Consider the following 144,179-nt stretch of genomic DNA (forward strand, 5'->3'; position numbering starts at 1 on the left):
TTGGCCATTAATTCAAATGAATATCACTGAGTGCTGCTGAAACGTGCCCCTAGTTTAGCTTTTTTTTAAACGTTATCGACAGCAGATTTTGTCCCGGTGCAGATTGTTGTTGTACTTTACAAATTACCTTGCTGTTATATTCATGAAGTACAAGAGAAAAATGTCACTGAAGTAATGGGCCGTGATCAAACGCTCAGCCAGATTAGAACTGAAAGCATTTGATGATTGTGGTATTGTCCAATATAAAAAATTGCTCAGTGAGAAATGGCGTTGATGCAGGGTGTAACGGGAACTTTCTTGGCACAGAACTTTGCCTTGTGTAGCTCAGCCCTTTTTAATTTCATTTGCGACTTGCAGCTGTCAAAAAGAACTGTGGCTGACTTTTGTTTTTCTCTTCTGTTACTGCAATGTGACCGCCAAGTCAACCTGATGATTTACAATGACTACATTCACATGCAAAAACATTCAGATTTTTGCCCTTGTTCCAAAAAAAAGTATTTTTTTACCAAACTGTTAACATGGGTAATTAAAATGCATATGCCACTAATATTCATGTTTACATGCAGCTGTGCATAGTTTGTGATAAACATGTCATTCACTGTATCAGGTCAAAATATGGCAAAGTAGGGCGACTTTTCGACTGGTGGTGGACTAGATTTACTGTGGAATCACATCCTCCCTTTCATCCCTTCAACTACCTTCTTGTAAAGGTCATCGTTATGAAAAAAAAACCAACAACCAAACAAACCTGTTGATATCCAAGTCTTTCATAACGTTTTAAAGTAGGTGCATTGCTTCTTCTGACTGAAAATATGGGCTGTTCTTTTGGTCATGCATCATTACCCCAGCCTTGCAAACTTTTAATTGGTTTATTTGTATACAGCGTCTCCATAACAACACACAGGGCTAACCATAAGAGGCCGTGTGTTGCAAACTGTGGTAAAAAACACAATTGAGACAAAGATTCTGAATGCGCTGTATACATGTCCAAGGAATGATATTAAAAAATGCTACATTTGGAGTATGACCTTTTCGGAATATACAAATGGAACATACTGTTTACATGAGTAGTGTCCAATTCAGAATATTGTCATTTTTGGAATAATAGTGGAACATTAGTGTGCTTTGAAAGATGCTTTTTGTGGTGCATTACAGCTGCAACTGTCTGCAGATACAGTATGGTGAAGCCATGTTTATGTGTGCATTTAAAACTGAAGTTTCTCTCGTAATGTATGTTTAGACTGGCAATACATCTGTATGTGAATATTATGCAGCCAAATTCATCGAAGTGTTTGACATATATAGACAGAATCTCATTTCTTTTTGCCAGTGATGAAAGTTTTGTGGCCTCTTTACCTTTCACTTGATAAGCACCTCAAACTTTGCTGCCATAGTTCATTGTTTGAAAATTAGGGATCCTACCCCTCTCAAGATTTTGTGCAAATTCTTGCCTCAGGTGAAGGATTTTAAGTAACTTAAGGTCTTGCTTGCAGGTACAAGAGACCATGAGAATGGAGTAACAACTTAAGTTAGAGATATTTTACTGGATTATTAAGTTAAAGTAAGAGCTGAAGCTGAACCTCTCCTAGTCAATCAACATTCCAAACTTCTCCTGTGTTCATGAGCTTCTGCTAGTGACCACAAATTTTATGTGCAGCTTGGGGCAAACTGTCTTGGCTGTGTTTCAGCTGCATTTGAAGGATAGATATGCTTCAGTTTATAAGTGCTGTGTTTCTGGACTAGCCTCGTTAAAATTAGTGAGGGAACTGTATTTTTCACAGAAGGCTAAAGTTGGTCGGAACATGGCCTTAGGGACATTATATTAGAGATGAGCTGAGGTGCTCAGATACCAGCAAGATCTTGCTGCTAGCTGAAGAAGTTCAGGTATCTGAAGGTGGCTCCATAGTACATCTCTCTCTCTGTAAGTATTCTGGAAATGTCCACCCAGGTGTTAAAGTGCAGGTGCAAGCAGAACTCACTGGAGGAATCCATACGTCCCATCTGACCTGGAAACATTTCAGGACATCTCAGGAGGACCTACTTAGACCCGTGCAAGCTGCTGAAAATGTATGAATAGCTCATTTTGATGGAGTGCAGGTAAATGTCATCGGCTAAGAGAGTTCATTAGCCAATTAAAGTTGTAAATACATAAGAAGTTGATAGACTTTATCTCTTTTGCCCTTCTGGGAAATTAAATAGGGGAATAAATTACTACTGTGGTCTCTGCCTTGTGGTCTCTCCCTACAGGGATGCTGCTAGCAAGTCTGTGCCCAATGGAAACTGCTCTCTTGGGGCCCTGAAATGGTGCATATCTATAATCCTTGCTAACCCCATTCATATGTAGGGCCCCTGGAAATGGGTAAAACATGTCCCCTGGAGAACATTTGCATGTTGGGTAGATATAAAGATGTCACAAATTGTTACTTGAAAGAAAATCCAAAATGGCACAGCAGTTTGGAAGGAGCTTAACATTGCCCTAAAAGAAAAGCGTCCTTCTCTTTGTCTGCTGAGTCTATCAATTCACATTTTCCCTTTTTGCCCTCCACAATTGAAATGATCCCTCACGGCGTTGTGTCTTCAAGGCTGGCTGCTCAGGTATAGTGGAGATATGCTGCCTGTCTTGTGACGCAGGTTTCATTTGTGCTCCGTGCAGGATGGATAAGCACTCCAGAGAGAAAGTGAGAGAAGGAGGAGGGAGAGGGAAGCAGTGACAGAAACGCCCACCAAGCATGGACTGTTTTCTGGCAAATGAGAATCTGTTGTGTCTCCCGCTTCATCCAGATGCCAAGGCTGTGGGATTCCAAATTACGGCTGTAAATTTTGCACAACTGCTTCATGCTTGATTATCCCTGATCTGAGTTTTCGCTCTCCCTTTTTCATTGCTGCTCCTTGTGCCTCCTTTCATTTTGTCTGTTTTTCTTTCTTTCTCTTGCTGCTCTCGCTCATTCTTTCTCTGTGCATTCATGTCCTTGCCTCAGTCTCTCTCATTTTCTATCTACTTTTGTGTAGTCTTAATGTTTTTCTCTTTAAAAAGTGTAATTATTCAAATAGGACTGTCAGTAGAATTACATTGATTACTCACGCTCAGGATGTAATTATTCTTTAAATGCATGTCCACTCTCAATTTTTAAAATAACAGAGTATGTCTTTTTTTTCTTCTCTTGCCTACATCTCTGCTTGTGTAGTTTCTTGCCTCCATCTTTTTTTGCAAACTCTGAATGGACTGTCCAATTCATTCATCGCCTTTGACGGGGGGCGAAAGTCAGACATTTTCTCGCTAAGTCACCAACTCGAAATTCTCATCTGTGTCTAGACGGTGGCGAGATCTTGTGGCTTGCTTCCTCATTTGGTCGTAATGCTTTAATATTTCATGCAGTTCAAGGCCTTCTTTGTAATGTGCAGGCACAGCACTTTTCTGGACAGTATTTGAATTATGTGCCTGCTGGCCATTCTCTGATTCAAGCAGGAAGCAGTCGTTTCCATGAAAAGAAATAGGGGTCACTTGTCATAATGGTGGAACACTTCTTTGCTAAATGGATGCTAAGATTAGCTCTTCTGTAAGAGGGTGAGTCATTATAATCACCATGCAAAGTAAAGGAAGCAGCCATTCGACATTTAAGTGGACAGCGCTGTGATTCCAGCAACAATAGAGCAGGAGCTCCAGAGGGAGGTGAAATGGACATGAATGGCAAATGTCAGGATGGCAAAATTTTCCACAGCAAAGTCCAATTAATTTTTTTTCTTTCTTTTTTTTTTTTTTTTTCTGCTAGATGCATTGCCTGCTCCTCCATAAAATGTTAATGTGCGCTGCTGAGAGCGAGACAACATGAGGGGAAGCTGCAGAGACAAGACTGCTGTTCCAGGACCGTGGAGTTACTTTGCCTCCAACTGCTTGACAAGCAAACACAAACTTCCTCCTGTGGCTGTGTGCCTGGCTGGCTGCCACACTACAGTTTAACTCTATGGCTGAAAATAAACAAAAATAATTACAGTAGGCTAGAAGTACACTTTTGGAGAAAGGTGTTTGTTTTAGTGTCATAACCCTCACATATCTACTCGTGTAAATCTCCCACTTTTAAAAGTACATGTTTTCCCAAACCATAACAACATAGAGTGCTGCAGGGAAGACATTTATTTGTAGGCCAGCCTGGAAGTTAGCATCACCCTGGTTCCCTCTCCACAAAGACTTTTCCAGTGGATTTTGAATTATTGCAGAAAATAAGATCTGTGGCAACCAAAAGTTTTTGATACTGGTGGGCTTTGTTAAGCAGGATAATCTTCACCAGTGAACACCACTTTTATGATTTCTGAAGCGTAAATCTAATCACCACAAGTGAAAAGCTAACCTTGGGCTATAAACAAACTACACTGTGGTTGCATGACTTCAGCGTCACCACCATAACAAGGCTGTAAAGTCGTGTTCAGTGTGGTGACGTTCTGTAGTCTCATTTAGCCCCTTGTTGGCTACAGCCTTTTTTAAAGACATGTAAAAACCTCAAAATTCACGAGTGGGATGTTTACTGACATATTTCATGTTGTGGAATAAAACGTGAAAATCATTAACCTTGTGTTAACCGACCTTAACAGACCTTATTTCAGGCATCTGACCAAAAACCCATTCAAAAAACTTACTGACTCTAAGACGAGGGAACCAGGAGTGTTAAAATGCAAACTCATTTCTGGGTTTTAGGGTTCATTACTGTACAACTCCATTGCCATCCCTAGAGCCACACTGCCAGCGAGGCTAAATATTCAGCAACATTTCATCTTTTCTATGGAGCACTGTAGGTGTCAGGAGACTTTTTTTTAATTAAAATAATTTATGTGTACAAATTAGCAATTTGTGCTGTTGAATTGCTGGTGGAATACACTAACAGCAGTCACTCCAGTGGGAGACTCACAAGGGACTAAGCTAGCATTACTATTAACAAGCTAATCAGCTGCCATGCTGTTAGTCTAGCTAGTTTACGTCTGGCTAATATTACAATTTTATTTTACAGACCACACTGGCTAGGGATTTTGCAGTGTTGTAATATGAGTTTAAAAAAAAGGTTACCATGGATATGTTTCAGTAGGAAATTGATAACTTAAAAATACATATCGTTACTTGACACTGAGCTGTGCCCCTTTCACTGCTGAACAGTGAAAATCCTTTTTTTCTGGGCAACAAAGCCACACATTATAAAAATTGAGGGAAATTCTGTGATAGTAGAAATACAAAAACTGAAAAGTGACCTAAATTATAAGAGCTCTTAAATGTCGTTACAGGGGCAATGGTAACAACTTTTGGTCTTGATGTCATTACCCTACTCAAAAACTTCTTGAACTATCTGGAAACAATTTCTAAGTTGGTAACTTGTATCTTGTAACTTGTGTTCTTTCGTATGAATACCAAGGACAACAATAAAATCCAAATATAAAAACATCAGTTTGTATGTTGGCAGGCAGAGAGGCATCACCACATATGCATATTAAGTTTATGGTTCTGTCTTGTTTCTGATTGGTGCGATTTGAGATGTTACAAATACCCCTTGCTTAAAATTTGTAAAAATTAAATGTATCCAATCAAGTTTCAATATCACTGCATTTCAGGTCTAGGCTATGATCATAAACCAAACATAATGGTTGAAAAATATGTTGATTTTCAGCCATGACAGTGGTAAGATATTATTATAATATCAGTAGTAAGACAACTTATGATTCAAAGACAGTGAAGACTTTGAAAGAATGAGAAATTAGTTATTAGGTGGAATTGAGCACTGGTCACCAAAGAGTCAAAAGACTTAACCACCACACAATGCCACAAACATAGGTACACACACTACACAACGAATACAACGACAGTATTATTTCACAAAGCTATCAAATGGAACACAACTGAATGATCAACAAAACTAGACAGATTTATATTCAGAGACAATAAAAATTAAGACAGTATCAGGAAAATGCTATAGATGAAAAAAACCCTTTCAAACCTCAAAATAAGTCTTGGCAGAAAAACTTTGACAGGTGTGAGGCATCAGTCACCATATTCCATGCGCAGAATGGATTTCATGGTTCTGTCTTGTTTCTTTCTTGGTTTAGTTTAAAATGCTACAGGTGTATCTTTTTATAATTGTACCCAGTCTCTCCCAGTTTTCAAAAACTAAAATTCTAGGAGTTGTTTTTATGTATAGGCCTTTTTCAAAAAGTTATAATGTCATATTTTGGAGGATGGTTGGTTATACACGTCCTTAGTTTGTTAATATTGACAGTTTTCATCCGAACTACTGGAGCTACTTCTCATTCCTATGTAAACTGCTCACAGCAAGGTCTGTGGATTATCCACAGTAACCAACACACTGCCTCTAGAGAGATATGCTGCTGTTGAATTTTTAAAATGCAATTTAACTTCGTTTTTCAATGCTGTGAGCAAAATTAATAAGATTCCATTCATTTCTATTGTACTGGCATGGTGGGAGAAACCTCAGGTATAGATATTTTAAAACCTGGAAGAATGAAACCAGCTAGATATCATTAAAGATTAGGGAGAAAATAGGATTTTAAGAAGTGGGGTGAACCCACTCTTTAAAGGATAACTTCAGTATTTTTCAACCTGGGCCCTATTTCCCCATGTGTATGTGTGCGTATGATTCATAGGTACAACTCGTTCTAAAACTGGTTCAGTATTGAGGGAGGCGGATGCAGCTGGCAGCCGCGAAATGAGCTAAAACAGTAACGGGGGCAAATGCGTCCCGTATAAGTTTGGGGTCCATGTCACTGGTCCGACAGCCCATTGGTTCGACATCCCATTAGTCCAACTGTCCGCGGTGCTTAACGGCTCGCAGCAGGCGTATGGTGCGCCGCGACCAGCTCTGGGTCAGCTGGGAAAGGCTTGAGGCGGAGCAGGCTCACGGCTTATGTGTTTGTCACTTTCTTTTTCATTTTAACCCACACCATGATCTTTTCCTGACCCTAACCAAGTGGTTTTTGTGCCTAAACCTAACCAGACCTTAACCACAGGGCATCATGATGATTTCGGAATGGACTTCGGAACAATGGGTTTAATATGGTCAGACCAATGGGCTGTTCCCTAAGTTAGTGCATTAAAAGTGCTTTTTTTCACCTCTGACCAGTTCAGATCGCCAGTGCTATCTCTGTAAATAGCATACTAAGCGTTTCGAACATTGCTTCAAAGATTGCTTTGCTTCAACTTTGGTTGTTTTTTCTCCCCTCCTTCTAAAGAAGAGGTTGATCATTTACTGGCATTTACTGTTGCTTGTATACTTTCAAAAATCTAAAAATTGTTTTTAAATAATTGGCATGGTTGCCCCTATTTATACAGTTTCAACTCTTTCATTGCGAGGGATTATAGTGATTTATATTTATATAAAAAATGTATATACAAAAACATTTTTTTTCATATCATGTAAAACTCTGATGTACCTGTTAATTGAATGTTATCGCCCTCTGACAGGTGAGACTCATCAAAAAGGTTGAGCCCCCTAGTCCTCGGATTGGTCAGCTGCACCCACCGGAGATGTACATATATGTAGGGCAGAGATGTTTTCTGATATGTCTGATGAAGGTCACATCGACCGAAACGTTACGCCAATAAATGTTTGACTGAGAGCGATACAGTGTGCGGGAACCTTTCTTTGATTTTGTGAACATTGTTTATATAACATTACCTCCACTGTGTCTGTAGCTCTCTCTACTCGTGGGACAGCCGTTTTCTTGAGGAAGAGGTGTTTCGGGATTTGATGTCTTCTCTTTTTCGGCTGGCAGTAGTCATCTTGGGAGAAGTGAGCACTGCAGACCTGATGGTCTGCAAGGCGCAGTGTCTGGAGAGGAGTGTTAGCATCCATTTGTAGCACAACTAGCCACAACTTCAGCATCTTGCTGTCCGACAAAGGCAGCCTATGAAAGCTGTATGGGGTGTTGCGTGACATCCTGTTCTTGCAATTCGAATAAGCACAAACACAAACCATTGTTTTCAATCGATGCAGTAAAACTCTCAATTGTACTCCGGGACAACCAGCACCACTCTGAGCGGCGCTCAGCATGGCTCCTCTGTTTTCTTCCAGCAACAAGCAAAGCTCTCGCAAGATGACGTCACAGCCCAGAGGAAGTGAAGGGTAAGGGAAACGCTTAGTATGCTATTTACAGAGATAGCACTGGCGATCTGAACCGGTCAGTGGCAAAAAAAAAGCACTTTTAATGCACAAACTTATACGGGACGCATTTGCCCCAGTTACTGTTTTAGCTCATTTCGCGGCTGCCAGCTGCATCCGCCTCCCTCAATACTGAACCAATTTTAGAACGAGTTGTACCTATGAATCATACGCACACATACACATGGGGAAATAGGGCCCAGGTTGAAAAATACCGAAGTTATCCTTTAATGTTACAATAACATGTTCAGCTGCAAATGTACTTGGAAGTTTTTCTTTCTGTTTTGAGTACAGGGTTTAGCTTTGCAGATCAGAGGTACTGAGTGCATTGCTGCAGGGTGTTGAGCAGCACAGTGCAGATTCCCTCCTTCCTTATTTTATGATATTAATATTTGACTACAACAAACTAGAGTTGTGGGTTTGGCAGCTTTTATTCAACTCTTGTCAACCCAAAAAGATGATCCAAGAGGCTTCTCACTCTGTGCTTCTCCCTCTCCCCCTCTCTGTCTCTCTCAAAGTGCAGTTTCAGGAGCTCAGATTAAATTACTGCCTATCATTTCAACAGCTCTTACATAGACAGATAGCTTTTAAATTGCTGTAGAAAATCAGAAAGATCATCAAAAGTGTTCCCTGTAATTCACACTTTTACTGGAGAAATGATTCAGTGTAGCCAATAAATTTTGCTTGTTACAAGAACTCTGAAGGAGTGAGAGCTTACCTGCTGGCTACTCCCACTGTGGAGGAAATATGGTCTTGTCTTTGGCTGAAGGATATTAAAATTGAATGTCTGTGCGACAGAGGCGACTTTAGCATACTGAGTGACTTGTGGAAAAGTGATGGCACGAGCATTGTTATTTCCGCTCAATACAGCCATCTTAAAGGATAATTCTGTCTTATTACACCTTGGCTCTTGAAAGCAGAAGTTCATTCTTGACCTTGGAAATGGTAGACAAAAAGGATGACAAAATAATTTTAACTCGAAGTCTACATACTCAGTGGTGTAGTGGTAGCTGATGAGGTGGATGTACTACGAGGTACATGGGTAGGTTATCAAGGAGATAGTGGGTATACTTTCCTAGATATTCCAATGGATTTTTGGCTGATGGGTGGGTACACTGTAAACCATCATAAAAAGCAACACATTGGTCATGGACTTTCCACATATGATGTGCAAGGTACCCTGAATGCATTGGTTGTCTACGTTCAAGTTCTACCTGTTAGATGCATTGTCTTTTTTCAAAATACACTTCCGTTTTTACAGGTCTCTTTCAAAATACACATACTACATTGGTACAACATGCGAATAGACTTTTTTTTTTCCTTCAGCAACAAACAAATGTGGTTACGTTTTGACAACACACATGTGATTGGGTTTAGGAAAAAAGAACAGGGTTTGGCTTTACAATCTTATGGTAAGCGAATGCTGCGCTCCTGTCAGTGGTTGTTGGACCCATCCACCACCTCTCCTGCCATTATCATATCATATCATTAATATCCCACTGCATTTTCTCCCAGATGCCGATGGGTGCTGTTAAACTATAGCAGCGACCAGCTGTGTATTATGCCAACGTGAAAGGACAGCTTTTTTCTTCGGTGTCTGACGCTGGAAGTCACTGCCCAAGAGCCAGATTTTGATGACTTCAGAGTGAGACTGAGTTGGAAAAAGAGGTGCGTATGACCCGTATACCTGCATATGCCCTCCACTACACCATTGTAAGTACTGCCTTTTCACCATGTCTCACCATATTCGTCTGAGACATGTTCGTGACAGCTAAACAATCTTCTTTTGCTCATGAAGACCATGGTAACAGCTTAAATGCAGGTAAAATGATTGTTCATTCTTACTGTATGAACCTCTCATTTCATAGTCTAGTTTTCAGGGCAATGTTTCTTTATAAAACAGTCTGTATAATTTCTTACAAAAATGTGCATACAATGGTTTGTATGATATCTAATTAATTAGCACCCACCAGTTAGGTTAGGTTAAGAAAAGAATTATGGCTGGGCACTGTCATTTTATGTAGGTCTATTTAATGTTAAGTTACATACTTAATGTAAAGTTACATAGGTTAGGTTTATGAGTAGAAAAATGTTTCATACTGAATGTAATGTTACAGCGTACCTTACAATAACTTAAAGTTCACTTGGTTTTACACCAGACAAAAACACTGGTCTCCTGGGGGAAAGTCCTGTGTCTGTTTGACCCATCGACCTCATGATTATGTGGGTTATATATGAATTCTGGTGCACAGTCTGATTAGTGACATATGTTCCCAGATCTCAGCAATTACTTTGGTGATTACAATGTGTGTACAATAACTGATAGGAATGATGGCCAAAGCTATTAAAAAAAAGACCCAGGCTGTAATAAACCGGATTTATCCTTTACCATTCTGAGACTTAACAATAAGTCCACAGTCATGCAAATACCATTCGTTTAAAGACGTCACAACTTCTAAATCCTCTGCGGAGAAAGTTCACTGATAGCTTTTGCAGCCGCAACTTCACCATGCAAGCCTCTTTTCTCGCCTGCCCTACATTCTGCAGCCATATTGTTTGCATTCAAAGGCAGTGCCCACACAGCTGGAGGATAAGCCAAGTCTCTCAGCAGATAAAGTACGGCGCCATTGGCTGCTGCACCCTCTTTTCATTTCCCTCTGTCTACTGGGGTGTCAGAGGCTCCTGGCCACAGCTGGAAGATGAATAGTGCTGCACCACTCCACTTTGTCATGGTGTCCAAGAAGGCTCTAAATGGCATTGAGAGACTCTCAGGCTCTCACAAATGGGATCTCTGCAGCTCTGTGTAACCTTGTATGTACGGAACAGCCTGAATCTTTAAAGTTGTCTGATACAAACATTCCCAAGAGACTTCAAATCTCTTGTGGGTACTGTTGCATGCTTAGAGTACAGGTATTTTCAGGCCACGTTTGTATGTAACATACTGGGCTTAATTCACTTTCATTTCATTTGACTTTTAAGATTGCTTAGTAAAGGATATAGTAATTGAGGGCAAATAATCTGCAACACCACTATCCAGAACTCTTGCATTAAGTTTTGTGTATGTGTGTGATGATATACTAGGTGTGTGCTGTATTTGTGTTTGTACATGTGCACGGCCACATGTTTGCACAAATAAAGCCTTGCCTTGAATTGCCTTGCAGTACACGGGCTGGAGAGACACAGATAACAAAAATCTACCAGCACTGCTTCCTCTCTGTTTAGTTTGGTTGTTCCTACACCAGGGGCAACAACACCTACCTGCTCTGTCTCACTGTTCTCATGGAAACGCATCAAAGGAGCTGAAAGATAGACAGAAACTGAGGGGGGGGGGGGGGGGGGGAGGGACAAGCCTGAGATACTTTGTTACTGTACTGTTGCACTCTTTATTGTCCCTGTTGCTTTTTTCGGTGGTGACAGTGAGCCCTGTCACACATCTCCTTCCCCTTCTGTAAGAGGTGAAGACCAAAGCGGAGCATAGTGTGTAGGTGCTGTTGCGCTTGTGTTGAAATTCAAGGCACCCAAGTCACCCACTCAACCAGCACAAACTGCGCACTTTTGTCGGTTTCACTGTACGTCTATACATATTTCAGTGGTTTGAAGGTATTCCTCCATGTTGAGTTTTCCTCCATGTTGAGTGATGAAAGCAGGGCTGACACATAAGAGAGCCCAGGGCCTGGAGAGTCTGGGACCAAGATTAAACCAGAGACGCCCGTAGGCCTACAGGCGGTGATTACAACAGCTCCCATTAAAGGCAGCCTTGATGGAAATCCAAAGCGGCATGTCTCTATGGGGAGGAGGCGGACATAAGTCATAAGTAAATGTTCTAGCGTTGAGCGTCAGTGATAGTGGGGCATATACAGTAGCAACTACTGCTGTCTGTCACAACAGCTCCTCCACACCAAACAGCATACAAGAACAAGACTGCAGCTGGTAGAACAAAGCCTTAAGTATAAATTATGATCACCTTTTAGGTTGAGGTTGTACAGTACAAACAAAGCCTAATGTTTCCAATGTTTGCAAGAGTAATGTTGATGTCAAGGGATGGGAATAAAGATTTTTATTGATACCAATGCCATTATCAAATCTAATTACTGGTCTAATTCTTCATTGAATACCTTATTGATTCCTGATCAATTTTCTGTGTGCAAAGGAAATAGGTCTACACAGGTTTTACACAGGATGTGTGATTTGGTTATAGGTCTGCATTCTGAAATAGATCTGGCCACTAAAGCTTGCTCTAGGGATCACGTGGATGAGAGAGCGAGCATATGATGTTTGTTTGATCATGAAGCCCTGTGTTACTCTACAATTCTCTGGTTTATCAATGAAGTGTAAGATTTGCTTTCAAAAGCTGATTTATAGCTATGTGTAGGCTCTATGCAGAGCCCATGCCATAGACTATGTAAGCAGGCTATGCTGTTGTCAGCATTTATACTTGTGCAGAGATGTGTCTGTGTCATTCTGCAATTAAACCTACAAAATGCTAGCTGGCATTTGGGTTTCTATGCCACTGTGTTGAGTTTCTGTGAAGTTCACTTAAGTCTGATTGATTCAACTAACACACATAAAACATGGCTTAATAGCGGCAGCAGACCTATGGACAAAATGTGGCTCCATTATAACTCATAAGATTCACAGACAAAACAAAACTTATTTTTGCAAGACACATTTTCCCCACAAATACAACACGTTAACATTATTAGGATAACCCTATTCAATTTTATATTACATAAATTTGCCTGGCAGCTAGTGGACTTTTTCAGCAACATTTAACAAAGACAATGTTATAAAATTTGTCACCATTATAACTAACAAGGTTCACCGACAAAACAACTGTCTTAAGGCTAGTTCACATTACACGATTTTCACCCTGATTTTGCATCGCAGAGACTATTGTAATCTTTTGAGTGTTCATACCTGGCGACGTGTGTTTCTGTCATCAGGAGTCTCGCCAACTGTGTTACACCACAAGATTTCTCCAACGAGCTCTCACTGACAGAGACCCAGATAATGCAGTGACGTCATCAAATCACGTTTTTTAACGTTTTTGGAGACGACACATCGTAGGCATGGATATTCTTCCCAGTGTTGAATCAGATCTGCCTCCAGGGCCCGGGTCCAAATGCAACATGCTCCCCGTGATCCTGCGGACGCCGCCATTGTTGTTGTGGCTTGCTGGCTTGTCAGTGTTGCCAGATTTTGGGAGATAAACAAGCAACCAGGGCTATGGAAACAAGCCCAAAAGAAGCAACAGATATATAGAGAAAGGCGACGTTTAGAGAGCAAGCCCAAATAAGCAACTCCACCTTAGGAACAAGCCCGAAAAAACGCAACCCGCGACTGCCAATATTTGTAAGCGACTTTACAAAAATACAAGCCCAAAGTTGCGGCTAATAAGCGGACCTGGCAACCCTGTGGCTTGTCCTCCTCACATTTCTTCCATCCTCCTGCATGCTGACATGGGACATATCCCGCCTCTCATTGGCTGATGCTCTTTGTCAGTCGTGTCACACTTCTCCAGTTTTTTAGCATGCCAGATATCCAGTCCCAGTCCCAGACGAGGTGGCGAATTGCTTGTGGGCTTGTTCACACATGAGGACTCGTCGTGGCAGACTATCTGCCGACTCGCCTCCGATCCAAGGGGCCTCTCAAGATCCTCTGTGACGTCAAAATCGCGGTGAAAATCGTGTAATGTGAACTAGGCTTTATAATAACGTTTCACCACCTATACAACATGCAAACGTTGTTTGCAGAACCCTGTAGTTCAGTTCAGTTCAATTCAGTTCAATTCATTATTATTGTCCTTTCCTATATAAAGCAGCATATAGTGAATGAAATGTCACTACTCACAAGTCCACGTGCAGTAAAGAGAATCTAGCAAATAAGACACTCAACAGAGATAGGACAACGTTCAAGTGCAGTAAAGTCCATTGAATACATTAGCCTCGCGTCTAGAGCACTTTGCACTACTTATAAGAAGCAAGGTTATAACACACAAAACTTAAAATGCTACTTAGGCCCTGTGTCCACATAGCGCCTTTTTCTGGGCGTCAGAAGAAGGCCAGCGTCTTTTTTCAATTGTTCCCAATGAGGAGAGAGCGTCCTAGGGTAAAGGCGCTGCACCCAGCGTCTTTTTTCCAGCAGCTCCTCCTTTTTTGTGCGGCCGCTCCGAGCGTTTTGAGTTGAAAATCTCTGAACTTTTCAGAGAGGCGCTGGTGTCGTCACCGGTGCTTTTTCCAGGCAACCAATCATATCGCGGAACTCGTCACCCTGGTAACCAGAAATAATGGAGGAGGAGCTGGTGCTGGCCGTGTCCGTCTATCCGGAGTTGTATGACATGACATGTCACACAGACATTACCATAACAGAGACAATAGATATATATATATATATATATGTATATATATATATAAGCCACATATGATAGCCTATATATATATATATATATGTATACATACATATAATAGTAGCTTAAGTCTTCACCGGTCTTAGTCTAAAGGTGTGTTCACACCGGACTTTTTATTTTTTTCGCTGTCGCTCGGTTCACCTCTTTGATATCGCTTCATTGCATAGTTGCAATCGCTCGTCAATGTGGCAGAAATCAACAGACTTGCTTTTTCGCTTTGATGACATCATTGAAGTGATCAGGGAATTTCGAGGCGGGGGGCGTTCTTGACTGTCATGACATGTCAGCTTCATTAAAAGTATAGCTGCAAATTAAAAGCAACAAAAACACACAGAGACAATACATCTGTGATCAGTAATTTAATTTTAACAATTTTTTCAATCTTCTCCAATTTCTTGTTTTATTTTATGGAAGTGATCAATGTAAGTGCACTTGTCCTAGAGCCGCCAAGACGGTTTTTATAATGCAAATAACTCTGTTTAGATAAAACCTACAAGCTTCTCTTCCTATGACTTTTCCTAAAAATGTGTCTTATATGTTTTCTGAAGCCTTAAAGTTACAAAAATGAAACACACTACACTTCTGAGCATTTATACCTCTGACCGCTACTAAAAATTATACATTTTGATACATACAGGTATAGGCTATATACATATTGCAAAACTCTGTAAAAGTACACCAAAGCATACATTTTCGTTTCCAAATATTTATTTGAAAACAAAACCATCCATATTGTCAGTAAAAAACCATTTTGTTAATAATAAAAACGAATGTAATCTCAACAGTGACCGCGCCAGCCAGCGGGACTGCGGCGCTTGGAGGGGTGCTGTAATCCTGGCGGTCCTAGTGTAAAGCACCATGGACAGCGCCAATGCATCTATAGCTTAGAGGCTCTGATGCCTGAGTCAGAGCATGTGAGCGGAGTTGGAGCTGCCTCAACCATAGGTTATTCGTAGGAAGAAAAATGGCTGCTGAAAAAACTGTCACTGTCAACTGCCTCCAAGCGCCACAACGATCTGCCAGACCATCATATATAACTTCATTGTTTATGCTGCCCGTGTGCTCAGAAGCACACAAAGAATGCATTTTTGAGTAATTCAAGGCAGGTCCAAGTGAAGTCACGAGGCAGGCAGGTGCCTTTACAACATTTGAAATGGACGCATCTATTGTATTGTATTGAGTAGGTTTGATGCAGGTTGAATGCAGCAGGTCCATATCATGTATATCTGGTGTATGAAATGACATCCAGTCAATGACTTTCTTCCTCTTCCTCTTCCCCATCTTGCTGTTCTTATACTGATAGAGCTAGAGTTACATTTGATAACTACTGTTTTCTTTTGTGACTTTTTTTTTTTTTGCTGTGGCTGCAAAGAATCTATTCCGGCCCGCAACAACAGAACATTACTAGTGGAAACACCATGCTGGTGTGCTGGTGTTTTCATCTTTGAAACTAGCATTTTACAGACATTACAAGCATTGCTGTCATCTTTCTTTGATTCCCATCCCTATTGATGTCTGGATACTTTGCCTCCAGTGATATGATACCAAACCAAGAGTTGTCTGTCATAAGCAGCTGTAGCTGTATATGGCCTATTGAGTTTAAAGTGAGGCTATGCAACTTCTAAAAGATGAAATAACACAATCTTCCTGGTACAAATGAAAACCTGAACTTGTATGCAATAGAAAAACACACTTGTTTGATTGAACAGACTGTAGCTTTACTTGGTCTGCTATGGTAGGTAGCTCATGGTGGCTTGTTTGCTTTATGGGAGAGAATAAAAAATAAACTCACTTGTTTCCAGTTATATGAGTGCCAGTTCGTGAACCTCTGAACCATATAAAGTATTTTTCTGAACAGTTCTTTACTATACTGATTAGCAGTTATTACTTTATCTTACTATACCATGCATACAGTATTGCTATGAGTTATGGGTAATGATCTGAGCAAAGTCTGGTGAAGTCTCCACCAAAGGGGACTCTTTACAACTCAGCAGGCAGCTCATTTCTGGCATGTCGACTTGGTCCGAGTCATCCCTTCCTGATTTGATGATCAGTGGATTTGAACAGCCCTCTGTGCTTGAGGATTTCTTGGGAATACACCCATCAAATTTGCAAATCCAGACATGCAGCCCTAATTCCAGTGTCACTGGTTATAAACTACAGCCCGGTATCCCTAGGAATTACATCCAAATAGGATGATTCTGCACCTCTCCTAACCCTTACCATGCCCCAACTGCACTATAGTTGCTATGAGCAACAAAACAAGAATTTGAAGAGGTTGGCAGTGGGAAAAAATGCCATTGAACATAACCTTTATTCTTTCAGAATCACTGAATATTGATGTTCTTCTCTGATGTCAGGGTTATTTCCATGAGTTTGTTTTTTTCACTTACTTTAATATGAGTAGTTGTTTTCTTACCTCCACCAAGGGTTATGTTTTTAGTTTACTTTGTTTTTGTTGGTTTGTCAGCATGCAGGATTCCAGAATACCTACAGGTCCAATTTTCCTGAAACTTGGTAAAAGTGTCTAACATGGGCCGAGTAGGAAGCCGTTAAATTTTGGAGCAGATACACAAATCATTTTTAGCTTTTGTTAACGGTGTGAGACAAGGAATTTGGCCTTGGCCCGTCCTCTCTCCAAGTATCCAGTTGAGTTTAGGAAAGGTGTGGACTTATGGAGCTACATTAGGGTCAAAAGTTTTGTACTTGAAAAAATTTAATTGAAACTGAAAATTCATGTGTTGATCTTGAATTTTGAAAAATACAACAATGTATTCAAAATAAAAATAAGTATATGAAACGTTTTTTCAGGTTAAATATAATTTTGATTCACTGTGGTAATTCTTTTGAATGAATAATTTATTTTCACTTTTCACTTCCATATATATTTTAACATTTGAGGTCTTATTTTTTTCAGTTGCATGTTTTATCTTTTCAGATTCAGATCTTATTTTTTACAGTTTCAAATCTTATTTTTTTCACTTTCAAATCTTTTTTTCACTTTCAGATCTTTTTTTTTCAGTTTCAAATCTGTTTTTTGAGTTTCAGAGTTTTGACCCTGATGTGGCGTGGGGGGCGTGGCATCAACTGAGAGGTGGCATCAGAGATATTGGATGAAGCGAGATCCCAACTCAGCTCACTTCCTGATTCAGTGACGTCAGCGCCACGCCCCCGTAGGAGACTTGCGGCAGCTCTGAATGTATTGTCGTCAATGAGGAAAATGAACGTGATCACAATTTATGGTCAATTCTTTCGCCCTGTAGTCACTAAAGTAAATATTGGGTTCATTTTCCACAAGCCACACATCTTCCCAATATTCTGACACTAAAGCTGCATTTTTCATCCGCACAGATCAAGAGAAAGTTAACTTTGTTTGAGCCCTGTCCGTCTCAGAAAACAAGTTCTCGCGAGATCTCGTGATCTTGATAAACAAGCGGTAAAATCCATAGATATACCGCACCCTGGCTTGTGGGATGCGTCAATACCGCCGCCATCTTGCCTAGGTGCTCTGACCGGTTCAGACCCATGTCAGACTAGGCAAAAATGCCACATTTTTGCTCTGCATTTGGGTGTACGAACGAAAGAAGTGTTAAAACCAAGCAGAAGGGAATAACATTCCACAGGTAAGAAGCTGTTTTACAATATTTTACTGTTACGAACATGTTTAATGAGATATATATCTCAAAAAGTGATCATTCTTTTAAGCTAATCAAGTAAAGTAACCGTCCTGATCTGGTCCTAATGCCAAATTAAGCTAACGCTATGTCACACAACTTAAAGAAAAAAGGTTAACATTTATATAATATTACTTATAAAATTATGATGCTTTGTCAAACAGCTATGTCGGTGTATGTGTTATTCCAAATTGTCAACTATCTGTTTCATGGCACCAACGTGACATAACGCAGTACAACGTTAGTAGTTAACTTGTGGCCTGAATTGTAACTACAAATTATGTGGAACTGCGTTTTTCTGACACACTTATTTTGTGTGTAATTTCCCAATAAACACAGATAGGAGACGGGCATGGGTAGCAGCAGTGAGGAGAAAGGACTTTGTCCTGAGTGAGTCATCTGCAGCTGTCACTTCAGACCTGAAGTGTCGCGACAGGACTGGGCAGACTCCTAAAAATAATACTAGCTACTGTACACTGTATTTTTTGTAAATATGACCTAATAATGTAAACAGTTCTGTGTCCAGGCTCCCATGAGCACTGTGGTGTTATACATATGAGATTAAAGCAAAAATTTTGTGTAAACATGCAGCTCTAAGTCATTTATTTTCACTTGTACAAAACCAACATTTGTTAATCAGAATCTACACTGCAGCTCGGCACAACCCTGCTGATATACTATTTTTTGCACATTGTGTGAAATGTGAATAAACATTTATAGTCAAAATTAATAATTAAATGACATCATGGTGGGCATTGTACATCTAGTAAGAAAAAAAGAATATCTATTACATGGGGAAAGTTTAGTTTAAATGTGTTGTATAACTATCAGTTACTTTATCTACATAAGATCAAATATTTTGGTATGAAAAGCTGCATTTTTTATTTAACCAAGTATCCTGTATCATAACTGTCTGACGATTGTAACAAACCAAACCGCATGAAAATCGGTTGAGAATTCAGCGAGCAATGATGATTTTAATCATAAATAATCTCCTGCCTCAATAGACATACATGCATTAAGCAGCGCGGCTCCACCTAGGCAAGATGGCGGCCGCGTTGACGTATCGCTCCAATGAGGAGCACCATTGAATGCGGCATCTACGTATATATATCTATGGGTAAAATCACAGTTACCTTACAAACAATTATTTACCACTACTAATAAATAAAAAACGCCCAAGCTTTGTGCAACAACAGGCTGCAATAATAGGAAGAATGTATTTTAATTCCAACTGCTTCTCGATCCGCATACACAGACATCCACAGAGCCTCTGTTCAACATGGTAGTGGGGAGGGGGGGGGTCGAGGGAGAACAGGCTCTGATTGGAGGGAGAGCTAACCACGCCCATTTAGGAGACAGGAAGAGTAACCGTTTTCTTAACATTGGATAAGCCTACAGTTGGGTATCTCCCTTCATCCAATATCTCTGGTGGCATCAACTGAGAAGGCACTGTCATGAGTGACAGTGCCTTCAGGGAACGTAGGAACTAAAAAAATTCTGACTCAACACTTATGTACACCATATTCATGTGATTGGCAGTGTAAAAATTGATGCCAGTGACAAACTTCCATTTAGAAATCTGTTTTAGACAGTACTGAGCACCACTTTGCGGTATAAGAGCGATAAATTATGCCAGATTTTGCAGACCAACAGCCACATTTTAAGTGCTGATATGTCCGATTTCCACATAGCACTGTGAACGCAGCGCACTGTCCGTTTTGCTTGCGATGATGGGGTCCGGTCGGTCGGGTCAATCTGCTGGAGCCCATACATCCAGCACACAGGTGAGAAATGTTAACTAACATAACAAGTATTAAGGGGTCGTTTTTGTTTTTGTAAGCACTTGGACTTGAGCCTTCTTGACTTGCCTACTTGACACCTTCCCCCAAGCCCAAAGATCAAAAAGTATGTTATTTAAAAAGTGTGCCATGACTCACTTCATCTCCCCTTATTTCGTGAATCAACTAACAGTAATGCTATTCATTCCCAGCAAGTCAAAACATTCCCAAGACTTACTTTGTTTTAACCAATCTGACAGCATCCAAACAAGTTACAGAAGAGAACCATGAACATTACAGAGCACCAATTGGAAAAATGGTACCAAAGATAATTTTTTTCGCACACAAAACCTTCATGATGGCAAAAGGTGTGTGTGTGAAATTTTGAATTATTGAATAGAATTGCATGCATTTTGGTGAAGAATGCATTGTGACTTGTTTCGGACTCAAAACTCAAAGTTTAGAACTTGGGTCTTGACTTGGAACTTGACTAGGGACTTGAGTGCAAAGACTTGAGACTAACTTTATATCTTATTCTATTCTAATTTATTGGATTTAGTTTTACCTTTATTTGTAAGTAGTTTTGTAGAGTTTATGTCTTTAATTTACCTATTAGTATTATCTTTTGCATTAATTATTGTCCATTTTTACCTTATAAGAAGTTCTTTGTAACTTGGTTTTTAAAAAGTGGTCTACCAATAAATTGAACTTATTATGAACACTGTTAAGACTGCACTGTTAAAACACATTATGGACATAAAAATATTTTATGTTGAATTAATCCAACAAAATGCACGAAACATTCGGCATCCTTCAGATGCCATACCTCTCCACATCAATGGACAGAGGAGCTACGACTTTGGCAAACGAAGGAGACTTAATGAACGAGCAGATAAAAAAGAGGAAGCGGTCCAAGGGGGAGGAGACCCTGGGAAAAAATTCCTTTTATTGCCTGCCATAGTTGATGTTACTGGTGTATCATAGCAGCGAGGCAAATTTAGGTTGGGAGCCACAAGGTGCAAAAGCAAAATCCCTGTTCATCACTGACATTTCCAGCAGAATTAACTCTGACAGAAAAACTTTTCGCATGCACCCGTGTGAATCCTCTCCTCCCAGTGCTGGTGGGAGAGGCCCAGTACAAGAACAATAGATCCTTGGCAGCGTGCCTAGTTTAGCCTTTGAAAGTCTTTGACTGAACAGTTCCTCTCAGCACTGACGATATGCTGTATGAGGATGCGAAGGCTTGATCCAGACTATAGAGGAAAGTGCTCCATCAAGAGGAGGTCCTTCAGTTTGTTTGGCAGCTAGTTCATTAATTCCACTTAGTATGAAGAGAAAGAGGAAGGAGCTGCACATCCATGACTGAAAAAGAGAGAAAATATTTTTCTGGAATTCATTACACCATGCTGTGTTCAACAAAAAGAAACACAAGCAGAAAAAGGTTTGGACATGACATCGATATCCATCAGAGACTGTTTTGCTCCACAGGGCTACAATTTGAGCCATGTTCCTCAGCAGAGCTTTTTGGCGGCAGTGAGAATATATATATATATGTGAGGTAGTTTAGATGTGTACGCCTGAATGATATACAGAAAACCAGGACCATAACATGACTTTTCAGCTCAATCATCTGCAGCAGCACAAAGAACCATTTAGACAGCGAGGCTACAGAGAAATCCAGACATGTTTTTTCACCATCAGTTATTTTTAGGCATACTATCACCACAAGTGGTACTTAGCAAAATGCTGGCAAAGTTTCTAGTGGGATTGAAAGTCCCACCTAGGAGGATTTAATTAGCGCTTTGAATGAATAACATTTCACCCATTTCTCTCTCTGTCCTTGGTAATCAGTTCTGGGCCATTAATGAGAGGATGACTATCGACTGGCGGAGCAGGCTGCTGATAATTGAATGTGTAGAGGCCATTAAACATTCCTAATCAAAAACAAACACTCCAAAGCCACAGTTCCTGCAGAACAATAAGATGCAACAACAATGAAAGCATGTTTGTTGGAAACTAAAAAAAAAGAAATGAAAACAAGCTCTGTATCTATCCTCGTCTACAGGGTTGGTCTTTGTTTTTTTATTGGGCTATCAGCGCCAACAGTTCAGAATTTGACAGGCCAGAAAATAGGCTGAATTTCTTGGGGCATGGCACCATATTGAATTTCCCAAGTTTGTGTTTTGATCCAAACAGCTGAGAGGGGACAGACAAGAAAAACACTTTGTAATTGAAATGTTCTCAGAGGCTCCATTCCACATGCAAACAGGTCAGTAAATCACTAGTAGTGGCTATAGTGTAGTGTTGGAAACCACTGCCCTCCTATTGACTTGGCACTATTGATCTGACTCCAGCATCACTGCAACTCATATGAAGTTGGTAGTTCAATATTACTGGTTAACAGACCCAACCCTGTATGGCCTCTGCTTGAGCCTTGTACAGTGATGTATGTGTAATAATGTAGTTTATGTTGAGTTGAAATGGAACCTGTGAAATTAATTGTGTATGTTCTTGTGATTTTAACGGTCCAGTGTGTAGGATTTAGGGGGATACATTGGCAGAAATGGAATATAATATAATAAGTATGTTTTTTTGTGTATAATCACCTGAAAATAAGAAATGTTGTGTTATTGTTACCTTAGATTGAGCCGTTTATATTTTCTACATAGAGAGCGGATCCTCGGCCACAGACTGCTATATTCCTACAGTAGCCCAGAACAGACAAACCAAACACTGGCTCTAAATAGGGCCATTTGCATTTGTCCCATCAGCCCCTATAGTAAGCAACCCCTCCATGATGAGCCCAACATGTAATGTGGGAGGTGAAGGTAAAGAGAGCAAGCAGCATGGGCTAGTAAGCAGAAGCTCCAGGATAGCTGATTAGCAGGTCTGCCAGGTGTCCACAGCGTTATATTCTCTCACCATACATGAGAAGCAAGACACAGACAATATAACCTGCACCTAACTCGCTGTCCTCTGTAATGAGGGTCTTCTCATGTAGATGTCGGCCAGACTAGTTTAGTGACACCGTGTGTTCAACTCTAAAATCTAGTATATCACAACAAAACAAAACGAAGGCACCACTTTGTGGAGCTATTTGGCTTTTCAGTAATAGCACAAATCTGGCTGTTGCAAACTGCATCAGGAAAACTCTGTTTTTTTTAGTGTGAAACTGCTTTATTGTGTTTTTCCTCTGTCATTCACCAGGTCAATTTGTATTGGAGAGGAAGAGACCTATATGGATAATTCACCTCCTGGTATAAACCTCCTATATGTCTGGATCTTAAGTTGTCAGAGAAAAAGGTGAGCAAACATTAGGGCATGTGTCCACATAGCATTTTGTTCTCAGCATTGTCTTGCAATTGTTCCCAATGAGGAGAGAGTGTATGGGGTTGCATGCAGCTGCCTGGAGAAAAACTGTTGCACCCAGCGTTGTTTTTTTTTAGAGTGCTCCGCCTTTTTTGTGGTGTTCCTCCTACTTTTCAGAAAGGTGCTGGTGATGTCACTGCTGCTTCTTTAGCTAGGCTAAAGAAAAGCTCTTTTTCTTGGAACAGATTGGCCAGCAGACACTTGATGTTGCTGGTGAGGATTTTGCTTTTATCACCGTTAGCTTTGTAAGCGTGTTGTTAACTGTGTATCGTCAGCTCTCTATTAATGTAGTTGGTGTCAAGATATTATTGTCATAAAAACATACCCACACACAGCAGGTCGTTAAAAAAAAAAAAAAAAAGCACTGGGAGCGCTTTTTTTTATTAGGTGCTGGGATCAAGCGCTCCCCAGTGCCCTGCGACCACTTTTCTGCTTAAGAAAAATGCTAAGTGGACAGAGGCCCTTAGCAGGTGCTGGGTTAGCAGCTCGTCCGCGACAAGCTGAACTGCATCGATTTGTGGCATGAAACTGCTTTATTCAGTGTTTTTACCAGTTCTAATCATCTGGGCTCTTTGTTTGGAGAGGAAGAGACCTCTGTGGAAAGCTAAAAACCTCCCGGACAATGAACACTGAAGGAGTCCTAACTGGGAGCTCATGCTTGGCACATGTTTCAGCTGGTTGGAATTTGTTATCCTCACTGCTAGATGCCACTGAATCCTACAACTGCTCCTTTAATGTCTTTAAGTGTTCTTTGCTGTCATGTTTGTGCTAATCCCAGAGATGGCCTATTAGTATATGGGCATATCGATCAAACAGTTTGGATACTGTGACATTGTTTTGTTGATGAGCTGAGAGTCCCCACAGTTGTCAGACAGCTGTTACATAACTTTATATTGTTGTTAACCATCATGTCTAATTGATTCATCACATGTATAATTGATAATCCAGTGTTTATTATTGTTATTCCCACATTACTCATGCTACAATAAATATTTTGGTGCGTGCAAATTTTATACGCTAATCTTTAAAGACCAATTAGGTTTTTATGGTGTGCTGAGAAGGTTATTGGTACGTACAGACACGTGAATGCTGCAGCAGACTGGTGCTTTCCTGATGTTAACCAGTGGTCGTCCATAGGAAGAAGCTATGAACACAGAAAAGTCTTCAGTGCGAATCATTATGAGGAGCACGTTGCATCTTCAGTAATTGCGTGAGGGACCTTGCTGTTGCACTTGAATTTGTTTGTGTTGTTCTTTCAAGGTCCGCTGCGCCTCAAAAGGACAGACGCTCCTTTGCCTTTCTGCGGCGGCTTGTCAACATGACTCTCTGTCCAGCAGAGCAGAAAAAGGGGTCCAGTCCATGTCCCGTCTGACTGGCATGTCGCTCACATTCTCCGGATGGAAGGAGTGAGAGGGGAGTTAAGCTTGTAAAAACCAAGCAGACACCCGTGTGGAACATGGAGAGTTATTTCAGAGGCTAACGGCTGCAGCGACCATCCGCAGGTCAAGCCTGTATAATACTGGTGGGGTTCTGAGGGCTCACCTGCTTTGGGAATTTTGATCAGTTTTAGATACAGAAACACAGCTGGAAGCCTTTTATGTGTATGCAGGTGTTACACAGTGAGCACTGCAAAAGATTACGAACATGACACTGATTTTAGTCAATATCCCGTTCTTTTTTAATTTACATAACCTGAGCTTAGGTTTATAAATCTGGATATAAAAAAACAGTTTATTTTAGAATTTAGCGTATTTATGCTGAGTTTTATGTAGAAGTTTTGTTCATACTGTTGCTGAATCTTACTGTGTGTTCACAAAGAATGCAAGGTGAATTTTAGAGACAGCGTGATTGCATACAAAGTCAATGGAGAAATATGATAAGACATTAAATGTTTCAACTTGAATGAAAACCCTGTGCCCGAGGCTTTGTCGATCTGCAACAGAAACGTGCAGATGAGAGGGAAGAGGTGAGAGACTGGAGGGAAATGACAGGGAGTTTTCAGTTTCAGTTCAGTTTTGAGTTCAGTTAGAGGATGAGCTGTGCACAAACACACAGTGACATAAACACAGCCAACGCATCTGTTTTTACCCAGTTTACATTGGCAGTTCGGGGTGAATCAACTCGGACTGCGCAAATGTTCCAGTGGTCAAATTGTGTTAAGGAAAAATCCACTTTGCTGTTTGTCTGAATACACCCTCAGATGTTTAAAGTTGCTTGAGGCAGCACAGTGGTGCAGTGGTTAGCACTGTTGCCTCACAGCACGAGGTTCCTGATTCGAACCCAGGGTGTTCCTTCCCTTCTGTGTGGAGTTTGCATGTTTTCTGGCTTCCTCCCACAGTCCAAAGACATGCAGGTTAACTGGTGACTCTAAATTGCCCGTAGGTGTGAATGGTTGTCTGTCTCTATGTGTCAGCCCTGTGATAGCTGGGCAACCTGTCAGAGATGTAGGAGATACTCAAGCAAAAACCGTTGGTTTGAGTATTGAAGACTCATTTCCTGTTGACTTGTAAAGCGTCTCTGAAAAGCTTGTAGCTTAATGCTAATTCTTTGCAGAAGATGACGACAGCAACAGTGGAGTGTTTTAGTTGCTCTAAATGGCCTTGGTGATGGAGTCGACATTGAAGGGGGGACCAAATCTGCTGGGGGGTCTTTTCCTATTAGCCTATATTCTATAATATTTAGCAGAAGCAAGTACAGCTTTACAGTACTACCTTACAAAGGGAATCCACAGTAACTACAATTTTTGTTTGAAATTGAGCTTTAAATTAAACCTTTGAATATCTGTTTTATGTTGTGACAACATTTCCTGGTTAAGTCTTGATCTGTTGTTGTTTGTTGAAAATAGAGAGTAAAAATTGTAGTAACTACAAAATCCAGCAAAAACCTCAGGCTAACTGCAGTAAATGTAGTTATTGCATACTGCTTTAGGTGGGCCCAGAAAAAATTAGTAAGTGTATCATGTTGAATGGTATTTGTGAGAAATAGGATGATGTCAACAATAGAGAATCAATGATGTGACAATGATTATAGCACGATCCTCAATGAAGAGGATGTCAAGTAATCTTAATTTGTTCTTTACTTATGAAGGGACTGTTCTTTACTTATGAAGGGGTGGCTGGTTGATTTTTTATTTTATTTATTTATTTTATTTTGATCCCCCCCTATGTTAATCACTTATTGATGCTGTTTTTGAAGTATGAATAAGTCAATAAGTAATTTATTCCTTTGAAATATCATTGATATTTTATAGAAAAGTGATTTATCTTTTTATAAATGACAAAAGGCACATCTGTCTCATTTTCGCTATGGTATCGTGATACTACTCAGAACCATGATATTTTCACTGGTATCGTACCGTGGGTCCCAATTTTGGTACCGTGACAACACTAATCTGGAGCGGGTTTGCTTGCAAAACTAATGAAAAACTAAACAATGGTATTCGGCACTCGGTATTCGGCCAAGCGTTTAATTTTATTCGGCTTCCGCTTCGGCCACAAATTTTCATTTCGGTGCATCCCTAACTGGTTCTGTTGCTAATGCTAATGACGCTGGTTGCTACGAGTGACCCCAAGATGGCGACTTCTGGTTCGATGATGTAACGTGAAAACCCTCTATAGAGCAACTGCTTCTGCTGGGTTATGGCAACACAACTTGGACAAACCTTAAGCAGAACTGCAGTACACCATAATACTACAATACTGCAGTGTGGGTTGCCTGTTGTAGCGTAGCAGTTTTTTTATTCATATTTTTATTTATCAGTACATTAGGTGAGGGGAAGGGGCATTTTGAGCATATTATAATATTGGGCAATATTATAATTATTTGGCTCTGGCAGATGCGTCTGGTCCAACTCCACTTTGGACAGATTTCCAGCGTCTGAGAAGTGCCAATCCAATAACAACTGTTTATCTAATATAAGGTGTGTTTGAGAAGAAGAAGAAGGTAAAAAGGAGTGCCATTTAGGCATTTTTGAAAACAACCAAGATGGCTGAAGCTGATGTGGAACTTTCTGTTGAAGCATCGATATATAATGACGGTATGCATGATATTTTTTGGCTTAAATGAGAACAATCAATTACATAAGAAAGATGAGTTTGCCGTAATTTCGATCAGGTCCGGTCCTTATGTGCTGAGACTGACTGGTGCTACTGTGATGTGACTGACAACATCAGGCGGATCAAGTCACTGGTCGCTCATTACTGTGTCATATGTTAATACCATCCCTCGGAAATGGATAATGAATGAATCAAAGATTCCAGACTAATTTGCACTTGCAGTTTGGTCTGGTGATGTCAGGCCTTTAAGCGGGGATAAGACTTTTATCTCTGACTTTTGCAAAAATATGACTGCTTTTGTCACTGGCATGGTTATCTTATTACCCTTCGGTAATTGGTTGAGAATGACAAGAAAAATAGCAAATGAAAGCTGTGTGGATCCTTCTTCACACAGCTTCCATTGAGCCAACTTCAGCAAAACTAACAGTGTTTGAATATTAATTGTGAGCATACAGAGGCACAGTGAAGAAATACATAATGCTGCAGGAGTGGGTTGATATGTTTCTATGGCATTTTGATCTTTTTTTCACTATAAAGTCAACAATGGAAATACAACAGCTGTGAATCTAAGCAGAAAACAGCTGTGGTTCTCCGCAGATGAGTTCCACAAACTTATCAGAGTCACCTTTCAAACATACTGGTGGTGAGTGCTTGTTACTCAAAGTAATACTCCATAGAAGATCTTTGAAGTTCCTAAAATCAAACTTTAAAGTGATGACTAAGCAGTAGTTACAGCAGTGGCAGTAACTGCCCACAGTTTCAGTATATTGCAGAAGAAAGGACCATTTGAACAGATGCTTTGAGGCTCCATGCTCAGCTCCAGCATGTAAGAAAAGCCTGTGAACAGCCGGTGACTGGAAAATGTGAATTGGAGTTGTGGGTCCACATTACTGTGGCCTGTCATGGTTTGATATAAGCTAACAAATCACATTCCTGAAATGCCTGCGTATCCTAATGCTCATGCTCATATGTTTGGGGTGTCCTAATTTGCTTTTCTTTCCCCCCAATGATTTGACAAATGTTGCAAATTAACTGTAACAAATTCCCCACCTGTTCCAGTAAAACTGTGTTTATGTGAAAACTAGTGAACAGGCATAATTAACAAAAACAACAAATTAGCTGCAATATGCAAAGGTAGCTTGTGGACAGTGAAAATATGAACAAGATTTGTACTTTGAGTTTAAATTCTACGTTTCTAGATTTGGGTCCAAACAACTGTATCCATGCTGATGTGCCCTTGAGCAAGACACTGAATCCATCCATGACTGATATTTTGTAGTTGACCCAGCATCCCTCTCTGAAGTCCATATATCTAAACTTAAGCTACAACCACACACATACACATATCAACTCTGCCTACAACAGCAAATGTTTCTGCTTACCTGTCAGCTGTGGAAACAGTAGGCATTTCATGTTCTATAATACACAGCAGCTGAGCAACGGCTTTGTGGTGGAAAAGAGGAGAAATAAATATTGTATGACCAAAACAACTAATAAAATACAACATTGTGGGTTATGTGCAAACATGTAGCTTCTGGTCTTCGTATGTAATACACTCCTCTTCTCTCTCTACAACCCCCTGCTTTGCTATTTATCTCTTTAAATTATGAAGTACCTCCAACCAAAGTGAACAGTCCACCTTTTTATCATTTTTATAATGTTATATGGTGCATTAAACTCACTCAGGGGCAACAGGTTAAAATTAGCAATGTGCTCTAACTGGTACAGTACATTTATTTTCAACCCATTTGCCAGAATAAATGTTGACATTGAATATTTCTGCAAACCATATGTTACATTATTATGTCATTATAAAGCTAGGAATCTCTGTTTATTTGTGTGTGTGTGTGTGTGTGTGTGTGTGTGTGTGTCTCCTTTGCATATTATAAATCCCATTCATCTGGTCTAATTCAAACTTGGCGGGTGTATTGCTGGTGACTCAAGGATGTGCAGTGTCCAGTATGATGTGGTTTGGGTTTAATATAAACATGACAAACTTTGAATTAACAAGATAACAGCACTCGCATAAGCTTTCACAATCTTGAAACCTAATTTTATGTACTTGGTGATATTTTTAATCATTCAGATTTGGCTGGGTGGTTAATAACATTTTTCCGTGGTGTGATAAACTCAGAATACATATTAATTTTTGCTATTTTTGCTCATTGTTTGTTGGTTTTGCTCAGAGGCCTGCAGCCTGGCAGGTGTCTTGCCTAGGTGTCACCCCATCCACCATTCCCTTCACCCCCAGATAAAAAAGTCAGCTATGCCACTTTAGAAACATTGCAGGAATTCACATAGTTAACATTTAAAGAGTTTGAAACACCAGATTTTTTTCTGGCAACTGGGTTGTTGTTGTACACTGTCACTGCTGTAAATACACCAATAAAAACAATGAAGGAAAAAAAAGTTCCAAGTGTCACAACACATACTACTCAAGGCTTGTCCGTCATCTGCTCTGGCTTGGATTGCACCTGATTTGTACTTTGGGCAAAAGCACCTGAAAAAATAATAAATGAAAATGTAATCAGGTCACAGAAACACTTGGTCCCCTGCTCTGTTGTTTGTTGTTTTTTAATTTACATGTGAAGGTTTTCAGTCCCTTGTTGTCACATGAGAACTCCCTCTGAACTGATGTCAGCAAACTTCCGTCTTTATTGTTCCATCTGTTCTGAGTGCTGCTGCTTGAAACAACCTCACTTTGTAGTGTTTCCTCATACAAATTAGCTTTGGCTTCAACAGTCTGTTATGACATCTTCATTATGATGTCTGCATATAGCCTAGGTATGTTCTACTCATTTTGCTCACCAAATTTGAAAGCATAGACAGATAATTTCAAATGCCATCCCTAATTGTGACACATCAAAATTGCTGGCCCTGCAGGATCACACACATAATATAATTTCACAAACAAGGCTTTTTTCAAAGTAGACATTTTGACTTAGTAGGAAAGGCACAGGTGTCACTAATAACACTAACACACTAATAAATTATGACAGTGTGACAATGACCCAGCATGAACAGTACCAGGACTACAACTGAAGCAGCTAAGTGGAATTCAGTCATTATTTATTTAATTATTTTTACCTTTTGATAGTGTGGCATGTCAAAATTCAAAAGTGTAACTAAATTGCATTATAACCAAAAATGCTTCAACAAACAAGCAGACTGATAAAATAGCACAGCATGAGTTAATAAGCAAGCCGTTGATCGATGGAACAACTGTGTAGGCAGCCAATCACACAAGTGAACAGCACAGTGCACAAAGCTTTATTAAAAGAGCATAGCACGCAAACCAATATCTTTTACTTAAAGCTGGGGTATGCCATTACCTGGAAAGGGGAAAAAAGCATAATTTCTAAATGCACCATCCTCCTGCTGTTTCCCCCTCTTTGTCCTAATCCCTTCCCACCTGACAATCAGGCATCGTTCCATATAGTTACAGAGTGTCTCCCATACATTGTTTTAATTAATATTACTTTTTTGCAAAGCTATTTACCTCTATTCATCAGAATACAAATGAGACTACAATTAGCTAGCTACCACACCCTGTGGTCCCTCTGCCTCACTTCCTGCCTCTTTAGACCGCTTTGCCAGTGGGAGGACAGACCGTGGTTTCATGGACGTGCCTTTGGTCAACGGCTGTAGTATGTTGAATTCATCAGTTACAGTGAGCTGGTGGCTAGTGGCAGCACTGGATCTAACCTGTGTAACTGCAACGACAGAGCTAAGGAGTCTCTCCCAGTCCAGCCCATTCCTATGGCGTGGGCTTGATTTGGGTTGTTGTGGCTGCTGACTGGGAATCTGTCTCTGGGGCTGCTGCCTGCCCCCCTGTGGCTAGGCTGCCTATTGCGTTGGGAAGTGAGGCAGAGGACACACTGTGACTTGAGGTTCTACCTAGATACATAAACATAAAGATGAACTTGAAGTAACTGCAGCCATGGATCTTGGCTCCAGTTAGCAGAAGGCTAAACTACTGTATTAGCAACTGTATCTCTCCATCCGCGAAACATTGCTCATATTGACATGTTTTATTGGGTATAAGACTTTTTTTGATAAGTCAAGTCTTCCTTTTTAGGCTGCTTTGTAGTATAGGCAGTTGTTGCCAATGCTGGAATACCAACTTTCTCTACAGAATTTTCCACCATCGTATCAGGATTTTCACTACAGGGATGTGCGTGTGCATCTGAAACTGTAGAACAGCCAATAGGAACGCCTCCTCTTTGAAATGACCTGTGATTGGCCAAAGTCTCCTGTCACAGACTAGATCTTCTAAAGCCCGCAAACAGGGCAGAGACACAGGGTTCTAGTGATAAGAGACAACACTACCTTGTGTCATACTCAGAGCTGAATGGCCACCATTTTGGGCTGATTAATAATATGTAAAATATGCTGCCTCTACTTATGAGAGGGGATTAATCTGTTTAAAACTGCTGGTAAACAACGACCATGGTTGTCATTTAATCTAAAGGTTTTCCCTTCTCTTTCTTTAACTGCTTGTAACCACACTAGTTACATACTGCTCTGTCTTTGCAATCAATTCAACAATACCTTGTAAACCAATCCTGCTTTATTCATAGCCAGGAATATTTTGTAAAAAAAAAAAAAAATTAAAAATTAAAAAAAATCAGAAATAAATGTATTCATTTCAAACTACAAAAAAGAGAGAGTGAAAGAAATTAAGTCATAAAAAACTATCACCAGAGAGATTCATGAACATATACAGTGATAATTTACACCTGTTAGAGTCATCACATAGAAATAAAAAGACCATTAAAAGATAAGGGAGATAAGGGTGTTACATGAATTCATACTCAATGCTTAAAACTGAACTACTGGTGGCTGATTTTCAGAATTTTTCTGTTGTTCTTTTGGTTTTGAGATCAGTAAGTGAAGTTGTTCTCCACTCCCTTTCCATGCTAAATTATTATTATTAGATAACAAAGGGGTCCGGTGTATGAAACACAGTAAAGGCCAATTTGGTACAATACTGTATAGGCGAATTTATTGGAGTGTCTCCAGAGACCGAAAATACAAGCTTAACATGCCGACATGAAGAAAAAACACCCACATACAATCAGACAGGCTTCAAGACATCATTTAGACAGGCTGTCTACAGCAGCAGAGCAAAATGCTTTTACAACACATAGATACCGTATTTTTCCAAATAGTAGCCCCTGCGTTTATTTCACAAAATCGATTTTGACCCCAGGCATTTAAAAGAACCAGGGGCTATTTGCTCAAGGCTTTTTTTTTTTTTTTTGCACCGACCTGCACCAGGCCGTTATTTGGTTACAGTTCCTGTCCAGTATGTTTTTTAGTGCAAAAATACTGTATAATGTAGGGGTGAGTTCATGTACAAAAATCTCTAAGCATTTAGAGTGGGTCATTTTTTTCGTGTACACGGGTTTCACCGCTGGGTGGTGCTATTGCATTATACCAGTAAAGCCCCAGTTACCTGAATACCAACCTCACGGGCCATTTAACCAACAGTTACAGGCCGCCACACTGAAATATCGCCATCCCGACAGTCTGCCATCCCGAATTCTGGTCCCTGAGTCCTGACAGTAAGCTATGGCGAGCCTGTAGAAGCTGTATTCCCCATGCATGTCGGCGATTTTCACCGGGGACGCACGTGAGTAATTCAGGCTGACATTACCTGTTTTTCAACGAACTCTTCTGGTAATTTTATTAAAAGGCATGGCATATAGATCCACAGTAACTTATTATTATTATTATTATTATTATTATTATTATCATTGGGTCTTATAAGAGTGAGCTACAATGAGTACCGGCCATCAAATCACATCATCTGCGGTGAGAGGACACGGAATTGTGTGCGCTTTTACGCACGCGGGTCAAGGCGATCACCACCGACCCATGCCTAAAAGCGCAAACAGTCCCTGAAGGAGGGACAGCCATGAGGCAATGAATGAGGAAATAATCGCCCGGGCGTTTAATCGGACCGGCGTTTAATACGCAAAATGGGGTAAAACCCCCAGCGGCTATTAGGTGCCCGACTATTTGGAAATATACTGTAACTCACATAACTCATAACTCGCGGAGGAGCGAAGTGGCGAACAATTTGATTCAATAACACTCGTATTCACTAACACTCGTAATCACTGATGAGCATATTATTAACCTATTTAAGTGCAATACAATGAAAACAACCACCCAGTGCGCCTCGAGTAAGATGACTACAGAACCTCTCTCTTTTTTTTTCTCGCGATTCCAAGGTATGGCAGCTGCCGTACCTCGCCATACCTAAATGACGCCTATGATCTTATAGATGGATTTGATTAAATTTTGTTTACTAAAAATCACCAAGCTCTCATGGTATTTTATAGGTGCAAAAGATACATATAATTCATACTGTTCAATCAAAGTTTTGATAGGCTATTTTATTTTGTAATGCAGTCCATTTTATGGTTTGAAGAGATCGGAGCTGGAGATGATTATTTCAATACAAACTGATGGCGAAGTTTACATTAAAGCCTATAGTTTATTGAAGGACTTTGGTGAAATATATGTAGCCTGTATTCCATCTTTTTGTTAGTAATTAGCGTTGGGATTGCTGGGAAACCTATGGAAGGTCAGCTCTGGATTCTTACTCTTATAATTTGAGCCATTAATTGAAGGAAACAGCTTGTGACATCATCGATGCTATATGCTTTTACTTTGATTTTGATTGGAGCAGCATTGCGACCACACTATGCGTGTCCTCTTGTAGCTGTTGTGCAAAAAGAAAATAGTATCATCTCTCTTGTTATTGTAACCTCTTTGGCCAGAAGGAGATGTAGAAGTCTAGCTTTTTCTCAGTCCAATTGAATTACAATATGCTCAAAGGTTTGTGTGGAATTTTTGCTCAATGAAGCCAAAATAAAACTTCCTACCCCAGCTTTAGGTAGAACAGCCACACATCAGTGTAAAAATATTCCATACAGTTGTTTATTACATATCCAACAGTTCCAGAGCAACATTATTAGTTTTGGGTCATGTTTTCACCTGATCAGTGTAATCCGATATTCACTCTCCTTATGGCTGTTTTGGTCTCCACCAGTACCTCAGAATAATGTCTGTTTTTCTATCAGCTAATTAATGCTAACCAGATCCATTCTGCAAATCTGTGGGTTCATTATGAGATACGATGTTAATATAAAATTGACTGTAGCTACTTTAAGTAGAAGTACAGAAGTTTATGCAGTAAAAATGACTCTTTTAAAAGTAACAAAAGCACAGTGACTCTGATCTCAGGTGATTATAAACTGATGAAAACATAGTTATGAATATCACATACCATTTCTTCCAACAGATGCCCCTAAATCCTACACACTGTACCATTAAAGTCATTTATTATATTGCTGGATTTCTACTTTTAAATATTTAATACTTTTGCATAGTTGAATCTATAGCCGTGCTATTTTACAAATTGATCTTGGCATTCTGTTAACTAAAACTGTCAGATAAATGTACCAAGAAGAATAAAGTAGCGTAGTATAAAATGGAAATAGGCTACTCAAATTATGTACCCAACAGCCTAATTATAATTAATTACTTGAGCAAATATAGCCCACTTATTTACTTTCCACCACTTCCATAAACACTAACAGTGGCAAAGATGGCTGACAATTAACAGTATAACATAATAACAAAATTAAATGTTGAGCACAGCCCTTTTAAAGTGCACACACTGCCATTACTATTATTACAATCCACACATGCCCAAATGCAATTACAAACAAGTCTGTATATTATTGGTAAACATGAAAATAAATATGATGGGTAAAAAATAAACTAGCAGAATTTTTACAACCCTGTCACTCACAGTGATGGATTATGATTAATTACACTGCAACCCCCTGCTGGGACATCACTGTGACTGACTGAAACATGGTTCTCGACTATAGCCGGCTGAGCCAGGCTGCAGACGAGAGGAGAAAACAAGTCTCAGCAGCCGAATTCTCTCTGTAGTTCTGCCGCCATCGCCCAGGTAGAGGAAGCTGCTGCAGCTGGTTACAGTAATGCAGTAGAGATCAGCAGGTCTTAGGCCATAGGGTGGAAAATTGGCAAAGTATCTCTTTAATCCTCAACAAATGCACAGTCTGTGCAGTGTGAGGCCCAGTCATTTTTCATATATTACAGTGATGATGTGACAGGCCTCGGCCCGGGCCAATACGTCATCATAAAAGCCATTCAGTGAAAGGCTGATAGCACAGCAGCGCACAGGGGGAACTTCTCCATCTGCTAATAAAGTGCACATTCACTGGTCATGGAATTTAGTGTATGTGTGTGTGAGGGGGGGTTGAGTTATAGTAATGGTCCTCAAGTGGCAAGGGAGACTTAAATGGTGCTCTTTCAGAAGATAGACTAGCATCTGTAAGCCTTTGCCTCTCACACACACACACACACACACACACACTGGAGGAAGCATGCACCACTGTGTGTGCATGCACACTTGAGACTCTATATGATATTAGGCAGTATATAAAAATGTAACTTCTGCTCTAAAGAGCTCCAAGGCACAACACATGTTTTACCACCAGTTCTGTGAAGGAATGGACCTCACATTTTCCCAGAATGCCAGTGCGCTAAATGTTAACCGTAGTCCTCAGACCATGCAGCCCTCAAGGGCGTTTTCTACCTATGAAAGAGGGCATTAAAAAAATGGAGAAAAGTAACATGTCAGAATGTGGGGGAGGCTGGGGCTGCTTTGTGTCTCCCTGTGGACTGAGATGGGACATGTTACTGTGTATAAATAAGCATCATCATCATCTACAGTTTGGGATTTATGGCCTGGGAGCTCAAAGTTTTTTACTCACTTTGCAGGAGGAATTGGGGCACTGTGTGTATGTATATGTGTATGTGAGAGAGTGTGTGTGGGAGAAAGAGAGGGAGAGAGAAAGAGAGAGAGAGCAGATGGAAACATTGTAACTCAAGGCAACTCAGGGTGCAGCAGCAGCAGCAGCGGCGGGAGCAGCAGCAGCGTTTCTTTCCATGGATTGAAGGGAGGAAATCCTCTTCTCCGGCGTCGCCTGCATGCAAATGGAGCCGAGCGGGACAGAATAAGGCTGGGTTAACACACTCATCTGTAACCAACACTTGACTTTGCGAGGAGGGGGAGCTTTTTCCTCGAGGCACCACCGCTGACGAATTTCCCAGAGCCTCCACAAAGGCTCATACAGGTGACAAGTGTGTCCAACTTCGCCGCACCGCCCGCATTGACGCGCTCGGAGTGCGTTTTGTCCAGCGGCGGTGCGCTGCGTGAGACCCGCCGCTCTTGTTTTGACGTGACATTTCGCTTGAGCTGCAGCGCATATGTGTCCACATATGACGCATTTGCGCCTTCAGCTGTTTTTTTCCAAAGCCGGGGTCTGGACGCTGGAGTGTTGCGTTTTTTCGGACAAGTTTTCCCGTTCTGATTGGTATGTTCGTCATGTCCGCCTGGGTTAACTTGCGCGTTTCTCTGTAGAGTCACACAGAGCCGCGCTCGGTGCAGAAGTTGGTTGGGAATAATAATAACAACAGTGCGGAGCGCAGAGGAGGAAAAAAGAAGAGGTGACAGCGGCGTTCAGGGGGATGTTGAGCGGCAGAATTTACTACCAGCATCATCAGCATCTCCGTGTGATGGGACTAGCGGCTGCTCACTCCTCTTCATCTACATACTAACAGTTTTTGCAGAAGCCTGCCAGTGAATTTCAGCTCCTGAAACCACAGCTGCGTAAACTTGGCCAGATCTGGTGACATTGTACCCTCTGTCTGCGTGTGTGTGCGTGTGTGTGTGTGTGCATGTGTGTGTGTGTGCGCTGAGCAGCCTGGATGGATATGCGGCTCACCGAGGGAATTTGAAAGGCAAGGGGGGATTACTATCAGTCCCTTTCCTATTATAACCTCAAAATGGATGCCGACGACAGGCTGTGGAGACGCCACTGGATTAGCCACTCTCCCGCAGATCTGCTTGACATCTGAGCGGCACGAACGTTCAAAGTTTGGATAATCTAAAAGGCTGAAGGTGCAGGATGCAGTCTGGAGTGAAGACGCTCTCCGCAGGTGGAGGTGCGTCACTCTGCTGCCTGCTGCTCCTCTGGCTCATCTACTCCCATCTGCTCAGAGAGGGTAAGGACACTTCGAGCTTGTTTATCACTTTGTCAGCAGCACCATTGTCTCTGAGGGCTTCTTATTGGGATGCAGCTGCACATGGTGTGGTCAGATCCTGTGATCCGGAGGAAAAATGCCTATAATGTCCAATAAAACCTCCCTGCAGGGACTTGTAATGTGTCTGTGCTCACCACCAGTCAATTTATGGTGACCTTGTTGCACCTCATGGCATATTTGTAATAAGATTTGGTATCTCTATAATAATATTCCTGTAGTGAGTGTATGATATTGAACAGCTAGTGTACAGTGACAATACTGGACATGACACAATATTTATTTTGTATTGTTGCACTATAATATTATTAGGAGCCTGTAATATTACATAGTCACTATATTCTCACAATAATATATAACCTTTTTGTTAAACTAAACCCATGGTTTCCTTTATTCTGATGCAGGCTCTTTGCAGCCTTGTGGAATAAGAATTTTGTGAAGCCAGAATTGAGCTTCAGGTGAAAAAGCAGTTTGCTTGTTTCAATTCCCGGGGCAGACGGGAGAAGGCCTGACTCCTGCCTTCAAAGCTTTTATAATTTCACTCAGGTTAAGGCTATATCCACCCATGCCATGCTTTCCTCTTGAATAATACATCTGCTGGTGCAATTACACCTTCACCCCGACACAGAATAGAAAGCAAAAGGATGTTCCCCTGCACTTCATTGGCTGCTGTCCATGACAAAACATTTTGGATTCCGGTGCCGTCACAGGCACAGAGAGCAGGCTTAAAGCATTGGAACTTGTTGGGAGATGTTGAACACTAAGTTTGCAGATTAGATCTTTTAATCAAGCATTGGCCAGCAGCATAATTACCGCTGTGGAGGAGGGATAGTGCCTACATCAATGTCTTTGGCAGCTTGCCGGGAACAAAAGTAGACACTGATGTGAAAAATGAACTGCCTGTGCACTGAAATGTGCTCCCTTTGCTTCTAATTTGCTGTGTTTTCTCCCAAAATGCTGCTTTCACCAGCCTCTTATTGCCGCCCCTTAACTGTCTCTCAAGCCTCTGCATATTATCTGAGGAGCTACAGCAGCCCTCCTCTTCCCCTCAGCCATTTATTATTGACTCAATTTCATCTGAAAATGATCTCATTAGAGTGTTATTGTACAAAATTGTTCAATCAATCTCTTGTGAACTTTACTACCCTTGATATTCCTAGAGTAAATAGAATCTGCTGGATTTGGCCTAGTTAAAACCTCTGGATCTGAATTGAGCTTTGACAGTCTCTGTATGTCGCTCACTCCTCTTTCCAGCTCTGAGCTGAATTTTAAGAATGAAGCATGTAGTATTTTTTTAATCCGTACTTGTAATCTTCAAATCCTACTAAAATCCTCCTTTAAAACTGGCAGCTTTGACCATAGTGCTGTTGTAAAAGTTCTATCACTCCCACTTCCATGGCCCTTGAGGGCCCCGGAAGCGGCGACAAGTGTGGGTTGAACTGGTGGGCAGAGAGGTGAAGCCTTGTGGTGGTGAGAGGCTGCGTAGCCTCCACCCTCTCCATAGCTCATCTGTCATGGCGGCCAGGACAGGAAATCAAAGTGCAGCAGCCCTGTCCGTGCACGCCATTGGGCCAGCGCCCGCCACGATGAATGGCCTGTCAGCCGCTCTCAACGTTGCCAGTTTATTCAACGATAAATTTGGAAATGTCTGGATTTCCTCACTGGACCACATTCCGGTTCAGTGGTGCAGTCAGAGAGAGGTGGCAACTCCTTCTTGCTTTGTCAACCACGTTGCTTTGGGTTGTGATGTGTGATGTGTGTGTGTGTGTGTGTGTGTGTGTGAAGAGGAGGAGGGGGTGGAGCATTTTTATCCACATTTGTAAGTTGGAGGTTAACGGACAGTTGGCCTTTGCTGTAAGTCAGCTCAAGGAATTTAAATGCCAAGAATAAATTTAACTTGAAGTGGGAACATAAAAATTCCTCCTTCCTGAATAATGTAATCAAATGAGGACATTTTGCATCTTAGACGTGGCAGTCCTCAAGATCTTTGAGCATCTTTGATACAGTCGGCGCTCATTGCTGTGGTGTTTCTGCACCACACTTTCCAAAGATCATCTGTCAAACAAACAGTTTGTACAGAAGGATAACCCCCCTTTTTTTTTTAAATTTCTTGTTTATGAAGTTCCCCTAAAGCTACATACTGCTGGACAAAACCCCCACTAACAACCACTAACATCTTGCTTTTGTCTTTGGTGCAAAAGGTTACCATTGGCATCGATTCCTAAGACAAATGACTCTACAGTAGTCACGGGTATTTATTGGCTTAAACTCTGATCAGCTTCGATTGGCAGTGATGGAAACACGGAAGCATCTACTGGTGTTGGAAAGGAATCTATGGCCTATTTTTAGTGAGGTTTCCCACCTTTAAAAACCCACATATACTATAATGGCTTGGGTGGTATCAAGGTATTATTGTATACTGAGGTAAATGGTACCGTCATATACCATATACCCTGGTAAAATGTTGGGAAGGTAAGACATATTAAAAAAGAGACATCCTAAGCCTATTATACATTTGTTTAGTTTAGTTTAGTAATCTTTATTTCGAACATGCAAACAAATGAATAAATAAATAGCAGAAGAAAACAAAACAAAAACAGTATTTGTAATAAGAACAAGTGTAAAGCCACTGAATTAGAAAAATAATCTATAAATAAATAAATAATAATAATACAAAAACAAACAGTTTACAATACAAACAAAAAACAAAAAAAAGAAACAGAGACGCACTAATGCTAATGTATATTAACATTGGATCACATGATCAATCAATCAATCAATCAATCAATCAATTTTATTTATAAAGCCCAATATCACAAATCACAATTTGCCTCACAGGGCTTTACAGCATACGACATCCCTCTGTCCTTTGGACCCTCACAGTGGATAAGGAAAAACTCCCCAAAAAAACCTTTAACGGGGAAAAAAACGGTAGAAACCTCAGGAAGAGCAACTGAGGAGGGATCCCTCTTCCAGGACGGACAGACGTGCAATAGATGTTGTACAGAACAGATCAGCATAATAAATTAACAGTAATCCATATGAGACAATGAGACAGAAAAAGAGACAGAGAGAGAGAGAGAGACAGAGAGAGAGATGCAGGACAGACGGTAATAACAGTAGCTTACAACAACATTAATGAAAGTAATAATATTATAATTATAGTTCTGGCTACTGTGGTACAATATGTTGAAAGTATATATTAATATCTGACAGTATACATATGTGACAATAATCATATGTGTATAATAACAGTAGAAGTATGATTAATGATGAGAGCAGCAGCAGGAGGCATCTGGCAGGACCACGGCAGCAGCACAACCACACACGTCACGCTGTCCAGGCACCGCTGCAATATGAGTTAACCTGAGAGACAGTGGAGCACAAAGGCTCCGGAGAAGAAGCCGAGTTAGTGACATCCAGAATGGCCGAGTAAGCAAGATGCAGTAATAGGATACGAGAGAGAGAGAGAGAGAGAGAGAAGGAGAGAAGGTGCCCGGTGTATTATAGGGGGGTCCTCCGGCAGACTAGGCCTAAGTCAGCCTAACTAGGGGCTGGTACAAGGCAAGCCTGAGCCAGCCCTAACTATAAGCTCTATCAAAGAGGAAAGTGTTAAGTCTAGTCTTAAATGTGGAGATGGTGTCTGCCTCCCGGACTGTAACAGGAAGATGATTCCACAGGAGAGGAGCCTGATAGCTGAAGGCTCTGGCTCCTGATCTACTTTTGGAGACTTTAGGGACCACGAGTAACCCTGCGTTCTCAGAGCGCAGCGTTCTGGTGGGATAATATGGCACTATGAGCTCTCTAAGATATGACAGATCTTGACCATTTAGAGCTTTATAAGTTAACAGTAGGATTTTAAATTCAATTCTGGATTTTACAGGGAGCCAGTGCAGAGAAGCTAAAACAGGAGAAATATGATCTTGTTTCTTAGTTCCTGTTAGTACACGTGCTGCTGCATTCTGCATTAGCTGGAGAGTTTTTAAGGACTTACTAGAGCTACCTGATAATAGAGAGTTACAGTAATCCAGCCATGAGGTAACAAAAGCATGGACCAATTTTTCTGCATCTTTTCGGGTCAGGATAGGCCTAATTTTTGCAATATTACGCAGATAAAAAAATGCAGTCCGTGAGGTTTGTTTTAAATGAGAATTAATAGACAAATCTTGATCAAATGTTACTCTGAGGTTTCTTGCAGTAGTGCTAGAGGCCAGAGCAATGCCATCTAGAGAAACTATGTCATCAGATAAAGAGTCTCTGAGTTGTTTGGGGCCAAGAACAATAACTTCAGTTTTGTCTGAATTTAACATCAGGAAATTGGTGCTCATCCAGGTTTTTATGTCTTTAAGGCAATTATGAAGTTTAGTTAATTGATTACTTTCTTCTGGTGAGTGATTTCTAATGATGTTACCTAAAGGAAGCATATATAGAGTGAATAGGATTGGTCCGAGCACAGAACCTTGCAGAACTCCAAAACAAACTTTAGTATGTAAGGATGATTCATTATGAACGTGAACAAACTGAATACGATCAGATAAATAAGATTTAAACCAGCTTAGTGCAGAACCTTTTAGGCCAATTAAGTGTTCCAGTCTCCGTAGCAGAATTTGATGGTCAATAGTGTCAAACGCCGCACTAAGATCTAATAAAACAAGTACAGAGACGAGTCCTTTGTTTGAAGCAATCAGAAGGTCATTTGTAATTTTAACTAGTGCTGTCTCAGTGCTATGATGCACTCTAAATCCTGACTGAAATTCCTCAAATAAATTATTATCATGGAGAAAATCACACAGCTGGTCTGCGACTACTTTCTCAAGGATCTTTGAAAGAAAGGGAAGATTAGATATTGGTCTATAGTTGGCTAACACCTCTGGATCCAGGGTGGGCTTTTTTAGGAGAGGTTTAATTACAGCTACCTTAAAAGACTGTGGTACATAGCCTGTTAATAAGGATATATTGATCATATCTAATATATGAGTGTTAACTGAAGGTAAGACCTCCCTAAGTAGCCTAGTTGGGATGGGGTCTAAGAGACACGTTGATGATTTAGATGAAGAAATCACTGCGGCCAATTCTTGAAGAGAAATTGGGGAGAAGCAATCTAAATATATATTAGGTCTTACAGCTGTGTTTGAGGTTAGATAGGTACTATCTGAGGACAGGAGGTCATGAATTTTGCCTCTAATAGTTAAAATTTTGTCATTAAAAAAGCTCATAAAATCATTACTGCTAAGGGCTAAAGGAATACAAGGCTCAATAAAGCTTTGACTCTCAGTCAGCCTGGCTACAGTGCTGAAAAGAAACCTGGGGTTGTTCTTGTTTTCTTGTATTAATGCTGAGTAATAGTTTGCTCTGGCATTGCGGAGGCCCCTCTTATACGTTTTGAGACTGTCTGTCCAGATTAAACGAGATTCTTCCAGTTTGGTTAATCGCCAATTCCTTTCAAATTTTCGCGATATTTGTTTTAACTTACGAACTTTGCGAACTTTCTTTGTTTTGATAACTTCTTTTTAAGAGGAGCTACAGAGTCGAGTGTTGTTCGCAGCGAGCCTATGATGCTATCGACAAGATGATCAATTCGGGAGAGGTTAAAGTCAGTTGCAGGAAACCTCTGTTACTGAAGGACATGGTATTGAATTTAACGAAGGAGTAATCATTTCCTTAAATTTTGCGACAGCACTGATGTGATAAACATCTAGTATAGTAACTGTTGCTGAGTGGCGTGTAATCGACTAAAAAGAAATCAAAAGTAATCAAATAATGATCCGATAGTGAGGGATTCTGTGGAAAGACTGTTAGGTTATCAATTTCAATTCCATACGTCAGAACTAGATCGAGGGTATGGTTAAAACAGTGAGTGGGTTCATGTACACCCTGACTGAACCCAATGGAGTCTAATAATGAGATAAACGTGGTAGCCAGGGAGTCATTATCAACGTCGACATGAATGTTAAAATCGCCTATAATAACTTTATCTGATTTAAGAACTGGAACTGGAACTAAACTGGATAAAAACTCTAAAAGTGGCTGCGAGGTTTTCCAGGTCGGATGTAAAAGACTAAGAACAAGACTTTCAAATGAATTATAATCTAGTTTAGGTTTAGGGCTGATTAACAGACTAGCGTTAAAAATGGCTGCAACTCCCCCTCCTCGGCCGCTGCCTCGACATATTCATCTTGACGCAGCCAGGATTCAGTGAGACTGAGTAAATCAATATGATTATCTGATATTAATTCGTTTACTAACACTGCTTTAGACTGTGAATTAGCAACAGGAAATTATCACCCTCTGCAGTTCCCCCCAGCTCAACACAGCGTTTTAGCCTCTTTTAGCTTTTTGTTTTGGTTTTCAAGCCCATAAACTTTTCTCCCACCAATCTCATTTCAAGCAGCCACAGGCAGCTCTTTTTTTAATAGCATAAAATCACTCTGCTTAACCACTACGTTATAGCATGTGAGGACAGTTGAGCATCTGCAGGCTAAAAAGCCAGATACCGTAAAACTTCAATTAACAGCCTAGTCCCAATTAAATGCACTTTAACTAGCCTGGTGTACTTAAACATTTTGACAAATAAACACCTGTCTCAATTAGATGCCTGGTCTGGTTGCCAAGTAGTTATTTTTTATAGAAGTTCATTGGATGTATAAAACGGGATTGTTGACTACCCACTCGAGTGAACATAAATAGATAGATTGTGCATACAAATATAGATGCTTGAACTTTTGTCAGTATGGAGATACTATACATCATTAACTCGGTTCAGTTCATTTTACTGAAACCATGAGCACCAGAGAAGACCCTATGTCATTCAGATTTACCGGCACAGTGAAAAAACAAGCGTTGACTCCCCTCTTCTTAAGCTGTCATTAAGTCAGAATATGTGTCCATTCCTTGATTATCTGGTAAGTTATTTATACACATTTAGTTTGATCGTATTCCCATCTTTGCTGAACAACACTTTTGTGTGAAAGGAATTGAAGGCCTGTCCCAAATGTAAGCCTGTTGAGTTCAGTGATTTAAGGGAATAATAGTCTGGGTTTCTAATTGAAGTTTTACGGTATTTTCTCGAGGGTTGGTAGAGACCAAAAAGAAGCTTAAAGGAGAGTGAATGCTGGACTTACATTAATCAAATTGCCCGGAGAATGACTCCAAATGAATGCTAATGTTGCTGTATGTCTGCTGAATGTGTACTGTAAATAGATGATTATTTATTAACATGTGTGTTACAATGTCTAAATGAAAATATAAGTTGTTGTGTATTCAGTGACCTCTGCTGCCCCCAAGTGGCCCAAAATATATCTCTGCAGCTTTAATTTTCTGGTGGTTGGCACTCTTTTGTTTGCCTGCTCAGCTATAACTTCCCATGCTAACTAACTAGCCTTTTCTCAGTTTTTTTTTTTCAAATAACCTAGAAATCCTAAACTTCACTTCCTCTTCGGCAAATCAGACTTTTATTTATAATGTTGGGAATGACAAATATCATAAATATAACAAGATAAGTTAGACGAACCAAACGACTTGATTAATTCACAGAGCTGGATTCTAAATATGATGTCACATTTATGCAACAGACAGCAATGCTGTTTTTTACAGCACATGTCACATGTCATAATTAACATGTCACTTTGATTTGTTTGAATAATTCAATCAGTGCTCCTGAACACAAATAACAGTGTCCTGAAGCTGAGAAGCAGGGACAACAATATATCCAGTCTTCCTGCTCTGCAGTAGGAGCTGTCGATGGCAATGACAGCACACATTTTATGTGCTACGTCTTCAGGCTCTGTCACTAAATTTTCAAGTGAGTCACTGTGGCTTTACAATCAGTACAGAGCTCTACTGAAGACGGTCTCACACAGTCAGTCAACTCTTTGCATTGTGGACCCTGTCATGTGTCTCCGATGTCTCTTGTCCAAATCTCATTCACAAATCAGGCTGATTTTATCCTGGTAAATGATTCCAGATACTATCTAGTTTTTTTTCCTCTCCAATTTTCATCAAATCAGCTCCTGTGTGGGAGACAGCAAGTCTTCATGGGGCACCAGAATGATGAATTTAAAAAATCTTTGGTTGGTATTCTCTTTTAACTCAGGGAGCAGGGCCTATCCATCCAAGCATTAAACTAATCAGAGTAGTAGAGAATTACTGACTTTTTGAAGTGAAAAGGATGATTTCCATTCCAGTCTTCTTCAAGGCGGCATTAAGCATGCAAAAGGAGACCCGCTTTGATTATGACCTTGGCTGTAAATTCTAAGCAAATCATCGAGGCCTGCTTCTATAGGCGGCGGAGCTGTAAAAGTATGAGCATCTTTATGGAACAAAATGAAAAGAATTTTTACAGCTAAATCAATTTGGCAGCACACAAAGCTCATATTTCATAGCTCCGTGAATATGAATTCTTTCTAGCCTTCAGCTTTGACCTCCCTTGTGGTTGAGTGTAGTGCACCGCTCAGTGTATTTCTGCATTGTTATTTTCTCTGCAGAAAGCTCTGGGCTTGAAACTGCTCCATCATTGGCAGAGTGGTGTAAATGATTTGAGTTATGTTCCTTCAGTCTTGTGTCCTGCTCTATTTTCTGCCTGATGCCATGAACGTATTTTCTGAAAAGACAGTGCTTGAATATTAAAGCCGCAGCTCATGCAATCACGCATTACTGTACAGTAAGTTCAGGGTCATAATAGTCTTCTGATGCTCACCATTTTCTCTGGGTTTGTATTAAAGAATGAGGGCGTCCTAGAGGGCTATGAAATCTGAAGTGAGTCACCGTGGCTTTACTGTCCTCTCTTCATTGTATTCAGCAGAGCTACTGTTTGTATTTGCAAGGCATATTGTACATTCACTCTTTATGCCTCAAGCCTGTATTCATCCACAACCAATTGTCTGAGTGTACTCTACATTGTAATATCTCTGCAGCACAGGCTGTGCTGCATAGCTGCAACAGAAATCTATCAGAAGCCACCTCCATCATGTGTACTGTACAAGACATGTCGCGGACCAGACCTAAATTACAGTGTCAGTCCTAGCACTGGCTGTATGTAGGGGGAATATTTTCTATTTTAAAGCAGCCCTTGGCAATGTCACACAATGCTAGCGCTGAATGTTAGAGAGTGGTAACTGTTTTTTAAAAAATTGAACTGGAAGTCCAGTAAATTGACATTAGCAAACTAAACAGCATGCTCCTGCTTTCCAGTGAGAAAGGAAACAATCTAACACTGTTGAGTCCGGCTCCCTCCCGAGGGAGCGCTATCCTACTGCTGCTTTCAGAAGTTTCAATTTGTCATTCCCCGTGGGTGTAGTAGTGTACACACCTGACACGAGAATTAAATTTGGGCAAATAGAGCACATCTCTGGCGTCTCGGTTGGTGGGGATGCAGTGCTTTTCTCTCTTTTTTTCTGCAGCCCCACTGGGCGCTCGTGACTGCATAAAAACCATGCTCGGTGCAGCTTTAAAAATCCCCATATGTTAACACAATGCAGGTACAGGTATTTGTCGATATGAAGAGCTTTTTAGAGCAGAAAACTCCAATCTGTATTGTCACCAAGATGTGAGCGACTCCTTAGAACAATAAATGGCGGACTGACTGTGGGCCAACACAGTGCTTATTTTACTGCTTGCAGATAAATGAGCTTCATCCTCTAATAGCATAACACACCCCTCATCTCCAGGAGTCACTCCGGCTGCTCCCACACTTCCCTTTGCCATCGTTCCTGATTCATTTCTGTCAGCTTCAGATTAAATTGCATACTTACGTACCATTACAGGTCCTCCGACTTCAGCAGAGAGTTGTTCACTTGCATAAATATTGATCGGACTGCTGTAGAGTATTCAAATGGCATTTGAAATCAAGCCGTGGTATTCCCTTTAAACCAAGCACATTAATATAAAGCACATGTTTCGCTCCACTGCTCTGCTGCCCTACTTGTTTAGCAGCAGAGGATCACGGCGGTGTCAGGAAGTGTATAGCATGGGGTCAGTCAAACATCTGCCTCTCTCACCTGGTGTCCTATTACATGCTACCTACTGCGCCGCTGCCGTCAAACGGTGTTAAGTTAATGAGATGCACTTGGCTTGTGGCTGCCTTGACTAGCATATGCTCAGTCAAATGAGATTGCTGTTTGATGTCGTCCTGAGTTGTTAATAACGGTCAGAGCTGTGAGATCAGAACGGGGATGAAGGGAAGATTAGGTGTTAGTGCTGTGGTTGAAATCAGAGCAGCTTTGGAGGGTAAATCCAGATAAACTCTTAGATCATCTTTTTATGCTGATTAGCCTCCTCTTAAGCTAATAAAACACTGTGAATAACAGTATCATGTCCAAGTTAGTGAGGATTAACCTTGCTGAACTAATGTATGTCATGACTGAGACTAAAATGCTTACTCACTTAATCCATCAGTTAATGGTCAGAAAATTAATTGTGAATAATTTAGTCATTCAGCAAAAAATCCAAACAACGGGCCACATGCAAAAACCCTTTTGTATTCTTATTAGGGCTGAAACAATTGATTAGTCGGTCAACAGAAGAATAATGAGGAATTATTTTGATAATTAATTGTTCATTTTTTAAGCAAATATACCAAACAGTGCCTACTGGCAACTTCTAAATTGTAAGGATTTGCTGCTTTTCGTTGTCATGTATGCCAGTAAACTGAATATATCTGGGGGTTTTAAGTGTTAGTGGGACCAAAGCAATTTGATATTATCACCTTAGGCTTTAGGTAACTGCGAAGGGCAATTTTCACAATTTTCTGATATTTTAAAGGTCAAGCAATTTTGTCTATGAATTCAGAAAATAACGAATTGATAATAAAAAATATCCTCCAGCTGCTGCTCTAATTCTCACTTTAAATCTTTTACTCTTTTCTGTGATGGTTTATAAGAGAGTTCCAATCAGCTTCAGAAAATTCTTTTAACTGTCCTCAATTGCTCATTTTAACTTGATGAATATCACCTGTTCGTAAGTCAATGCACATGTAATATTTAATTTCACATCAACATTTTTTTTTGTGTGACGTAGTATATGAGCTGCCTTTGTCATCTGGAGTTGGAGGTTATGGTGGATTGCAGCACACCTAGACGAGACCTCTGCCAAGCTGCAGACCACTGTTTGAGGCCAACTAACAACAAAACCTTTATCAAGTCATCGCTTTGTTTCATGTGGCTTTTTAGCCTCCCGAAATGGTTGTTTTTTTTTAAGGCCCAGCCTTGTTTTTCCTATTTGGCTCATGCCACAAAAAGTGAATGTCTTTTATCGCGACCTTGCTGCATTTCCTGCCTTGTTAATGCCACAAAAAACAGCTGTGTTTTTATCCAGACAGTGCATTTCCTGCCTTAATATTGCCATGAAAAGGGGTTGGTTATTATGAGACAATGCTGCATTTCCAGAAGGGCCTGTTTACTAACCTTAACCAAGTGGTTTTTGTACCTGAACCTAACCACACATTAACCACAGTGTTTTAGAAATGTAAAGTTTGTACTTATCTGCTCTGTAATTATGTACAAATGTGATGTATCCATGGTTTGCATAAAACGTACAATGCCACCATTTTTTCCTGGTGATTGTGTATCATATTTGACACCTCTTTTTAACAAATTGGCAGGCATGAACATCACATCGTGGTGAACAGATTTTTTATTTTTACATTTAGTTTATCTTTAAATTTTTCTGTAGCAAGTTTAAACTCCAAATTCCTTCTGATTAAAGCATTGTAACATTTAAATCATACAAGTGTTTTCCCCCTGCAGAGCAAGGAAGACTATCAGTACACAACTCATACAAGATGGTCTGAACTACACACACATCTTGTTCTTTCCTAAGAGAAAATGTTCTAAAACAGGGCAAATTGGTAAAGGCAGCACATTCTCTATAATTGCTCGTGCCACTTAGGAACAAATCTGTGTGTACAAGTGCATCTTACATGAGGCCCACTCTCTGGTTTCAGCTTGTCAGATGTGACCATATGCTGGTTTTTTGCAGCAAATTTGATATTTTGGAGTTTTGGACTGTTGCTCAGACAAAACAAACAACTTTTCACCATTTGACATTTGCTGCTCTCCTACCTGAGCTACAGGCAGATGGAGGGTCATTGATTAATCTTAGCGTTTGTGGTCCGATTTTGTGTCAAGCAAAAAAAAAAACGCTGAACTCCAGATTGAGCCTTGTATGGCATCTCCATCAACATGGTTATACAAGTATGTATGTGTTTGAATGGAAGGCTTTGTGAAGAACTATAAGAAAGTCTATTTTAGGTCGATTCATCCATAATCACTAATGATAATGATATTTGCAGCTGTGAACATGAGACTTTCAGAAGAGAAAGTAATAAATCTGAGCAGCATGAGATATCTGTATGGATTTAAGATTTGTGGTGGTATAGGGATTTTGTCAGTGCTCATTACATTTCAAAATTTGATAACTGCAGCCACCACAAAATTAATTTTGACTGATTACCTGTGCCATGAATATTCATTACATCTCACACAATGTTTTAAATCTTCCATAAAAGATCAGTCGAATTCATATCTGATTTGATGCACATTAATATGATTGTCATGCTCTCTAAATTGGCGCTTTGTTGGCAGCCCCATTTTCATCCTTGAGAACAGCACTTCTATCAAGAAAAGAACATACAATGCAATGAAGATAATCACTCAGATTTATTATTGTATGCCAGTGTAGTGATTAGACTCTCTCAGGGAAAACTGGTAAGATTCGATGCCAGGGTGTTTGAGCCAAGCCAGCACAGAACGACTCTGTGCTATAGCTGTGTCTTTACGGGGAAATAATACCAAATACATTACATATTGTCATGAAACTTAACTGAACTAGCTTTACAAGCAGTGGAATTTTTAATAAATATGGTTGGAAACTGTAGTTTGCAGAAGCGCACTTTGCAATAAAACCTCACTTCTATCTTTAGCAGCCCGCAAGTAATTACAATCTATAAAGGAAGATTGTTTTAATATGGAAATGGAATTCTTGTCATAGTTCATTCAGTGCAGGCTGTCATATAATTTTACGGCAGATTCCCTGAGGAGAAGCAGTGCCTTTCTCACAGTTCCCAATCTGGTTTCAGTTGGATGGGAGCAGTGCGGGGCTGTGTCTCATGTGTTTGTCTGTTAAATCTGATACAGGTATTTTATCAGTAAGGACTAACTAATGATGTATCTGCACGGTCTCAATGTAAGACACAAGAAAAAAGATGAGATAGAACAAATTAAGGTTTTATTGATAAGTACATCTGTGTAAATAAGCAACAGATTGCAATGTTAACAGAAAAGATGATGATGAGCAGTTGTCTGTATTCGCTGTACGTTGCCAGGTTCAGCCAGTGTAATGTTTTTAGAGTTTAATACCCTAATCATGCTCACCAGTTCTCAGTCCCACAATGACGCACATTGAATCAGGGCAACACTGAAAGTGAGTGTGGACTCCTGGCAGCCTATTTCAGGCAGAGATACTAAGATATTTGTGCTCCTGTACTTTGGTGATCTGCAGTGTGTCTGATCAAAGAGCTGATATGTAGAGCACAGCCTCACGTCTTTGCTCTAAGCTGTGTGTGTTTGAACCCTTGTGAGTCTGCGCTGCCACTTTGCACTTGTGTAGTGTTGTGATTCAGTGATAAGGTCATCAGGCTGCCAGTCAGTGCTGAGAGCCAGTCGCTGCGCTCTGTATCGGCTTCCTGTAGCCTGCTAGATGTCTGACAGGATCCGGAGCCTGGACAGCAACGTGGCACCATCCTTCACTCGGCAAGCTCCTCGCCGCCGCCGCAGCCGTATGCGCAGTTCATCATGTGAAATAGAGACGAGGCCAAGTGTCTTCACGTCGCTGAGTGACAGAAACCCCCTGTCACATGAATTAACTCCTGTATGTATGATGGAGCACTGGCCGTGGCTGAGGGCACTTTACAAAGCTCCCCCTCCCCCTCCGCCTTACTGTTCTCCTCCTTCAGGCTTTTTGCATGAAGCCCATTCAACTGTTCAGTGTTGAAACATGGCAGAGAGCACTGATATCTGATGGCACCTATGTCCTCCAAGCACTCACTGAGTATACAGGGACTTGCCTCAGCAAAAAGAGAGTGGAGGGTGTGCTGAGTGGTGGGTAGTGGGTGGGTGATGGTGGGCAGCATGGCTGATGCTATGAAATAAAATGTGTATAGCAGTTCTTTGTAAAGGTGATTGTGTTTTATGGCTCCCAAGACTGATATAGGTAATAATTTTATGTAAAAATACACCAGTCTTATCAGCCTAAATCAGCAGCAGCTGCCACTGAGTATTCATCCACTAATCTGTTGATGTAGATGGAGATTTGTCCTGTTAGCCTGGCAAAGGTTAACAGTGTGGTTACTGACAGGGGAGAATATTTAAACAAAAGTCGTAAGCCTGGCTGGCAGGTCCTAGAGATTGCAATGTTGAAAAGCTCATGGAGCGTTGAAATGAATTCTCTGGAGAATGTAAAGGTGTCATTTCATGCCAATCTGATCTTCTGATTTGATTGAGTTCTTGTGTGCAAATGGAATATTTGACCCGATTGTGGTGCTTGAAGAAAGGTCAAGGATTTGCTAGTCTGATTCACCGGATGCAGACTGTGGCTGTAAGTCTGCTGTTAGCCGATTATTTAGTTCGACATTCTCCTCCGTTTTCAAAAATCTCCTTTGTAACAGTCAGCAACCTCCGCGCTAACAACTTACACACTGAAAATGGCAAGTTTCGACGTAGATTTGGATCATGCAATAATCAATGTCTGCTTTGTTCTTTCAGTGAATTGTTGTAAAATGAATGAATAAAACAACGCGTGAGTGCACCTCCAAAAAACCCAGGCTCTGTCTTACAGGATGCTGATGCCCGATGTTGACCAGTTTTGTGACACAGCCAGTCAGAGTTGATATGCCACATCTTTTTACCCAGGCAGCGGCATGACAGTGACTTTACAAATGTACCGATCCATTCCACTTCACATGAGATTCTGTGATATCGTCATGATAATGTTCTGCAAGAACCACATACAACTAACAAGTTGGCTGTGTTTTTAACGGGTCAAGTGAGCTCCTCCATAGCTAAAATATAGTCAGGCTTCACCCTTAGGACACAGATTATTAAATTATGTTTGTCTTATTTATTACTAAAAAACTATCACACAGTCAACATATGTCTGGTACTGTAGGCCTACTTTTTTGTGGCATTTTCTTCTGTGGAGAACTAGCCATTATAATGACAGGGCTCGCCTCCCCACATGCAATTGTTACACAGAAACAAACCCCCTGCGGCACTATTTTGCAAGGGCACGGCTGCTGCATCCTGGGCAAAGCGCCGCCCAAGCAGATTGTGATTGGTTTAAAGAAATATGATGGAAAGAATACAAAGTCAGGGCATTTCTTCCCCTGTAGCAGAATAATAATGTGTACTTCTGGACCTTTCTCTAGTATGGACACAGCTGTGGCTGTGTGATGGCTCTGACTACACAAGATTAAGGATTTGCCAGCAACATTAGGATCCATCCTCTGGGGACCCTGAATTTCTGGCAAACACAGCCTTGTTACGGCCAAAGTATTGGCCAAGGGGAAATTTGACCTAACAGTGACAAGGCCACCGAATTATCAAAATGAGTGGAATTCATTACCAGTAGACTATGAATTTAGACATCAAAGTTGAATTTGTAGTTTGACATAGGTTAGGAACAGGGCTGAATTTCTGACCAAACAAAGCAGGCAGCAGGGCCAGAAAAGGTGACGCTTGATACATAGTCAGTGGTTTTGTTGGATTGTTGCGTAATAACCACAGTTATAGTACAGTGTAGTTATATCATTAGTGTACAAAGAGTTGGAGTAATCGGTTGGGTTGTCATTGGAGCCCAAAAGTTCATTTTTGTCCCCTAGTGGATTGATTCAGCCATGGCCAGGAGACATTTTGACCTAATGATGTTGCCAAAAGAAAGGTCACGTTTTTATCATAGCCAAACCAAACCACAATCATCATCTATTTCATCATCAATTTTTTTTTTTTTTTTTTTTACAAAATGTCTTGTTCTGAGACTTAGTAGCCTCTGAAACATTTCAGCACCTACTGAGGCAATTTTATGAGTCATTTGTGTTGATCAACAACCCTTTCAACCTTTGCCATTATTACAGTCATTTCATGCTATAGAGCAGTTAGCGTCTCACTTAATGAACCTTTGAGGATGTTGGGGAGCGACTAGGAATGGCAGTGCAAAGGAGTGATGGTTGGTGAATGTGAGGGAATGACCTTACAGGAACTGCAGCACAGACTCTTCTCTAATCTACCTTCAGTGAGCTGATTTTATTTCAGTGTCAGCCTGAATGGCTTTCACTGGCAGCTTTCCATTCAGTAAAGAAAAGAGGGAAGAAACTATGTTACCTTTTACAGATCATTTCAAAGGTGAAGTAACTTTCTCCAACTTTTTCTCAGCTTTATTGTTCAACCTAGAGCAGATAAGTTGATAATGTTCTGTAACTTCACATTCATTTATATTGAGATTATTAAGAAATATGCTGAGTTCAAGCAGAGTCACATTTGGTGTACTCACTCATTAATATTGTTCAGCAGGTTATTGATTCACTTTTTTAATTCTCATTTGAGACTGCAACAAGCCTCTCTTTGATTTTAAATGCCAGAGGTGCTATAGAAAATGTGTCATATTGAATTTGTTCTTCCAAATGTGTTTTTGAAAGCAGCAGAAGCCCTCAAGCAATTTACTGTGATTAAAGCTTGTTTATCTATAAAACACAAGACTATTAACAGTTAATAATTCCCTCAAACGCACCAGGAAGGCCTCAATAAAAGACAATTAAAAATGTTCCCTCGGGTTTCCAAATAATTTACCCAAACAAAACTGACTGTCAGTGACAAAAGGCCACACAGAGGGTTCATTTAATAAATCCCAACATTGAAAACACAATTGTTACACGTCCTCTTTTGTTTGCTTGGGCTGCTGGAACGTTTCCAGTGTGACTCCTCAGACATGATCATCGAAGCCATGCTCAAGCTACAGCATGGCAGCTGCATCGCAGTCTCAGAAGATAACCCAGGTGCCAGAAAAAATGTTGGCATATGTTAAACCTTTATGGTTTCATCAACACTGTGGTTAATGTGTGGTTAGGTCTTGACATGAAAACCATTTGTTTGGAGAACATCATGTTTGGGCCTAAAAAAACAATTTTGGTGGCACAATGGCGGCTGGAGACCCTGTTGTGGTCTCCAAAAAAAAATCACCTGTGTATCATGGCAGCTGGAGATGCTGCAATTTCTATGCAAGAAGCAGTCACTTTTTATGGCAATATCGCCGGTGGAGAAACAGCAACAGGTCACTAAAAAACAACTGGTTTTGTTGTTAGTTGGTCTCAAACAGTGGCCTGCAGCTCCCAAAGACAAAGTCAGCTCATATACTACTTTAGAAATGTTGATATGATACATATGAAATGTACAAATGTAACAGAGTAGTTGTTTACAAAAATAAACAATGCCAACATGTTCTCCTGGCGACTGGCTGCAGAGGACCGTACAGTTCTTGTGCCTGGACGTTAGGTTTTAATGCAGCATCTGCTGTGGTTGTGAAGTCCAATCTGTGAGAGGAAGACTCAGCTGCAGACATGCTGATGACGTAGTGGTGTCTTGTTGTTGTTGCTTCTATTTCATTCTTGCTATTGAGCCCTGGTGGTTTCTTATGTCAGCAGCCCACTGCTGAGTACCTGCTGCCATTGAAGATGGCCCTAAGAGGCAATTTCCCAGGTGACAGGGTTGATGGTGAAGGACTTGAGGTGTTGTCTGCACAGATCCTGTGGGCAGGTTGGTAAGGTGTAGGCCCTGTGTTGCTCAGGCAGCAGGGCTCCCCTCTTAGCCTCCCTGGTGTAATCCAAAGGACGACCCAATACATTTGTTGACAGTTTGGCAGTTGCCAAACCAATGTTTTAAAACACTAAATTGCCTGGTGGAGAAGAGGCATGTTTTCTATCAGGGTTTGTTCCCTTAACCTTTTGTTTTACAGACTACAGCTTGGGGAATGAGGCTCATCTCTTTATCTTGGTGATAGCTCGACACAGGTGTACTGTATGTTGAAATGCTAAACAACTCTAGCTGCTAGACAAAATCTTAATCATCCAAACTCACTCCATATTTAAAATGAGTGTTATTCAATTTGGAATCTTGTTCATTTCATCACGCCAAATAAAAAGTTGAGTGAAAAGTTTAAAAAGTGTTATATCAACTCTTTTAACTCCCCTGACATGAAAAAGTCAAGATGATGAAGAACATTTATTCATGAATTTTTTTTTTTTTCTCCTCCCAAGTAGTCCATTTGCAGCTAGACACCCTTGTGAATTGTAAGTTTCTCCAGTTTGTGTAATTAGTTTAGAGATCACATTCTGACAAACTTGAAACTCTAAAAAACCTGCTTAGCCACAGGTCCCTGGCCAGGGAGTCATCCATCAATTTGTAATGCCTGGAGAACTCTGAAGTAATTCTCCGAGCTTGGGTAGAGAATAGCACATGGACACACACACACACACCAAGGAGATTTCTGAGCAAGGTAATCATCATTTTAAGACATTCTGTCCATTTGCCATTTCAGCAGAGCTTAACTTGGCTTGAAAATTGGTCTGTTGTCAGACCACAGCGCCCAGCAGCCCCTGCCATATCAACCTAGTCACACATTATTTCAGCCAGTTGTCCATGTGTTATCAACTAGTTCAATAGTCAAATTTAAAAAAAAAAGAAAAAAGTAACAGTGTCTTAAAATATAATGTTGTTGCCCCTGGAACAAATGTAAAATTCACTTTTTGAATATGGGACACACTGATCTCAAACACCATGTTAGGGTATTAACTTGTAACGTAACTTGTAAACTTTGGCTTTGACCAATTAGAAATGAAATATAAGCCATATAAATTTATAAAATTGAAATATTAGAAGATGAAATGTAAAATTGTCCATTGTCACCATTTAAAGGTCTAGTATGTAGGATTTAGCAGAATCTAGTGGTGACATTGCTGACTGTAACCAAATGAAACTTCTCCTGTGTGCCAAGCATGTGAGAACTATGGAGGCTGACGCAAAAATGTGAAAACGTAGATGGCCCCATCAAGAGCCAGTGCTTGTTTTGTCCATTCTTGGCTACTGCAGAAAACCATAACAGACTTGGTGGAAGATGGCTGGCTCTGTAGATATAAACACAACAATTAATAGTTTCAGGCGATTATAAACTAATGAAAACATAGGTATGAACAGTACGTTCCATTTCTGCCCACATATCCACTTAAATCCTACACACTGGACCTTTAATGATCATAGCAGTGCCTTGAGCAAAATGCTAACAGCATGCTAACATGCTCATAATGACAAAGCTAGCATGCTGATGCTAAGTGAGCATACTGTTTACCATGTTCACCATCTTTTACCATACCATACCAACTTTATTTATAAAGCACTTTAAAAACCCAGTGGACCAAAGTGCTGTACACAATTAAACATAAAGTGTACAATAGGCATAAGACATAAAATATACATAAAACAAAGCATAATAAAAACAATAAAGATAAAAACAAAAGTGCAATAAAATAACACAATATAAAACCAATAAAACACTTTAAGGCACAGCACATAAGTAAAATTAGTCAATAAAATGAGTAATAGCAAATTAAAAGACATCAATTTATGCGGGATCAAAGGCCATGGAGAACAGGTGGGTTTTAAGGCGCTTTTTAAAAACATGCAGTGATGGAACTTGTCTGATGTCGAGAGGCAGGTCATTCCATAGTTTTGGTGCTACAACTGAGAAAGCACGGTCCCCTCTGAGCCTGCTTGTCGTTTTGGGAACTTTCAGGAGCAGCTGGTCAGCTGACCTGAGAGGCCGTGTAGGAGTGTATGGCTCTAGCAGCTCAGAGAGGTATAGTGGAGCGCGGCCAATAAGAGACTTAAAAACAAATAAAAGAATTTTAAAATGGATCCTAAAACGTATGGGCAGCCAGTGTAACGCGGTTAAAATAGGGGAAATGTGCTCACGTTTGTTTGTGCCACTTAAAAGGCGTGCGGCGGCATTTTGCACCATCTGGAGGCGGGTGACAGCGGATGCGCTAACCCCTATATATAAAGCGTTGCAATAGTCTAGCCGACTAGTTACAATGGCGTGGATTATCATTTCTAAGTGTTGCCTTGAGAGAAGAGGTTTTATTTTTGCTAGCTGCCTCAGTTGAAAGAAACTCGACTTCACAACTGCCCTAATCTGACTGTCAAGATTAAGCCCAGGATCCATTATTACCCCAAGGTTTTTGATGGTTGGTTTAGTATATTGAGCCAATGAACCCAAATCAACGGGTGGGGTCCTAACAGTACCATTAAAGACCATCACCTCTGTTTTGTTTTCATTAAAGTTTAAAAAGTTTAGTGCCATCCAGGCCTTTAAGTCATTAAGACACTTAAAAAGTGGTCCCAAGGAAGGTGCATTTTTCTTTTTAAGGGGCAAGTAAATCTGGCAGTCATCTGCATAGCAGTGGAAAGATATACCGTGTTTGCGTAAAATGGACCCCAGTGGGAGCAAATATAGTGAGAACAGAAGAGGGCCTAAGACCGAACCTTGTGGTACCCCACATGGGAGGGACGCACAAGAGGACGTGAAGTCACCAGTGTTGACACTGAAGGTTCGGTCTGCTAAGTAGGATCGAAACCACTCCAGTGCTGAACCCCTAATACCCACCCAGTGTTCTAGACGAGATATTAAAATTTTGTGGTCCACTGTATCAAATGCAGCCGTTAAATCTAAAAGCACAAGAATGACATTGTCACCAGAGTCAGTAGCTAAAAATATGTCATTAAAAACTCTCAGTAGGGCTGATTCTGTGCTGTGGAGATTTTTAAAACCAGATTGGAAGGTTTCAAAAATATTGTGCTTTTCCAGAAATGCCATTAATTGACTATAAACTATTTTCTCAAGGATTTTTGAAAGAAATGGCAGTTTAGAGATAGGCCTGAAGTTTGCAGGGATTGTGGGGTTTTAGCACGTTGGCATGCCAACATTTGCTCATCTGCACTAAACCCAAAATGCAGCTGAAGCTGATGGGAATGTCATTAGTTTTGCAGATATTGATCATGAACCAAAGTATTTCACAAAATTAAATTTAAATCAGATCAGATCATGGGGCTAGATAAAAGGACAGGTCATCAGCAAAACATTAATGATTCATCCTGAGGGGGGCATGAATGTCTGTACCAAAATGTAGGGCAAATTCAATAGCTGTTGAGACATTTCAATCAAGGTCGTCAGGATTACATTCAGATATGATGTATTCAGATGATTATATCTAGAGACCCCCTGACCTTTCTTCTAGCCCCATAAGGTCAAAATTTCTACTTGGACACAACACATCTGAAAATCTAATGAACAGATTGCCATAAAGTTTTCCATGCCCATTGAGTACATTTACATGCACACTAATATTCCAATATTTTTCAGAATATGACAATGACATGAGGTAACGAAGTTACGGGGGTTAGGTTTAGGTATGTAAATTTACTGGTGTAGGAAAAGGAACATGGTGACAACGTACCTCAAAATGAGTCAAAGTTCAGTCAGAGTTCACTCAGTTCCGAACACCGGTCCCCTTCGGGAAAGTCCTGCATTTTGTCACCCATCCACCACCCCAACATGATTCCTTACAGGGACTGCTTCTTTCTTTACTTTCATCAGAGCGTTGGTCATGTGGCGGCAGCCTTGCCAAATATATGGGCTATACATGAATTACTGGCTCATGATTACGTAGGGTATGCAATTTTGTTATTTTTTTGTAGGAAAACATATGAACAGTGCATAAGAACAGTGGTGGTTATAGGAAAGAAAGAGGGAGGCTGTGTTTGCCTGGTCCAACAAGTCCACCACTGGTGGAAACCTTTGAAAAAATCCTGTTTTGATGCATTACAAGCAAAATGGCACAAGTAGCTCTGGGGCACGTTAATTGGCGTATGCACGGCTACACTTAAACAGAAATATTAGAAGAATATTCATTTTCATTATCCCTGTAAACAGCTCAGTAGGAATATTGTCTGTCTTGTCAGCATACAGTCAAAAACAGGATATTTTTTTGCATGTAAGCATAGTTGCCTCTTAGATAATGACATCTTTTCACTTTGGACACCCTGTGAGCTTTCCTCTCACAACACACTGAGATTCACTGAGTGTCACCTGTGCACACAGGATATCTTAAACAAGTTCTCCAAACAACATGTTAAGTATGTCTCGCGTCTCATTCAGTGCCCCTATTCGTAGGATAACATGGTCTGTCAGTGCCTTCCAAAATGCATATGACATTGGAAAGTGCTGTATGAATCATTTTTCTAATCTGCCATCATTCACATCACAACATAGGTTGTTTTCGATATTTGTATAAATGCCCAATGTTGTTTTTCTGTTGAAGACAGTCTCATTATCTTATTATGTAATTGTCTAAAAATTGCTGAGTGTTTTCATGCTCTCAGTTAGAAAAACTCTATTGATTGTATTCCTTACACAATCAGTATGTTTTTCTTTTCAGCACTTTCATATCCTGGAGCTTTTGACTTGCAGACTTGTTAACTTTTAGTAATGACTAGCAAAATAGAAAATGTCCTTCTAACAGATTCTTGGAAGGAACTTTGTTTTCCACACGATCACTATAAGACACTTTTATCAACAGAGCAGCCAGCCATACTGTATTATATCTGACGAAGCACTGTAGCCTGCTGCTTTTAAAGCTTTGAAATCAGTTTCTCATTTTCCTATTTGAGTCTTTAAATGAGAGTATCAAACTGTTGAGTGCTACATGACCAAAAAAGGGCCCTGTGTCAAGGCCGCCTGGTGTTTGTACCTTTGAAGACCAGTTGCTCCTCAGTAATATGTTCATTATAGTCTCATTATGCTAATGTCATGTACTTTGTTCCTTGCTGCTGTGTTCGGCAGGCCAGTTGGCGGTGGGAACCTGCGAGATAGTGATGCTCAACAGAGACAGCAGTGTTCCCAGACGGACCATTGCTAGGCAGACAGCCCGCTGCGCCTGCCGGAGAGGCCAGATCGCCGGGACCACCAGGGCAAGGCCGGCATGTGTAGACGGTGAGTTGAATGACCTTTCTAGCCAAGGGGAGGGCAATTGTCCCATTGAGGGCAGAATTGAGGGCAGAATTTGAAAGCTGTGCCTAATAACTGTTTACCCCTCCCGTCATTATCGCTGTAGTTCCCTTGAGCAAGGCACTGAAACAGCATGCCCAAGTGTATGAATGTGTAGCAGGGTACGCTGGAAAGGAGGGACAGTCAGTGAATAGATAAATGTTGAATTAATTGAAAATGGTTTCTCAGCTGGTCCTGAGGAACATTAGAAACAGTTTAATTTTGACTGTAATTTAATTCACTGGAGGTTATCCCATTTATTAAAGTACAGTCATTAATATTCCCATCATAGTCTCTCCACTGTCTCACCTGTAGTAACCTTATGATTTATTACTGAATTAACAACAATATTCTGGCAGTGGGTCAGAATCCTCTGTTTGTCTACATGAGGTCCACTGAATGAATCCCTGCCGTACACCACTTTATTACTTGCACAGCATTGTTGTGTATAAACTGGAATTACTCTCTGAGCATTTGTTTATGTGAAGTAAGATTTGACTTTAATGTGCACTAAGTGAACACTGGGTGAATGCAGTACATACACTGCTACATGTAGCTTCACGCTACTGTCAGGGAAACATGTAATCTTGGTCCCCACTGTTGTTATTTTCTCCCTGATTTCAGATCATATTTCTGCTGAAACATGTCCGGTTGTGAAGATTTTGGTCTAGAAGCGTATGCTCACATGCAGATAGAACCCTCAGTATTTTTTTGTATTCAGACAAGAGAGGGAAGGGAAAGACAGGAAAAAGAAGTTCATCAGGTGTGCTTAGATACTTTTTGTGTGAAAATATGGTGTGTTCGAGGTGTGGTCGTTATTGCAGAATCAAGTTAGAAAACTTAATTTTAAACATTAAAGCATGTAAAAATGTTTTAGTAAAAACCCAAAATACATGCATGAACCTGAAAATGAGAACAATAGGCACCCTGTAAGTCTGTAACAGAATCTGTAAACCTTTTTCACAGCAGACATTTTGACATAAAAGGAACATCATGAAAAATCATAATAGGAAATGAACAGGTGTAACTATTAACATTATTGATGGATCCATCCCATAATGTATCCCATTCCAGTGAACCAGCATGCACAATACCAGGGCCCAACACCTGGCACACCTGAATGCAGTGTAGTCATTATTAATTTTAGTCAGAGACACTTAGATTTGGAATTGACCATTTATAGTCTGCTAATCCCCCTAAATAAACACTACATGGAGAATAAAACATAATTAAATTGATTTCATGAAACACTACATAGGGAGGAGGTTGGGGTGTTGGATGGAGCTGCAGCAGCATGTATCTTTGGCATGGTTGTCACAGTAGTGATAAGTGTCTTGTTATAATGTCTGTGCTGTACACCTGCATGAATATGATTGGATGTTACTAGCTACACAGCTGTAAATGAGCCAGTCGTTGTAAAGCATACTGAAAACAGCTGGTGCCAATTAGCCAACATAGGCGCAACTTGAGCGCTCTGCCTGAACTAATGCTATGCTTCATTAATTACACCCATGCATTTCCTCCTGTGATATATTAAAATGTCAGATGTCACAATATCATAAACATGTCTATTGTGACAGGACCTTGTTTTCTGTTCTAACTGGGGTTACAGTTCAGCTGGGACACCATCATGATATCAGTGATAACGTGACATGCGTTCATGTCATGACTACGCACAGTGGCAACAAACATGACTGACAGTGAAAGTAGCATTGCCAAGGGCTCCACTATGGAAGAGTTAGTTTCATAGAGGGGAGCAACTTTGGTAGTGTGGTAGTGGTTTGGCTACAAAAGGTTAGATCTACAACAGATCATGTAAAATGTACAGTAAGCAGGTAGAACACCAAAAGGAGGACAACATGACAAATTTATTTCACACTGACGCATCAGATGTGGTACAATAAGAGCCTGAAATCATTGGACCCTAAACCAACAACGAAACACTGGGACAACCTGGCATAACTGAACCACTGACAAGTTGCTTTAAATGTATACTATACAGGAATTGTCAGTGACTGTTTATTAACACAACACTCACACTTGGCCCCTCCACCCTACACTGCTGCAAGCTACTGTACTATTGTAGGAACGTTACATTTGTTGTCGTGGAAAAGCTGATACTTTAGCCAAGCTAACCACTGGTGCCTACCTGTCAGAAAAGAAGAAAAGAACCCAGCTCCATGTCACTCTTCATCCCCATCCTCTCTTTCAGTGATCTTCAGCATAAGTGAAAGTCAACCCCAAATTCACTATCATTTTGGAACCAGCTTTTGCATTTCACCTTGGTATATGTGCATTTTTTTCAGTGCCTTGTCCCTGATTTTCTTAGCAACCTCTTGGATGCATGCTGCTTACAGTCTGACACCAAATAGCTATGTTTTTATAAGTCCTGATGTCACCTGCATACTGTTATTCGCTAGGGGCTACACAGCTGAGGAATGTCCCAAACTCAGCAAAAGAAGAGGAAAATAAAGCTAAAGACCATCTTGTGATGGGATCATTTCAGCCATGATAAAGGGATCTGGGACAAATGTCAGTCTGGGGGTGTAAAGTGGAGGCGCAATGGCCCCTTACTTACCTTCTACCCTTTTTGCTTGGACTGCACCCATCTTTGAACCCTGCCTTTATTTTGATCTCAACTGCATACCTGTAAAGTTACATGAAAGCATCTTGCACAGTTGTGACACTGTGACCACATACAGACGGACAGACAGACAGACATATAAACACCTGGCAAATTATTATTCTGTGGTAGTTCCTGCCACAAAAGGTGCCATCAAGACTACACACACACACACACACACACACACACACACACACACACAAATGAAAACTTTATCAGCCACAGCACATCACGTCCTGTGCATGGGGCATCAAATGCTGGAGGGGGCACCAAAACAACTAATGATCATCAATCATAATCATAATGCTGAACTATTTAAGATGGAGCACAACTACAATAGGCACCATTAGACCATTATAGTCAGTATGATATACATAATTGCTTGAAATAATAAAATGAATTATGCGTCAGGGTCATTAAGTAAACAACCAAGCAAGCAAGGCTGAACCGAAGTGATGCGTCATGTTTATCTGTCCTCCGCTTCATTCAGTACTGGGGACAGCAGTTCGGGCAGACAGGTCACAAAGTGACAAAACAGCATTCCGAGTAAGTTATTAATAACTTTCTTTAAAAATTGCATGCAAAACAATTACGCTTAGGGCACCCAAATCTCAAGCAGTGTCCCTGGTTGTTGCACATGGTAATAAAAATACAGGCAGAGGGCAGAGTCAAGAGATAAATACACTGCCACACACTTCTAGTGGGTCAGTGATGACTGAGACGGATACGTTTTGTGTGAGCCTATGGATTTTTTTTTTTTTTTTTCATAAAATCCTGCATAGTCTTTAATGATATCGTAAATATACAATAAAGCTAGTAATGAAGTATTTGTCAGACTTAATCATATTGTCATAAACATTATTATGAATGAAATACCCTGATTTAAGGACTGGTAGTCTGTCCCCATCGTAGACACTCAATTAAAGTCAGCAACCGAAAATAAGGGTCCAATTGAAGAGAATGTATGGGCTTCCTTCTTTCTCCATTAAAAGCAACTGCCGATGTAATTTGGTTGTTTAACCAGCCAATCGATAATCACTTTGCGTGTCTCCCTTTTTGATGCCTTTTAGACTGTTTGACTCCCAACTATGTGATTGTCTGTCTGCACTAGAGCTCCTCGAGTCAGCCAGTGTGACATCAACAAATCAGTAATAGCTTTGTGCCTGTTTGGTTGTCTTCATGCTAAATTTTCCGCCTCCTGTGGTGTTTTTAATATGCTGCAACTGAATAAAGATCTCTTGTAATGGAGAAAGTGTGGTGTTCATCCACTTTGTAAGATAAGATTTTATACTTTTATAGCCCTCTCTGTGTTATTGGACAGTATCTAGATGAGGGTGATAAGATTGATAAGACACAGTCCATCTGCGATGCTGATTGGATCTCAGTATATCACAATCACATGCATCAGATGCATCATTACTTCCATCACACAATGACTCATGTCAGCCTTAATCTAATAGCCCTGACATGAGTCCCACAGCCTGTGTCACGCTCCCCACACTGTTTTTAACCACCACTCCCTCTCTGCAGACGCCTCTCCGTAACACTCAACAGATGCTAATTAACTTACAGAGAGCTATGATTACAGCAGCAGGAAATTGATTATTACGGGCTTCCCGCCGCACCACACCCTACACTCCATTAATAGCCAGTGCATTAAAGATGCAACCTGTTGCTCGCAGGCTCGTTTAAAGGCTTTTTGCTGACAGCTGGAAATGGTGTCCATCATCACGAGGCTTTAAAGTAGAATTTCTGCATATTGTTCGGACATCCTCACTGACCTTTAGTTCAGGGTATATTCAGTTACACTCACTTTTGATATGAATGCCCATAAATGCTACTTTGCCCTTCCAAGCACATAAACCAATTTATTGACTTATAGACATGTTTATTCATTTGTGTCTCTCGCTGAAGCTTTGGCTTACTCCAGTTTTTTCCACTGAGCTGTTATTAACACAGCAAGGGCTCACTGTCCTCTGGGTCAGTTTAATATGACTTATTCGCAGCAGCAGCAGCAGTGGATCACTGCCTTTTTGAGATGTGTGGTAATAGAATAGTGACTGTTAATGAAAGTTGAGAAATCAAAGGCCAGGAACTCAGTCCTAATATCAGGTGTTTACATGAACTTTTGTAATAATCTGATAACCAGTGCTGTCAAGTAAGGTTGGGCTGGTGTCAGAACTTTCAAAGCGGTTTGAAATTAAGCCAAACACTGGACCAGACTGGTATACCAAATTTTCTGTGGTGTCACACTTGGCTCAGCAGCCGCTCCTGAGTGAAAGTTCCAACAGAAAACAAGTGTCTGACTATAGCGCATAACATTGGAACTCTCATTCCACACTGAATCTGTTAAATATGCACTTCTGTTACTTCATGCAAAAAAACACATAAATATTATCAGACTGGAAACATAACCACTTAGATGGCTGAGCAGCCTGCTTCTCCCTATGTTTGTAATGTTACTTTTTAAAACAGAAAAGGCAACAGGAAATGACATGCAAACTTCCAGCTCCCTGGTGATCTCCTTCCAGCCAGCTGACGCCTTGTGTGAAAAATAAAGGCGTCTTATAGATAATTCCTCAATTCAACTTTGCTTTCAAAGCCAGCAACAGCAATTAAGTTTTTAATAAAGCGCAGTTTTAGTTTTGAGACTAACTGTCTCATCGTGTCACCTCAAAAAACCCATGAACATTCTAGTAAAGAAACACCGTGTGGCCCATGCACGCAGATGGCACTGGGGATGGATTTATAGTAATTCTCAGTTAATAACACTGCACAGCTGATCCATTGATAGCCCCATGTTCATGCTACTACTAATGGTGCGTTCAGTTGTACTTGTAAAATGGAGTTTTGGAGTCGGAAAAGCTTTGAAATCTAGCATCTACAAGCATAAACGTTGGGGTTTTCGTTTCATTTCATTAACTGTCCATTTTTTTTATGAATTCCATGTCCCATGTCCCAGTTTTTAAACTGGGAAGCACTCAGTTCGGAGGTTACGTTGTTTGGAGCTCCGAGTTCCAATTTCCAATGTAAATGGAACGCACCATAAGGCACGATTCTTGACCTTGGGGTCCTAAGAGGAGCTGGTAGCTGTGCCTGTGCCTGTAGCGGTAACCATAGTGATAATATATATCTTTCTAATGACTGAGCTGGTGATTTCATTTCACATTTCATGCTATGTAGGCTATACTTACTTATTTTTATTTATGTGAATCTGTTATCTGTTATCAGTGTTTATACTTCCATTTTCATACACATTGTTACGTTTATTATCATTTACATGAAGGCACGAGTGTGAATCATTTCAGTTTTATTTTATTATTAATTTTTGCACATAGGTTCTTTGCTTTTTTTGTCAGAATACAGTTAAAGTTTCTGTGCTGAGATTCTTCATCCTGCTGAGATCAACAAATGTTTAAATAAAACATACGCAGAAGGCATGAAGTTTTGGTGTTTACCAGACAAATAACAGTTGGATCATGTATGGCTAGTGTTGATCAGGTAGGTGTTTGTTTATCAGTGTTCATTCAGTCAGAAAACTAACGATTCTAATGTTTATTGCAGCTTCAGTATATATATATATAATATATAGGTATACATACATATATATATATATATATATATATATATATATATATATATATATATATATCTGTATCTATCTATATATGTGTATATATATATATATATATATATATATATATATATATATGTATACATATATATATATCTCTTTACACAAAATAACTAACTGAGTTGGAATCATTTGCCAACAGTTCAAAAATCCCATCTGCGCCCCTGGTGTGGCCGCTCTCTCCCCTCCCACCTCTACTGAAATCTGACCTCCCTTATGTAGTTGACACAGTCCTCAGCTCGGCAGGAAACTGCACGTGGCCTGTCAGACACTAGTGACTCCATTAGTCCATTGATAAACATATTATGTTAATCACGTTGTCATATCGATTATTACTAATGCTGTACAGTATGAGTTGGATTTAGCACCGTAACACTGTCTGCACAAATTGCTGATGTAGGTTACTTTTGAATTTGTCAGAATGTTTCATCATGACAAATGCCAGTTCAGCAGGTTTGCATAAAATCAAACCAATTTAAGCTCGTCTACCAGGCTGGAGCAGCAAAACTGAACATCGACCCAACTCTATAGTCAAGACCATCTAAAGCGAGACCAAGTCATGTCCAAGATCAAGCCAGTGCAAATCCCACACTGCTTAAAACACTTATGATAAAATGTGGAACATACAGAACCTAGGCACTCCTCAAAATGATCTAAAAGATCCACATTCCCATTAGATTCCTCTTAATTCTCCTCTTTTATTGTCCACTGTATGTATATGTGTATGTATAGGTGCACCATGAGAAATATGTTGATAAAATATTCAAACAGCAAAGCAGAGGTGGAAGTAATGCATGGTAATGTTCTTTTGTTTTCTATGAGCAAACAAATATGAACAAGTAAAGAAATAAAATCTACTTAACCATTTTTATTTAATGCTCCTTTTGCACAGGCAATTTAAAGGAAAATCCTGCTGTTGGGGTCTTGACCAGTCTTGAAATTATATCCAGAGTCCTCTCTGTCTAAGGCTGAGACAAGACTAAGTGAAAATGCAGTTGAGTCCAAGATGAGACGGAGACCTTCAAAAATTGGTCTTGAGACCGATCTCGTGTACAACAACTCTGCTGATACCATCAGATGTTTACAACATACATAAAACCTGGTTTGCTTTTCAGCAACTTGATATTAATTCCTCTTTTTTAAGTCTGTGAGTCATATTATTATACTATCACCTTATTCTGGTCCGAGTTTCAAGCATTATTTGTCATTTCAGTGCTTTGCTTCTCCTAGAGAAAATGAAGTATTTCTGTCCTCGAAAGCAAAACAAAAAAAACAAATCTGTGGAATATTGTTGGTGTTGCCTTGATCTCCACAAAACTACAAAGTGATGTACAGTCACTCTGATGTGGGCAAGGCACATAAAAGACATATCAGTTCTCAGCAGTGTCTGACTGACAGAGTCAGTGGGAATACAGGTGTTACACACCATTTCTGTAATGCAGAATTTATAGAATTTTAGTTATGTAACCTTGTTTTAGGTGATTTGAAAAAAGGAAGAAAGATTGATGCATATGACTGCAGTGTCGCGGCTTGGTTCTGGGTGTTTCTGGTGTGTGCTGGCTGTATTTACATTGTCACCCTTTACTAAAAGCCAAATAATCTAAAAAAAGCAGACCAGATAGAGGGTTGCTTGAGCATGGATTTGCCAGCTCTCACAGGTGAGAGTGTCAGTGTTTGACCTGATTTTTTTGGCCCCTCCCTCACCTTCTTAAGGCTGTTAGGAGTCTGTATTTGCATGGAAAAGACCCAGAGGCAATGAACTAATCTTGGAAAGTAATGCTGTTGGAGGAACACTTGTGTCTTTTTGGCAATAATGACGTGCTTTTCTAAAGTTGTGATTCACAGGTGAAACAATGCCAGCGACAATAAAAACTTCACAATCTGTTCTGCACAGTCCATCTTTGTTTGCAGCAGTGCGATGAAGGCTGATAATGACGTCAGACCTTTTTTTGGATGTGAAAGCAGTTTGAGATACTGTAACTGTAACATTGCTAAATAGGAGCCAAGTGCAGAGAGGGAGAAGCAAACACACAAACAAGGGGCTTCTGTTGGAGTGGGCGTGTAAAAATAAATTAAACTTGCTGCAGAAATTTGGCAACTAAACTTAAATGCAAAAGAACTGACAGGAACAACCAGGATGCTGATCAATATATACTGTATATGTATATAGTGAGTTTAAGCTTAACAGGTTAGGCAATATGCTAATGCTGATCAGATAAGACAGCTTATTGGCCATCACTCCCCATGAGTGAGATCGTGGCCTGCCAGCACAAATGTTGAAGAACACCCAAGACAGCTGCAGAATCAGCACCATGGACAGCGGTCAAGTCAGATTTATGTAAAGTCATTTTCTTGGAGACTTTAGATGTGTCCCAGTTCTATACTACATACTCCTGCAAATAAATCTAAGTGGGCTGTTCACACTGGGAAAAGTGACACAATTAAGTATACTCAAACATGTCACTACCATACACAGTATAAGATAATGGATGTAGCCACCCATTGGATTGTGGACTCCTGTTTGACAAGTGGATGGAGATAATCCTAATGCTAGCTGCTAGCTTGGTTAGCATGGTTTATTTACGGCTATGATTAACTGTGATACTGCTAATGCTTTTTGCTAATTTGTGCTCACCAAAAACAGACTTGTAACTATTAAAACAGAATGTACCTACCAGAAAAACTAAACATCCCACTCCTTAGAGCAGCGATACCCAAATTGATTTGCCCAGGGGCCACTTTTGCAAAATGGCAGGAGGCCAGGGACCAGTTAATAAGCGAACCAACCCTGGCATGGATAAACAAGCTTATTTTGATACTTTTTAAATGCACTCAGTCTCTGACACCTTGTTTTAATCCAAAGTACAAAAAAAATACAAGTCTGATTCAGTTCATCAGAATTCTCGGAACCCATCGGCTGTATTCGGTGTCTGATTTCCGGCAGAAGTCAGACACCGAATACAGCCTCTGGGGGCAGACCCCCGATTTTTTGGCATTCTGATTTGATTTGGGCAGAGGAGGCGAATTTCCATTTCCGACTTCTGTTTATATATAAGTAAATGTGCTGAAACATTGCGATGGATTCAGAGTTTGCAGTGACGCCAATTAGGTTCTGCCTCGTTAGTTCACAGCACGGACCGTTTAACCTGGCAACAACTGCAGCCAGCTCAAGTGTGATTGGTCAATATCACGCGGACTACAAACAGCCTACAACCGGAAACCAGGGCTCTTCCGCTCTTCTTCCGGAGGCAAGATCTCCAGGGTTTGCCTACAGACTCTACATTCACTAAATGTAGAGTCTGTATATAGAGACTAGTTCATCAGCAACTACCTGGCACCCTACTGCGGGCCGGATTTGGCCCATGTGTATGCCTGAAAAGGTTTTTTAGTACAACTAAGATGTTTTTTAGATGACCAAAACATTACAATTAAGATTCATTAATTGAAAACACACTGAAATAGCTACGCCTATACTCTGAATCTGGGGTTACACTATATGTTACCTGACCAACATTGTTATCATGGTAGGGACATGTAGACTCGTGGCATCCACCTGTCACTCAAAGCGGCCCTGCCTTTAACTACGCATTACTTTAAGCCTTGATAACATTTAAACAGGTGAGTTATTTAAAAATTCACCCCCTGTGCAGTTGACATGAACTGAGACCAAAACAGTTTTTTGCACCAGGCCGCAAACATGTTTATTTCTGCTGTAAAGTCGGGCATTTTAACATGGGGTCTATGAGGACTGATTTGCTCTTGAAGCCAGCCTCAGGTGGCCATTTAAGGAACTAGTTTTTCAGCACTTCCATGTGGGCTTCATTTTTCTATCCCGGAGGTTGCTCCATGAACATCTTGAAAAACACAGAAAGTATAAAACAAGCCCTTTGCACTCTATGTAACAGCGGCCACTGCGGCCACAGGTGGCAATTATAGGTTAATGACAAATGCTAAAATGTAGTGTAACTGTAGCACAAGTATGGAAGAGTCATATAGTCAGCAAACTAGCTCAGTTACACCAGTTGAACAGTCATAACATGCTTGTTTGGTTGTTTAGTTTGTTTAGCTACTGCTCATACCAAACCGAGGCTGTAGCACTAGCAGTAATGTGCTGGATTAAGAAGCATGTTGTTGCTTATGAATTGACCTTCTTTATCTGTAAGAGGACTAATGTTCTACGTGTTTGAAAAGTTGCAGTCTTGCTTTATGTGGTTGCACAAAACACTTTCTTTGTATTTGTTAGGTTTCAAAACTTTACATTGACACTAATGTGTTAGTAACACCTTATAGTAACCATTGTTAGTAAATGGTAAATTAATAGTCAAACTTATTTTACCATTAACAAACAATGAAATGATAATAAAAATTGCTTAGTAATTATTATTTATGCTATAATTTATGTTTAACAGTTTATTGTTGCACATATAACATATTATATACTATATTAGTGTTTATTAATAGTTATTAATTGGTTTGTAAACATCATTTGGACACTATTACAAAGTATAGTAGCAAGTGATGATTATACCTTGTTAAATGTTTAATAACTACTGTGTAGTGCATTTATAAACATTATTTGGGTGGCCGTCAAAAGGTTGCAATGTTTATAGCTAAACTACGTAGGATTTATCAACCGTTTAACAAAGTATTATAATCATCAGTTGCTACTTTATTATAGCCATCCAAATAATGTTAATAGATAATTTATGCACCAATTATTAACCATTCACAAACATCTAATAAAGTGTTTAAAATGTTAGAATGTGTGCAACATTAAACTTTTGAAACAACATAAATTATAGCATTACTAATAATTAGTGATAGTGAGTTATGCCCTTGTTTGTTAACAGTTAAACTACTATTGATTAAAGTTGAGTTAACTTAATTATTAATGATGGTCATTAATGTCTTATATACTGGCTGCAAACTGCTATGAAGGTTAGTAGTTCAACTAAACTTTGGAGTTTTAGTTATGTGATTTGGGAGTGAGAGTTTATTTTGCTGACAGCTGCTGCTCCTAGTTGACCTTTCTGAATTCTAAATTAAACAAGTGGGCAATAATGGATCTGCATGTTCATGCATCTGTTTATTCATTCGTCACATGCAGTATCTCAGGTGCCACAGCCTGGATTTTTAATGAAATTCAGAGAAATTACACGTCTAAATGCAGGTTTCAAGCATTTCCACTGCCAGTTACTGTGATTGGCATGTTGGTGGTGGTAGGGATTACAAGTCAGAACTGAAAGTTTAATAAACATCCTCTCTTACCCTGACTGATGTGGATTTTAGTGCATAACGGTCCTTGCATTACAAACTTACTTCAAAGACCATCAGTTTACTGTATGTCAAATTGGATTTTGCACCATTTTGAATTCTACCCCAGCAGCAAGGAGCAGAGGCCAGTGAACATGATCGTGAGTTTTGTTTTCTGTTGACAAAATGGTGCTTTTCCTCACACAGTACACTGATCAAACCAGACACTGATGTTTGACCATGTTTGCAGTCGACCTTTCAGTGTATCAGCCAACTTTATGCAGCGATTAAAGAATTCATCTGCAGAGTTATAATCAACAGTAAAAGCTCATGGATTTGAATCTCTTTGCTGTTTCCTGTAATGAATAGAAACCAAAATCCAAGGCTTACGTATGATGTAGCCATTGGGACAACAGTGTGCAGCTGGTGGCTTAAAGTAGACAATTGGACAAATATTTTTTATCTCCCCTGCCATTCTGATAGTATTCACACTTCCATAATGACATACCAACAAGCTTACCTAAGCCCCGCGGCAAAGAGTTTTTTATATGTGACTCACCTAAGAATTGATCTGCTGATTGGCCCAGATGGCGGCTGCATCCTTCTTCCAGCATGACAAGTTTACTCTGTTATTCCTTATTTGTTTTAATTCACTGAGCAATTTCTCTCTGTGCGACAAGTGCAGCATATTTTTCTACAAAATAACTTCTTTTGTTAGTCTTTTTCAGGACACATTTCAAGCTTTTATGCCCTCTTTTTGTGCTGCTGTGTGTCACTGTTGTGCAGGTTTAGTCTGCACACTGTACACAGGAGGATTATGTGCTTTTCCTTGCTTGTCTCCCTGCTCTCACTCTAATCTGCTCCCCGACTCTCTCTCCCTGCTCCCTCTCCTCTTCTCTGCCTGGCCCGTTGTTGCCATGCCACCGCATCACACTGTAATGGTATGAAGCTTGATGGCCACCATGATAAGAGTCTGCAGGCTGCAAGTAGACAGGTTTATATGCTGGCTGCAAGCGTCTGCTTTCACACTTAGTGAAATGATTATTGACACTAAATGAGCCAAAAAAGTGATGCTGAAAGGAGATTAAGCACAAGGAAAGCTTTCTTCAGGTTTATAATGCAGGCTCACAATTGAGAAGATTTGTTGTACTCTTTATTTACCTCAGCTGCAGAGAGAAGCATGCCTTCATGTGAAAGAGGGAAAAATGCATTCAATTGTATTTCCTTTTTTTCTTTTTTACTTTTTCTCATTTTTGTTGTTGATGCTCATGTTATTGATTAAGTCAGTATAATATGCATTTCACAGCACTAATTTTGTACTGGGGTGTTGCAATATCAGCCTTTGGTGCAGACGATTCCTGTTGCTTCTCTGTCAGCTCTACTAAATTTGTGCTAAATGTAGGCCTTTGCATCTATTTTGCAAGTCTTGGTGATGCTTTTTGTGGTTTTGCTTTGAATGGTGGTGGCAGGAGGTTGTGAGTCACTCATCTAGATGTGAAAATCAACTCATCAGTCTTCCTGCCGGCTTCTGCTACCTAGCTGCTAGCTAGCCAGGTCAGAATCAGTAAAGACTGAGGAAAGATGGCAAAGATGCAAACCAGCTGAAAAAGCACCTTGCACATCATTGTACGGATGTTGGAAATAAACTGGGCTGGATAGCAAGGCAGCAAACTCTAGTAGTTATTACAGGAGCAGAGGGGGAAGTGGCGTGACGTAGCATAACACACGTTTAAGTCTGCGAAATGTTGTACAAATGTCGAAGAAGCCTATTTAGGGTTGGCAGGAGGGTTTTGGTGGATGGGTCAAACAAACACAGGACTTTCACCCAGGAGGCCAGTATTTGCATCACAGAGTCAACGTTGACTACTTTTATTAACAACATAGCCTGTGCTCATGATGTGTGTAAAGTGTCCTATATTAAATGACATATATGTTGTTATGTTAGTGACAAGAGTGCCAAACCGTAATGGGTTTTTTTTCCCCCCAAATATAATGATGTCGTTTTTGTTGCCTAAATTTAACCAGGTAGTTTTGGAGGGAAACTGTAACAGGACATGTTTAAAACTGCAACTGTTAGAATGGTGATACATGTCACTTTGCAGCCACTCTTTCCATTATCACGTTGTCTCCCCAACACCATCTTATTGCCTTTCACTATCCATTAAGTGACTCATTATGTACAATTTTGTACAGTTGTGGTGACAGATTCTCTCTCCACCTCCCTACACTTGTATCTTAAGTGTAATTCATTAGCCTAAAGAGAGACACAATTCACAATAAACAAAGTTAAAGGTGAATTTGACTGATTATAATTATTGCTACTTTTATTAATTTCAGATTTTCGATGGCTATCACAATAATATTGCTATCATGAACTCTTCTTGTCCACAATAATTGTGAAGTGAAAATCTGATATCGTGCCAGAGATACAGGGTTGGCTTACATTGTCAGTGGCTTAACAGCAATTACAAAAAAACTGTGAAGGAAAAGCTTCTGGAAATGTTTAATGATCATTCATTATTTGAACACCAGCTTTTACTTAAGAATGTGCAGCACAACAAAACCACAAAATGGCTTCTCAGTTCCCCAACAGTGGAGCCAGAGTTTTTCCCATCAAAGTTGACAACAGCAAAACAAAGCAATTCTGTATTTCTGATCAAAGTGGAAGTGTTTTCCAACCCTCAAAGTGCTGCAAACAGACAAATTAATCAGAAGAATCAATATCTCTGGTGAGGAATGTGTTTTCCTCAGAGCAACATTTGTAAATCAGTAGGAAAATGAACATGAAATATCCTGTTAGAATTCTCTCATTACTAACAAACCTTACTGCTTTATAACTGAATCACACCCACTGATCTAATGTTAGAACATCAGTTCTGGATTTAGGTTGTTCATATGAATATACTGCCAGATGGGTTTTACTACTGTATATCTGGCTAACTTCCTGGTTTGATGACATCTTGCTGAACCAGCCAGAAATACAAAAAAGAAAAAAGAAAGCCATTTTGAAAAGAAGCCCCCAAAAATACAACAGAAAAATCTCAGTAATTCAACAGCTTGCTCAACAAAACACACAGTTAGTCATGAAGCATGGAGCCATTTGTGGCCTGGCTGCTGGCTGCGTTTAAAATGTGTTTAATGTTGGATTTTTCTGTTGTCATAATTACAAGTGGAAAACCATCAGGCCTCTGGTAGCAGGTTGCGCTGTGTACTGTAGAGGACAGAGGGCTGAAAATCTGGCCGCTACAAATTGATTCATTATTGAGGCTTAATTAACATCAGCCAGAAAGCCTGTAAAAACCTGTTACAGTAATTCTGGTGTCCGGCTAAGCTAGTTAGCTCTAATCTTGTTGGATACTCAGCAAAAGAAGCATTAGTATTAGTGCGATTATTAAATTACCAGAAGAGCCACACTGTTTATTGTTATGGTGATTATCGTCTTTTGAACATACTCTTGATGTCTTTCCTGTGTCTCTGAAACTGTCTCTTTTTGTTTGTTGTACCTCATCTAAATGCATTTTACATGAGCTGCCTGTGGCTTTAGTAAAAATTTGATGTTATTTTTTACTTCTGCAGAGGCAGAATTTCATCAGACGAACATTGCGTCTGGTTTAGGACTCACTGTTGTGCCTCCTGCCCCGCTCTGAGTCTCGTCTGGCAGTGCTGTGTTTTGCTGGGCAGGGCAGGGCTTGGCACTGTGCACGGGGGGACAGATGGTCTTACGTGTGATCTTGTTGGAGGTCCAGAACCATACCCCAGCAGGGACCCTGCCAGCTGACAAGCCTGGCCCGACGTCCACCCTATGGTCCCTGGGTGGGACTCCGACTGTGCCGGCAACAGGATGGGCCACCCAGGTGTCAACCAGACAGACAGACTCTCTCTCTCTTCTCTAACCACCACAGCCAGCTGTTTCTCCTCTGCTGCTGCTGCTGCTGCACACCGCCACCATCACAAACAGGAACACATTACACAATAGGCCTGAAATCATGTTCAAACATAGGACAGAAACCTGTCATAGTAAACCACAATAATTCTCAGCCATTCTCATAATAGCAGCATGTAATAGATACTGTAACATGAAACATAACAGCAAACACATATTTCAGACAGCTTGAGCTCAGAGGCTTAAAGTCTGCTCAGGATACTGTTGATGTGTGTGTGTGGGTGGTTGTACCATATAAGCTTTTTAATGCGTCCACAATTGCCCGTGCCAGCATATTGTACAGATAGGTTTGATGGATTGAGACAGGCTGAAGCCCAACTGCAGCAGTGCCGTTTCTGTAGCTGCTTGTGTTATTCATGATGTCGCTGTTGATGAAGTTATCACGGCGACGCTCTAATCCCAAGCAACCCCATGCGACCGCTCCACAGCTTACGGCACCAGGAAATTCATCAAGTCATCATAGATCAAGTCACACTGTCATGGATGGCATTGAAAAAGTAACAAGGGCAAGCTATCGAGTGCCTGGATACTGTGGCAGCAGCTGAAAAATGCATTTATTTTAGCCAACCTCCGCGACTCTGGGCTGGCTGGGCTGATGCACTCCACGGTTAGTCAGCACTCCCGCCGCTTTGCCAGCTCAGCTTTTATTCCATGCCCTGGAAATTGAGTTTTGCTGGCCCTGTAATGTACTCAAAACTACATCTGCAACCGACTGATAAATCTACGCTTTGTTGCGCCTGACGGATGGCTGTGAAAATGAAAATTCACCACGGCATGTTGCTGTGTCAAGAGGAAGGTCACTGTAGATTTTCTCCTGCTCACTGAGGAACCTCTGCTCAGGGTGAAGCCCAAATGACCATTTTGTCTCAGTATTAATATTTTCATAGGCCTGTTCGGTTCAGTGAGATGACAGGTTTCTGGATTGTTTTGTTTCACTGCTGTGTCTCCCAGCTGACTGAAAAAAACCCAGCTCCTCTTCCAGTGTGTCAACAATATCTATTATTTGCTGAGAGAATGGCTTTATATCTACAGAGTGGTAATTGTGTAATGTGCGTGTGTGGTTACATACATGAGGGTGCTGTTCAGGCAGCTTGATAAATACCACAAGATGACAGATCTTTATTGCAGAGCAGTAGTCTGGGTATGACACTCCAAAGACCAATTTTAGACTGTTAACAAGGCCTGGACCTGGAATACCTCACAGCAAAATGTCACAAGGCCTCCCCCTTCCACACCTCCTTACTCTCCCGCTCCGTCTCTGTTCCGCCCTCAGCTCTCCAGTGGACATTCAATGAATTGTAGTTCCTCTCTTTCAATTTGCCGACCATGTTACCTCGTTCCACAATGTGCCGCCCCGAGGGGATCACAGGGAGGCAGGAGCAGCGGCCTCGGCCAGGTCCGCAGAGAGCTGATAACCTTTCAGCGTTGCTTTAGCACGCTGTGTAAAGAACAATCAGAGCTTATCAGCATCGACTACAGGCAAATGCTAATTCAATGTCATGCAGACAGACTGCAGAGGGAGAATGAGAACATCACTTGGCTTTGACTCTGACGTCTCCAGGAGACAATTAACTTTAAGAAGACTGAAACTTGTTGGCTTTTTATTGCCTTTCTAATCTGTAATCCACCTCGCTAATCAAGGTATTGAAATGTTACTGACTCCTGCTATGTATTAATTTTCCATACTTTATTCTTGTCCTCAAAAAGAAATTGTACCTCTGACAGTAGGCTACATGTAAAAGAAAATACATTTAAAAATACAGTCACAGTATAAAGTCCCAACAAAATGAAAATACACCGATGCCATCTTGCAATGGGATCACTCCAGCTGTGACACAGCGATCTGTGATTTAAAGGGGATGTTAGTCGGGGGCATGAAGTAGGGCCCTTCTCTACTGGCCCCCTCACTCAGACCACAACAATTTTGAAAGTCAGCCTTAATTTTGAGCTAAACTACACAACTATGGAGTTTTGTGACTGCATCTTGCGCAGTTGTTAAACTTATGATGTTGTCAAAATCTTTCCACAGACAAACAGACACCTGGTAAAATAATCGGTTGATAGAGAATATACTGACCTTTCAGCATTATATGAAAAATACTGAATTATTTTTGATGATTGTTTATATGAATAATTATTTATATGAATTATTTCAACCTGCGGCCCCTTGCTGCGAGTGATAACCTCTCATTTGTTATTACCAAAAGCTAAGGGAAAAAAAGGTTTTGATAGACTGATGAAAATGTCTGACCCTTCTACATTTCCTGGTTTTGAAATCCGGCCCTGTTGAATTTGTAATCAAATAGCCCTGCTGTACAATTTCCTTGGCCTTGATGGTAAAAGGACAGGCACAACTTGAAAATCTCATAAGTAAACTACTTGCTGTATTGCCCGTTGAGTGCAAGATTGAGAACAAATTGTACACTGTAGCTTCAGGAAAAGCAGTCCAACAGTATTAAGTTGCAAAATTGTACAAATTACTTTTAACCTAGAACCCTTTACCTAGAATTACCTAAAAAAAATCCTTTCAGGAGGAATATTAAGCGTAACAAAATGTCAAAAGGAAAAAGCAATCTTTCTATGCAGCTGCGGTGAAAGCTAGCATTAGCAGGAGAGTAATTTATGGACCGCCAGCTGGTCTGTAAAGGTTACTACCACAGGCAATTCAGACATGGTAGTTCAACAAGAACCTAATTAAAACACTACAGGCCTGTAGACACATCAACATATGAAGATGCTTTCCTGTCTGGTGAGCATAAAACAGACAGTTTTGTTGTTTGTTCCAGAAAATGTTGACATTTTGAAGTCTCTCTCTGACTCTGTGAATCTGTCTGTCTAATTTGCCTCTTTGCCCTCTTGTCTTTCGCCCTCTCAGCGCGAATCGTGCGGAGCCGTCAGTGGTGTGAGATGGCTCCCTGCCTGGAGGGGGAGGTCTGCAGCCTCCTGTTTAACCGATCCGGCTGGACCTGCACCAGGGGCAGTGGTCGCATCAAGACCGTCACGGTAATTTACAAGACATGACATTAATATACGCCATATGCACTTAACAGCATAACGCCGACATTTTCAGCATGGGTAAACCCTGTGAGTTGATAAGTGTTATGTGAAGCCAGAGCTCAGGGCTAGAGGCTACACACAGCTCCCAGGGTTCAAAGACTGCATTAATGCTGGATCTCAAATTGTAGGAAACTTATTCTGAACACAACTATCCACTATTTAACTTTTGGACTGCCTGCTGTAACAAATCAAAGAAACCAGACTTCTGGGTACATTTCTTCATTTCACTTCATCTCTCTTGGACTCACCACATCGATAATATTGTAACGAAAGTTGGCAGAGGCACAAACAGTACGAGAAAGTGTTTTGAAGATGTTATGAACATGGTCATCATTGGTTCCAATATTGCTCTGTTGTTTGCTCTGCAGCCAATAAGAAGGTTATATAAAAGCTGCTAGATCAGCTCTGCACTGCCAATATCTCATTGGCATTGAACAAACTCTAACTAAACTATTCTGGCAACAAAACTTTAACTAAGCGTCAACTAACTGCTTTTTATCAGGAAAAATACTTTATTAGGTGATCATGTGTTCTTCTGGGACCAGCTTAAACACTTGATAATATACTTGCATCTTACTTGTAATACTAGAAAGACTCAATTACAGTATCTCCTCCCAAACCGAAAATAAATGATTTTTAACTATTCTGTAGAAAACTTCTCCAGATTTGGTGCTGTTACCAACTTGCCTTGGTTACATTGCTAATACAATACAAAAAGCTTAAAATTAGGCAATATGTGCAGATGTGATGAAACTTTGTAACCTGATTGCCATAATAAATGTTGGCATTGTATGTTTCTACAAATCATGAATATGTTACATTTGCATGTTATTATGTAGTGGATACACTGAAACTTTACACTTCAACATCACTGTGATTAGCATATTTAGGTTCATTCATTCATTCATTCATCTTCTAACTGCTTCATCCTCTTGAGGGTCGCGGGGGGCTGCAGCCTATCCCAGCTGACATCGGGCGAGAGGCAGGGTACACCCTGGACAGGTCGCCAGACTATCGCAGGGCTGACACATAGAGACAGACAACCACTCACGCTCACATTCACACCTACAGACAATTTAGAGTTATCAATTAACCTAATCCCCAATCTGCATGTCTTTGGACTGTGGGAGGAAGCCGGAGTGGCACTTTGTGGCACTATTCCTACTAGAAAAACACTAACAGGTTTCTACAAAACACCCCCGTTTGGTGCCCGAAAAGCCATTCGAAAAACAGTGACAGGTCGCTACAAAAGATCCCCGTTTGGTGCCCAGAAAGCTGCTGGAAAAACAGTGACAGATCGCTACAAAAGACCCCCGTTTGGTGCCCAAAAAGCTGCTGGAAAAACAGTGACAGATTGCTACAAAACATCCCCATGTGGTGCTTGAAAAGCTGCTGGCAAAACAATGACAGGTCGCTACAAAACACCCATGTTTGGTGCTTAAAAATCCACTGAAAAATAGCGATGGGGCACCACAAAGAAAATCTTGTTTGATGCTTAAAATGCCACTGGTAATACAGTGACAGGTCACTACAAAACACCCATGTTTGGTGCCTTAAAAGCAGCTAAAAAACAGTGACTAGATGCTAAAAAACACCCCCATTTGGTGCCTGAAAAACTGCTGGAAAAACAGTGACATGTTGATGCTAAACACCTGTTTGGTGCATTAAAAGCTGCTGAAAAACAGCAACGGGGCGCCATAAAAAACCTTGTTTGGTGCCTATGTAATGGAGTTAATATACAGTATGTATGATCCCACTTGCCATGGCTCACACTGCTTTATTTTACTTTCTCTGAAACGGATTTATTTCATGGTCAGTGAACACAACACCCCTGCAGACTAGGGTTGTGTAGCCCGGAAGATAGCAACACTTTGGCTGTGCTGTCTCCCTGGTAGGTGCACATGTTATCAGCTCCGTAATTATTTTGTATTAATTATCTTAACTTTATATCTAAGGGGTTGTGTATGTTACCTTTTGTAAGACTGGAGCTCCCAATTGGTTGAGCACGTCCTACCGTAAAAGTTGACAGTGTTTTTAATTATTTGTGTGTAACGTGGTTAGCATAACTCAGGGTTTAGCTAACTTGCACTCCTTTTTTATTTGATATGCCCAGTGTGAGAGCACGTGTATGAATGGGGCCAAGACTGACTGTAAAAATATTTTCTCTGCCAGGTACACTTTTTGTGTATTTTATGTTCATTGTAAAAACTAAGAACACTTGGGCTGCGCTGTCTCCCTGTGTGAGAGCACGTGTATGAATGAGGCCAAGACTGACTGTGAAAATATTTCCTCTGCCAGATGCGGGAATAAACGGCGGGTGCCAACAGTGCTTCATGACTGATTTTTCTCGTGATTATACACAACATAAGAGAGAGTACACAACCGCTACACCTACAAAAGCCACTGGTAAAAAAAGATCACTACAAAACACCCCCATTTGATGCCTAAAAGTCAGCTGGAAAAAAAGCAGCGACTTTGGTTTTGTTGTGTCTGTTTATGAGCCCAGAGAACACTAGCAACCATATATAATGCTGATGGGGATCATATATACATATAACAACAATAAAAGGCTGAAAGAAAACATCTGCTGGGACATCACTCGAGGCCACAAGTGCATCATGCTTAAATATTTTAACCGAGCGGTTCAGCAGCAGTTATCTGTCCCCTTTGATTCAATGTTGATTCACCCAACAATCAAACAAACCCGTGTGGGCAATTATCAGAGGTTTTACCTCGAACACGTACTGTGAAAACTAATACTGGGAAAATGTGGATTCAAATATGAATATGAACAGTTGATTAAATCATTTGCTCAAACAAGACATCAGACATTTCAGGTGTCAGCATCCTGCTGAGAAAAATAACGGCTGACAACAGTCTATGACCTCCCCCTGACTTTGTGAGAGATTTAAATGAATACAAAACATGATAAATTTTTAAAGCCTTCAATATGGTGTCATCTGGTCCTCTGTAGGCTCCTCTCACAGTGCGACGTGCATCCAATGCCTCAGAGCTGCCAATGCTGCAGTGCTCGCTGAGGCTTTGCTCTGTGATTAACTCTTATGCGATTCAGCAGTGAAACAATAAACAGGAAAGACAGAGCCAGCACACCTCATAAGTCTGGCTGAGGGTTAACTTGATCTTTTAGGGGAGTTGTTGTGTTGTGTCATTATAAAGGAATTATCATTATGAATGTTTTAAAGCCGTGAGGGAAAAAAAACTGCGAGGGCGACTACAGAGTGGCCAACAATAATTACTCTCCGAGCGCTGCTGCTTGTCTGGTCAACGGCTGAGTCGCTATGGATACAGGTCTCAATTTCACACCATGCAACTTTATGCTCAGTTGAAATTGAGGAGTACTCTGTTTATTCTGTGCAGACTAGTTTTCTCACCAGGTGACCATCTCCCGCCAATTAAACCGTGTTTGAACTGCCTGTTAAATTCCCTTCACAGTTTCACCTGCCAGGTCTCCTATCCCTGACTCTGAGGCTGTAGCCATGGAGTTAACATGTGGGGGGACCAGATCTCCTTCGACCCCACCCTTGGAGAAAAATTTGAAACTAATTTTGTATTATATTATTTATAAAAAGCAAGTACAGCTAAACAGTATACTATGTGAATATGCAAGAAATAAAAGCTACTACTGTCTGCATAAATTACACATGCAGCACAACAAAAAATGAGATAGATCACATGAGTGATCTGATAAATATAACATAATAAAGACATTAATGCTAGTTCAATACACCTGTGAGCACCATTGATGGTTGCTGGGTGACCGTGTGTCTAATTAACTGCAGGCATTTTTACTTTACGTCCACTGTACAAAAATGAAGCCAAAATATCCCTAATACAGCCGCTGCCATCTTGCATTGGTGACATCATTTGGAGCCAGTTTATACAGTAGCAGTCTGCGGTTTTAAGGTCTTGCCCATACACCCTTCTGACCAATCATGAGCAGCGCTATTGGCACGCACAGCTGTCAATCATGACATCAATCCTCCTTTTTATAGCATCAAATAACTAATTAAAACCAAACTTATAAGAAAAACAAGCATTTGAACATGCATCAGTACGATAAGAAGTACCAAATGACGAAACGATCTTTGGGGAAATGTATTTGCCAATGTCCCATCTGCTAACATAAAGGGGGCCGGGTTTATGACCTTTACTGTAGCCAGGCACCAGGGGGTGCTCGAGATGTTTTGGCTTCACTTTTGGGAAGCTGTCATGTCATCCAACTTTATATACAGTCAATGGTTGCAGTGCAGAATCATATATTAACATATACGTTACCTTTTCATGCTTTACCTGACTATTAGTACGTTGTTACAATAATAACTTTCCCACCAACAACTTAACATTAACAGATCCTAAATTTTTGCAAAGCTGGTGAGTGAAATATGTTTAAAAGGTATGAGCTGTTTGCTAGCTAAGGCACAGATTGTATGCTAGCTAGCATTCCAACAAAGGATGTCCTGATCTGGTCTCAAAGATTGGTATTGGGGCCGATCAAGGCCCTTTTTAACAATCGGGATCAGCTATATTGAGTTAAATAGAGGATCCAATATTTGTTTGAGGACAGCTGTCACACAGATGTTTATACTTGCCAAGCTGTCATGCAAAGACTTATGGAGTGCATCCATCTCCAACTCTCCTGTTGTCTTTCTCTCCACCACTCCACTGAGCTCCCATGTGTGTGTAAGAGCAGGGGCCTAGCTCTCCCAAGACGAAACACCACATGCCATAACCGACAGCAAAAGTGCAGTATGAGACTGTTTACCGTTTATTTCACAAAATCGATTTTGACCCCAGGCGTTTAAAAGAACCAGGGGCTATTTGCTCAAGGCTTTTTTTTTTTCTTTTTTTTTTTTTGCACCGACCTGCACCAGGCCGTTATTCGGTTACAGTTCCTGTCCAGGATGTTTTTTAGTGCAAAAATACTGTATAATGTAGGAGTGAGTTCGTGTACAAAAATCTCTAAACATTTAGAGTGTGTCATTTTTTTCGTGTACATGGGTTTCACCTCTGGGTGGTGCTATTGCATTATACCAGTAAAGCCCCAGCTATCTGAATACCAACCAAATGGGCCATTTAACCAATGGTTACAGGCCACCACACTGAAATATCGCCATCCCGACGGTCCGCCATTCCAAATTCTGGTCCCTGAGTCCTGACAGTAAGCTATGGCGAGCCTGTAGAAGCTGTATTCCCCATGCATGTCAGCGATTTTCACCAGGGATGCACGTGAGTAATTCAGGCTGACATTACCTGTTTTTCAACGAACTCTTCTGGTAATTTTATTAAAAGGCATGGCATGTAGGTCCACAGTAACTTAATATTATTATTATTATTATTGGGTCTTATAAAAGTGGCCTACAATGAGTACCGGGCCATCAAATCACAGCATCCGCGGTGAGAGGACACGGAATTGTGTGCGCTTTTACGCACGCGGGTCAAGGCGATCACGGATATTTGATGTGGGAAAGATGTAGCCAGATGTATTATCTGTTTTAGATACGTGGCTGTCTGTTCATCCGAGTCATGTGCACCACTTCACCACCGACCCGTGCGTAAAAGCGCAAACAGTCCCTGAAGGAGGGACAGCCATGAGGCAATGAATGAGGAAATAATCGCGTAATTGGGCGTTTAATTGGACGGGCGTTTAATTGGACGGGCGTTTAATACGCAGAATGGGGTAAAACCCCCGGCGGCTATTAGGTGCCCGGTGGCTATTTGCCACCGGGCGACTATTTGGAAATATACGGTATTTAAGTTTTGGTTTTTTGGTTGTTTTTTTTTTTCCAAAATTATAGCACTCATTTCATTTCAGCTCAGTGTGAGAGAATCTTGTGTTTATGGCGCGTGGTGTTTCACTGCAGGCAGAGGAGAGAGAGACAACTGTGCAGAACTTCAACCGCACTCACTACGCCACTGCAAAATGCACCAAAAGCTGTACAGATGACGAAACAATCAGTGGAACACAGTTAATTCAGGTAACTCATGCAAAGTCTGCACCAAGGCAACAAACACTGGAAAACAGTCTCTTAAAGGGACTAAAAAATTCCCTCGAGAGGCCAAGAAGATTAAAGAGAGGGTTTGTTATTTTATACCTGTTTACTTTTTTGTGAAAAATAAATAAACAGTGATTAAGTGTGCACTGTGCAGCTGTATTATATAGGAAATAGAAGTATCGAATGGGACTCGATATATCGGCAGATACCCTATATTAAATGGCTTGGACCGGGATCGAGGGCAAAAAAGAACTTGATAGAGACAATAGTGTTTGACACTGATTGTACCTACCCACAGGTGCCATCAACAGCTTCTGCCAAACCACACACAGAACTGTAGTACTCGTAAAACTATAATCATAATATTTATACTTTTTATCAATACATTACCATATGCCCCCCCCCCCCCGCCCCCCCCCCCCTAAGAGTATACAGAGTATAATTGCTGCCCTGCCTGGCTTTACTAGTATTTGTATGTATGTTTGTGTTCAGTAGTTGGCACTGCACAAGTCCAGCTTTTTTTGACTTCAGCTTGGATTTTCTCTGTTGAGGGATGTAACTTACAGAGACAGAGCGAGTAGGACAGCACAATACAGCATGTTGATGTCAGCGAGGGATGACAGCACGGACAGAGCAGGAGAGACTGCTGTCCTCATCGTCAGGTACACAAGGCCGAAGGTCAACCTGCGACTGGATCTCTTGATTCTCTCTTTCCTTTATCTCCCTCACTTGCTGTCTCTTTATGTCTCTGCGCTCCTCCGCCTCCTCCGTCCAGCAGCCCTGGGCAGCTGCGGCAGATTTCACGCACGCATTCCCATCGTGCTGTAATCTACCCTGACAGCACACTTAGGTTAGTGTTTTGCTTTTGTACATACATTTACAAAGAAATGCAGATTACGTGTTCCACTGCATATTCTCAATTAGCTGAGTTTTATTGCAGAAGTTAATCACAAGTGATGCTGGTGGTTTTTTGAGGGGGCAGGGATAGGGAGGATTTGGCAGCAGAAGAGAGGAGGTATCCAGAGGTATTTGTTGTAAGACCTGAAATGGGAGGAAAGCTCATTCTGGAAGATAAATGAAAATGAGAAATCTATAAAGAGGATTGATCAGACTGGAGCGTGGAAAGAAGGATGAAGAGAGAGAGAGAGAGAGAGAGGGAACAGGGTGGAGGGCCAGGCTGCCACTCGGCCACTGGCCAAGCTCTGTCTGTCCACATCTGTGTGCAAGAATCTGAGTGCAGAGAGGGAGTTTCAGTTGTGAGAGAATCTGTCTTCACATGTTCATAATCACATTACATAGGAGCACTCAGTGTGACAACGTGGGTTTCTGAAAGCTGATAATGGCTGCACTCATTATTCATGCTGGGGTGCGTGGGCCAGACGTAGGTGGAGTTAGCCACTGAAATAAAGTGACAAATGTACCTGATGGTGGCAGATCATGCATCTAATAAAACATGCTAATATCAGTCAAACACAGGGTCAGGGATCGTTAGTATTTTATCACGTCTAAATCCAGTATCGAATCTGCTTATCTAGCCTGTTTAAGCTTCTACAATTGACAGGTAACTAAAGTTAAAAATGACTTAAAGATTTAGTTCAGATGTGTATTTTTTGGGGTGAGAGAAACACTTCAGTTTTGAGTGGCAGCCTAATTAATGCTCACAACCTTTAGCTACAACCTGACAATGAGATAAGCAGGAGAGGATGTGAAACGTTGACTAAATGAATATGACACATTCAAAAAAATAAAAAATAAATGATGTCGCCTGCTGATGTTTACAGCTTATTTTCATAAGCTAATTCAGATCTATAAAGTTCATTTGTTTGAAATTAAATGATATATATTTGAAAGTTTACCTGGGAACTTGATGTTTGTGTAATCAGTTATTTAAGACGTGGAAGGAGATGAAAAGATTTGCTTGCACATTTTATAACAGCATCACTTAATTGAGCAGCGGTGTAAAAAACATTCTGTATCTTCCGCTATAAGGCTTCTCTGTTGCCATCTGTTATTTTCCAGATGTAGCATGCTTTTATTTCGTTCATGTTTATGCACCAGTTTTTGCAGTATCTTGACTGCTACTGTATGTTGGAGTTGGTTAACTAGCATACAACATTTCTATATTGAGTGCAACTGGAATTAATACAAGTGGATAATTTTGCCCTGATAGTGGGGAGCCCTGGGAATAGAGCTGTTGATCTATGTGCCCATCACTTTGGTCCAGAGAGTCAAATGTCTCTTTGACTAACACTTTAACACTGGTCCATACATCTTGAAAACTAACGGCTGAGTTTCCATGAAATGTGCTGGGAATATTCATGTTCCTTTTATGATACAATAATAAAGCGTTACAAAGTGCTTTACACATAAAAGCACAACAATAAAAAACACAGTTACTGTTTGACTAACCAGGCAGTAACATCTATTACTTCACACAGAAATTTAGAAGGCATTATATCGACAGGGCTTGAGGAGCATTTTAGGCGTGCCATGCTGATCATGAGCTCATGTAAGGAGACTGGCATGAAACTCGATAAAACAGCACAGTAAAGGCAGGGGGCATCAATAAAAGAAGGCAGTAGTTTTTAATCGTAACCTGCCGATTTTATCATTAAAAAAATGTTAAAAATTTAACTGTCATAATATTTTCTGTATGTTAATTTAATTGTTCTCTGTAACATGGGCAAATTTTAACATTTTTTGGTTGGAGGGTTCAAATACACCCACTTGTTTTTCATGCCTCTCCCTGCACTACATACTATTTGTTATTTTTGTTATGTTGTCTATTTTAATTTGTGCAAATTTAAAAACAAAAACTCTCCTCACTAGAGGACTTACATTTGTCAAAATGTACAGGATTTAAAAGACAGTCCATGATGTTAAAAAGAGCTCTGAGACTGTGCTTACTGGTATGAATGAAACAGAGAAATAGTTGGCCCTTGTATTCCTAAACTGTTTTGCAAAAGAAATCATCAACTATTTCATTTGCTGGGAATTTACCTGAAATCTTGTCTACCTCCACTTCTGCTCCACCTTTAAGATGAATTCTGTCTCGATGTTGACCCCCTGACCTTTCCTCTAGTGCCACTATCAGTCCAAAATGTGGATGAGAAATACTAAAATCTAAAAGGCAGTCTACTGCCATTAGATATACTGAGCACATTTATTCTCCTCAGAGAAAGAACCCTTTGCATTTCAGACACTTCATGAGCCACCCTCAGGTTGGCTGATACCAAACAGATAAGTCAACTTGTACTGTACAGGTGGTTTCCATCTTCAGTCTGACATTGTGTCAGATAACTAATTTCCATGGGGGAGGGGGATTCGATTTTCCACAAACAATTACCGGAGACCAATGTACCCACCTGAATCTAACACCAGCTGAAGTCGACACTGATGCGTAGCCATGCCAGCATATTGGTTTTAGGAGTGGGGTAGAGCTAAGCAGAAATAAAGTATAATGGCAGGCAATGTTAAGAAGACATGTCGATTTAGGACAGCCTCAATAGCAGCGTCTATCTTGTCTTTATACAACGGTTAGTTCTGCTTAATTGATTAGATTGGACAAGTAGCATTCCATTCCAGTGCTGATAAAAAGTACAACACCAGTGGGACTTTAACTATGCATGTATCATTCCACTTTACAGGCGCTATAAACCATTAATTACATAAACCGTCAAATAGCCAACAGTTGTTGAAGCAAACTTTGTGCCTCAGATAAAAGCATATTTTAACAAATAAAATCTAGATTGGCAGGAGCCTCACGGCAGCGGTTAATGATACTGAGATGTTAATCTCACAATAAACCAAAACGGCTTGATTTCGTCATTAAACCTGGTAATAACTTTTGGGTGATGTTACCCTTGTAACAGTTAGCCCTATCACTGTGGGTGTATGCCTCTGTGCCAGGCCAGACACTGTTGCCACAGCAGTGGTGTCATGACCAGGGAAGGTCGATACTCTGCACACAGCTCTTTTACCCTGTTTTAAATTGTCAAATCTGCAGTTAAGTTACTGTGATTGGACAAAATTCAGAGATTGGCTGAATTGATTTTAATTATTGCAACTGCAACATCCTGGAGGGACTGGGATGAGGGCTTTGCATATTATAGCGTATACAGTAAAAATGCAGTAAATATTAATAAAACTGCAATATATTACAATAATGTATTGATATGAGCCTAATGAGCCTTGCTGGCTCATAGGAGAATGTTGGATCTCTATAAATTAAAGAGCGCAGTTCTGACCTGCTCTATATGAAAAGTGTCATGAGATAACTTTAGTTGTGAATTGGTGCTATATAAATAAAATTAACTTGACTGAATAAAAACATCAACCTGATATATTAATGAAGTAGTATGCCAGGCTAACTGCACCACACACACACACACACAGACTGTAGACACATACCCCTGCACCTGCAACTCCTTCTAAACACAGCCCCCTCAGCCCTGTCTCCGCAGCCCGCCCTCCTGTGTGCGCAGCTCACGGTGGCACTGCCAGGTCACACACTCCAGCCTAACCTGCTAATGGAGTTTGCATATGCAGCTCGCTCTCCACTGCCAGCTAGCCATTAATATGAATCACTCTCTGGAGGCCCCCCCAAACAAGCTGGCAATTTGTCTTCACTAGTGAGCCACTGAAAGGTCTACATATGATATTCTCCGAGGTGGAAAGCACAATCGGGAGGGGCAGGGGTGGGGTGGGGGGGGTGGGGGGGGTGTTATGAGGTTGGTTTCATACACTTGACGGAGGGCACGGTGGTGTGTGTGTGGATGCATGGAGGGCGGAAATGGCTGTAAGGTGGAAAATTGGTAAGACAGACATACCGAATTCAGGACAGTAAAATGATTTTTCTCCTTTCAGGCGAGCAAGAGGGTTGTGAGATTGCATCACTTGCTCCCTGCTTGGTAAGAGCTCTGTGGAGAGCACTACTGAGCTCTATTATCAGCCTTTGCTAATCGAGTGATGGGCTCAAATTGAAACTATGCATAGAAATGCTTCCTCAGTTGCAGGATAATTCCAGACTATTCCCCCAAATGTTACGTTCTGGGCTTCAAATGTTACCTCACATGCTAAAGGGAGCTTAAATAATGAAATGTAAGCACTTGAAACCCTGATTTGATCATATTCAGACTGCGGTTTCATGTGTACTCTGTCCCTCAGACAATACTCGACAGTAGCTGGGAAAAAAATCTCCCTACACCCACACAACAAATGCCTCTGCTGAGCTTGTGTGTGGCCTGGAGAGGAACAGAGCAGTTGCAGTTGGGCGTTTTTGCCAAACGAAGAAGAGTTGCAAAATGAACAGCATACACACAGACATACACACATAGCACGACCCAGTAGGTCAGAGAAGCTTGCATCATGTTTTTTAGCATTTTCTTTTTTTCTCTCTCTCTGCTCTGGTGGCCTTCCTCCAGCTATGTGCTCTTTGTTCCAGCGTCAGCCAGGGCAAAAAGCTCGTGGAGTGTGTGTAGTCCTGCCAGTGCTGCTGTAAACATGAAGACATCATAACCAGTTATCTCTGCAGGCCTTTTGAAAGGATGCCATATGACACATAATCTTGATTTGTACAGGAAAAAAGAAGTAAAAGGTGAACCTGTGTGAGAAATAGAGAAAAGAGAAACAGGTGATTGAACTGAGAATGTTACAAATCTGATGCAGATGGGCAGAACAAACAGAAAAAGTGGATTCATGGCACCACATCAATACAAATGTTCCTGTCCAGTTATGAAGGAGTTATGAAATTATCACCTCTTATGAAAGAGGTGAGAAAATTACATGGACAGATGAAGCAGCTCCACAGTGCCGTTATGTAACACTCGCTAGCATCTCACTTATAAAGGCTTCAATGTCTACGACAAACAACCAGGCAGCCAAGTCATGTGTCGCCATGGTCACTGCTGTGCTGGCAACCCATCTGACCAGAGACAGACTTCTAATGAGCTTGCTTCTCAAAGGCAACGCAACACACTCAGGCTCTGTCAGCAACACAACTTTTTGTGTGCGGCTCCTTGAGATGGATTGTTGATTAGCTGGTGAGGTCAGAGAGTGTAGATGACAGATTTCTGGTGGGCTTGGTATCATTAGTGTAAAAGGATGGAAAAGGATGTGGTGTCCAAGTAAGAATAACAGAAAGCAATAAGGTTTCAAATTGAGTCTCAGGTGCACTGCCAAAAATGTCCTAGTATGTCATCTGTCTCTATCTATCTAACGTTGCGGTGACATCATTTCACATTTTCTCCAACTGAAATTAATTTTTTTTCCTACAATTTCCTTGAACTGATAAAAAAAGAAATTCTTCTGCACTTGGTGTCATGTTCCATCATTACCATGAACAAACACACTGTAGTATATTTTGAGTTCATCACATGTACACCACCCCTACATCTGTAAATGCTCATGCCAGCACTAAACGTGTATTATTTAATTAACGTGTATTTTTTTTTTTTTTTTAAGATATTTTTTTGGGCATTTTGCCTTTAATGGACAGACAGCCAAGTGTGAAAGGGGGAGAGAGAGGTTGACATGCAGCAAAGGGCCACAGGCTGGACTCGAACCCAGGCAGAAAGAGCCTTGTACATGGGGCACCTGCTCTATCCACTAAGCCACCGACACCCCTTACTACTGTTTTAATAACGTTTGGTTAAAAAAACTACAATGCACAGGTGCTTTAAGTTAATGAGAATTTTCACATAAAATTAAACTTTTCCTGCATTCATATGCTGTCAAAATAGGTTCAAAAACAGGTTCCTGAATGGGAAAATTCACATGAATTCCCTCTTAAGTCAGAACAACTCAAAAAGTTTCCAAAAATTTTGGTACAAAAGTTGCTGAGTTGTCATGTAGCCTATGCAGAAACATGGCGGATAAAAGCAAATGTTTGGTTGATGGATTAACCTTATTAATTCACATAATGCACGTCATTTTTTCTAACGTGTATTTGTAACATGGCATTAAGTCGTAACCGTTAGTTGTTGTCCTCGTAGAGTGTCATAGATTAGTTAAAAAAGTTATTTACAAGCAATATTTCGGTAGTTTTAGTCTGGAACAAAATCAATGTAGTATAAAATTTCAAACAGAGCAAAAAAAAACCCCCAAACATTATCTTTATAACATCCATGTTGTTTCCACATTACAACTCAAAGCTCATGAACACACCTAAATCTGAAGAACAACCTCCCAACTCAATAAACGGGACCGTCAATGGAGCATGTAACTGCAACATATGTATTTGTGGGCTGTTAATAAAGATCTGCATGTTCAGTAGGAACCAGTAGGCTTGGGGCCAAATTCCACAGACAGGAAGTCAGAAAGTATTGAGAGACGGATTAACCCATTGACGGTTTTGGTCTTAAGCCTATTTCATAAAAATGTCATCACCTTCTCAGAGAACCCGAAGAGTAAGAAGAACAACAGAAAAACACAGTGTTTCTGTTAAACAAAAGAATAATGTTTTAGGCTTTTTACTGAGGCTTGAATTCCTGCTTTTTCAAAATGCTACCAAAATAAAACAGATGCATACACTCACCCAATTCTCATACATATTGCTTACTTGCTGCTGATGCAACACAACCAGTTAGACCAAATACAACATTAGTCAAACAGAAACATAGAGGTGCCTTTGCTCTACTGATTTATTATCTTAAGAGCTGCTCTGTCTCTGAAAAAATTTTCGTATGTTATATTTAAACCACTAATCCACATGTAGTGATTCATATGTGCTTCATGTTTGTGCCACAAGATCTCATTTTGCATTTTGTGCAGACTGATGTTCAAGAACAGCATTGGAAACAACCTTTGACCATCGTTGGCTCTGTGCTAATGGAAAATGATCATCCTGCAGTCCGCACTGAAGAAAATGTTTTCAAAAGACAAACAGGTTCAGCTGAAAAGCTTGAATGCTGCTGATGGTGACAGGTCACACCAACATCCAATCTTTTGTCTATGGATGTGATTTCATTTTTACAGACTTTTGATTCTACTAATTCTACCTCTATCTAAACAGCTCATCCCACTGATAACATGTAATGACATTATCATACCAGGGCCTTAAGCTGTCTTTCAGCTGGATGTGGAGTTGCATTAGTGTGTATGTGACTTTGCTCCTATGTTTTATATGATATAGTGTATTTTTGTTCTTATACAACTCTTGTATTTGTCACCAAGCTGCCTTCTGATCCTCTTGCAAACACATTTGTATTCTCAATGGGATGCCATCTTTAGATAAAGGTGGTCTATGATAGTGAAATCCTTTTCATGAGTTGCTGCAGTGCTGTGACCAGCAGCATTCATTAGGACTAAATAAAATGCCTAACCAGAGATGTAAATAGGTTGTTTCTTGAATAGTAACGTCTTGTACAGAAGGCTCTGAAAGAGACGTACAGTAAAAATGGGCCCCAAGTAAAAGGATGTTGTATCAATGGTATTGTTTCTAAAGCAGCGGGAAGATATTAGCGAGGAAATCAGAACTGGATGTCATTAGAGAAATGTTTGCATCTTCAAAATGCATTGAAAAACCAGGCCAGAGCGTTTTCAGATATTAGATATGCATGCTGTGCACCGTGTCCTTCAATGCTCTGCTGGCTTTCAGTCTCATTTATAGTTGAAATTATTAAATTCTGTGCACCAGCAAGTAAATTCTAACAATTGTGCAGAGCTAATAGAATCTTTTTCAGCAGTGTTGGGTGGAAAGAAGCAGAGTTTTACCTTTACTGGAGGTTTATTTTTTTGTAGCAGTATGAGCCAAGAGAGATGCAAATCTGCAATTAACTGAGACAACTGTTTTTAATTCATTCTTAATTTAATGACTTGAATGCACCACCATGCTTTCTTTGATGCATATATCAGACAAAAGAGCATAGGTCCAGGTTTTATGTTTTACTGGCTCACCTCCAGGCTTTCACTCACATTCCTGTTTGTGAACTGACGGCACTCCTGTCATATTGTATCTGACAGCCACTCTCTGGATCCTCGGGGATAACATATTGTGGCCTGGCCACTTTGCCTTTGGATGTACATTTATAAAATGACTGACATTCAAACAACACACGTGCCCCGCAGTACACAGAGGTTACACGTGATAAGCAAATATACTCTTTATTTCTGTTTCATTTACAGATCTTCTATTTATCAAGCCGAAAAGAAAAATGTGCTCCTTTGGTTTCAGCTCATCTGTTTGTCGGATGCTGTGGCAATATCATCAGTCTTGTGGAGATAGCTTGTGGGCTGATGCAGAAAATATATTGAAATAGGTTGGATTGATAGAGATGTTCAGAAAAGAGAGAAACCCACCTTTCCATTCCCTTTTTCATTTGCGTTATCGTAGGTGTTTTGTTATGGAACATACATACTGCAGGAAGCTTCATGATCACATTTACAGTATCTCATGTTTCCTCTGGTGTTCACTTACAAGGCATAAAAAAAACAACACATTGTTTTCCCCTCGGACTGTCATCATCTATTAAAACAGTTCTTTTTTCAGCCTGCCTTTGCCTGGCGCATATTGCCCCCCTCTCCTCTTTCTCTGAGACCCAGTGAACGTGGTCCCTTCTGCTGTCACTTTCAGCGCACTTTACCCCGCTCCCCTATTTGAAGTTCTGTCATTGCCAGGCTTTGAACTGCCATGTGAGTTTTACCCTGCACAATGCTTGTCTCCAGAGCTTCGTCTGGTGTGAAATTGTCAGAGCAATAGGCCACATTTCAACACGGGGGTTTTTGTACCCTGTGTAATGTAGAAAGCCTGTCAATGGACTGGACACATTCAAGCATGCTCGACAACATCCTGTTTTATTGTTTAGTGCTGCTACCTATGATGCAGCCAGCCACAATTTATCATTTTTGTCCCATTCAAGATGACGATGTCACCCTAAAAACATAACCTGTTTCCAGTGATTTAAAGGTGTACTATGCAGGATTGTTAGTTATTGTTTGTGAACACGTTTACCAACAAAAATGAAAGTAAAAATCAACCCTAAATTAACCCCCAGACTTCTCATTTGGTGTTTTGCCCTGCTGTATTTGCATTTTTTTCAGCCCTGTGTCCCTTGGATGTCTGCTGCTTATGGTCTGGCACCTTGTTACTTTTTTATAAAACCATGACCTCAAGAAACAATTAGTATATACAGGCAGAGAGCAGAGTTTCTGCAGAAAAATACACCACCAACACTTATAGTTGGTCATAAGTGATGAGTAAGGGGGATTACTTCTGTTTAAGTCTATAAATATCACTGTTTTTTTGTTTGTTTGTTTTTCAGGAAAACACTGCAAAGTGTAATTTAAAGTAAAAAAATAAATAAATATAATAATGTAAAAATATTTTTAATTTTATGCTACATACACTACATCAAATGTAATATGACATTATGTTCTTTTAACTCTACATTAAGTATTCGATAAACAAAACATATGATTCATTCATAAAATATGATGTATTTTTATTGACTTAACCTCAAAGCTCAAAACATTTGAAAATAACCTTTACTTTGTCCAGCTACAATATTAAAATGCAGTTCACATCTTAATTTACCAGTAGTAATAATTTCACAGTATCATATACTTGTTATTATATTCGCAGATGTTTTTGACACCCAGCTGTCTGTAGCTAAAAATGCTATTTACAACCAGGTATAAATTCCTGGCATCCTAGCAATGTCAAAATATGATGTTAACAAGAACAGGTCTACTCAGCTTTTCTGCTATAGTTTACATACAAAGCAGCACAGTGCATTCAGCAGCTTTATACATCCTAAAAAATTCAAATAGTCTACTAAGTCTAAAAATATTAAGCCAGTGTTGACTTGCGCAAGACCTGAAGCCCAGTCTCTTGCAAGAAAGTCCTGTGCTTGAGCCATCCACCCACCACATCTCACTCCTTTCATGGACTGTGTAGCTCTTAATACTGCGTCACATGACTTTCTGGCAGTACTTTTGTGAGTTATTTTCTGCTAAATTGTCCACTTTAACTTTATCTGAGATTGGCTAGAACTAATCCTTACCATGGCCTCTTTGCCTTAATTCTAACCACTTCTGACAAGTACTAGCAAATTACAGCATGCAGTGGGATCCATAATAATGTGTCATGGGTGTAAATAGCTGTAGGACGGCTGTTTAATTATTCTCACCCAGGTGCAAGTAGACAATAACATCACAATATGCACAGTGAGTATTTGTACTTTGTACTTGTATTTGTGTTTGAATGTGTTTTTTTCCCTTTCCTTTCCAGGCGTCCTTTGCTTTCCATTCATTTCTTTCAGAATGAAAATCAATACACAGGCTCTCGACAGGCTCTTGATTTGTGTTCTCTATCACAGTGTCTGTGATCAAGTCCTCATTCATTTTTGTCAAAGTTACACTATTGTTTTAAGGTAATTCACCACTTTTCAAATGAATATTAATGCACCTAAACTGCATTATCATACAGCAGTATAGTAGCTTTTACAAGAAGAATGTAGACTTGATGTTCAATGTAATGACCATAAGCCTCAAGCCAGTTTCAACAGCCTGCTTATTGATTTTCATACTGTACAGAAATGAGTATAAACTATTGATTGCCTGGAACAACAGCATCCAAACATGGACAGCAAAAATGTGAAGTATACATGATTCAGAGTTAAAGCTGCACTACATACATATTTTTCTACCACCAGTGGATCAAATAGCTATGTGTAATTTGAAAGGGTTCACCCAAAAATGCAGTTTCCCTCAGCTATTGGCACTTTAGCCACCTTCAGCTAACTGTTTTGGTTTTCAGGCCTCCAAATTCTGCTCTCAATCTCATTTTAAACGGCAGGCAGCTGTTTTCCGCAAAACATCTGTGATAAAATCACTGTACCTGCCCAGCTACAAATTACATACAGACAAAATTAGCAGGTAGCTGGTCAAAGTAGTGGAGCATTTAGCAGCTTAACAGCAGGATATTCACCTCACACATTGGTGGAGACCAAAACAGAGCTAAAAGAGAGAGAGCATTGGACTTACAGTTACATAACACAACTAAATGAGCAATAGTTTGCTCAAAAAAATTGGCCTTAATGCAGCACGTCCTTTTGTCTGCATGTATTGTACATTATCTGTGTGCATTCAACTTTTGCTTTTAATGTGTGGACAGTAGTTTTTTCTCAGTATATGATGTATTTTATTGTATGTATGGAATCAATGTATACATAGCCTACCTTTGTTTTGTTCTTGGGCAGGTCGACACTGAAAAAGAGATTTTTATTTCAGTTGGTTTTTATCTGGTTAAATAAAAGGGTAAATAAAGGAAATTGAATAAAAATATCCTTAACAGCTTTGACAGCTCAGCGTTTACAGCTTGTTTCAAAGCCCCATAGTGTAAAAAAAAAAAATCAATGAATGCAATGAAACTGTTGAAACTTTCAAAATCACTGCATATTTTTTTTAATGCAGGATTTCATCTTGTGATGGACTAATATTACATTATTATATTTCTACTTTTACTACAGTTATCTGAATTTTGGTCAATAGATGTTTGCTTTATCTGTAGCTGCCCAGCCAACAAACATAAGCCAATGTTTTACTAATGTTGGTTTTGTTCCTCTGAGATAGCTCTGGGTCCGATGCTCTGATGCTTTTGTACATCAGGCTCATACTCTGGCCATGAAGCATCCACTCAAGGTCTTCAGTTGGCTATAGCTGTGCTTGTTAGCCTACTAACAACAGCAGTTGTAGTGTCTGGTAATGACTGGGACCTCCATGAGTCTCCAGTTGATGAAACCAACTAAGCCCTGTGCAGGAGTCCACTTGTTAGGAGAGACCCTGGGGAAAGATTTTTAGTTACTGCAGTGATAGCACAGCGCCTGTCTCCATAATAGCTGGGTGGGCTGCTGGTGAGAATTTTGCGGCTTGAAGTGCCACCAAATACACACTCTCTGCTTTGTTTCCCCCTGAGCACTGAGCAAACATGCTGTCTGCTATATACCTGCAGTGGCTTTCCCTCCTGGCTACAGAGGTTTCTGGGAGTTGTAATGCTACCTTGGCTGAGGATTTTATTTGTGTAGTAATGCGAGGAATACTGTATCTTCAAAATACTTTGATCCTAAAATATGCTGCGTTGATGATAAGGAAGGAAGTTAATTGAATCCCTTAATATTTTTGCCAATCTCCGCTGGCACTCTCTCAAAGATCCAGGCTGTGCACCTCATTTGAACTGTGAAACTTTATCATTTATGCACAGTGCTCAATGTTTACAAGTGGCGATGAAACGAGGGCACCCCGAGCTCAGAGACTAGGTCCAAATGTTTCAATTTCACCACAACATAAGCAATTAGAGACGTGCTTAATAGTGTGCTCCCCGGTCTCTCTCTCTCTCTCTCTCTCCTTATCTGTGGATCTCCCTTATCCCTCGTGCCAGCGGGAGATGAATATGTCTTCGATGTCCTTGGATTCCTGTCTTGTAAACACCATAGGCGGTGAGCACTGTTTACCGGTGTGCATGGCAGGCAAACAGCCGGCTCCGTCTCCTGCACAGTTCGTCCCGTGGGGGCAAACTCACCTTGTTACCCTTTTAATTAGTAGGAGCAGTTAATAGTGCCGGCCACTTCTGCCGCCTCAGCACTCTGCTCTGACTTCAAGAATCCCTCCGATCGATAGGAGGAGTCCGACTGAGACAGGGTAGTCGGGGGAGAGGTGGGGGCCCTATTGAGAGAGCAGCTCAGGTACATTCATGATGTTTTTGGGAGAGAAATCAAACAACATACTATTTTCTTTGAAGGAACCTTTGGGGCAAGTGTATCAATATCTATTCTTTCTTTTTTTCTCCTTGTACATTTGAAGGGATAACAAGGTCTCTGGGTTCCTCATGCACATTCCCTCTCCCGGTTTCTCCTCTCCCACATTTCCTCCCCTTAAAAATGAATGTAATCAAAAACCTAAGGGTTTGCAAACCAGATTCTGTTGTGCCCTTATAAGCTTTTATCCCTTCCAACCGCTCGCCCCCCATGCTCATTTCTTTTCTTGTTTTGATTTAAAGATGCAGTGGAAGTACTTAGCATTTAGATGACATGCTGCCGGAGAGGTGTGATGGATCAGCGCCTCTTCAGAGGACTGAATTTCTTCGACAGTGCCTGGGCCGTTCGGCCGTTCGGGCAGACAGAGCGACAGATCGCAGGACAACAGGCCGGGCGGGCAGCAGAATACCAAGTCCACTTCGCTGCTGCAGATAGCCTGGCACAGCCGAGAGGAGAGCAGCGGCTGCTGGGAATGCCAATGCACTGCCCAGACAGCCGTCTCGCCTTGGCTCCTCTGATTGGCTAAACAGACCATTAGCTTCCTGATTATGATTAGCCGAGTCATTATCTACACAAAAGTGGCTCATTCACCAATATTAAGAAGGCAAGGGAGCTGTTTTCTTCCTCCGGTCAAGGGGAAAACAGCGTGTTTTCATGTGTTCTCCTAAAGATGGATGTAGGAGGCAGGAAGTTGTTGTTCACAGAGAAACAAAGTGGAACACTGTTTATCACCCTGCCCTACAGCTAATGTGATAAAAATTTTCTATCTGTGTGATGCCATTGATGGAAGAAAGGAAAGGTCTCTCAATCGTTAACGCGGATGATGAGGTGGCCATTACTCGCTTGTATTTTCTGGTCGAGGAGAGAAGTGGCGTCCTCAGAGGTCATAAAAACTGGGAGAGAACAAAATAACCTTCAGCTTCCATCGTCTTGCCTTAGATATAATTGGAAGACATGCCATCTGTGCTTTTAAATGGACATATGCTGCTCTGCGTCTAAGGCCAATGTGCTGAGGGAAAGTTGAATAAAATGTTAGTGAAGGCTGGCCCTCTGTTCCTCCGATTCTGACCTTCTACTTTTCTTTTCCAGCCTTTGCCCAAGGAGCCATCGTAGGATGCAGAGAAAACAGCAAGTATGTGAGTTTTTTAATGATGTATTCTATTCTAATTTGCATATGGAGTGTACAACCCAGCTTCCGTTCACCGTGACATACAAGCAACCAAAGACATTTGGGTTTTTGCATCTTTTTGAAAGCAGAAATAATAACTCTCAAGGGAAACTTGATGAACAGCAGAGTCCATGCCTTGATTCAAAGTTATACAAAGGTTCAGTGTAGCTCAGACCCTGAATGAATCAGCCATTGGTGAGTATTCATTATGTATTTTTTTAGTGCTGCTCTCACCACTGAGCTTAGATAAAGATCATCCAGGACTTGGTGAAGATACAATGGAATCTCCCATTTCTCAGGATGCAGTCACTTTGATGCTGCAAAAAAGGGAAATGAAAGGGTTTTATTGGAAGTTTTGAAATTCATAATGAGGGAAACTAAAAAGCCCCACTGTGGTTACATCAAAGGAAAAGGCTACTTCAAGTGTCCAGGCTTCCTTTTAGGACAAAGGTAGAAAACTGATAATGAACAGAAGGATGTTCTTGACAAAAGCAATAACCAAAAGAAAAAGCTACATTTTATAAATCCTTCTCTAAATGCCCTGGTAAGAGACTCCTAAGACTTGGCTGCGTGCCTTACATTCCTCCAAGCGGATATTAAAAGTCGGCAGGTAAACTAGAGTTGGGAGCAGGCTAGCCTGACTCCTCTGGCAGGTTAACTTTACTTCTGCAAACATTTTTATTTTCTCTAAAAGACTAGGAAATCTAAAGATTAAACTAAATTCCTCTCCCAAGAACATTGACCAAGCATCTGCGGAGCTTTTATATTCTGCAAAACCACAGGCATTTGGAATCTGCATGGTTTATGTCTCCTAGCCAATATTCTAAGATTGATTTTCCCTCTTCCACCGAGAAAACAAAATGAATCACGCACAATTACCAAGGACAGGGAGAAAAGGGGAATTGGGGGCGTCATAAATATTTATTTGCCAGCCCTGGGAATTTGTGCAATTCTGTGTGGATTTGCCAACTCATATTTAAGTGTCTGAATGATTTATATGGGCAGTCCTGGGTGTCACATTTGTCCACTGTCACCGTGAATCATTTATGTATTAACATTTATGGATTTATCCCTATAACATATTCATGGCAGAGTTCTATTATCATTCAAATGGGTTTCTTGATCAAATGATTGGCTAAATTAAGTCATTAGCTACAGAGTTTCATTGGAGGTGAAATGTATTCCATGTGGAGAGGAATATATTAGTACATACACGTATAGACCAATCCCTTTACAGAATCAATCATGAAATTTGCTTTGTTAAGGCTCAAATAAAGCCTCTTTCAGACATCTAATACATAAAATTTCTGCATTTATGTATCTGTTTGAGTAATGGCTTTTTGTCAATCAAACATGGCCGTTATGAAAATGTTCAGCATTATTCAGATCCTTATGGAAAGGCCATCATGCACGCCCCATGTTTGGCACCTCAGCTGCAACGGACACAACAACAACAGCAATGAGTTCAAAAGTAATATCAAGGAGGAAAAGTGTTTTTGGGTTTTCATTACAGACCATCATGAGTGTTAGGGATGCTCAGCATCTTCTCACAGTGAGGACCCTTATAGTATTTGTCATTGGTTCCTTCATTTATTAAAGTTCACATTACAAGAGGTGAAATGTGCCAAAAGTAGAACTCTGCTTCCTTTTTTTAAAATATCCAACGGTGCATGAGCAGTGTATGATAAGACATTAATTTGGGGCTCTCATTTAATTCTTAATTTGCTCACATGCTGTATGTAAAGAGTTTTGTTTGAGCCGGCTCAAATGAAAATTGAAAATACAGGGAGGGGGTGCTGGACTTATTAATACTGTGTTATTGTTTTTTTCTGGTCCTGCATCATGAGGGTAAAAAAAAAAAACAATAATATCCTCAACAGCTTTAAATTGGCTCATTCAGTGTTTTGTGGTTTATTGAACTGAATTTATTTTTGATATTAAAAAACAGATGAGGAAGCACTTATTGAATCTGACAGTAATCTGACACAAAACAGGTGGTTCTGTTGTACAAGTATGCAATCAGTGGTTACCAAAAAGGGAAATAAACTCCCCCAAAAAGTTGACGCACTCTGCTTCACTGTGGTACAACAAATAAAAAAGCATTTATTAAAGTGGATTTTGTCTTCTTTGTGTTCAGGAAATACTAATAAAGTGATTTAATACATTTATTACCTCCCTCTCTCGCATGAAAGCTGAATGTTTAGGAAAACTTCAACCCCCAAAATGACAATTTGCATATCAGTAAGTCACCCCGTGTTACATTGAATTTGTGAAGAAAACTTTGTTTTTCTCATATGCCTCCACAGTGAACAGAGAATCCAAAGTTGAAGTCATACAGTAGGGGTCCACTAACTATAACAGAACTGTATCAGAACATTTACAAACTATGAGTTCTCATGCAGTGTAATCCAAGTCTCATTTATCCACTCATATACTCAGTCCTTTTTTCAAACAGACAGCCCTTTCTGACAGGGAACTGAAATAGAAGCAAAACTTATTGATGCTCTCTTCAAAGTCAGACTTTATTCACAAATATAGTAATTTTACCTTGCTAAACACGAGACCTGCTGGTCTACCACTGCTGCAACCTGTAGTTTATTTATGTTATTTTCTGACTTTGGTGAATCTGAGCTAACCTTTAAAAACACCAAAGTAACACAATAACACAAACTAAGTAACCAACAGAGGTAGTAGACCAGCAGCTCCTGCATTCAGTTGGGTAAAATTGCTGTTTTTCTCACTGGAGTCTGGCTTTGAAGAGGGCATAGATAACTTTCATTGTCATTTTAGCTATCCATCAGAGAGACATGTCTAACAGTAAGGTAATGTAATGTGTATGGGAAGGGGTCCATGTCATTGGTTCGACAGCCCATTGGTTCGACATCCCATTAGTCCGACTGTCCGCGGTGCTGAACGGCTCGCGGCGGGCGTATGGTGCGCCACGACCGGCTTGAGGCGGAGCAGGCTCACGGTTTATGTGTTTGCCACTTTCTTTTTCATTTTAACCCACACCATGATCTTTTCCTGACCCTAACCAAGTGGTTTTTGTGCCTAAACCTAACCAGACCTTAACCACAGGGCATCATGATGATTTCGGAACGGACTTCAGAACAATGAGTTTAATATGGTCGGAACAATGGGATGTCGAACCAATGGGCAGTTCCCATGGGAAGTACATACGTACATATGACTGAACAAATGAGACTTGGATTATATTGCATGAGGTGTGTGTTTTTAAACATATATTTTTTACAGTTTTGCTGACTTCAGTTCATCAAGAATTTTCGCTGTTTTTGGATTCTTTGTTCATCATGGAGGCCCACAAGAGAAACAAAGTTTTCTTCACAAATCCATTGTAACATGGGGTGAGCAATAGATATACAAATGGTCATCTGGGGAGGGTAAGAATTCCATTAATCACTGTGAACATATAACCGTATTTTGTGTCGCAGTTGCCTTTGTGTTCATGTGGTGGTATTGAATTCAGAGTTGTCTTGCATAAAATGTTACGGAAATGTTAACTACGTCTGACCTGCTTTCCAGCGGGACTTTTACATAAAAGTGACTCTGGGCCTTATTCAGATATTAGACATGGAAAATTGTTGGCACAATTATGTAACAGGTTTGTTTCAGAAAGAAGCTCATGAAACAACTGTGTGTTGTAATTCTTTTCTTATCCGTTCTTCCATAGGTTCATAGACATCCACACTACAAACGGAACTGAGGCCAGTCACTTCACCAAAACATTGTGTCCATTCACCAACGAGACTCCCAGACTTAACAACAGGTTTGAAAAAAAATAAAAAATAATAATCCAGAGCTTCTCCAAGCACCACAGTGAAAGACTCTTGGCACACTTCTGAGAACTCTGAGAAGTCTCAAGTGAGCAGCATGGTACACCGTCGGCACTGAATCTTCATAGAACAAAATCCCTGTGAGGAACATTTATCAACAGGGCAGTGGAATATTCATTGAAGTACATTACCGTTTTTCTTTTTGTCCTTGTTATCCAACACCGGGTCTGCAGGGGAAGGCTCCTTGAAGGTTTTTTTGTACCTTTGTGGCTTGATTTAGACTTGTCAGAAGGTCTTTCAGAAGTCGGCCCCTTCATCTTCTTTACTATCCCCGTTATGAAGCTGTCCAAGGGTTATATTCCAGCCAAGTTTCTTTAATGACAGCTCACTGCTAAGGACTCGTGACTTTACGGAGTGTCCACTGGATTCTTCTCTGATTTGGGTGGGTGAAACTTTACGTCTCCAAAATCTCTGCATACACAGGACGGACGTTGTACAAAAAAAAACAGACAAAAAAAAACAAAAAAAAAAAAACGCATGAAAGTCTTTTGGAATGTCACAGGAGACGTCAGAGATGAGTTGACTGTCTTTACTCAATGACTGAAGGTCATGATGATGAAATGCGGACAATTTGGACAACTTAGCTTATAACTTATGTTTTTTATGTGGTGCCAACATAGACTAGAAGAGTAGTTTTTGTCAATGAACCTCACACATCTTGTACACACCACTGGGAGCATTTAGCAGATGTGGACCCCTGGCTCATTTTAATGGTCTATACTGTGTGTGTGTGTGTGTGTGTGTGTGTGTGTGTGTGTGTGCATGTGTGTGTGTGTGTGTGCGCATGTTTGCATCTCTCCATGTGTGCATACAGTATGTGTGTGTATGCTTGTGTGCTTGTGTGTGAGTGTGTGCACATCCAGAGATACACTGTGAAATAAGTCATATCTGATGCATTATTCATACTCTTGTATATTTTTGGGACACACCCAGACCAGAGCTCACCATCTGGCAAGAGAAGCATTCGTGATTTTACAGATGTTGGATCTCATTTGAATCTTCTCGGATGAATCCTGGGTTTGCCTTTTCTTTTCTTTCGTGTCTTTTCTTTAGTACATAGAGATATTTATATTGGGGGAAATATTATTGAAACTGGGGACAGATCTGCAGTGTGTCACATAAGTTAAATTCTGTAATTAAAATCAATTCATGCGTGATTAAATGTATTCAGAATCCTTGTCTAAATCAACTATATTTTGATATGAAATGTTTTGGCCAGCTGGACGTGCTATTTGCTGATTTCAGATGCTTGATATATTTCAAACTATGTATATATATATATATATATTCAATCAATGTATTTTATGTTCTGTGGGTCTCATTCCAAGAGGAGGTAAAGAAAAGGAGGAGCACAAGAGGCATTCTTTCAAGAGAAGTACAAAAGGTGGACACAATAATACGAACACCAGTAAGATATTTCAAAACCACAGAATAAAATGAAACACAACCCAAATACCACAACGTAACAATAATTGCTGCAGGGTGATTGCAATAGATTGCATAATATTGTACAGGTGTTCCTGTTATTGCGTCTACCCCCTGTTTTTTCATTTCTTTGTACTAAAGAATCCTGTACATCTCCATCTTAATGTATGCATTTGAGGATATAAAGAGAGCGTCCGCTCCCGGGAGCTGCGGAGTGTGTATTTGGTGTGTGTGTGCGAGTGTTTTCCGGGTCAACAGTGGTCTCTGTAGTGAGAAAATACCAATTTCCACCTGATCCCATACTTTTGATTTCATGCTGCCTTTATTCATCGCTTCTTTGGTTCGCACTCACCGTAAATAAATTGTCCCTTTGTTTTGAGTCACTGTCAATGCAGGAACTGACGCCGCAGTTGCACTCAGTGGGGCAGTGGCAGAGTAGATCTTGATTTTAGCAAAAATCTAAATAAGAACAAAAACAACAAATATCTAGACCTCTACTTGTAAATTGGTCTAAAAATGTCAGCGTCTGCCAGTGGTTGTGCATTTTCACCAGCACATATCGTCAAACTATGTTCTCCAAGTCGTAGCACTGAGCCGCTGACTCTCAATCTCTCCTGCATGGTGATGGAGGGGTTATCTAGGGCCCCGAGCTGAGGGAGAGTCCTGATATTGTCAGGGCCTTAAATGCTTTTTCTGGTCCTCAAATGTCTATATATAAATATTTCATACTTTTATTTCACACTGTCCCTGTTTTGAAAGAAAACTACAATACTACAGTCCAATTATTTCCCAAACAGGGACACGGCAACAGTATCTGAGACAAACGGGAACAATAAAAAGGACAAAGTTTTTCTGTGAAGACTAAATGAAACTGGGTAACACTTTCTATGAAGCCTTTGTGTATGATGTATTATAATGCAGTCTACTGCATAATGCATTATAACAGCAGAATATTACACTGCAGAAGTTGACGCATGCCCTCATGTGAGGGAGAATGCACCATACACTCAAAGAAATGATATGAGGTCTATTTTGTCAGGGTTTCGTACTTAAATTACATACAAAATTTCCATCAAACATAAACTTTATTAGAGTAAATTAGATAACATCTATGCGCTATAGTTACATAAATTTTTAGTTTATTAATTTGATTTGACAGACTATGAAAATTTATGTCACTATAGTGCATAGATGTTATCTAATTTACTCCAATAAAGTTTATGTAGATACTGTTAAATTCTGTATATTTCATATATGTCTAATTATTTGAATTAAGTTTATGGAAATTACCATTAAATTTTGTGAATTTCAAATATGTTGAATTAATTAAATTAGGTTTAAGTTATTATTGTTAATAAAGTCTGTGTATTTCAAATATGTTGATGAGCATCAGTATATTTGAAATACACAGAATTTATTAACAGTAATTACAGTAAGCAAACATTAAACATTATTTTAACTATGTTGGGAGCCATTTGTAATAATATTTAATAATAATTAATAATTTAGGAAAGTGATGAGGGTGCTATGAAATTATTATTTACCAATGCCACTTAATATGTTATAATGGCTGATACATTGTCATAGTTGCTTATAATCACTTGACCCGATATGCATTGAAAAGTTATAAAGTTTTATGAACATCATGATGCTTTCTGTAATGCTTTAATTTACAGTTCCATAATTTTCTGAGAAATGCTTTTGAAATAATTACTGATGAAACAGAATACAGTGTTCAATTGGATCACTTTATTCATCCTAACTAGTTGTTGACATAGCATAACCTTGAGTCTTTTACTCGGAGCACATCAGGTCAGGTGACAGTGTAGAAATTGTAAATTAATCTACATGGTAGCATACAATTCAGTATATATGGAAAGTTATGTTTATGATAATAAATTAATGATGAATACATTTTTATTTTGGTTTACAACTATGCAGCTTTCAAAGAAATCCCTCCTGAAACCAATAACTGATGATAAAATCAACACAACCAAGTAAACCGTAATGACTCTTAGAACTATCTATTTTCTTCCTGCATTTAATACCAAGTTACAGACCTCTTCCCAGGAAACCTTGAAGAAATCATTAATAACAGGCCCGTAAAATAAAGCGCCACCATGCTTTCTGTAGCCATTCCTCTGTGTTCTTCTCCTTGACAGTGTCTGTACATAATAGAATATAATAGAAATGAGTAATATTTGCTGTAAGAAAGGTGAAAATGGTGAAAATAGCCCAACATGCAGCATCATCAAGAATATTATGTGCTCCAGTTGGCTGCAGAGACTCTGAGACGTGTGGTTTCTGCGGTTGCTGCCGAGCCAGTGTTCCCACTCAACTCCCACTCAGTCAGAGATGTTCTTTCAACGAGGCCCTGCTGCTGCTCCCTTCCATTTTCAATGTCTGTCTTGCTGTCTCAGGGTTTTGAATGTGGGTTACTGTCAGGATCAACAAATGGTACGAAGGTGGTATCCAGCCCCCTGCCATCTTTGGTGCTGCGCTGTAGCTATGTTTGCAGAAACCCTTACTTTACCAGAAGTAGATAATGAGCTGTCCTGAAGATGTTATGGTAAACTATAGCTGCACTCTATGTACTCTGATTGTAGGAAGAACCATAATGTTCGTCAGACCTTATTATCTCTAATGCAAATATGGCACTTTAGTCTAAGCTGTTGTGATACTTGACCTTATTATTATGATCATTCTTATGATGCCTTATGACCTTTGTTAGTTATAGGTTGTAAAGGCATATAGAAAGTCTTATGATGCACTCTAAATGTTATAACATATTAGTGTAGGCTGTACACTGTAGGTATCAGACACTGCCCAGCAAACATCATGACATCGAATGACCATTGTTTCAACATCCAATCAAGACGTCCCACAATGGTTCAAAAATAGTCCCAAAGTGAAAGTTGTGCAAACATCTGTGACATTACCTGGCGATCAGCCGGCCCCCTTTCCTGAGCGCCCTGGCAATATTGAAATATGACGCTATCGCAGCAGAATAATAAAGCAGTGTTGACCAACACAGGACTCACAGCCCAGTCAGCTGAGTGGAAGCTCTGTACTGTATCCATTCATCCACCACAACTCTCTGCTGAGGTGGACTTTGTTGCTTTTTATACTGCATCACCTGAGTATTTGGCAGTAATCCCTAAAGGTTACTTCCCCCATGTGCAATCAAAGACAGCTTAGATAAAGACTTCTGGCTCTTACAAACACCACAGGCCTAAAATGATGAGACAGGAATATTATTTACATGTATATATATATATATATACATATTTGGATATGGAGTGGACATCACGGTGTGGCCATCGGTTCACAACCATTTCACAGTCAAACAAATCAATTGTTAATAAATGGTGTTAAAAAAGATATATGCATTTGTTTTTTCATAGCACTATTATGATCAGTAGGTCCTTGTTTGTAAGAGAGAATCTGACTGGACCATTATTGCACGTGAAAATAGCGTCACCATCTTGCTGCCTGCCTCATAACCGCCTTTGGCATCCTACCGGGACCATTTTTGGCCAGGGACACAATGTCTGACCAGTGTTTGCTGGTTACGGGCTTCATGTAAATTTTTACCAGAGAAAAACCTCCCCACACAGATTATCCCCAGAGTACTAGAAGAGAAAATATGATTACAATTGCCAGTTAGCATTTGCAATCGGGAATGTGTCCACTAACTGATGAATAAAAGAGTGTATGGAAATGTATTTGAGTTGTGGATGGACACACACAGAGTAAATGGTGGTGTGGGAGAATAAGAGGGTCTACAAGTCAACACTTATGTATGAGAGCTATCTTTCTGAGCTACACATCTCAGGTTTATCAAGAAGCTTCAGTTTGTGTCAGTGTCAATCCCAGATATCAACAACCATCACGCAACATAATAACACCTGACGCTCGATCAGTTCCAGTCTTACAGGCCGCTTTTCTGTTTTCAAAAAGTAATTGTGTCTGCACTTGTGGGATATCTCTCCACTCTTCAATAAAAGCTTCAGGTGCAGGATGGACAAGTGTTGCAGCACTTTAGGCCTTTGTCATTGTATTTCTGTTTTGCCACTGAGTCCTCCACATCCACAATAGATCCCTGGCCGAGCCTAATGAGACACAAACACACCCCCGAGGCTCAGACTGACTTGCTAAACACAGCGTTGTCGAACAGCGCCACAGTGTAGCGAATTAGCATTTATGCCCACATAAAAATCCATTTACTGATCCATTAGCTTAGCATAGTGCTAATGAGTTGCTGTTGATGACTCGCGAGGGACTTCAGTTAGCAGGCAAATCGTCATTAAAGGGAGACATGAACAGGGCAACAGCTTCATACATGTAAAGAGTACATGGCCTGGGCTGTAGAATACTAGAAAACTAGAAGTTACCCCTCTTAACTCTTTCTGACATTTTCTTTCATCTCTTCTAAAATGCTGCCCAGACACCTGCACGTTCTGTCTTGTGGGAAATGGAAGTGCTGCTGTCACATGAAATCTGTTGTACCATCCCTCAAACTAACAATGAGGAGGTGGCTGCACTCAACAATTACAACCTGTCCCAGATAAGCAGAGCAGCACTGGCTGCAGAAAACACTTCATCCTTGGTAAGTGAAAAGTAGAATATATAATCAAAGATATCAATGGACTGAGCCCTAAGCTGCTGCTCGTATCGACCGAAGAGATTTCAGGAGTGATTTCTTACTTTTATTTTCTTGGCCCTTGCTCTCTATTATTACAACAGACACTTCAATGTCAAATTCAGATCTGCTTAGGTGAAGGCATGTGCAGTGCAGCACCACGCCGTACCCGCTTGACACCAATGAATGTAAAGAGCAGACATGCAGCTGAATTAAATGTCATTCACATCACTGAGTGATTTCCTACAAGGAGGGAAGCAGGCGGAATGATATCAGCGTCATCTGAAAATGTCTCCTTGCTGCCAAAGCCTCTTAGTCCAGGGCCCTTTGCGGTGCTTCCACACTGAAGGGGAGTCAGCTCCGGGGGGAAGATGAAGGTATAAAATGGTCGTTTTGCTAGAGCAACACAAACTAATTTATCATTCTCCAGGGGTCAGGCGACGCTCCCTTGGTTGTGAATTTTAATGTTGTTTTTTATGGGTCTTAATAAACTCTATTTTGCTGCGAGCGTTTATGCAGAAGAGCACAACATCCTTCACTCGGCTCATTTAGTGAGTCAAGGAGAGAGGGGCCGGAGCCAAATTTAACCAATGAAGTCATCATTTTCTAACACTAATAGGACACGGTGAGGTGAAATATTGAAGGTATTGGAAAAGTTACGGGAGTCATTCACATGTTTTCTGAAGATCCATGCTGCACAGCCTTGTTCAAACTGTCTAACCCAGAAAATTGTAGGCTACTAATTATTGCTCAGAAGTAATATTTAAACAGTGATGTCATGTCATTATACTGTAGAAGCATTAGGCAAAAAGTCTTTCTCACAAATGCAATGTGAAAATGCCTTGTGGTAATTGTTGCTGATTGGTACTGCACAGTATAAATGTGCATGCATATGCATGTGCACGTGTTTACAGGAGCTACAGGAAAACTGTTCAGATGTACCTATATCACATGTCAGACACAATTTCTAATATTTTACTCTGAATGGTGTTGAACATCCAGTTGTCTCTTCGCTGAAGCCACTGACGTCCTCTGAGCAAATCATAACATTACATCCACTTGTTGTTCGCTCCATCATTACCTGCCATAAAACTCTATAACGCATAATGTACCAAGATATTTAGGGATCTATAAGCAGCAATTTTTCTGGTCTTTCTCTGCCTGTTTATCTAGTAGCACCCCGTACCGCAAATATCTCCCATGTTTGGTTGACCCATGAGCTAACCCTGACCTTAACACTTTGATCTGATGTGATGATGCTATCACATCAGATTGGAGGAAACAATTAAAATTTGCACATTTTAATTTCAAATAGTCATCCTATTAAATGTTGTTCAAAATTTAAATGTTCAGAGCGCCCATTATTTATGGTAAAATTACAGACTCTTTTTGTCCAACCTGCTGCAGCACCCTCAGCACCCAGCTTTCTATACCCATGAATCTGCATACAACCTTTCATGAAAACAAAAAAAAAAGTGAATAAGGCCCAATGACTTTCCCTCTACATAGTGCCAGTTTCCACTCCACACAACAAAAACCTATTCAGACAAAGAATATCTAAAGGGTTAATGTTAACTACATAATGCATCAACTAATCAGACCCCAAAGTTGATGTTAATGCTAGCTGTTGTGGCTAGCCCCATTCTGTTACTAACATATGGCATATCAGTTACATTACCATCTTCACTGTATCCCAGCTGCTGAGCAATCTTAAGTCATATATTGTCCTTTATTTGGTTGTTGTTGTGATAGTTGTCGTGGTGTTATTCGTATAGTATGAGGTGTTCCGAAACCAAATTAACAACCCCATTTTGACAGCAAGCAAGCTATGACCTGGAGGTGTGACATCAGCTGGAACACAGGATTTCATTGGCCAAACATATTTCTGCAGGCATAAATCTGCTGAAATCGAGGTAGGATTTAGTTTTTAGATTACATTGCTATCTTAGCAATCACATACCAGAAAAAGAACTGGTGTTAGTGCATCTGCACAGAATTAATGGTGAATTGTCTTTAAGTGCCAGGCCGCCTCTTGGACCGTCCTGAAAAAGCAAAGTCAGGGGTCACGTATTGCCATTGACCTATTTACGCAGCAGGAAATTCACTGTGATGAGGGTATGGATCTCCACACAGGCCTACTGACTTGTTCATCGAATTTTAAAAGGTTGAGTGGCACCATTTAACACTGGGGTCAATTCATCACATGATTGCTTCCTGCCACATCTGTCTCACTGAACCCCAGCCCTGCATGCAAACAATTAACAGACCTACTGCTGAGGACTCCGTTGTTTACTTGAACGCTTTTTGCCTTTGGACTCAACAGCAGCTAGTGGTTTCTGGTACCCACACAAAGAGAACATCCAGATGTCACAGAGGACGCTGTGTACTCGGGTGAGGAAATGAACAAATGTACGTTTTATTGGGGCAACAACACAGAGAGGCTTAAAGTCAAGTGCAAAGCCTCATTGGATATTTGATGTCAGCAAAAACATAGGAAACTCTTTTCAAGGACAGCTTTCAGTCAAATGTATTTCTGAAGATGAAATAAAACACAATGAGTGAGGATATCAACAGCATTGGAGCTGCAGCATGTTAATTATGTAATTGTGTTATCCATTTACAGTAAGAAGAGGAGAGTAAAACAATCTTGGACTATAAGGCTTGTTGACCAGTGGACAAACGTAAATGTCAATGTGTGTATGTTGCATTAGCTGACAGTCTGCAGCGATTAATGATTGTATTGAATGAAGGAATATCAAATATAAAATGTGATTTATCAAACTAATTTACATTTTAATGAGCTTATTATAATATAATTATTTTAGAAATAATGTACAACAAATATTTTTTAAATTAACATATAAAAAAATTCTTATGTACCCCCTGCAGTACTCCAAAGTACCTCTAGGGGTACTTTGATGTACCCCTGTACCCCCACTTGAAAAACACTGGATCAAATGAGCTCTATGCAAAAGTCAGGGGGTATGAGTTGTCTAGACACAGTTTACAGCATGGAGATGGCTCAGTCAGGGGCTAACAGCTAACAGTGCTAACTCCAATAACAGTTCCAAACAGCAACAGTGCTAACAGAGCTAACTGTGTTGACCAGGGGGCAACCACAGGGTGGGTGCTACATTTCACAGGCATCATGTCCAGTGGCAGCTCCTGCCACATTTCTCAGGGGGGCAATTGTTGTGATGATGGCTGAGGTGACCCGTTCAGTGAGTAAATTTGAATTAATTTGGCTCTACAATGACTGAACAATCCACTGTGGTCATCAACAAACTAATTTTCATCAGTTTGCCCACATAAATACCTTTGAATGTGAACAGAGACCTGTTTTACCATTAATCAAATAAAATTGAGTAAGGTATTCACTGAGTCATTGTCAGTCTTTATCAGAAAACATTTTATTATAGCTAAGTGGAAATTCATTTTGTGTTCTGATTAAAGAAATAAACCCATACCCTACAACTTAATACAATGCACCAGCTCAGTGGCCTTGTGGTAGAGTGTCCGCCCTGAGACTGGGAGGTCGTGGGTTCGATCCCCGGCTGGGTCATACCAAAGACTATAAAAATGGGACCCATTGCCTCCCTGCTTGGCACTCAGCATCAGGGGTTGGAATTGGGGGGTTAGATCACCACATGATTCCCGACACCGCTGCTGCTCACCGCTCCCTCAGGGGATGGGTCAAATGCAGAGAACAAATTTCACACACTCAGGTGTGTGACAATCAGTGTAACTTAACCTTTACCGTATCACTGCTCTTTGACCTGACCTGAACATTTTTTGTTGTTGTTTTTCAGTTTCAGTTATATATTGTGGGACATTTTGGGCATTGGGAGGGGGCATGTACCCCTCAATATATATGGTGACTACTGCCCTGTCATGCATGCATAATTAGGCCTCAGTTGTCTGGGTGAAGTGCGCTGGTCTTGACATACAAAGTTTGATGGAGTGTCAACTGGACAATATGGAGATATTTGCATCTTGAAAGCCGGACTACAAATGTGGATAGACAGGGAGAAACACACGCAAGCCTAAGACGTGGTGAGATACGATATTCCTCACTATATGAAGTGACTGACAACAAGATCTGTATAATGGATTGTAAAGAAATTTGTCAGGTTTTTATTTTGTAGACAATTGAAATGTATTTATAGCGTGATGGGATGACAGCACATGTGATATGCATGGCATTTCTGTGCGAGCCTGCATTCGCGAGTAATCCATCCAAGAGTAATGTGTGTGCAAAACTGTATGAAAGCTCTGTTATACATAATTTTAGTGTAATTTTATCAGGGGTTTTTTCACTGTGAAAACACTGGACTACCGACAAGTGCTTGGTCTTGTTGGAAAGCTGCGGTTCCGCTGTTTCACGTAATATGCGTGGCTTCTCGCTAACGGTCGCGGAGAAAATCCATAGAGAAGAACAGGTGTGAATTTGGACGCACTATGCGTCGTTCCTTTTTAACCTATATGGTTAAAAAGCCTCTTGGATCAGCTGGAAACGTTAGCCATGTTGATCTTGAATGTGACCGCTGCGCAGCGATGCTGCCTCATGTGATGTCGGAATAATCAGAAAAATGAGTTTCCGACCGTAAAGCAATATTTCAGTGGGAACAGTTGATGACGTGTTTTTTAAACATTTTGAGTTATAAAATACAACACACGTCCTTTGTAATGTCCATGTTGTCTCCACATTACGACTTAAACGCTCATGAACACACAGTGAAGTAAGAACGACTTTCGTATGACGAAAACACGTTGGGGCAAGCCCTCCCGGAACCCATAGAGATTACACTGGAGTGCCTGTATTTAGAAAAAAAAGCCTTTTACATGAAAGTCTATGAGAGTGAATCAGGGAGGTTTCCAGCCAGGCTGATTTCGCCCCAAAGGGCCGGAACGCGACTTCACACTGCGTCTGATTGGATATTCAGAGGCAGGACGAGCTGTTATAAGTGAAAATGATCAGAATAATGAGTATATTGTGTGTATATATGACAATAACAATGATGATAATCATACATTTATTATCATCATCTTTCTTTTCTTTTGTAGCTCAATGAGGGGCTGCGCCCTATCGCCCTCTATTGGCCAGCCGCCCCTCATGTCCCAATATCAGCAATAACCACCATGTGAGCACAGTGCAAAGCAGCAGCAATGAGCTAGCCAGTATACACACATGCACACATGACCAGACCAGCTTACCACAATAAATCACAGAGAAGCTCAGATTACAGCACACAGAGGTAGCGTTACTTTACTCTCTGCTCAGGACACCATTACTCCACAATATCTTGTATAGAGCTCGTAAGTTGCGTGTTGCGTGTTTCCGTTTCCGGTACATGATATGACATAATGTATTTCAGTGGCTAGATGACAATTATTTTCTGGTCCCATTTGAATTGTGCCATGAATTTCACATATGTTCTTTGTGAATTTTTAATACTTTTTTCATGCAAAGAAGGCTACAATTTAGCAGGAAGAAGTTTGATACTGTTAGGTTTTGTGTGAGAGCGCTTTGTGGACTATAGCACTTCACTGCTCTCGACGTGTATGATATACATCACCACTCACACTCGGAACATGGCTGTGTCTCTGGTACACTTCACCGCCTCGAAAGAAAATCGAAAGAAAGAACAGCCGTTCTTGTTGGAATGGTGACATTCGGGTAGGAAACACACCGGCATCTTGATCTGATGGCTCTGTAGATCGTGGCAGAAGACGCAGCAGCAGCACTGTGAAGTGGAGGGAAAGTGTGATGACGTGACGTCACGTAGGCAACATGTAGTCTTTCTCATTACATTGTTTCCACAGCCTTTAACTGAAGAATCATACAACAAGCTGTCAGACTCTTAACATGAAAACATATTATTTAGACCCACACAAAACATTTGTGTAATCCAAGGCATTTAATGACTGGGACCAGAAAATAATAATTTTCTCTCCATTGACTCCCATTCAAATTTTCCGAACCTAGAGGTCCGATGGGGGTCTACCGGAAGGGGCGTGACTTACGAGCTCTATAGCAAATAATAGTTTGCTGCTATATAAATGCGCTGAATGTTCCATACAGAATCTTTACAGCCTTTAATCAACCTTTTTTTTTTTACCATTAAATAACTACTTATAGCTTACAGTGTTGACCTGCTGTGATTAAAAAAAAAGTCCTGTTTGTTCTGTGAACCAGTAGAAAGCAATTAATAATAAAAATCTTTATTGTTCATGTAATTATGTCAGTAAATATGCCTGAATAACCTGAAGCTGTCTATCCATTCAGAATTGTGCCTCAGTCCCATGACAGGTGATTAAGCAGGATCCATATTTGATCACCAGGACAAACTCCCTTTTCCATGCCTCCAACCAAAGAAATGAGATATCCTCAACTGTGAAATATGTAAAAGTAGAAAAAAGTCTGTCATTGCAGGCAGTCTGTCATTGCCAGTCTTGATTAGCTCAAACTCTGCTGAGCTCAGTGTACTGTCTCGGCCCTCCTGACTCGAAGACGAGGTCCTCTGGGTTTTAGCTGTGACAGATTGAGGGTGTCAGGAGGGACTCCCAAGGGTGTGTGTTTGTGTGGGAGTGTGCTCACTCGTGCATGTGTGTGGTACCCGTTTAAGTGTGTGTACATGCATTTGCTTTTGTGCATCAGTGCATAATCTAATGTGTGTTCATTTGTGTGTATATGCTTGCTGCCCACATACTGTAAGGGTGTGTGCATGCTTGTGCTGTATTCCATGTATGTGAGTGTAAGCGTGCGTGTACATGTGGTTGGAGGCTGAGTGTACCCGGGCCAAGATCTCGTCTGTGAATCACATGTCTCCCATCAGTCTGACAGCATTAAGCCAAGCCCAATCAATACCCTGAGGGCCTCCAATCCCTGCAACTGAACGACACAGAGAGAGACAGACACACCAAAGGGTGACTGAGAAAGGGTGAGAGAGGGAGACAAAGAGAGTGTGATGGAGAAATGACTTGTAAAGTGATGGATGAGAGCACTGAGTTCAAGGCTATGTTCACATTGCAGCTTAAGTGTCCCTTGTCTCATTTATGTCCTCACATTTGACTCACTCAGTCTGATGTTTTCTGAATGGCAAACAATATGCCACCAAATTGTTCATTTCCATCCTGACTGTATGAATGTGTCTCTTGCCTAACAATCAGATCCTGAAGAATGCAACCCATGTACAACTTGTATTAAAATGCTCATCAGCCATTTAAGCTGAACACAACACTTTGATTGTTGGCGGCACCGGAGATTTTTTAATTTGAAAGTCAATTTTGCCTTCGACGGAATTATGATTTATGGTGTAAGTATTACACAAAAACAATAACAATCACAGTTTTTCTTTTGTTTTTTTGGTGACTGTGGGTGGGTGAGGTGGTGGGGGGGCACTCTGATAGGACTCTGCCTAATCCAAGTACAGACAGAAGGCAGACAAATGCAGAAATAGACAACGGAAAAGCTGATGATGATAAAGAGTTGGCAGAGAAAGCTCAAAAACGGACTGCACACTACCTGCTCAGCACCCAACAGCAAGCAGACATAGTTTCTAACTTGCTGGTGAAGATGCACTCTAAACAAAAATGGTGCTAAACAGAACCCAAAAGTTGTTCTTTGACTTGTAATCATAGGGGAACCTGTTTTGGTTCTATGTGGCATCCATTTCTTAAAGATGTGTTATCCTCTGGACATAAACTACAGGCTGTTTTAATGTAGTGTTTTCATTCTTTCCCCACTAAACTAAACTAAGAGGTTCTCTATGAAGAACCAGTAGAGAACCTCTAAAGAATATATATTATAAAATGTTGAGGAACTATACAGGGGCAGTAAAGTTCTTTGTTTGGCAGAGGTACTGTATAGCACCTCAACCTAAGCCAAAGAACAGCTGAGGAACCAGCATTTTTCTATGTGTAGTGGAGCATTTAGCAGCTGAATAGCCTTATTTTCCTTCGAGTTGGTAGAGACCAAAAACAGAGCAAAAAGAGAGGCTCTAAAAACATGCTAATAAATATGTAAATATTTAAGTTTCAAGTTTGCCATGTTATCTTCAAAGCTGATAATACGTCAGTGTTGCAAGTGGCCAAAAAATCAATTTGAGTTTTAAAAATGTTGCGCTCACAGCAGCTTGGCTAACTCTTTAGCATTAATAACCGGCCATGGACACAGTTCATATAGATGTATCGATCTTTGAGACTCAAAGATCAAACAAACAAAAAGCTGATTTGAATGGTATGTAGGAGAATAATTAGACAATATGTGCTTAAAACTATGATGTTAAATGTAAACTTGAGTCTCCCACAAAGTACAGCTACTAAAAATTAAAAGGAACAGATACAATGACACGTTTATCAGTTTGTGAAAAAGTTACAATTAATTGACATAAACAGTCAAAAAGTAGAGCCATCAGTGTGAAATGAATCTTTGCCAGATAGATAGATAGATAGATAGATAGAGAGGAAGGAAAGGAAGAGAGGCAGACAGATCAAGCATGGTTTGCTTTGTGTCCCCTGGGGGCCCATGTCCAGATGGCTCATTGGAAAGTATCCTCCCCCCTCATCCACAAGAGTCCTGTCTCTCATGCAACACAGAGAGCTTGTTATTCCTCACTGTTCCTCCGTACCATGGTCTGTGGTCTACAGTCTGCAGGACCCATCACGTATTTCATGCATTCGTGGCAGTTGCTGTGTTTCTTATTAAGTCCCTGATCCCAACCAGAAAAGCAACTAAGGAACTTTGGTGTGTTGATAAGTGAAATCTCGTGTTTGAGCACAAATGTCAGCCCTAATAAAAACTTAATGAAACATATTACTCTCTGCAAGTGTTTGCAAGTCTCTGCAAATGATAAGGGGGAATATTCATCGTTGGTTCACAAATGGCTGAATAATTTTTTCATATCAGGAGGTGCACGCTTGGGATGAAAATTTAAATACTCTCCGTTCTTCGATTCTAAAAAAAAAAAAAGTCCCAGTCAGCAGTGTTGCTTTTCATTCGGCTTTTTAATGTGTACCTCTTTGGCATGCAAATCAATGAGTTAGCAAAGCGGTGATTGGAATTCCACACATGTGGGCATTTGATCGGAATTTGCACCAAGATCCATGGGGCAAGTCGATCAAGGGTAATTCACTATGAAATATCCAGAGTTACGCTCCGGCGGGCGCATCTGGCCCCCGCCATTCATTTTGTTTAGCCATTCCAATGTGGCAATCAAAATGAATTAGCATGACAATTTTATTTCTGAAAAGGCTTAGGGCGGCCCATTTTTATTGATGAATTTCAATAAGGACTTGACAAAAGGTCCTTTGAAATTGACTGCCCACCCTACCCCCACCCCCCCTGCCGCTTCCACTTGACCTTCAGGTATCTGTGTCTCTTCTGTGTATGAATGTGCACACCATAAGTGTCCATATCAGCCGTAATCATTTTATATCACCGTCCAGAGCTGTATTAGTCAGGACTTCAGAAGGTAAGCACCCGAGATGATGAAAAGGATCTGAAAAGATGGTGATAACAGTCATAAATCTCCCAATGTGTTGTGTTACAAAGCTGCACTACTGGTTCAAATGTGTTCCTCAATTTAGTGTGGCTTTAATATATTGTAATTTGGATGATTAATGGTAAGTTTTTAACTGTATTGAAGGTGATATAAAAATATAAAATATCACTTCTAGTTATAGTGTAGCATTTAATATTGTAGTGGTACTGTATGGATAAGCTACAATGCGTGACAAGATTTGAGCCAAAAGAGATTATACGTATGATACTCGAAGTCCAGATTTTCAAAAAGTTTATACTGGATCCACAAATAGACCGCAAAAAACATATATACTTCCTGTTCTTTTGTTTTTTGTTTTGTTTTTTTGGGTCAGAAATTTGCTGCTGTTGTGTTTACCTGTAAGGCCCACTGAGATGTTGTAATAAATGTGATTTGATTTGACCCCTATTAGAATTTGGGGGCCTCAAAGAATCAATTAAAGGAGATCATTTTTAAGAGTAATTTCATTTTCAGTTGCAAAACTTTCTGTGTTTTGTGTGGGAGAACAAGGGAGTAAGTGAATGAATTTCAAATGAATTTCCATGCTGTAACTAGTGCTGAAATGATTATCATAATTATTATACTCAGTAGGTGATCTGGTAATTTTGAACATGGGGTACAGACCCCCCACTCCATCCAATGTCTAACTTGCATTATAATTCAGTGCCATTTCATTGGAGATGTACCTTATATGACTTCATGAGACCAGACTGCAATCAAGTATTTTACCTTTTTTTGTCCCCTCAGTTTGGATTTGAGTGGGTATGTTTGCTCAAAATATGCTCTGTGCTTTGTCTCTTTTTAGAGCCAGTCTGTGTTTACAACGTGCCATGTAACATATCACCTATTCATCTGACTGTTGTCTCTGGTCTTTCTCCCGTGTGTTTATCTCACTCACTTGAGGCAGAGTCCTGCACTGGGTCGGGTACCCGCAAAAACAGCTGATTTGCAGGTGGTTTTTAAAAAAACATTTTTTCCTGGGTTCAGATCTGGGTGGAAAAAATAACATGCAGGTCGGATCGCGGGTTTTAGATAAACACATCAGTCATTAGTTTGGTAAACTACTGATAACTATCTTGGTCATTATTTACTCTCTGAGGATCGCCTCCGCTATTTCGCAACGGTCATTGGTTCAGCTGTTTACACGCGTTTCACCATCTAATAACACAATTTGTGATTGGACGACAGAATCAACATGGCTGCCACCGTCTAACAAGCGCCGCTTCCAAAACAGTAAATAATTATTTAGGTATTTGAGAAGTAAGTGGATAAAACGTACAACTATCACTTTATAATGTTTCTGAAGTGTTTCCCTGATGGATTACTTCTCTCCTCGATGGATTCTAAAAACATGTGATGGCTCGTAACTGCTGAACGTCGCTCTGGACTGAAAGTAAGTCTATTATTAGGCTATACATGTAAAGTTCCTTTACATAGATTAAAAGTGTAAAAGCATTAAACGTAACAAACAAGTGCTTCTACACTCGTATGGGAGAAGAACACAGAGGGTTGATGATGGAGCTGAAGTCAGGTTTTTATTGTGAGAGCTGCTTCATTCAGGTCGTTGTTTACTCACCGGCACCTTAACTGTGGCGATATGCTGTTCAATATTCAGCCAATATGACCCAAAATGATTACTTTAAATCCGGGTTACAGGTCGGGCTGGACCCGTGCAGGACTCTGACTTGAGGTGCAAAGCTTATCAGAATGCACTGATTTGATTGGCTGAGTAACACCACGTGAGATGATTTAACCCATGCAACTGTTGGCTAAACCAGTGCTACAAATGCTGTTTCATTAAAAATATAAATGCTTGGTCAAAATTTAATAATTCTCTAATCTCTAACATATCAGTTATAGGTCTGGGTCCGGTCCTGGGAGAGAGAGATGTCAGGTTAACAAGGGGGATGTATTGTGGTCATTTTGCTTACATGGCTTACATGGCTTCCCCCGCCCCAATCACCTCCTGATTATATCAGTACAATTCATCATGTGAAGGACATGAGCGCATGTTCCAAATTTCATGGCAATCTATCTAATAGTTGAGACATTTTTCTCAAGACCCTTTACTGTATCCTAAATTGCTGGTGGTACTAGGGAAACATCAGGGGATCACTTATGTTATTAGGGTATAGCATCTGGAAACCACCAATGTCTAGCTTTAAATAGATGTTGAGACATTTCACTGGATAAGTGAAAATTTTGACCTGCTGTTGGTGCTAGATGAACCAAGGTCATACAAATTCACCGTCCGAGTATGATGATGATTGTTGTAGCAAATTTCATGTCAGTCCTTTCAATAATTGTTGAGATATTTCATTCTGCATATTCTCAGAATCCCTCTACTCAACTGTAATCCACCAGACTAAAACACAAATCACAGTTGAGTGCATATGCATGGAAGTCATTGTTCCCCAGAATTACAAGCAGGACTTTTCAGAAGTACTGCATTAGCCTGATCTCCACTGTGAGAGTTTTTGTGGGTTGGCCAAATCCTCTGTCACTTATTATGAATCATAAACTGCTTGACTCCACCACCTCCATCACAGTGTTCCCCAGCGAAGCAGCTCCTCAAACACCCCTGGAAGCGTTACAGCCGGCAAAATGTACACCCACATCTTGCATCACCACAGCTTGATGGCCATTATTTATGTTGCCTCCTGCTAGGAGCTGTCAACAGCATAACTGCAGGCCTGCTGCTACAGGTTGTTAGGGTTTTCCAGAGATAAAGTGAAGGGGTTCTGATGCCCTGGGATCCTTAGCACGACTACCATCTCTGCTATCATCAAAGAGCAGCTGGTGTTTGATCTGGCCTGGATCAAAAGGTGAAGGACAGAACTGTCCTGCGGTGCTACAAGAGACCTAGGAAAGTCATGCAGGGAAAAAGAGAGAGACTGTAGAGAGGGAATGCTGTAGCGCCGAGCAGAGGCTGGTATAATTGAGACCAAGGGGAGTCCATCTTGGGTCCTGGGGGGATTTCCCAACAGCGTCATCTGTGTTTCTTCAAAGGCAAAAGCTACATGTCACTCTGCTCACAGATCTTTATCCTCCGCAACCCTTGAATCCAATAGAGATACAAGTAGGATCACATCATTATCATAGGGAAGTAAAAAAGACTTGAGGGGCAGAAACTCTAACAAGTTGGCAATGGCCTCTCATTGGTTTTCCACACGAGGGTTCATAACCGACTTCTGAGTAGAATGTATTTTACCCTTTTTTTCAATCTCAACCCTGTTTGTGTCCAACTGGCTTTGTTCTATTGATGTTCGATGGCCAAGGAAGTAGCTTTTGGCCCTAATCATTTGAAAGCACATCATCTCCCTCCCAAAGGCGCATTCTCATTAGCTTCAAAAGTGCATCAAAGAAAACAAAGTCAAGAGCATGTGAAAGAAAGGAAGGAAGAGAGAAAGAAAAAGACAGAGGGAGAGAGATCTGGTTTGCCTCACCATTCATCATCATCCATCTGTCTTAAAGGCTTGGCTCAGATCCCTCATAGTGGAATATGTTGATGAGGAAGAAAGAAAGAATAGTAGCAAGGGAGATGGAAGGAAGGAAGGAGTGATTAGCAGAGTGAAAGGAGGAAAGGAGGAGGGGCACTGGATGAAAGAGAGAGAAAGGAAATTAAGCGAGAGGAATAGAGGACAGATGGATGAAGAAAGAGGGTAAGTAAGAGACAGACAATGTTCTCCATCAGATCAATGCTGCATGTTGGAGGCCGCAGCGGCAGCCCTGAATGCACAGACGCTGTCTACAGTCAATTAGACGAGCTGCTTCACCTCCTCCTGTCAGACGCTGGTTAAAGCCGCCAGCAGTCGTGGCAGGTCTTCCTCTTCCTCCAGACTCAGACAAGCTTCCCATTGCTTTGTGTTTGTGTCTATATGAGGTAATGTGATGTGTGTGTGATTCAAGATGTTCAGGTGTGAGCACAGAAATGTCTGCTGTTCAAGTCTGTGCATGCTGTTTGTCTATCAGTGATGGGAGAGTTACTTGAAAACATTAATGAAGAGCAGTGCACAGCCACTTCCCTGAGCTTTTCTTTGGGAAGCATCCTAACAAACAACTTATCCTTCAAGGCAGCAATTACAATATATATTTGGGGGGGGGGGTGTTAGACTTAGGAAAAGAATTGTGGTTGGGCATCATCATGTTATGTCCTTAATGTAACATGACAACGTAATTGACAATGCACCTGACAACATAACATGACAGAATAACGTGACAATTTAAGTGACATGAAGTAACGTGAAGAGACGTGATCACCGTTTCCTGGGTCAAAGTCCTGTGTTTGTTTGAACTGCCCACCTCTTTGCATTTTGCAACGTTATACTACGTGACGTGACTTCCCTCTTTGCTTCCCTCATATGATGAATGACCGCATGCAACACATAGGTCATTCACAGCTTAATGGCAAAAAATTACGTGGGTTATATACAGATTATAGTGCATTCATTTTCACAAGTACATGTTCAAACATTGAAGAGAACAGCCTCTAATAAATAAGACACATCTTTGGATATACCAATAGCTGTATTCCTTTCCGTATACACTTTGTTCGGTAATGTGTTGTATCCCAACACTGATGTCTTTGTATTGTTCAGCAAATGCTTAAAAAAATCTGTCTTCCATTGTTTTTTTGTCATTATTTTGTTTGTATTTTGTGGAATTTAAAGTCTATCCACTCATCGGTTAATTTTATGTGTCCACCTATTCAAAAATGTCCTTGAAAATCACATTTAGTCAATACTACCAGTATATTCTGCTTCATTGTGGCCCCCTTGTCTGCATTTAACACAGACAGAATGCACTTAGCTCATTGGCATGTTTCGCTTGTTTTAAATGCTTACTGAGTGGATTTCTGCAGTGTGTAGCTTGTAAACACAGCTTGCAAAGTGACCCATCTCTCTCCAGCTCAACAAGACGCGAAGGTCACGGCCTCCTGAATGCAGCTGCCAGAATTCAGCGGCGACTGTGCCTCCGAAACCTGAGAGAGCTGCTGGGGAAGGACGTACCTGAACGAGCCTGAGTGATGAGGTGATACAGATAGTAACAGTTAGTATGCAATGCAGTGTTTTTATGGTGTTGCCTGATGCCAGCCACGATGCAGCGGATCTGATCTGCAGGTTCATACAAAGAAGAAAAGACAGAGTACGGCACAATTTATTCAATGGGGAAAATATCATAACTGTCATATGTATTGACCAAACTAATTTCTAAAGAGATTTGTAGAATGAGGACAACCGTATATATTACCACTTGAAGAAAATGCAATTCAAGATTAGATACTTGATTGCATATTAGGATTCTTGCAGCCTGTTTTCCCTCAATGTGTGTGACTGTGTGTGCACGCGGCCTGTTTTTAACACAAGTGGTCACCAGATAGGGCGAGTTGAAGGGAGTGCGCATGATTGATAGAGAGAATGAGTGAGTCCGACTGAGTTTGAAGGAGTACGTGCGCACCAGTAGCCTCTAATAAAGTATTAGCGGGACAAGCAATTTGCTTCATTGCCAGGCTCCTTGGCATGAAAAGAAGGACTTTTACAATAATGAGAGAAGCAGAAGAGGCAGTGGAAATGAACTCTTATCTCAACTAAAAGAGGAAAAGAGGGAGACTTAAATAGCATAATATATCAGCATAGCGCAGAGGGGGGGAAAGAGAGATAAATAGAGACAGAGAGAGAGGAAAGGCTGATTATTCACACGTTAGCCCTTTTTAACCTCTGGTTAGGATGAACCAATTACACTGCATAAACACCTATGGTAGCACGGCTCCTGCAGAAACAGGGAAAATCAAATATGTCTAAATTACATTTCTTTATTACATTAACAATTAAAAGGTATACGTTTAAGAAGTCAAACGCATTAATATATGAGTAAATTTAATCAGTACATGGGAAACATGAGCAGGCTGTATAAATCAGAGAATGTGGGCATCAACCTGTGATGTCATCACAATTAAAAATCAAGAGCTGCTCCACTGATGATAAATGTGAGTCAGATTTTATTCAAACCACAGAATATTTTAACAACTGCTGAATCAAAAAATGTACTGGTCTACCTTGAGGACAGCCCAGGGTGCTCTGTCACCTTTCCCCATGTATTATTAATGCTTTTTGAATGCAATAAGTTGATCTATGAAGGAAGGATTTTAATTTATAACATCTTTTGTGTTAATAGTTTCACAGTGCAGTGCAATTTAATGGGTGAGTACAATAGGGAGTTTTACAGACAAGAATGGCAGCTAAGATTACGACAGGACTAAGAGTCTACCACAGCTACAATGCTGTTATAAGCAGTTATAATTTTCACTATGTTCAGTCAATCAATTAATCATTTATTTGTCACATGAAGACATACAAGGTACAACTCCAATGAAATGCAATCCCGTCAGCCCCTTTAGCTTGTGCATTGTAATTTAGTCAATTTCTGTCTCTTCCTACATCGTAGCCTGCTGCTTTATAATTGTCCATGTTTCCAGACTGGCTGCATTGCATGTGTTTAAAGCATCCTGGATGGTTCTGGTAATCCATGGTCAACCTGGTGTCCTGGAACGTGCTCCAGACTCTGATTGGCTCCATCTCTCGCATTACTGGGGGTATTTGTTGTAGTTCATTCACGTATATATCTTGACCTCAACAAGAAGGCTGAATATCACCCAGCCCCTCAAACACGGGCAGCAACTCCGCTCTGCAGCTGCATCTGAACAGTGCACAGCAGCGATCCAGATTGCGACTCCCCCATGTGGTGCAGTGCATGCAGGAACGTGACAGCACCTCACATTCCCACTGTCTCACCAATCGGGATATAGAAAAAGAGTCATGTGGCTGAATGGCACTTTCCAGGATTTAGCCAAGTTTCGGGAAAACAAAAGATATCGAAGGAGGTCATCCAGTTTATTTTCCAATGCCTGCACAATGCCTAACAGGTTGCTAGCATCTTTTCTATCTTTTCCTTGACATTTCCTGATGAGTGACTCACAAACACACATATCCGCTGTCAACGCCAACCACAAAAAGCACCACCAACACTTGAGCATAAAATAAGCACAGTGCTTACCATCTTAGTTCAATGTATCAGCATGCTAACATTTGCAAATCAGCACTAAACACAAAGTGTAGCTGAGGCTGGACTAAATTTGACTAGTTTTGAAGGGTTTGGTCATAAACCAAAGTATTGGACAAATGAAAAATTTGACCCAATGAAGGCGCCAGATGAAAAGTCAGAGGATCACCAAAGTTATCATCCCGTCAAGAACATGAATGTATGTACCAACATTTCAAGCAAATCCATCCAAAAGTTGAGACAATTCACTTCACCACATATACATCTTCATGGTGGCGCAAGAGGAAAAGTCAGAGGATAACCAGCATTAGTAAGATTCATCATGAATGTCTGTGCTTAAAATGTATCCTCATACAATGGTTTGAATGATATTTTACGAAAATGCACATACAATAGTTTGTATAACATCTAATGAATTAGCGGCCCGAAAATGACGGTAGATACTTAATGTAAAGAAACATGATGAGGCTTACCTGGATTCATAGTTCCGAACACAGATCTCCCGTGGGAAAGTCCTGTCCACAACCCCAACCAGCCTCTTTGTACGGACTACTTCCTTCTTCAGTCCCATCAGTGCATTGGTCACGTGATCACAGCCTTCCCGAATTGTGGTGTGTTACTTTTGTAGGCATATGTACAAACAGTGAATGTGTACAATCTAAAACTTCATGGAAATCCATTAAATACTTTAGATTTAGTCTTGGTCTAAGAAATAGACCCGCCCAGTGTTTTTCAGGGCAAAGTTACAGCCTGTTGTTAACTCACACCATGCAAAGGCTGATCTGTATAAGGCAAAACCCTGCAATTTGTGTAACCACATTTTATCAGTCTTGTGCTTTACATTTTGATGCAGCGAGGGACTGTGGAGTGGTGGGCGGGTTGGACCAGAACAAACACTGGAAGTGACTCAGACGAGCTGGATGGCAGCCTGCATTCAGTTACAGAGAACCACAGGCGTCCTCCAACACCCATCACACCAGGTACTGAAAGACTCGCACTGCAGGATACCAAGAAGGAGGGATGACAGCAGGAAGTTTTGTCCCGGGTGTGAGGCCAAAAATAAAATGTACTGCTGCAGCATGCTGCTACTTGTGTCGCTTTGAAAACTGTGAGGTTGCAGGTGATAGGGTGTGCTGATTGGTGTTTATTAAAAAATCCTTGCTGGTAATAATAATTAGAATCTGTATGTGCACCCACTGGTACAGCATAAGGTTACAGTATGCTGTATTGTCACAAGATATCAGATTTTAAAAATGATATAGATGAAGGTATTGTGGAGGTTCTTCAAAAGAGAAACTCAACTCATTTAGCCTTGAGTCTATGTGGATTCTGTTTTGTAGGAAAATTTTGGAAAGTTATGTTTTCTAAAAACCCAGATATCCTCATACCCCCAAAAATAATATTAGTTAAATTTCAGCAGAATTTTATTCTTACAAGAGAGGAAAAGCCTCGACGGCATCGGGTTCAGTGCTTCCCATTGGCAACGATTGTTGTATTGATTAATTCCACAATGAATATGTCATCAAACAAACTTTATCATATCAGATGTGGACTGCATCGAATGGCAGATATCTGATGTTTTATTCTTCAGTCTGTCTGGGAGCCATATATCAGCCTCACACTAATACTGTACATCCCATTGGAACTTTTTTGCATCAAATACATATTTCCTTTGCAGTCAAATGAATAGAAATCTTTGAAAGTCATATTACAAAAAGATGAGAGGTATGAGCAGCCTGTGAAATTGTGTACCCATGCAATATCTCATCGAAGCTAACTTTATTGTTCATTGTCATGGCAAGGATAAATGAGACACGCTGGCAAAGAAAGGTCATTTTTCATGTCACTCTTCCTGCCCCCTCTTTTCCTGCTTTTCTGTCTTTCTCACTCCTCCTGTCTCCCTCTTCCTTCTCCCAACTTTGCAAAGGCTTCACCATCTCTCATTTCCCCTTCATCATTCCTCCTCTACTCCTCTCCCATCTTCTCCGTCCTCCTCCTCCTCCTCCTCCTCCTCCTTCTCTTTCTCTCATCTCTCTATCTCTGTCATCATCTCGCCCCTCCTGCTCCATCTTCTCCTCCCTCTGTTCGCCCTCCCCCCCCCCCTCTTCTTTCCTTTTCTTTCTCGGCGTGAAATGTGTAGCTCATTAGTTTGCTCACCACACCGTCTCACGTCAGTCTGTCCTTCACATCTCGCTGCACTGCTAAGAAGTCATTTACGCCGCCATGTAGCTCCCCCCTCCCGTCCCCCCATCTCCCCATTTCCCTCCCTGCAAACCCCACCACCACTAGCCTCCATATGGTTTCATCATCATTTTGCAGTAGCACAAGAAAAAAAAAAAAGACATCCAAACTCCTCCAACCTTTCCCCGACTCTACCTCCTCCCCCAGCTCTAAACACCCTGTAAAACAGAAGAATTTGAAGGGTGAGGCTCAAGACTTGAAGGAGGAGGGAGGAGCGAAGGAATCAGGATTATCCCAGGCGTAATGATACAGCACTTTGATAGAGCAGAAGGAGGGGGAAAGGAAAGAGGAGAGAACAGGGAGGCAGAGGAGAAGGAAGGGTGGAGGAATAAAGCTTAAGCTGCTCCCGAAAATCATGTAAATGCAGAGATAATAAAGGAACTGTTTGGCATTCATGGGAGTGGGTGGCGCATCAGTGGGGAGAAATCTCAGTGAGAATGTTGACTAATGCCAGCTCGCTCCTTCTCTCTCTCTCTCCTGCTTCAGAGCCAGCAGGGTGTCTGGGTATTTTCTAAGAAGGCGGTGGGCAGGGAAAAGGAGGTGGGAGGGTTTCAGGATAGAGGCCTCAAAGACACTTCATCGCATGAAAGTCAGATCTGTCCTGTGATGAGTGAAAGTTGCACATGTTCCTCTTACTTTAGAAGTTTGCTGTCAGATTTACACACTAGTGGAATGTAACTAAGTACATTTGCTCACGTATGATATTAAAGTAAAAGTTTGATGTACTACCCAAGAGGCAGCCTCTGGGGATGAAAAATGCAAAAAAAAAGTGCCAAAAACTGCAGTTCCTCAAATGGCCACTTTAGGCTGGCTCCAAGAGTGAGTCAGTCCCCATAGACCTCCATGTCAAAATACCCAACTTAACAGCAGAAATAAACATGTTTACAGCCTGGTACAATAAAGTTTTGGTCTCTATAACTAATTTCAACATTCATGACAACTGTACGGGGGTGAATTTTTGTATAACTCGCTCATCTAATTTAACCTATTTGTTATTAACCTGACAGATATGCATAATTAAGGGCATGGTTGCTTTGAGTGAAAGGTGGGTGCCATCCATTGTCAAATCATTCCATGGCAACAACGTTGATTATGTAACATAAACATGCCGTAACCCCAGATTCAAAGATTACAAATGTAGCTGTAACTGTCACTATTCCAGTGTGTTTTCTGTTCATGAAAGTTAACTGTAACATTCTGGTCGCCCAAAAAAGTCTTGTTCAGTGTTTGGTTACACTGAAAGTCCCAAGGAGTTAGATGTTCAGTTTTTCTGGTAAGTACAATGGTTTTAATGGGTTTAAGCTTGTTTTTAGCTAGCAAAAATTTGTGCCGTCCTAACCAAGCTCACTGCTAGCACTAGGGTTAGCTCCATCCTTTTGCCCAATATGATCACTTCTGGCTCCAAAATTCCAATGGTCAAACTTTAGCACACTCCCAAGAAAGCAGCTCAGCCTTGCTTTCAATTTGGACACTTGCAGTATTGCAGCAAAACAGTCTTTTCCCCATAGACCACCATTATAAAAGCAACACTTTGTAAAACTGTTGACAGGACACCTCAAAGTTCAACAAGGTTAATTATCATTCCTTCTATTATACATTTTTGATCCATGGAGGTTTTATATTTGTAAAACATTTCTCAAACCAAGAAATGTGATTTAAAATTTTGTAACATCATCAAAATATGAAGTCTACAAGCCAAACGTGAACTTGCAATAACAGCAGGAGAAACACTACTGGGCATATTCAGTGGGCTGCATACCATGGAAGTAAACCGGAAACTCTCCTCTTCCTGAGGTTTCTACCGTTTTTTTCCCCGTTAAAGGGTTTTTTTGGGGGGAGTTTTTCCTTATCCGCTGTGAGGGTCCTAAGGACAAAGGGATGTCGTATACTGTAAAGCCCTGTGAGGCAAATTGTGATTTGTGATATTGGGCTTTATAAATAAAATTGATTGATTGATAGAATTTTTTTGGCAAATGCGTCTAGCGAGCAGTTCTAGTGGACTGAGGGGTCCAGTATCTAGTTATTATTGCACATCTATGTACTTTAGGGCTTCAAAGCTAGAGTCCACAAACCAATGAGTGACGTCACAGTGGCTGTGTCCATTCTTTTATAGTCTTTGGTACTATACCCCTTTAAGCCACTTTATACTTTGATGTTTTATTTATCTTAAAGACAAATATTCAACAGTTTTTCTGCACTGTGTGTGACATTTAATTTGTATAAGATTTATGATGAGCTCATGAAATACACTGAACTCATAATCATGCATCTGTGATAATAGTATTCACTTTATTTATACAGCACCTTTCAAAACAAAATTATCAAGTGCTTTACATTAAAAAAACTATGCATGAAAGTAAATAAAATCTAAACAATTGAAATATAAAGAAATGTGAAATTATTTTAAATAATAACAACAAATGCCATCTGTTCATACAAAAGTACAAGGTAAAAGTGAGTTTTACGAAGAGATTCATAAGAGGATGATACCAGATAATAACAATTAAGTATTTAGCTGTCAACAAAACTGTAATAACACTGTAAGAATACTGTGTTCCAAGTAAAAGTCCTGTATCAAAATTATTAGTAAGAGTACATAATACAAGCATTATCAGAAAAGTGCACTTAAAGTATCAAAAGCAAAAGTGTTTATAATGCAGAGTGGATCTATTATGGAAGTGTTATATTATTATATATATTAATAATATTAATCAATGTGTTACTATTGATGCATTTATGTGTAAACAGCATTTCAGTGTTGAAGCTGGTTAAGATGGAGCTAATGCTAATTTCTTATTGTACTGTAGATTAATCAATAGAAATGCATCACATTTTGTAAAGGTATCACCCTGCACACCTATTGTCCAATCACATTTTTTTGTTTTATTGTTTTGTTTTGTTTTACTTATATTGCTGAATAAGTGCTGTCCTTGATTGACATTTCATTAAATCAGGTAATTCCCAGCATAGCTCCACCCAATTTACATTGGACTAGAGGACTAATCTATCAGAGTAATTGAAGATGCCTGTGTGGGTGTGCAGAGTCTTTAATTTGCAAAGTAACTAGTAATTATAGCTGTCAGATGCATTAAAAAGTACAATATTTTTTCCTCAGAAATGTAGTAGAGTAGAATTATGAATTATTATTGCTGTACAGTTACCTTAGAGTTGTACTTAATAAAGTACTTAGTTGTTTTCCAATACAGGAATAGGTTGATTTGGTCACTACAAGTGACCGCTTCCACATCAAAGAAATTTAAATAAATGAATAGATAGATAGATAGATAGATAGATAGATAGATAGATAGATAGGTGCAGCTTGAAGTAATACTTTGAATGCAGGACTTCAAGAGTATTTTTACCTGGTGGTATTGTGAAGTTGTACTTTAAGTTCAGTAAAAGATGTGAATATGTCTTCCCTCCTCTGGTGACACATTGATATGACTTCCAGCAACAACTGCCTCCATGATGGACATGACTGGCAGCACAAACACCATCAGTGATTTTTGGTGACAATGTGTCACAAAGTCACAAGATTACATTTCCCATACAGCCTGTGTTATTGTTGTTGTTACTGTTCGTGCTAAATCCTCTCTGAGACTGAATCATTTCTGGGATTGGACTGAAGTGTCTGACACCAGCAATCACACCAAGTCAACCTTTATTTTTCCTTCAACACTATATTTATAACTTTCTGTTTACCTTCCACATCATTTCCCCAACATCACCAAGGTATATCATTAAAAGAAAGACATAAAAAGTACAAATAAAAACAACAACCAAAAGAAAAGAAAACAGCCATACGCATATTTCAGTACTGGCCCTCTACAAATTCCCCAAAAGTGTTCATTTTTATAGTACTTAAAAAACGAATCAATATCAAACCAATGTCTAAATAGTTCATTAATGTAGGCTATCACTGCTTGGTACATAAATAAAGTATTTAGCTAATTTTCAGATATTATCTAGACAAGAAGAAGAAGAAGTAATTTCAAAACAAAATCCTGCCCTCAAAATGATTCTTAAGTGTTCTGACAGAAAATTACAATGTGAATATCAGTAATTTAAGTACTCATAATGACCTGTCCAGGGTGTACCCTGCCTCTCACCCGATGTCAGCTGGGATAGGCTCCAGCCCCCCCCCCCACGACCCTCAAGAAGATGAAGCGGTTAGAAGATGAATGAATGATGTACTCATAATGCAGAAGGGCCATTTTAACAGAGTTTTATTGATGTAACATTCATATTACATTTTTTGGATTACTATTACTGATGCATATTAATTTAAGTAACATTTCAATGGAAAAAGATAATGTTAACAAATGTATATATTATGTGGTTTAATCTGTAACAATGCATTATATTTTATAGCTTCATTTTACATTTTGTTTACATGTAAAATCTTAACCTGCAAAGTAGCTGTCCAATAAATGTATTACAGTAAAAAGTACAATATTTGAGCCTAAAATGTAGGGCAGTTAGAAATATACAGTAACATGGGAAGACTACTGAATTAACATACCAAGGGCCGAATTCACAAAGAATGAACTGCGGCCGCTGATAGCACCTTGAATTGCACTTCATTTGCACCCGCAGTTTGCTCCGTCTTAACGTCCTATTCACAAAGGATATTGCGCTAATATACCAGCGCAAACACGCCCACAAAGTTTGGCAGCTGAGTGCAGTTTGCCCCTGATTGCAATAAGCCACACATGGCAAAGTATAAATGCTGGCTTTGCATCAAGAACACCGTGGCAGAACAACTTTGTTTGGCAAAGTACTGAATACTGTATACCCTCATGTAGTGATGTCTGCTGGTGAGTCAGTCTAACAGTGTCGGATGGGTTGAGGCTGTGGATTTGACCAAGTCTGACCACTTTATCACTATTCCCTCTCACTTGTAGCTGTTTTTCGTTATCTTTTGAATTTAATATGAATTATGGAACCGTTTTTGTTCACGTTTGTTTCCCCCGTTTCGTAAAATAAATTATTGAAAGTTGCTTTTGAAGTGCGTGACAGAAGTGCGTTTTGAGAACGACTGCAGACTGTCACCTGTTCAACGCATAAGTATCTTCGGATGCCATTAAAGTAATAATGATTATAATAATAATGTCAAAATATTATTTACAGACTGATTTAACAGACGATCACTGCTGCCACGATCACTGGAAAGTCTGGGCGAGAGGCTTCCACAGAGGAGCGGCCAGTTTGCACCAGCTTTCTAAAGACGTTATTTACTTCACTCAAACTGCATGTGGCTATTAGCGCTGGTGTTAGTGAATTAGACGTTGTTTATCAATGAGGCTCATTTGCATAGAAAGGGGCAATTTTTCCGTCAAATGTATGCATATTACCTCATTTAAATACGTGCAAATAACACCGGAGCACCGAGACGCAATCTGCTTGGCAGCGCAGTTAGTGGAGCATTTCACCCTCTGCGCGTGCTTTGTGAATTAGACGGTATCTGTTTGCTCCATTTTTACCGGTTTAGCGGCCGCAAAAGCCACACAATCCTTTTGTGAATTCGGCCCCAAGTGTATTTAAAGATGCATAGCACATTAGTTGAACTTATGGTTGATTAGTTTCAGCTGTTTTTTATGTATGCCTCACAATCGTTGGCTTGTTCCCAGCTGTGTGGCTGCTAACATCCCATTATATTCACAAAAGTGCCAAATGGAAACCAGAGTACAAAGAAAAGCTTGAAAAAGTAGATCAGTAACACTGTATTTGTGAGAACAAAATGAGTCAGACTTGACAAAAAGAAAAAAATAATCATCCCAATCACCCACACAAATGTTTGGCGTTGTACATTTTTGCAAACCACAAGTATGTTACATTTGTTGGTTATTACGCCTAAACTTTATGTTTCCTTACATTTCAACAACGCTGTGGTTATGGTTAGGTTTAGGCACTAAAATCATTTGGTGATGGTTAGAAAAATATTAAAATACCCAGTTTTGATGGCACAATCTTGGCTCAGTAGCAGTGGCTCAGTAGAAAATGACAGCTTTTCGTGGCACTATCCCTGGTGGTGACAGGTCGCTAAAAATTACCCACATTTAGTGACTAAAAATAAAAAGCCGCTGGATGTTGGTCTCGAACAGTGATCTGCAGTGGTATGTAGTGGTCAGCAGCCATAGGCATCTCTTCTAGGTGACCCCATTCCCCACGGAAGTGCGCCGGGCATCCCCATTGACTTAGTGTAAAACAGACATCTGTAAATCAGTGGATTCTTTTGAGTGTCACAACCCCCATGAAATGACTCGTTTCACTTTGGATGATGTATTTGATCAATTTGGCCCACTAACATTTGGAAAGTCTGGAAGAGCTGCATGATTGAATAATTTTATTCCCATTCAAGTTAACAGAGTGCCAAACCAGAAGAAGTCAGCAGAAGGCTCTGAGTTCCTTGCTCTATAGGCCACACAGTGTGGAAGCAGTGCTGATCATTCCTGTAGTTTTATATGCAGCAGCTGAACTTTTTTGCTTCATGCGCCACTGAGCAACTGCCATAGGAACGAACAGGGCCCCACCTCTAATGCTGTATCCAGGTCTCTTTATACATCCATGGGCGACACACCAACCACCATCCCTCCAGCTCTGGATGACAAAGTCAGCTCATACACTGCATCACTTCAGAAACATTAGAATGACGCATGTAAAATGTCCAATTGTAACATATCTTTGGTTTGCAGAAAGATACAAAGCCCACACTTTATTTCAGCAAATGGGCTGAAATAACCAATATTAACTACTGCACCTGTTCTGATGCATCTGGAATAAGAGACTGGACTGCCAGAAGCCCCCGATTGAAGTATGTAGAGGATCTAGTGATATTAATGTAAGGATATGTTAAAAGTTACATGTGTGCTGCTGATTCTAACATTCAGAGAAACAGTTACTGAACCTCTCAACCCCGCCTGCATGCTTCACTCTTATGCTTTATTCATATGTGACTCACTGTCTGGAGCATGGCGTCTCTCTAAATGATGAGGTGCACCTATTAAAGGGGAAACTCAGCATATCGCAAAATGTCAAGGGCAAGTTTGCCTTTATGTGAAAATGAAGTAGCTGTGTGCACACATGGAGAAGTTGACATTTTGGTGACACAAGGTGACCAGTCAACCCAAACACACCGTTTCTCTCATTTACCAGAAACATGGTCCATTTGCATTCATGAATACCCCACCCCACCCCCTCTCTGTTTTACCAAATCTTTTTAATGTTTTTACTCATTATTTTTTAACTTACAGCTTTTTATCCGTAACTAAAAACATTCTGTGGATACTAGTAATATGTAGTCTATGATACGTACATCCTCCCTGCACATTATTCTGTAGAAAATATAGTGCCATATATTCTCAGGCTTTAGAAAATGAACCTCTGAATTGCTCAATCCATCGCTGTCTTTTAGGGAGAGCTTTATTTCTGGCTGTTGATGAGGATAACTTAATGACAGCAGTGTTTGCATAGTAAAACAATAGGGGACATACATATTCTATACAGTTTTATGTAGGACGGCGTGTACTAGAACTATGTTACCTTGACTGTGACAGATGACTGTTATTCTGCTGTCTACCTGCTCAACAAAGAGGGATGTTTATGTTTGTGTGCATGTGTGTGCACTCAATCATGCATACATTCTTGCCTCTGCATGAGTCAATCAGACTGCATTAGGACAGAGAAGTGATAGAGGCAGAGAGCGAAGAAAAGAAAAGAATCAGAAAAAAACACAATAATGGGAAATCTGTCTGATGGGGAGTGTGTGTAAGCAGATTGCTGTATTTTATGTAAATCTTAACCTTTCCACCAGTGCTGGCTATCAGGCTTGTTGACAGCATGGCGTGTATCTGTCCTGTTGACAAGATGAGCAGGGAGACAGAGAGAGAGAAAGAGAGCGAGAAAAGACCTGTCACCGCTGACTAATTACACTGCAAGCAAACAGTTGAGTCCTCTGTTTACATTTGGACAGCCAAGGGAGGCCGAGATGAGCGTCATTAATCAGATTTTTCTATTGCATACTACCAACACACACGCGCACACACATGCACTCAAAAGATTACAAATGGCCATCAGTCATGTTTTTGATTTGACATGAAGGACGGTCTTTCTAATTACCAAAGAGTCTGCAGTGATGAATCCCAATAAAGAGCGGGACCAGATGTGGTTAATCAAAACTCTCTGGGGTTTCTGGAAGCCAAAGGGCTGCAAAGCTGCAGTCAAAGTCAATGGGGACACGGGCCATTTCTCCCAAAATCATTTGCAAACTGTTCCATTAGGTTGCATGAGATATCGTAGGATTCGATTGGGAGACAAAATAAATGGATTTCCCATTGACTCCCATGGATATTACCAGGGTGTTGACCATCTCTCCAAAACTTGATCAATGTTGAAGAGATTTTTTTTTTAAATTGATGTTTTCAGATCATTCATTGAGGCCTGAGAAGTTTGGTAGGATACTTTGAGTGCATAAGCGCATTCACACTGAGAACTATTGGAAAATGCAGTGTTCTGTGAGCACTCTGATGGTACACTCATATTGGTTGAAAAGCTGAGTGCGGAACGTTGGGCACTTTTCATCCTCAGTGGTCGCCATGTTGAATACATAGCACAAGGGATTGGACCACAGACACATTTCAAACTTCTGAAATGTCGTCCAACTACCACATTAAACACTAAAGTACTATACAAATATACATTTGTTATATACATACAGTACAGGCCAAAAGTTTGGATACACCTTCTCATTCAATGCGTTTTCTTTATTTTCATGACTATTTACATTGTAGATTCTCACTGAAGGCATCAAAACTATGAATGAACACATGTGGAGTTATGTACTTAACAAAAAAAGGTGAAATAACTGAAAACATGTTTTATATTCTAGTTTCTTCAAAATAGCCACCCTTTGCTCTGATTACTGCTTTGCACACTCTTGGCATTCTCTCCATGAGCTTCAAGAGGTAGTCACCTGAAATGGTTTTCCAACAGTCTTGAAGGAGTTCCCAGAGGTGTTTAGCACTTGTTGGCCCCTTTGCCTTCACTCTGCGGTCCAGCTCACCCCAAACCATCTCGATTGGGTTCAGGTCTGGTGACTGTGGAGGCCAGGTCATCTGCCGCAGCACTCCATCACTCTCCTTCTTGGTCAAATAGCCCTTACACAGCCTGGAGGTGTGTTTGGGGTCATTGTCCTGTTGAAAAATAAATGATCGTCCAACTAAACGCAAACCGGATGGGATGGCATGTCGCTGCAGGATGCTGTGGTAGCCATGCTGGTTCAGTGTGCCTTCAATTTTGAATAAATCCCCAACAGTGTCACCAGCAAAACACCCCCACACCATCACACCTCCTCCTCCATGCTTCACAGTGGGAACCAGGCATGTGGAATCCATCCGTTCACCTTTTCTGCGTCTCACAAAGACACGGCGGTTGGAACCAAAGATCTCAAATTTGGACTCATCAGACCAAAGCACAGATTTCCACTGGTCTAATGTCCATTCCTTGTGTTTCTTGGCCCAAACAAATCTCTTCTGCTTGTTGCCTCTCCTTAGCAGTGGTTTCCTAGCAGCTATTTGACCATGAAGGCCTGATTCGCGCAGTCTCCTCTTAACAGTTGTTCTAGAGATGGGTCTGCTGCTAGAACTCTGTGTGGCATTCATCTGGTCTCTGATCGGAGCTGCTGTTAACTTGCGATTTCTGAGGCTGGTGACTCGGATGAACTTATCCTCAGAAGCAGAGGTGACTCTTGGTCTTCCTTTCCTGGGTCGGTCCTCATGTGTGCCAGTTTCGTTGTAGCGCTTGATGGTTTTTGCGACTCCACTTGGGGACACATTTAAAGTTTTTGCAATTTTCCGGACTGACTGACCTTCATTTCTTAAAGTAATGATGGCCACTCGTTTTTCTTTAGTTAGCTGATTGGTTCTTGCCATAATATGAATTTTAACAGTTGTCCAATAGGGCTGTTGGCTGTGTATTAACCTGACTTCTGCACAACACAACTGATGGTCCCAACCCCATTGATAAAGCAAGAAATTCCACTAATTAACCCTGATAAGGCACACCTGTGAAGTGGAAACCATTTCAGGTGACTACCTCTTGAAGCTCATGGAGAGAATGCCAAGAGTGTGCAAAGCAGTAATCAGAGCAAAGGGTGGCTATTTTGAAGAAACTAGAATATAAAACATGTTTTCAGTTATTTCACCTTTTTTTGTTAAGTACATAACTCCACATGTGTTCATTCATAGTTTTGATGCCTTCAGTGAGAATCTACAATGTAAATAGTCATGAAAATAAAGGAAGCGCATTGAATGAGAAGGTGTGTCCAAACTTTTGGCCTGTACTGTATACATGTTTTTTAACAGCGGCACGTTTTATCATCAGGCATTGACATCAGGCTACATGTGTTGTGCCGTAAGTTATACAATCTAGGAGCCCAGTTACATTTGGTGTTTATGCATGTTGCATTGTCGTCTTCACTGTACACGATTTTAGTATTAGATTTGCGGTCAAATGCTAGACAAGTAATAAATATTCACAAAATGCAGCAGCTATCATTGATGCGGTTGATCAGCTGGTGATACAGCCAGCCAGTATCAGCCACAGACATTCTTAATGTGTCATGAAAGCTCGTTCATTTCTAATACAATAGCATACATTTTGGCGAGTGACAATGGTTCATCAAATATTGGCGATAATGCTCCTCCCTGTTGCAATTTGCCGAGCAGAAGAAGAAAGGCAAACAGATCTTGTGATCGTCATTTCTGGTGAGTGCGCAACAGCTGTGTTTGATCTAAAACAACAGTACCCTGTCAAAATTAGTGCACAACGCAAAAAGTACATAGTGTAGCCCTCAAAGTGTACTGCATGTGAATGTACCAATGGGAAGTATTCAGCTTAAGACACAGCACCTAAGAGTCATGGTACAGTGTTTTTAAAAGGATGGGAGGTTTCTGAATGTGAACAGAAGGACTAATCACGGGCATATTTATAAAATTAATGTTATGCTTAATAATTAAATATATTCCTGCAAAAAAAAAAAAAGGAAAAAGAAAAACTTTTTTTTTCTTATTTGACTCAGTGCTGAGCTAAATACATCTCAAGTATTTAAGTATTTAAAGCTGCAAATAGCATTGGCATCTTTCTCTAACCATACGTTCTGTGTATTTCATATAATAAACCATGTTGTATTTGTTCGTTTGTTTTATATATATACCACTTTTGGTTTGAAATATCCAGTAAACAAGCAAGGAAAGGAAAGGGGAAAAACAACAAAATCAAAGGTGATGAGAGGAGACTAAAGGAGGTACGGCAAGTAGAGGAGTCCCCTGCCTTATCGTTTTAGCCGTGGACCACTGGTCATGGGTTGCTTCAGGTCATCTGGCACTAACGCACTGGGCCTCAGAGAGAGAGACACAAATACACACTTAGACAAGGGCCACTGGACAGGAGAGAGGGTGGAAGAGGAGGAGGAGGAAGAGGGAGCTGTTAGAGAGAAAGAGCGAGTGTAGCCGGGCTGATGTGCTGCAGGGTTTAAGTCAGAGGTTTGGAGCAGGGCCATCTACGAGGACAGAGGAGAGGAGGGCTCAGCCGTGAAAGAAAGGGAGTGATAAGATGAGATGAAACCTCAGTGATGCCCATGTGGACATAGGGTAGTTTTTAGATAGTTATAGTAAAGCTCAATAAAACATAAACATAAAGCATCTCACAAATTATGCAGTAAAGGAGTACAAGAAAGCAACGAAAGCAAGATCTATGGAAAATTAACATTTATAACTCTTGAAAGGAGAGCTACATCAATTTTGAAAATTCATACATGTTATTCCTATGGTCCATAAATATTAGTAAACATGAAAAACTCTCCCAAATCAAAAAACTAGAGTGCAAAAACTCAAATTTGTGATGTCACAGGGTAGGGAGCTGCCCCATAGATAATGAATTGGGAAAGATGTTAAAGATTACATTGATTCCCATTTTCCACCAACATGGAACTGGTTCCAGCACCTTCTTTGAGCTGTTCAGAGCATTTCGACTAAAAATAAATTGGTTCAGAACCCAAAAAGTTGGTTCTCATCAGGAACCAGGTTTTCTTTGACCTGATGTGCAAACTGTGATAACATCAATGGGCCTGTCATATTCTACAGGTTGGAAAGAGAGGATGGAAAAGGCAACAATGAAGAAGTCAAGTGAAAAATTGTCAAACAGCGTTCAGTGGTCTTATTAATAGTTGGTCTCTGCTTGTTTTGGGGTAAAAATAAATATATCTACTAACAGAACAAAAGTTTGCAGGTTATCAGTGTAATCCGTAATTTTGCGCAACATTCTCCACTAATGAAACATCCATGATGACAATGGTTCCACTCAAAACTGATGGAAATATGGACTGGTTTGCTGGATAACACTAAGCTTCAGAGAATCCCGAACAGAACCAGTGAAAGAACCAGAGCTAATTTGATGAAAAAAGGGGTATGAGAGTACCGGTGGAATGTTCTCAGTATATTGGGATCATTTTCTGTTTCACAACTGAGAACATGACAACATAATAAAGTTCATTTGGGTATAAAAAGAGAAAACAAACACTGCAGCCTGGTCTCACAGAAATATGTGAAGTGACCACGACCTCTTAAACCCGCATCACTAGTAATAATAGTGGCAAGTAATGTGTTAAAATTACACGCTGGCCCCTCAGAAATAATGCCAATGGAAAGTCACATGGGATCACAAACGCCCCTGTTGAACGACGTCACACAATGGGCAGCAGTCTGTGTAGGGAGGAGGTTAGGATGGGTCAAAGAAATGCAAATGCAAAGGACATTCACCCAGGAGACCTCTGTTCATGTCCTGAAACTAAAAGTCAAAGCTGACTACTTTAAACTTTACGTACTTGCGTCCTTTACACAGTTACGTTACTCTACCTGATGTACTTACATCACTTTGGGATGTTCTTATGTCCCAAAGTGACTTAAGTACTCAACACACGGTTATTTTACCTGAAAAGATTATGTAAGGGATAATGTATAGTGAGCCGCTGCGCGTCGGGGTTCCATTCCCCTGTCAGGAGTTATTTTTCAACTGTCACCCGCTCACTATACATTATCCTGCTTAGAACATGGCTTACTACTAAAACATTCAGTGATGTGACACAAAATAATGATTAAAGCACGTTTTATTGATACAAAATTCGCAAAAAGAAATATGTCTGTACTCTGTATCCATCTCCATTCATCCATATCTTTGTGTCTGTCCGCTTCAATCTGGTCAATCTCAGAGTCCTCTAGTTGTTTGTGCCGGTTTGCTCCTGATGGCCCTGCGATTTTCTCTTCCTTTCTTTTTTTTTTTTTTTTGCTGGGGACATGTCATTTTTAGCCAAACATCAAGCGTTTTGTCCTCTCCAAAAAATGTTAAAAGTTATGTCCTGAAAATGCTGCATTTTGCCACTCCGATCCTATTTGGCCGGTGTGGACTAACGTTAACTGATTTTGATACTCCTCAGTCGAAGACCGTTTCTATGGCGTCCCTAGCAACGGAGCAGCAGAGCAATCAGAATCAAGTATTTAAGAGTGCTATGTTCTAATCTTTTCTAAACTTAACCAAGTGGCTGTGGAACCCTAACCCAGAGAAGCTCCATATTTTATACTTAATGACATCACAACTTTGGGACTTAAGTGGGATTTATACTTCTGTGTTGAATTGATATTGCACCTACAGCATAGGCCCTGCGTGGATGCGTACCCTACACCATAGACTATGCCTTGGCCTGATGTGCACCTCCTATGAAATGAACTACACTTTGTGATGGTGCAGACCTCCTGTTTATTTTTTTAGGCTGGAAACCATTTCACTCAGTGTAAATGACTTCATTTCACAAATAAGAAAAAATACATACTGAAGACATAACTCTGTTAGCCACTAGGCTAATTTATGCAGTGTAAAATGATATAACTTGTGCTAATAAGGTTAGCATGTTGTATTTGTGGGGAAAATATGTCATTGTATAAATCGGCCTAGCAGCTAGCATCCTCGACTGGTATGAAGCTGGGACCAACAACAACATTTAACAAAGGTAATGTTACAAAATTCAGCTCCATTTAAAGGACAACAGCTTTGTCTGTGAACCTTGTGAATTATAATGGAGCCAAATTTTGTACTTGTGTTTAAAACTGTCGTTAAGTCATGTTTAATGAATTTAAGGTGTGTTTTGAGTTAATGTAACTTTACAGCACATCACAGAAACTCAACACAGTAGCACAGAAACACAACAGCGTAGCCAACTTGTGTAAGCTACGGTGTAGGCTCTCTGTGGAGCCAATGCACAATTATAAATCAGCATTTACTTCTCTGGTTTCTGGCTTTGTATTGGTTGAACTTTCCTTGGCCATGGAAATAACATATTGGAATTCTTATTTTAGGTGTCGTTCCCCTATAATAGTGAGCAAAGGCATGCAATTTTTCATTCAAGTGAGATAGTTGTTCTTGTGGTAATCAGCACAGACTTGTTACATCAGACTCCAGCATTAGTTTTTCTTTGGTTTAGCTTCGAGTGAAGGCTGATGCACAGGTGAGCTGTCAATCTACATTATAACACTGTAACAGACATTTTGTCAGGAGACTGGAGGCTTCATGCTAATGCTTTAGAATTTTACTAGCTCATGTTGCAGTAGTGTGTCCTGCTGTATTTGTCGGGGAAGGAAAAGGGTGTGTGTGTGTGTGTGTGTGTGTGTGTGTGTTTTTGTGTGTGTGTGTGTTGACAGGTGACAGGTCTTCTGGGCCAATGAACTGGACAGACAAGACGCATCACTGTCACCTCACGGCTGGTCTGACAGGCAGCCAGCGCAGCCATGACAGGCGTAAGTAACACGTTTTAGTCTGGACGTTAACACACTGTGACATATGCTCTCTAACACACAGGCTGCCCACTCACCACTTACAGTTTCTACAGTAATTACAGGCACCACAAAATGTTATCTGAGGAATGCCAGAGTTTTGGATAAAACTTGCATGGTGAATGATGCCTCATATGTTTGTCAGTCATGTGGAGGCAGTTTTGTGCTGAAATAGTTATTTTTTTTCTGCAGATACGATGCCTCTAATGTATTTGTAACACCACTTACTGAGGTGATAAATGAAGTGTTTGAAGTAGAAAGATGTTACAAGTCATTGGTTTCTCTTAATCAAGTTTCAATTTAGGAAAGAAAAAGCCTATGCGCTTTATTGTTGGTAAACTCAATCAACAAGCATAATGAGAGCT

General features: G+C 40.4%; 1 protein-coding gene across 2 annotated transcripts; it reads left to right on the top strand.

Moving 5' to 3' along the window:
- The first annotated feature begins 36,385 nt into the window (after positions 1-36,385).
- Positions 36,386-105,657, top strand: tafa5l (TAFA chemokine like family member 5, like). Of its 2 annotated transcripts, none has more exons than XM_033628018.2 (5): positions 36,386-37,554; positions 60,526-60,675; positions 79,058-79,185; positions 100,094-100,136; positions 103,864-105,657. In XM_033628018.2, exons 1-4 carry the CDS (start codon positions 37,458-37,460, stop codon positions 100,115-100,117), a joined length of 399 nt encoding a protein of 132 aa, XP_033483909.1. In that variant the 5' UTR covers positions 36,386-37,457; the 3' UTR covers positions 100,118-100,136; positions 103,864-105,657. The 2 variants fall into 2 exon arrangements, with proteins under 2 accessions (XP_033483909.1, XP_033483910.1); XM_033628019.2 differs by having other exon boundaries at positions 36,388-37,554; positions 100,094-100,140; positions 103,864-104,475.
- Positions 105,658-144,179: the final 38,522 nt, after the last annotated feature.

The sequence above is a fragment of the Epinephelus lanceolatus genome, chromosome 8, assembly GCF_041903045.1.
Source record: "Epinephelus lanceolatus isolate andai-2023 chromosome 8, ASM4190304v1, whole genome shotgun sequence".
Lineage (NCBI taxonomy): Eukaryota > Metazoa > Chordata > Actinopteri > Perciformes > Serranidae > Epinephelus > Epinephelus lanceolatus.

What these genes read in the sequence shown, in the direction of transcription:
- tafa5l (XM_033628018.2), top strand. Translation starts at nt 37,458, where the DNA reads ATGCAGTCTGGAGTGAAGACGCTCTCCGCAGGTGGAGGTGCGTCACTC. An exon ending in AAGGCCGGCATGTGTAGACG is followed by an intron (nt 60,676 to 79,057) that starts GTGAGTTGAATG and finishes TCGCCCTCTCAG; the next exon opens with CGCGAATCGTGCGGAGCCGT. An exon ending in GTCGCATCAAGACCGTCACG is followed by an intron (nt 79,186 to 100,093) that starts GTAATTTACAAG and finishes TTTCTTTTCCAG; the next exon opens with CCTTTGCCCAAGGAGCCATC.